At 37.1% G+C, this 120058-nt stretch overlaps 4 protein-coding genes and 1 long non-coding RNA gene across 9 annotated transcripts; 2 read left to right on the plus strand and 3 right to left on the minus strand.

The window, feature by feature from the left end:
- The first annotated feature begins 18181 nt into the window (after nt 1-18181).
- On the plus strand, nt 18182-113096 carry LOC139970052 (uncharacterized). Its single transcript, XM_071975666.1, has 10 exons — nt 18182-18369; nt 20095-20248; nt 20620-22139; nt 53214-53422; nt 61219-61295; nt 94917-94978; nt 101068-101103; nt 106215-106279; nt 106750-111794; nt 111928-113096. The coding sequence occupies exons 2-8, from the start codon at nt 20206-20208 to the stop codon at nt 106260-106262; spliced, it is 1995 nt and encodes a 664-aa protein (XP_071831767.1). The 5' UTR covers nt 18182-18369; nt 20095-20205; the 3' UTR covers nt 106263-106279; nt 106750-111794; nt 111928-113096.
- On the minus strand, nt 44709-48283 carry LOC139970122 (uncharacterized). Its single transcript, XR_011794027.1, has 3 exons — nt 48005-48283; nt 46859-47029; nt 44709-45254 (listed from the first exon to the last, which is right to left on the minus strand). It is a non-coding gene; the product is annotated as an uncharacterized lncRNA (long non-coding RNA).
- LOC139969367 (uncharacterized) lies at nt 73519-81269 on the minus strand. 2 transcript variants are annotated; one of them, XM_071974250.1, is made up of 7 exons: nt 80977-81269; nt 79225-79322; nt 78602-78752; nt 77551-77732; nt 76665-76809; nt 76120-76244; nt 73519-75595 (listed from the first exon to the last, which is right to left on the minus strand). In XM_071974250.1, exons 1-7 carry the CDS (start codon nt 81044-81046, stop codon nt 75275-75277), a joined length of 1092 nt encoding a protein of 363 aa, XP_071830351.1. In that variant the 5' UTR covers nt 81047-81269; the 3' UTR covers nt 73519-75274. The 2 variants fall into 2 exon arrangements, with proteins under 2 accessions (XP_071830351.1, XP_071830350.1); XM_071974249.1 differs by having other exon boundaries at nt 79225-79334; nt 80977-81268.
- On the plus strand, nt 81416-89959 carry LOC139969368 (uncharacterized). Of its 4 annotated transcripts, none has more exons than XM_071974251.1 (6): nt 81416-82448; nt 84545-84654; nt 85213-85403; nt 85888-86044; nt 86802-86926; nt 87712-89959. In XM_071974251.1, the coding sequence occupies exons 3-6, from the start codon at nt 85245-85247 to the stop codon at nt 87796-87798; spliced, it is 528 nt and encodes a 175-aa protein (XP_071830352.1). In that variant the 5' UTR covers nt 81416-82448; nt 84545-84654; nt 85213-85244; the 3' UTR covers nt 87799-89959. The 4 variants fall into 4 exon arrangements, with proteins under 4 accessions (XP_071830352.1, XP_071830355.1, XP_071830354.1 ...); XM_071974253.1 differs by lacking the exon at nt 81416-82448 and adding an exon at nt 83570-83635; XM_071974252.1 differs by lacking the exon at nt 81416-82448 and having other exon boundaries at nt 84196-84654.
- Nucleotides 113097-114748: 1652 nt separating the features above from the next.
- Nucleotides 114749-119294, minus strand: LOC139970068 (uncharacterized). The gene is made up of 2 exons (XM_071975705.1): nt 117754-119294; nt 114749-115923 (listed from the first exon to the last, which is right to left on the minus strand). Exon 1 carries the CDS (start codon nt 118852-118854, stop codon nt 117763-117765), a length of 1092 nt encoding a protein of 363 aa, XP_071831806.1. The 5' UTR covers nt 118855-119294; the 3' UTR covers nt 114749-115923; nt 117754-117762.
- Between the last annotated feature and the right edge of the window lie 764 nt (nt 119295-120058).

Here is a 120058-nt window from a genome sequence, read left to right on the forward strand (position 1 = left end):
GGATAAAACACATTTGTGTTATCTGACACAAATTTAGTGTAAGTTTTTACTGCCTCATTTACAAGCATTATATATGCATGTATAATTACATCGTGTACTGATATCTTAATTACCTAAAGTTATTCTTAAGAAAACGTTACTTTACACATCAGTGACGCAAAGAAAGTGTTCATATCTTTGTAAACCATAAAGCATCCGTATTACGACTTACCAAGAATGTTACCAAATTCTTCAGAGTATTCAAAATTAGATTGCAGTTAATCAAATTAAAGTATCTTGTTTTAAGTCGGTTAATGAGAAAAATTAATAAAGTATATAGAGATTGTAACCTGTCGTCACCAAGCTATGTTTTTTTCTAGATTAAATCCTTTGAAGAACTGAAGATGAACTGGAAACATCCAAACTTTAATTTACTGTTTGTTTGAATTAAGCATAACAATTTTAACGAACAACTTTGCTACGGTAGTCCTGAAGCGAATAACATATTTATCAAAATCAACTGAAATATTTTGTTTTGAGTATACAAACAATAATCTACTTAGCCTAAAACGAAAAGTCCAACGTTACAGACTAGCATTCAATCTAAAAAACAAACTTAAAATATATTGCATTCAAAGTGAAACCATTTCTCTGCACTGAACTTAACAATATTAGCATTGATCGCCGCACACTTCTTATATCTCTGTGAATAAATGGTAAAAGCGCCCTCTTAAATAATAAAGTTTGAATCACACGGGAGAAGGACATAACTATCTTTTGATTATAACAAGATTACCGAAAGGTGAATAATGTGGATTACGGTCAGGATAGTCAGAGTGAGGTTGTAGGATTATTTCGATCATCCATGTTTATTTGAGATTGGAAGGGCCGCCCTGACGTAAGTTAGTTGTTGATGTTCACAAGAATGAATATTCAAAGAACATCATGATATACATATTAAACATCAAGAGAAACAAAGGTAGAATCAGAGCAAAATACAGCTTACTACCGTTTAAGCTATTTCGATTCTTTGGAGGTTGGGCGGGGGAGGTTTGAGGGATTATAACCAATTTGATTTCGTTAAACGTTGTGAATACAACTATACATTTACAGGCTAAATTTAGTTATAGCTAAACCATTCGTTCGAACGATATGTTTATGATGGGAGTTAAAAGCCAAACTTGTTTTTATGTACATAATTTGAACAGGATGACTATCGAAATATTGCTCGTTATGGTTATGGTGATTTGGCATATATGGATACAAACGATTATTCCGGTTAATTAGTCCATAATCTAGCATTTTGAACGATACGTCTGTAGTGTCGGTCGAAAAACCTTGACTAAAAATGATAAACTCCGATTATTAACCAGACAATCGGTCTAATGTTTAACGGACAATCCAATGTTATAGCCTATAAGCTTTCATTTTCGCGTACATTACTATACTGTAAAAGAGAGTTTTGACATAAAGGATCTGTATGCTTTTTCTCCATCTACATAAGACATTTGGTTGTTTACATTAGCATTCGGCGGTATACTGTGCAACCTTAAGGCACACGATGCCATGCAATGTAATGACCGAGGCTTGCTTATATGATATCGGCATCGATGTGTTTTGGTTTTTTTCCGGGCAAGTCGTTACAGCCCCAAATCCAATTTGGCTCCTACGCCTTTGACTACACACAGTTTTTGAGGCTGTTCATCGTGGAACATGCATTTCAATGCTCACTGATATGATGTTATATCTGCTCTTTGCTTTACAAATTCGAACAGGCGTGTAGCGAGTAATTGCCAAGGGAGGGGCGAAGCCTGTAGGCAAACTATCCAAGCGAAGCGCCACCATGAGTTGGCCCGAAGCGTACAGGAAAAATTTTGGCCGAAAATGCCTCCCAGATCGCTGGAAATGAAACTTCCCAGGCCTTGTAAGTTGCATCTAAGCATTTCTATTTTGAAATTACTAGCGATGTCGTAAAGAAAATTTGCTCGGGGGGGGGGGGCGGTCGCCCCCTTCCCGAAATGCGTCATGTTCCCCGACGACTCGGTCGAGTTCAAGACCAGCCACAGTTGGTTCCATATAGCACAATTGTACAATTGTTTAAGGCGTCCATACACACACACGCGTTATGATAGACCATATATAGTATTTATATAGATACATTAGTGAGAGAGGAAAAGTGGAAACGTCAAAAATGGAGTTGTCGGTGTAAGGGGTAGGGTGAGGCACACGCCCCTTCCGTAATCCTTGATCTGTCACTGGCTACCCTGTGTATATGATTGGGATCAGCGCTTTAACTATGACTGTTCCTCTTTCTCTTCCCGAGGTCTTGGTTCTCTTCTACTCCCTCCTTTTCTCCCTTTTCTCTCTTTTTTCTTTTTCTTTTCCCTTCCTTTCTCTCCTCCTTTTCTTTTTTCCCCCTCCTTTTCCCTTTTTTCTTCTCTTTTTTTCTCTCCTCTTTTCCTTACCCGGGGGGCGCGCGCCCACAACGCCCCCCTGGATACGCGCCTGGTATTGTATTAAGATAGCTTGAATAGGATCGTTGCTGTTACATAAAATCCAACATAAGCAATTGAACGTACGGAGACTGCTAGTGATAGTGTAACCATTTAGTGAAATAAAATATTTTCCTCAAATGCATCAATTAAAAGACACTGTAACCTTCTCATCGTGCTCTACATCCATGGACATGTTTGTGCAAATTATTCTCGTTGGATCAATATCCCAGGATTTTACCTTGTGAATACTTCGCAATGATTTAGTACTCCAAAGTAATGTACCATGAAATCAGGATCAATAGTTTGCAGAGACCTTTTCGTGGGCTGGGAAAATGATTCCTCGTGGAGGAGGATTTAATTTTTCGAGAGGATCACTGAGGTTTTATACCGGGATACACTTTAAACTGTAGCATAACGATAATTATGATCAGGTGGTGAAATTTGTAGGTAATTCTACCTTCCTGACTTCCCGAAAGGTTTTTGGGAGATTAACAGATGTTGGAAGACAAAGTATTGTCCCGTTGACCACTCGTCATCTCATGTGAGCACACATTACAATGAAAACATTTGTTAATATTAATATACTGGAATAAACGGTACTAAATTAAACACGTACAACAATTTACTTCTCAAAGCATAACAAAGCAAAGCATTCCCTGCTCAAAGTCAAAGACCTAAGTTATCGTCACATCAACAACCAGAAACACAACCCAGAATTAAAAAAAACTTGAACTGGGCCAGCTTGATTTCTTAAAATAAGAAGCATTTATTTACATTCATTTACAGGGATTAAACAGCAACCATTAACTCATGCGCGAATTTAAGGACATTTCCCCTCTTTTGCTCATACTGCTTCTTAAGAATATGATATATTATTGGGTTGCCGGACAAATACCTCCCGGACAAATACCCCCCGGACACATACCCCCGGACTCATACCCCCGGGAAAAGTACCCCCCGGACAATCACCCCCGGACAAAAACCCCCGAGGACGAATACCTCCGAGGACAATTCCCCCCCGGATAAATACCCCCCGGACATACACCACCGAGGACAAATACCCCCGAGGATAAGTACCCCCCAGACAACTACCCCCGGGACAACTATACCCCCGGACATACACCCACGAGGACAAATACCCCCGAGGACAATTAACCCCACCCCCAGCAATTACCCCCGGGAAAACTCTACCCGCACAAATACACCGGCACAGATGCCTCACCCAGGTTACTACCCAAACTAAACCAGAATACGCCCCAGACCCCCCCCCCCCCTCACCACGAGCCCGTTAACCAAGCGTACCTTTGGCTGGTGAACTCCGTAGTACGAAAGCCCATTAGGGCCATGAAAGAAAATTTTCTTTATCTGGTATATCAGATTATTATTCTGATATATCAGATTATTATTCTGATATATCAGATTATTATCCTGATATGAAACGTTATTATAACTAGGGAAAATTAAATTGATTTCTTAGATTATCATCATTCTTTTTGCAAACAGAATGACCAGAGAATAGGTTTTTTTTCAAATGGTAGTGACGTCCTGGTCTCAAGCCTCTTTCTTTACTTATGTTTCATACAATCGTACATACTATTATGAAACCTTACAGCCAATTCTGCTGGTATAACGGGCAACACCGTAACCGGGTTTGACTATGATAGCCCAGCGGTCCATGAAACAATGCATGGGGGTATGGATGATGAACATGCACACCAAACTAGAGGGGTGGACCGTGGTTGTGCTTGCCCCGCCCCTCCCTTCTGCTCCTCCCATCCTAAAATGGCGTGCACTCACAGGAAAAATAGCTTAGCATAAGCAAAACAAGAGGAGCGTGGAGGCCGAGTGGCCAATGCTTTTGTTTTATATATAATCCTGTTATGTTGTGTCCTTGGGCAAGGCACTTTTATCTCGACTGCCCCTCTCCATCCAGGTGTATAAATGGGTACCTGTGAGGTAACTAAGGTGTGTGCGCTGGATTCTCAGCAGCCAGCCTGATGACCAGGGATTCAAAGTACTATGAGATGGCTGTGCCATATAAAGCGCTATACAAAAACTAACATAACATAACAAATCATCAAGTAAAATTACTCAGAAGAAAACTTGAAAATGGTAAGTCGCAATAAGCCGGAATTGTTCGGAGATTAATAATTTAGAATAGTGTCACTATAACAAATAGTAAATTAATAGTTTCTACCAGCAGTGAGCAATTCCCAACCCAACCCCCGGGCCTCGGTCCATTGTCAAACCCTATCCAGGAGTTTTGGGGCTTATATATGAAAAGCTCGAATCTTTTTAAATGTCGGGAGGAGGTTATAAGGGCCAGGGCACACGACGACCCTAGTGGTGCCAGTTTAACCGTCACCCTGACCCAATTGTAAATATGCTCTCGGAGTTACCCGAGGGACCAGGGTATATGTTGAGGCCCGCGGGAAACTAAACTCGAAAAAAGACGGGCGTATCCGTCGCTGCATCAGTCTCCTATAGTTAACGGCATATGTCCAGGGGTATATTCGTCCGGGGGTATTTATCCGGGGGGTAATTGTCCAGGGGGTATTCGTCCTCGGGGTTAGTTGTCCGGGTGGGTACTTGTCCGGGTTATTGTCTGGGGGGGGGGGTAATCGTCCGGGGGTATTTGTCTGGGGGTATTTGTCCGGTCACGATATCATTGATGAAATATGATCGATCCATCGATAAAATGACTTTGTTGAAGTATCAAAATTATTTGCAAATCAATATCCGAGAGATCCCTAGATCAGCAGTATTCCTATCAGCGTTATCTATATATAACAGAACATACAGATCTGCGCTCCGCTAAGTTTCCGTATTCCAGCACAGACTTACAAAGGCTTGTAACCACTGAATTTAGTTGACAGTGGTAAACGTCGCTGTTCTTCCCTCTGTTCCTTTCACTGTTATACAACCAAAATGAAAGACACGATCGTGACTCATTATCTTACCAAATCGTCACAATTGACCTTTAATATTTGCTATCATATAATATAGTAAACCTATTTATTTTCACTGGCTTATCTAACAAAACTCTTATAAAGTAAGATCACCTATAGGCCCCATTAAACATCAAGTAATATTGTTCGTCAGATAATCAGTGTCTGTTCGCGGTGTTTGTTTGCTCTTCAATAAAAAAAAAAGCCAGAGGGGCGACGATACAAGGGTAGGTATGGGCGTCACAGATATACCTCCATACCTAAAAAGTTTGCTTTCAATAAGTAAAAATAGGTAAACTTGTGTTACCGTCGAGTCAAAGGCACCACTCCTCATATTCATACAGTTTGTGCCACTGTTAGCGTATAGTTGTCAACGCGATAAAGACAGGTCATAATTTGTTGCTTGTCGTTATTTGAAAAGCAGCAAATTCGTCATTTTGATCCTTTTTGTCCAGATTTAACGTTAGAATCACTCGAAAACTCGGGAGGGATAAAGCAGATATTGGTCGTGCTGTCCTTTCAGAACCACCGTTAATTGTTCATCAGTGTTTAAATACGAACGTATGTTAATGTTCTAGAGAGAGGACAAGGAAGGGGGGGGGGAGGGGGTGGAGCACAACTGTTCTTGTAGTTAATGTGATTAGATGTACGTGTATATTGTGTATCGTCAAAGCATGCCAGCACGCACGTTACGATGAATTGATTTGTGATTTTTTAAGATCAACTTAAATTCTGTGACCGAGAAAAGTGAGTTTTGTCATGGCAGGTGATTCCAGGAATCACTAGATGTTCATTGAATTTCGATTTATATTGAACTGGTCCACTGCAGGGCGATGAAATCGGGCCGGAAATGGAGAAAGTTCTCCACACTGTTGTGTGAAAATCGCAAATGTACCCATTTCATTAATTAATAGAAAAGTGTCATTTTTTTGTTCAATTTACATGGTTTGTTGTTGAGAAATTAATAAATATGCGATTAAAAGTGCTCTTTTGAATGAAAATATTCAAGAACTGGCATTTGCGGTAGAGAACTCACAGAGGGTCCGTTTGGTCGGAACGTTTTTAAGTTATTCTGTGGTTGCCCCATTAAAAGTCACAAGTCCCACAGCTTTTAGAAGTTTGTGAGTCCACCCCCCTCAAAAAAAACACGACCCACCAAAATTAAACCCTCATGTTCCACCATCATGGATCCATAGTTTCAGATTTACCAACCATTGAACAAAAGCGTGTCCTTCATTATTGGATTGGCAATGGTTTGTGGTCTTCCAAAAGTGGAATGCAGGGATTTTAGGAGATTTCTATGTTATTATTTGATGTCTGATAAATAAAAAGACATGGATTGTTTTTATTTTAAGTCAGTGTGGATACACGTTATACAGGACAATGTGTAGTTTGATACATAAATATCGTAGTAATTCCAAACCTGACAATTCCGTGATATTAACATATAATATCAGCTACGTAACTCCTATATTGAGATTTAGAGAGCGTCCCGTCATCATACGGTCAAAGTTAAATTGATGTGATGACGTCAGAAAGATACAAACACTCCTTTTATTTGATATGTCTGAATGAACTCAAGTATTTGGGAATGAGGAGTTTAGGGGTAGGACTAAATCATTGATAATAGTTAAGGCATTAATTAGTTACGACCAGACAAAGCATCAAACTATTTCGCTCTTAGTCGATTTCATGTATTTTAATCTACTGTTATCGACTAATATACTTTCAAGTTATTTCTAGTAATCCCTTTTATGTTATGTTTTTTTTTTCTTGTAACAAACAATTTATATCAAGATTTTGTTGTTGTTGCAAAGACGTCCACCAATCTATAACGCCTCTGATATATCGGATGTTCAACTACGGTTCATATTGTTTGTCTTTAAAAGGCAATTTATTTTGCGTTATGCTATTTTAGTTATTTGGAAGAAAATTAAAATATTTGAAATTTTACAACGAACCTCTTTTTTTCTAAAGAACACCGTGTAAGACTCCTGAATAACGCCATATTTACAAGAAAACAACACACAAGATGTTAGCCAACTAATTAAAAAAAAAATAAGAGAAAATAATCATTCAAATTAACTATTAACCACTTCCATTTCCCACTCCTCTATAATCAATGAACATGATTGTTACGTCACTGCTTCACTTTTTTTTGTAAAGTAATAGACTCTGCCTGGGAACACACCCATCCATACCTGCTATAGGAGTTCATGTGATATATAAGTTATCTCATAACTGTTGTTTGAGGTATTTTACAATAAAAAAACGAATGAGACTTAGCCTGTTCTAATTTAACGTGTTCAGTCCAAGCTTAAGTTTTAATTTCATGAGCACAACACTGGATTGTAAAATAAGATTCAACTCAAGTCAGCAATGTTCATTTCCAATTAATATAATTATTGGTCTAGCTAATTAAATGTTCTTTATACATACATAACATAATAATATATGACTGTAGTGCTTAATAAGTCATTGAATGGATGAATAATAGAAAATAAAGATGTTTTCAAAACACCTGATTCGTCTGATGAAGGTGCAAGAGTAGATGTTTCGTACTGTTTTGTTTCTTTCTGATATCTTTTTATCTTTCTATTTTCTATCATATCAACTATCGTTATATTTATGGTAAAGTAAGAACTTACAATTGTTACTAATTAAATTTTGTCTTCAATTTCACATCTTCGAGTCAGTCGATTCCAATCAACGAAAAAAAAGACGATTTTTCATCATTTGCATCGTCTGCCGAAACAAAAATAATGTAAATCACGTGATATTTCGCAAGTAATGTACATATGGGCAATGTCTTTCCCCGCACCTTGGGTTTTTCTTAACAGTATTTACATGTTACTATTTATCCATAGTAGGATTGAACACTACATGATCCATGTGTACTGCTATGCAGGTCTTATGGAATCAACTGTATTCGGATGGAACGCTTTAGTCATATACTGTGTTGTGTTTGGTCGATTGAGTTGTATATTTTACCGTGTTTGGTCGATCGAGTTATATACTTTGTTTTGTTTGGTCGATTGAGTTATATACTTTACTGTGTTTGGTCGATTGAGTTGTATACTTTACTGTGTTTGGTCGATTGAGTTATATACTTTACTCTGTTGGTCGATTGAGTTGTATACTTTACTATGTTTGGTCGATTGAGTTGTATATTTTACTGTGTTTGGTCGATTGAGTTGTATACTTTGTTGTGTTTGGTCGCTTGAGTTTTATACTCTACCGTGTTTGGTCGCTTGAGTTATATACTTTACTGTGTTAGGTCGATTGCTTTATATAATTTACTGTGTTTGGTCGATTGAGTTTTATACTTTACTGTGATAGGTCGATTTACAATGCTGGTAGCCCTTATACTGACTTAGTATTTTATGAGAAGTAATTCTAGTTTGTTTTCTCTTTTCTAATAAAATTCCACGATCCGACTAATACTATCATGAACCATAAACCATCTTTACAAAGCGCCCTCTACTTGACATACTATGTCATGGGGCTTATGATTATGTAAATATTGAATGAATATAAATCAAATTTATCAATTTGTCAATAAAACCACCCTCCTAAGAAGTCTGGTCGAATACCCTGGTGAGTGTTGTTAGTCAGTAAATGTCAGCACAAAGTTCACAAAACTTGTTGTTGACATGGTGTAAATATATCTTTATTGCTTAATATAAGAGGAGAAGATAAGGTGACTAGGTTATAAAGTAGTCAGCTGAAAAAATAGTAGTCAGTCTAAAATGTTACTTTTCTGGGGAGCCTTTTCTCAATCCCGAATTCACCCGCAGGTCGATTGACAGCAGACGATGCAAGACAACTTTCAATACTTCAAAGCTATCCTTTACACATTGCACTTGAAAGTACCGTATAAGCGATCAGTATTTGTCTCTAAACATGCTAGAGTAGTCGAATAATGGTCACCCATGTGCATTATGCATTGCTCTGCTACCCTAATATCATTCCCCTATTTGACACATTATATTGTCTATTTAGTCCATTATTACTGTCTTGGCAGGCTTTGAGTACTTTTGAAAACATTTATTGAATTTAAACTATTGAAATGCTTCCGTTCATTACAATCCTGTTAAGATTTAAACAAAAAATAGCAAATAGTTTTGGAGGCTGGAACTGAACTGATCTGCTTAACAAATCTAGAAGTGTGTCTAGCTTGATGAATTGAAATCTTATTTTTAATATGATGTAAATATTCAGTTCTATAGCCCCATTGTATAGTGTACATCATGAGTCATTGTTACTCATCATTACTGATATCATATTACTTCCCTATGTATTTCATACAGTGATTTATTGTAACATATTGACACGGGCAACCTTACTCATACATCATTAACAGCGATTTCTTAGCGCTTCTACGCTCGATATCTTTCTTCGTAGCAGCAACGTTTTTTGCAGTACTAGAAATAACTTATAAAACAAATATAATGTGTGTGTTAACTACAAATATATTGGGCTAATATCGATATCTGTATTCGTTACACCCATTTTCTTGTAAAATGTAATATTTCCCTTTACATTATTTACTTAACGACTCAATTGAAGATATGTCACAATAGTTTGTAAACTACGTCTAAATGAAACTTACACAAATTTACACACAAATGTGTGTCAACGACATGGTGAATAGTGTAAAACAGCATGAACACAATTTGGACGAATAGAAGTGGAATAACAAGAAGAATATGATACATAAAATAAAAATTTAAAGTTGGAAGTACGTTGCGACTACTCTAAAATGTTTCAAGTTTCTAGATCTGCGGCAAATCTTTATTTTAGAGGGCGCTAGACAATTTCCCTAGGTCAGTCTCTTCGCGGAAGTTCTTTCGGAAATAATTCAGTGGCTCCTTAAATCTTTGCTTATTGTTGCTGTTGTTGTTGTTGAATTTTACTTCCGCCGAGAATACACTAATGAGTGCGGTTACGTGCATTAAAACTGCTGTTGTTAAATATAATCTGATATACACAAACTAGTTTTAAAACTGCTGTTATTGGTAAATATAATCTGATAGTGTTATATATAAACGAACCAGCTTTAGGAGAGAACAGATCATGTATTATTTTATTTCAAATTCCAGATAGTCAGCTCGCGCATACACAGCAACGAGGCTCGAAATGATCTGTTAACACGGTATATGGCCCTGGTTTTCCATTATTTTTTTGGAGGGGGGGGGGGGGGGTTGGTGACACCAGTTTTCACTTTAATCATCTTAGTGAATGTATCGGCTTGGGAAAGGGGCCTTACGGGTGCTTAGATGCAAGATGATGTTATACAAGAGAAGACAATGATCAAAATCATTCACTTTCTTTTTTACGCCTCTGCGTCGTCATACAAATTCACCCTGCGTGTTCGTATGCTTGTGAGTTTGTGCATTTACGACATCGTGTTACTTTAAAGCATAGTTTTGTACACTGTACAGATAACGCACATTAGGACCTACAGTCTGAACTCTATTAGGACCTATATGACATCACCCTCGGATAGGACGCTGGAGAGCCCCATTGAAATCAAAATGACTGTATCAAATATCAAACGACTTTATACTGTGAGTTCACTACATGACGTGTAGATCTTCAGTTCATCATTCCTTGCGAGACAATAATAATCAACATATCTATTTAATGTGACAATGTTTCAGCCACTTGATCCTTCAAATGTTTATATGTGTTCTAACAATAACGATCACTTTAACAAACCTAATCTAATATGTAAAATCTTACAAAAAGTATAAGGAGTCATTTATATTAGAAAAGAGCATTTCGTATTACAAAGAGGGGCACTTTTGCGAGTTGTAACTTAATTATTATAATTTAATTTTAATTCAAATTGTAAATTGAAATTTATGATCATTTAATTTCTCTTTTATTATTTAATATCTAACGTCCCCCCCCCCCTCCCTCCACCAAACATATCGCTGTAAGTTTCATGTAAGTGCTCTGAATTAGTTCAATATTACTATATGGTTGTACCAAAGGGCTGCCGTCGAAGTAAATGGCAGTAAAAAGTTCACAATGATACTTGTTGCTGCCACTATACAGTATACATAATCTTCAGTAAGGTCAATGTGCAACAGAGACATGCTAAGTACTCTAAATAATCAACAGGAAAGGATAGCCAATCAGAGACAAGCAGAGTAGATTATGTATTTGATAATATTTACATTTATATAATAAATATCAGACAATCACCTTAATTGATCAATGGAAAGGGTATTATAACAGAGGAGGTTTATATACAAATATATATAAACCACTTTAAACAAGTTAGGGTTAGGTTTAAGCTAACCAAGACATGACGAATTGAACATTTCATAGCTGTATATAACACATATCAAGTTTTGGTTTATTACCATAAAGGTGTCATTGTCTATAATTTGCTATAAAACTCAAATACTGGTCATCCATGTCCACTATTTATAATTACATTAATCTATTCCATTCTAAACATTTTCCTCTTTATACATTATCTATCTGAGCCCATTCTAAGCCACTTGATAATCGGGATTATCCACTGTATCGGATTATCTGTGACATGATACACCCAATCAGACATGGGCGTACACACGGGTCACCCCTTGTACCCCTGGAAAATCAAAGCATTATACAAACCAGCAATAATTACTCAACATTATACGCTCCTGCACTCCGGAAAAATAATGTTTTCGATAAGAAATGAATATCAGAGAAAATTCAAAATCTGAAAAGTGAAAATGACCCAGTTCAAGACCCAGGATTCCCAACAGGGCTTAGAATACATTTCGGAGTAATTTAATTGCTTCCTCTGACAGGTGTTTTCGTGCTTTAAACTCTCTACAGGCAGTGGAGTAGCCAGAAGGGTGGGAAAGATGGGGTGGAGGCAGGGGAGTTTCCCCCTACCACAAACATTTTCGAGGACGAAACGGGTTAAGAACTAAAACAAATATAAAGGCTAATAATCTTTATTTTTATGAGGACTGAATATCATAAATAATCGATAATTATGAGAGAATCTGAACTAGCCATTGAGTACACGTGGATACATGGAATGATAACGGAATTGACCTCAGTTTTTATATTTTCTAATAAAGCGAACGATCATAATTTGCCTATTGTGGAATGTTTATTGGGGTAATACGTGACCTATTCCTGTTCATTGTCTCCTTATACAGGGTCAGAGGGTTCAATCGAGATGGTGGAGGGTGTTCTGCCATTCACGTAAATGTTATTTATTATCGCTTATTGAGCAGGTAGTCCTGTTTTCAGTATCTTAATCATTTCACAGGGATTTTAGTTTACACTGTACTACACATGTTATTGTTTATACTTCATTAAGCAAGCCACCTGTGACTCTTCTTATCTTTCTCGCTGCTGCCTGCTCTGTGGTCAGATCAGTTTGAGCTTACTGTAACTTCATAGCACAGCTCTGGTTATGAAAGGTCAGCAGGGGGCAAGTCAGGATGGAAGAGTTGGTGATAAACATTCCTCCTTGACCACACATGAGGAGGGTTTCATGGTATTGGGATATTCACACTTATTTTTTATTCACCGGGGCCCATGCTGTTTTTCACTACAGACATCATTCTGTTTCCAGCATTGTAGTAGGCAACACTGAATCCGCCTTACATACCGTACACAGTTTCATTAGCTAACGTTTTCGACCTGGCTCATTTACAATCTGTAAGTTTTTCTCTTTGTCTTATTTCTTAGATTAATTATTGTACAACCTTGCCTAGTAGGCACATGTCAGTTAATTGAGATTGTTAATTAGACATAATTAATATAATTGTTTTCCAATTAAGAAGTATTTACCTTGATTGCAGGTTTGCACATAATATGTTGTAATTATTGAATATGGGCGACCCCATAACTTTATATATTTACTTGTGACTTAAATAAGTTAATATTAATTTAGATACACTTGGGTTTCAATTACCTTAACCCCCGTTCCAGTATGTTTATGCTCACATATTCATGTCCCTATCAGTGTTGCGTAATACTTACGTTACGTTATTGCCATCCGTTGGGATGGATTGCTGTTAATAATTAATCATAATAGTTTTTGCTCATTTGATACTCTATTTGATCTTTAGTAAACTTTATTAATTATTCTTCTTCTGAAGACAAGTTAAGAGAATTAATTAAACCTCAGAGTTATTCGACTCTCATCCTTTTTGACACACATTATAGTTATTCAGTGTAAAATATTGTACCGTGGTGAGCTTCATTTGGCATATGGCAAGTTCGAAGTTCACCGTTATATTCTTTCATTTAAAAACATTCATAGTTTTGTATTTAGCATCATTATTATTCAAGTTTATCATATCCTTTTATTTCAGTTTTACCGTGATAACATGAGTGAGGAATCTCAATACAGTTTACAGAAACGTACTCCTGTCTTTTTCTCGTCATTTCGCTGGTTAGCTAGCTGTCTAGTGTCGCATATCTAGACGCGTCTGCGAGGGCAGCATCGAGGGGGAGGTTGGTAAACATCGAAGACAGTGGGACATGTATCAAATATCGGTAAGATTATGCCCAAGATTATAATACGGAAGCAGTGGATGACTGGCCGTGGCGTATGTGACATTTATTTAAGGGGGAATACCGCCAACATCTTGGTGGGAAACTCTTCTCTGTGGAGCACGTATCAAAATTTCAGTAATTAGCGTTTACAACAAAAGAGCACTTTTTAATAACATGTTTTCATAAATTGTCAACAAGATGGCACATTTAATACTTGAAGGGCACTTTTATATTACAAAAATTGAAAAACGTTCTTATTTAATAAAAAAGGAGCATTTTTTATGATAGGAATCAATACCCCATGGCAGACACAGTAAATGACAGAACAAGATTCGCAATATTGGTTGTTGTCATTGTATGACTTAGATAATCTTCAGTACGATCGTTATTTAAATGAGATATGCTAAGTAATTTAAACACAGGGATGATTAGCCAATCAAAGACAAGCAGAGTAGGTTAAGGTTCTCATAAAATAAACATACAATAAAGACCTAACAATCCAATTCACTGAAAATGTATAATTATATCGATGTACACAACAAGATATAAAAGACTGAGAAATCCAAAGCTTTACCTGACACATTACAATCATGGCGGTTATAACCATAATCAGTATACATCATTGGCAAGAAAAGTAGATTTATAGTCTTCCATATATACTTGTGTACACTTGGATTCAACTACTTCCCTCAAACATGTCTCCTCTTTGACACATCCTATATACTTGAGCCCATTCTTAGCGTCTGTATACCGCGGTTAGTGTACTTGAGCGAATTCTCAGTCACTCCATGCACCATATTAGAAATTTACATATTGGACGTTTGCAATAAGGAGGAGGGGTAGATCAAAGTAGTAACAAAGTAAAAGGAATATCTCAAAATGCTACAGCTTTCGGGGATTTGTCCCCCCCCCCCCCCTTAAACCCTAGTCGGGCTTCCAAACACATTTCAGTAAAACGCAATTCTTCTCTGGAATGTATTTTTTTACTATAAAATGACTATCAGGGAACATTAGATATCTGAACAGTGCAGCTATAGTGCAGCTGAAGTACAATTGATACCCACTAGGGCTTAGAGTACATTCGGGAGTCTCTTAATTCCTCTCTCTGACATGTGTTTTCTTGCTTTAAACTCGATACTAGCTTTGGCGTATCCAGAGTGGTACGGACAGGGGGTAAGGCCCCTCCCCAACACCAACATTTTTTGGGAACGCAACGGGTTGAAAAAAAGGGAAAATTGACAAAGGAAAAATAAATATCCATGATATATATGATACTGCAAAGGCTACTCGTTGCTATAGTACGGCGTAATCTGCTTCTGGTCAGATTTTCCCTCATAGTAGCACACTAAGCATAGATTTCATCGAACAAGTTAACTTAGATTCAGTAATTGACACTTCTAGACAAAGTTCCCTGAGTCATGTGGTACCGGCTTGTCGTTTCTAATATAAACAACATTTATATTTATGTCACTGATATTTCACCTGCGTATATGCCTGCCTATATACGAACTATTGTGTATTGTAAATGTGTTTCATCGTTAATATCTACAGTACCATAGCAACTGGGAGAATAGCAACACGAGCCTTCTTACCTCCCCTACCCCTCCCATTCCTTCCCCTCCCCTCCCCCTAAATTGTGTTGAAAATTGCTTGCGTTTTATAGAACACGCAAGCAAAGTCGTATGCATAAGAGTTGATGTGATGTAATGATAGCACCGTTTTGCATCTAAGCACTCTTACCGAAATACATGACAAAAGGAGAGGGGTGATCAGGGGGATACAGTCTGGGGCCTCGCAATCGTATTGCGGGCCCGGGAAAATATGGAGGGGATATACAAAAATATGGGATATGTGACCAGTGTAAATAGAGGGACAGGCATTGTCCTCGGGGCCCGACCTGGCCCCCGACGCTCCTACAGTTGAGTGCGAAAGGGTGGGTGTGGGCGTGTGGGCCATGGCCCCATCTCGGATCGTCAGTCGGAGAGAAATGGTTCAGTCTTTGAATTTTTGCAATCAACCGGGTGAGATGTGAACCCTTTCTATGGTTGTATCATCACCCCTCGCTTTACTAAAGTATTTATAAAAATAAGTAACAAAAATTAGTAAAACATTGCGTTGAGAGTTACTTATATTGACCTGCTTAATAGTGTAACTATTCCTCGGAATGAACAATTTTTATGTCTAAATTTTCATTCTATTTTCCTGGGTGGAGGATCTCCACAACCCAACCTCATAACATTTTATAACCCAGTACAGTCCCCCTACTCTATAAAGTACAGTCCCCTATTATATATAGTACAGTCTCCCTACATTATAAAGTACAGTCCCACTACTGTATAAAGGAAAGTCTTCAACTATATAAAGTTCAGCCCCCCTACTCCATAAATTACAGTCCCCTACTCTATATAGTACAGTCCCATAATGTATAAATTACAGTCTCCGACTCTAAAAAGTACAGTCCCCCTACTCTATAAAGTACAGTGCCTTACTATATAAAGTGCAGTCCCCTACTCTATAAATTACAGTCTCCTACTCTATAAAGCACAACCTCCTACTCTATAAATTACCGACCCCCTACTCTAGATAGTCCCTTACTGAATATAGTGTACAATCCCCTACTGTATAAAGTACAGTCCCTCGACTCTAAAAAGTACAGTCCCCCTACATTATAACGTACAGTCCCACTACTCTATAAAGGAAAGTCTTCAACTCTATAAAGTTCAGCCCCCCTACTCCATAAATTACAGTCCCCTACTCTATATAGTACAGTCCCATAATGTATAAATTACAGTCCCCCGACTCTAAAAAGTACAGTCCCCCTACTCTATAAAGTACAGTGCCTTACTATATAAAGTCTTCAACTCTATAAAGTTCAGCCCCCCTACTCCATAAATTACAGTCCCCTACTCTATATAGTACAGTCCCATAATGTATAAATTACAGTCCCCCGACTCTAAAAAGTACAGTCCCCCTACTCTATAAAGTACAGTGCCTTACTATATAAAGTCTTCAACTCTATAAAGTTCAGCCCCCCTACTCCATAAATTACAGTCCCCTACTCTATATAGTACAGTCCCATAATGTATAAATTACAGTCCCCCGACTCTAAAAAGTACAGTCCCCCTACTCTATAAAGTACAGTGCCTTACTATATAAAGTACAGTCCCCTACTCTATAAATTACAGTCTCCTACTCTATAAAGTACAGCCCCCTACTCTATAAAGTACAGCCACCTACTCTATAAAGCACAGCCTCCTATTCTATAAATTACCGACCCCCTACTCTAGATAGTCCCTTACTGAATATAGTGTACAGTCCCCTACTGTATAAATTACAGTCCCCCGACTCTATATAGTACAGTGCCCATACTCTATAAAGTCCGTCATCCGCATCTGCTTCTAACTTAATCAGTAGGAAGTTTTAACCCCCCCCCCCCCCCACACACACACACACAAACACAGCTTTCATATCCTCTGCACGCCACTGCGATATTGCACCATACTATGGTCTAACTGGAGCATTGTAAAGTTTTTTGAATGAAAGAAAAGTGATATTCTCATTTTTCTCAAACGATTTAGAAATTAATTGGACAATATCTAAACCTTTTCATACAAATACGGGGCATTGTTGATGACTTTAACTATAACTGAGTTATTCCGTTCATTGAAATCCTGTCTTACTGAAGTCTATCAACAACAAAGAACTGACAGGAACGATCAATTTGAATAGAAAAAAAACATTGTTTGGTTCTAGAACGGGACTCGAAACACGGACACTTGCAATCCTAATGTTACTTGTTAGAATCTCGCTCTAGCTACTTACACTACACACTATTTTGTGAAATTGTTTATAATTTCTTTACTTTTACCACATTAGTTTAATGAACAGCGGTTTAACGTTTTTTTTTCATAAACGAATCTATAGTTTCTTTTCAAGATATATTCAGAGTTGTAGTTTTATTCACACAGTTTGCGTGCTTTACAGGCATATTAAGCACATAGGACAAAGTACATCGGAAACTTACAATGTTTGCGTATTAGAGTAACCGAGAACAATGCATATACGTACAGCAGGTACTTTAGAAAGGCTGATATGACAGAATAAACACAACAAGGCATAAATATCAGATATGAATTATATTATTAAATAAAGTCTTTGATTGTGTAAACAATAAAACATGAACTTTGGAACCAGTTAAATATATAGACTGATTCCTCCCGATATCTATTTAGCGTTCAGAATCGTATGTTAGGACGTCACATGACATACATGACATACACGACGCCATCTTGTCAATTGGATGTTCTTCATTCCTGTTTCCGTATGTTCTTCTTTCGTGATTTTCATCTGTTTTGAAAGGATTAACGGATTCTAGACTTAAATTATACTGTGGCTGATAAATCCACATAGCGATGATCGTACTGGTAAGTAGCGTACATGGGACAGTAGTGGTGTGAAACTATATATGTATACTGATGTACTAAACACGTCATTCATAACACAGGCTATGTATGACTACAGCTTACTATATGAACATGGCGTCTTGAAGGCTATTTTAATTTATCAGAATTATAATCCATGTCTCAATGATGATATTCAATGTCGATTTAAATATTTCTTTAATTTGAAGGTAATAATTTAGGCACATGTTAGTTAAACTATTATTATGTAAATCGTGGTTATTTTAAAGTTCATTCATGCAGGTACAACATATCTCTTCCTATCAGAACATGTGCTATCCTTTCACTTTATTGCTGTCAGACCAGATCATAAAGACTTACAGTGAGTCCTGTCGAAACAGACATTTAGAAATGTAATACTTTCATAGCAGGCGTTGCTCCGTTAGGTTTAGGTCGACATTACATGTATGAATCGGGATTGAAATAATTTAAAAGATTCCTCAAGGTATAGACATATTTTCAATTTGCAACTTTAGCATGAGAGAGATGCAGTTGTCTTACTTTCTATCCGTATGGAACATGGTATGATCTATGTGGGAAGTATATGGACAATTTTGATACGTTTTACTAAGATAAATCTAGTTGGAAGTTCATGGAACATAAGTAAGGCCTATATGTGGGAAGTAAAGAGAACATTGAATAAGTTAGAACAGGCTAACCCTGTGGGAAGGTGGTTCTATTAGCTCAGTCTTTAAACTCAACAATCTTCCCGATAACCCGGAAAATGTTAATATTGAACCAATAGAATAAACATATTAAGTTTATGAACTTTACTGAGCTTAGGATTTTTTTCTTTGTAAGTTAATTATCACGTGACTGATATCTTTTACTTTATCAGGGTGACCAGAGCGATTAATCGTAAATGTTATTTTACTGAAATTATTGGAAAAATATAAATGTTTTGAAAATCAACCTAATCGGCTTATCAAGGAACCGTATAAATTATATTCCTCTACCCGAAATTCAGTCGTACCGCTTAAAGCAGCAGTTAAACTTAGGCTTACAATTTTACCCTGTTAGGCTATTATACACAAGTCTTGTGTTGATAACAGTGGGTCATCAATCTATTCAATTTCATGAAATAAAGGTTACTGAGGGAATAGTTAATACATTTGATTTGATCCTAAACGTTAACACGTAGTCACGTGCACGTTTAGTAATGCTGTATTATACACATTAACGACCAAATTGGAATTATGTTCATAAAAGAAAATCAGACTTTTACCTCACATTTGAAATGAACCATGGCCATAGTCAAACTAATGACCTACATTTTGATCTAATTTCACTATCTATTAGTATCGATAAAATAATAAAAATCATCTCAAGCAGCTTCTTTAACAAGCACATGAATAACCATTGTATCTACAGTTAAGAGAGAAGCCCGCCATCTAAAATGATGAGCTGTAGGTGATATTCTAAAGGGATATTGAAAACACTGATAACAAAACAGAAAGTTGAATTTTTCAGGGTGGGTTGATATAAGATGACTTCAAAGGTCGATGTGTTGTGCAAACAATAAACAGTCAATAAGAGATAAGGAGAGATTCACCTTGATGTAATCTTTGTCGAGCCAGAGACCTGTTGGTAAAGTGACTGGTTCTGTTGACTTATAGAATTATACATTGATTTATGATACTTTTGTTAAGTTAGTTTCATCCATGCATACTGTATCTATATATTCAACAGATCATCGCTTTGAATTATAATTATGGATAATATCAATCAAAGGAAAAGAAAAGTGAAGATCCAAGTTTATCCTGCCAACCAGTCACGAAAGTTGTTGTGACGTCATAATCGATGGAGCGCCTTCAATTGTCTATGGAGCGCCTTACAGTGCAAGGTTTGTTGTGATTACATAGTTTTGGATTAGTAACTTAGTATAAGAAAAACAAATGTCTATTATAAACATAAACAAACAAGGATTTAAGCCTCAGCATTCTAAATACTCTTACATTGTATGATCGGGAGTTCAACGTGACTTTTTTTTTATTGCTTTCAGTGTTTTGTTTCTACCTTATTAACTTTAATTAACCGAATGGAAAATTTGCATATTACTCCGATTTAACTGGTATAATTTTTTTTCGTTCAGAGTGACATCCAACAGATTGCCCACCATAATTGTTTCCAGTTCATATATAAGCAATGACACGATCCAATTTTATTGACCAAAAAATAATGTTCACAAATCAAAATTTTGCGATTTTTTTGCAGACAAAAAGGCCATACTTATCGATTCTCTGAAGAGCAGGTACAAACTACAATATGACGCAATCCAGCCCATACCGTACATCAAGGACAGACTATATTGTGTTGACAAGGTATTTGTTGAGGGCGGTACAGAGGTCCTTATTGTTAAAGGAGCGACGAAGGAGAAAGAAGGACCATGGGTACGTGTGGGCTCGTACAAAGATATCTTCACAGACCCTCGAATGAAAGCCAAACGGCGCATCATAGAAGCAGAAGCCGGGTATGGTAAGTCAACAGTGGCTCTACAGCTCGCCTATGATTGGTGCAATGGTGTAAAGGATTCACCTTTTAAAGACGTAGAGATTCTAATTCTTCTCCGGTTGAGGCAGCTGAACAGCAAGATATCTATCTATCAAGCAATTAAACTGTTCTTAGGACCAAAAGATCCTCGTATCAAATCAACTGATATTAAAGATATCATTGAAAGCTGTTCTTCTGTTAAGGTACTCCTGGACGGATATGATGAGTTTCCTGACAGGGACGGAGCCACAGGAAGTGACGTAGGACGCATCATTACGAGGAATCTGTTTGGGAATATCGATGTTACCCTGACAACCAGATATCTTCCGAAGGACTATGACAAAGCAAATACAAAGCGAGTGCGGTTAGTTGGTTTTGACGAAAAAGCACGTGACCAGTACATTCGCAAGGCTGTTACCGGGGAGAACGAAGAAAGCGTTGCTAAAATTAAGCACGCTTTAAAATCCAACCCGATCCTTGATGCCCTATGTCAGGTGCCTCTTTTCTTTGTTATGTTTTCTCACATGACTCATGAAAAAGTACTTTTTATGAGATTTAATTCAGTTACAGAGTTTTTCCGCTACATGATGAAGTGTTTCCATAGTCACAAGAGCAATAAATCAATGGATAGGAACACGAGACCACACAATGTTACATATGAGCTGAAATTCACTGAACTTAGTAAAGTAGCATTTGAAGGTCTCTGCGGTGAAAACCAACAGTTATCATGGCGTAAGGATGGACTCTCTACACGACTAGGTCAAGGGTTTTGTCAACATTATATTGCAGTCGGTATCTTGGTAGAGGAAGAAGTGTCTAATGTGACAAACGAACATACTTCTACTACAGACATACAGACAAGGACTGACATAAGGTTCTACCATAAACTATTCTGTGAATGGTTTGCGTCTTTTAGACTGGTAGAAATAGTAGCTGCTACAAGAGGTGCATCTGAGCTGAAGAATGTTCTTGATACAGTGGATCCATTTAATCTTCAGTACCTCTATCGGTTCGCCTGTGGGATTAACCCAGCAGTTGGGAAGAGAATAATAGAATACTTGAAGAGCAGGGAAGACGGTGATAAGTTTGCCATCCTCTGCATCCTGGAACAAACTGGTGAGGTAGATGAAATCAAGGACACCGTCAGGGATCTGTGTTCTCGTCGAGTGAATATCAATGAAGATCAGAGTAGACTACTACAGAGATCTACCATACAGCTACTGGAGATTGCTGCCAGATATGACGTAAGTATTAACAATAAATTGATATTTTACTCGCTGCATGGATTGAATTGGTAGACATATTTAGCTGAATGCATATATGTAGCCGTGACACAATTCAATTTATAGTAAACACACTCTGACAAATGAAAACCCAAAGTATGATTCCTGATAGCATCTTTCATGTTTTCTTCACGTGATGGAATCATAGGGGGAAATGTATGCTGAATATATAATGTATGGTACAGTTAAAAGAAATATAAACATAACAGTAACAAAATACCATATACTTCATTTAACCAGCAGGGCGTTGTCACTAAGTAAATGACAGATCAAGAAAAACCTCTTATCAGTCCAACCCAGACAAAGTTTTGATTTTATACCACATTAGAAGCAAAATTATGAGGAAGTTTCTTAGTTTTAATTTAAAGCGTTTAAACAATTTTTTATTCATCATTAACTCGGAACTTTAGTTGTTTTTGTTATGGGATTTTGATATTTAAACGTATAAGAAAATCAAGGCAAACAGTATCAATGAGCAGATATTTGAAATAATTTGAATCATGCATCAATGCATGATGAATTAAAGGGTATCAAATATAGGAGAGTGTGAATGTACGCTATATTATATGACAACAGTAAATACTAAACAAGCATATATTTATATATATATATATATATATATATATATATATATATATATATATATATATATATATATATATATATTTCCAACTCATTACGATTTTCATTTATATATATATTCATTTGCCTCTGTCCTTTACCTCCATTTCATTAACATAAAGTCTGTTCAAAGTATCTCTTTCGAGATCCGGCTTTAGGAATGACAAATTATTTCGAGTTGGTTAGCATCATGTTTGATCTCTAGAGTAAGGCAAACTATGTCACCAAAAACAGAACTAGTATTGTTCGATACAGGTGAAAAACGCCTACAGTGGAATAGCGACCTTCGAACCTCTGGACATACAATCAACGTCCATAGCCTAGCGGTTAGGGTGTCCGCATACAGAGCGGGATGCCCGGGTTCGAATCCCAGTGGAGGCTGGTTTTTTTCACTGTTCTTATATATATATATATATATATATATATATATATATATATATATAAGAACAGTGAAAAAACTTCCAGCCTCTACTGGGATTCGAACCCGGGCCTCCCGCTCTGTATGCGGACACCCTAACCGCTAGGCTATGGACGTTGATTGCATGTCCAGAGGTTCGAAGGTCGCTATTCCACTGTAGGCGTTTTTCACCTGTATCGAACAATACTAGTTCTGTTTTTGGTGACATAGTTTGTACGGTGTAACATATGAATATTCTTCCGACTTATTAAGGTAGTGACTTAAATGTTTATGTGTTTATGTGTTTAAATGTTTATGGCGGGGTCAGGTGTGAATGAAATATTTTATGAGCGAGTGGGTGCTGCCGTAGGACCACTGAAGCTAACTCCCATATATGGTGCCCCCATCCCACCCCTAGATTAAAAATATAATTAAAAACAATAGAAGCCAAATAATGCATTCTGAGGTATGTTTAGACTATAATGTATTTGTATATAAATTAGCTCTAAAGAAGGTTGTGCTAATATTTGATAAGTTCAAACGTCTCCGACTGATTAGAGTAAACACATGGACGTGATAGGAGGGTAACCAGAGTAATCCCTTTATGCAGGAGGGTATGTTGCCCTGGGGTCATTCAACCAATGTAGGGCATTGGGGTTCCAACCCAGAAATAAGAATATTTAGACGATAGATAGAGTGTGGTCCCTAAACGTAAAGTTTTGCTATAATAACAACGCTTTGTGACGTTTAAGAAAAACAGGGGAGGGGTGGGGGATCATTAGTAGTGATCCTAATCTTTCTTGGCAAAATACAAAAATCCGCCGACTGAACCATATTCCCCCCATTTATTAAGATCGTTTTCGATATAATAATAGATCTAATGAATCGTATTAGATGTTAGTAGTTGGTATCGTTTTTTCCAAACATCGTGTGGCTAACACAATAATAAAATAGAGACATATTTAGTACTTGTCAAAATGACCTTCAGAACAACAGATCATTGACGTATCCAGATACCGGAGCTGCAGTCCTTTAATCACGTTATATTACCGCGCGATTGACAGGTCATGTATACAAAATACAATAAGCTTGATAGACAGTGTACATCATTATATTAATAGAGAATATAATGAAAGGAAAGTTAACATTCACTAGTAGGTCTGTATACAGATAGCATATGTTATATGTACACAGTGTGTGTATATACAGCGTGGGCACTGGACGATAATATAATAGTAGCCAATGACTCCTAAAAGTATATACATTTTTCAGAGTATGGTGAGGCAGTCGTATCTGGATGAAATTAATTTGTGTGATTGTGCGTATATTAGAGAAAGGCCAATAATACTGTAGGTCCCAGCTAATAGACTTTGCTATTGTCACTAGATTGGATGAGGGTTTATTGTCCGGCTATCAGGAGCTTATTGCCCGGATCAATGTCTTTCAGGGGTCTATTGCCCGGAAAAGTGGCTTTCAGGGGCATATTGCTCGCAGCGGCCTAGTGCCTTCGGGGGCCTTTGTCCCTCCAGCAGGCCCGTAGCCAGGATTTTTTACACGGAGGGGCACCATAGTATCAAGGGGGGCACAAATAATTTTATGAGAAAATAAATATAACGCATTAATGTGTTCGAGAACGAGTCGCATATAATATCATGCAGTTACAGATACACATGCAACGATTGCTCTTGTATTTATATCACCAAACATCATTGCATGGAAAATGGTTGAGAATATTGTACTACTGTACTTTTTTATTGTACTGTCACAAGCCTGGCCAAAAATTAATCGTTGACACTTCCTAAAGTAAATTTTTATCTCGGAAAAAAAGGCAGTAAAAAAAAAGGAATGCAATGCATGCATATAAGATGCATTCAGAATATGCATTCTTAAGCAACTGACAGTTGGATTCAGCATTAAATAAAAAAGCAAATCACTATTTTTTTTTTTTTTTTTTTGCTTGAATTTACGGACCTTTTCTATAGTGAGTGCCTCATGAAACATTTCTGGAGGACCTACGATTTTATATTTAAATGAATATAATACACAATTTTAAGAGGTCCGATGCATACTTAGTTTCTTACGATATAAATTATGATTCCTGGCGGTTTTTTTTTTTTTTAATCGGAAAATCGGGGTAAAATTTACCAAATTTGGCCCATTTTTCTTGAAAATTCGAAGAAAAATCAGAAAATCTGGATGTCTAGCCCCCTCTGGAAATAAAATCGAAGAAAATTCGGAAAATCACGGTGAAAAGTCGGACATTTTGAGAATTTCGCCCCTCTGGAAAAAAAAGTCTAGCTACGCCACTGGATATAAGTACTGGTCTTCAGACCCTTCTATTTTGAAAATCCTGGAATTTCCTTGCCATTTTAACATTTTTTTTATATAATAAATTGAATACAATTACACAATCTTCCTGACATGACACTAGCTCCGTCATGTGATTGGCTTATAATCTTTGCAGGTTACAGTCCTGCCTTTTCAATCACGTCAATTATAGCATTTGCCGTACTTTATGCTGTGAACAACAAAAGTTGCTTAAACTTTCCCCGTGTAAGATATCGTCCGGCTTTTGCAATTCCCCCACAGTTTCGTTATTTCCCCGAAATGCCATTTCATTCATGGCAAGAAATTTAATTACATCAAAGATACTGCAAAGATAGTACCTATTTTTTCTCCAGTTGTCCTTCTCAGAGTTGCTGATGAACCCCACTTCCCTGATGACTTCGGATATCTCTTTCTCTCCAGCCTGAATGTGAGTCTCTGACCCATTGTGCTTAAAATAAACTCTCCCCCTTCTCCATTGCAGATTTCCACTGATTAAATCCTTGTATGGTGAATTTTCTGTCTTTTAATGATCTAATTGGTGCAAAGTTTCTACAGGCATAGCAACAAACCCGGTCCGTTGAGATTGAATACTCTATCCATGGGTATTGATCATACCACCCCTTATTGAATGATCTGCGCCTTGCCCCAAATTTTGTAGGCGGATATGACGCTAAAATTGGTCTCTATGGCAAATCTTTGCCCAGATCTGATGGGCATCCTGAGGAAGAAGTAGGGACTGAAGACTTTCCCCTGACAAGGAAGCGATCCATATTGTAGGTATTAGGCAAAGCTCCAACTAAAACAACTTTACAACAATGTGCCCACAGTGTATGATCACTGTGCAACTTTTCGATTGTATTGTGAAGGGGTGTAGAAACACGCGTGTGAAGGGGTGTAGAAACGCGCGTATTATTTGTATACATTACATGTATTACAGTAGAATGAAGAACCTGGTGAAAATTACAGTAGCCTATACAGGACTTGTGTTGAGAGTTTGCAGTTTCAGCATAAAAATACTATAGTGGGTGGGAACGGGCGGGTAAGGATCAGGCAGGTGGATAGGGGGGCTGCAAACTATACTCTTCGATATTAAATTCTCCAAACTAAACAACAAATTGCAATTCATGTAAACAACAAAATTTTAACAATATTATTCGTTTAATTTCATGCATTTTTTTTTCTTACCGTCTTTTTACAAGGGGGGGGGGGCACGGACCCTTGCACGGGGGGCATGGCCGCATCCGCGACCAAAATAATGGCCAATTTGATGGTGTCCACCGGTGCCAAAAGGAGGATTAACGTCCCATTTTCGTATATTGGTGGACATAACATTCCCAGAGACATTACACATTATTTGTTTTATTATATGCCCGATTTTGGTTATCATATTGTAACGGCGTTTCTTTAATTTCCGGTATTTTTGCGGGTCTCCTATGCTTACGTAACTGTGTTTCTGTGCCACGTATCTCTCTCGCAAGGTCACAGTAAAAGATTTTGATCAGTTTTTGTGTTGTAATTAGGTCCAATGGGGAACAATAGACACAAACGATCAAGTTAGAAAAGAAAATTTCTAACTAACGTGCACTATTTTAATCTACTGATAAAGTGATTTTACGTTATATTCAATCCAATTCCATCGCTCGATCTACAGGTGCTATATATGCTGTAACTGTGATAGTGCTATACGTACGCAAGTATAGCTCCCTAGGCACAATCAAGACTTTAGTAATTTTTGTGATGTAATTAGGTCCAATGGGAAACAATTAACACAAACGTGCAAGTTTTAGAAAGAAAACATCATTTTTAGCTAACGTGCACTATTTTAATTAACTGATAAAGCGATTTTACGTTAAATTCAACCCATTCCATCGCTCGATCTACAGGTGCTTATGATGTGACTGTGATAGTATTATCTACGTACGAAAGTATAGCTCCCTATGATGTTTCATTGAGAATTTAAAACCGTTCTTTTTAGGCTTGATTTTGTAAAGTGATGTGAGAGGTCATTTAAGTTCAAGGTTGGGACGATTGTTTTCTTCAATTTCCAGTCAGCATTTGAGTGGCTTTTTTGAAGGTTAGGCTTATGATGGTAAGCCACAAATGTTGACATTTACTATAAATAATTTACACAACCTTGCACAAGCAAACGAGAAAAAGTAAGTTGCTGTAGTTGTGTTGGCCTTATAACAAGGTTTTCAGTATGACCATATAACCTAAATGACCCAACAACATCGATAGAAAACAAATGAAGTAAATGAATGAATACCTACCATAAAGAATATTATACCTTGGCCAAAATGTTCTGCAGCAGGGTAACACTTGGGGCACCCTTTCCCTCACCTAGACCATAAATACATTTTTTGAATAAAATCCCAGGTGTTTTGACACTCCCATGGGTAGTCCATGTCCAAAACGTATATAACTTTTAGACATATATATGTTGCCACATGCCTGGTCTTCCCAACCACGACAACAAAGACTTGTTCTGGGCATTCCCTTTCCCCCAAGGCCAACATAAACAGCTGTAACTGCTGCATGTTTTTCAGAAAGTCTGGTATGTTTGGTGCCAATCTAAAGAAGACCCCCTCCATTGAATATTAACAACTGACTAAATTTCACCTTCACTGTTAAGTAAGTGAAGTTAAGTAAAACTTTATTGATCCCAGAGGGAAATTCAGGCACTCGCTCATAAAACAATGGAAATGTTACAAAAATAGATGTGTATATTGTACAATAAGACAGTAAGAATAATAAGAAAAAGTCAATATATGAAAGTCAACGTAACAAAACCTCATTGAAAAGCTTAATTGCACAGGGTATGAAAGAATCTCTGTATCTTTGGTTTTGAGACCCGGAAGTCTCAACCTGCCACTGCCTCTGGACATCTGACTATTATGAAGTAGCTCATAGAGGGGGTGGGTATGGTCCTTCCATGCGGCGTCCAGTTTGGGCTCGAGAAGGCTGTGCATAAACCGAGTCAATGGAAGGCAAGGGTTCCCCGACTTCTCTCTCCGCTTTCTTAATGATGCTGTTAACACGATCTATTTCATGTTTGTTACATTCCCACCCCAGCAAAACAAGCAAAAACGTCAAACCCCGCTAATGGTACAATTATAAAACATTTCAAGGATGTCATGACGAACATCAAAATTCGACATCTTACGGAGGCAGTACAATCTAGAAATCAACTTTTTAACCAATATATCAATATGATCTCCCCATGCCAAGTGATCATTCAGCACTACCCCAAGATACTTATATGACGTTACACGATCAACTACATTTCCTTTGACAACAACAGGGGGTGGAGGAATAGTATTGTGACGAAAATCAATAATCATTTCTTTGGTCCTAGCAACATTTAATTGGAGGAAGTTAAGGTCACAGTAGTTCACAAAAGACTGAATTTGACGTAAGTAAGCTTCATCACCATTACCATTGACTAAGCCAATCATGGCAGTATCGTCAGCAAACTTGATGAGTGAGCACCCTTCTTCTGATGACCTGGCATCGTACGTGTAAAGTGTGAATAGGAACGGCGCTAGAACTGTTCCCTGGGGTGCCCCTGTATTTGAAGGAATAACATCGGAGAGACACGAATGGCTGAGTTTCACCAACCGAGTTCTGTTAGTTAAATAGTGTAAAATCCAGTGAATAAAACCACGGGGAACGTCCATATTCTTAAGTTTACTGACTAAAATATGTGGTTGGAGAGTGTTGAATGCAGACGAAAAGTCGAAAAATGTCACACGGGCAAAATGTCCTCGGCAAGAATGTTCTAAATGAGAATATAGTTTTTGAATGATTAAAAGAATGGCATCTTCACAACTTCGATCTGATTGGTATGCAAACTGGAAAGGATCTAAAAATGGAGTTACGAATGGTCTAAAGCGTTCTAAAAATATACGTTCACAAACTTTAATTTGCACAGCAGTGAGGGCAACAGGACGTTAGTCACTCAAACATGATATTGCACTGGTTTTAGGTACTGGTATGATACATGATTGCTTCCATACGTTATAGGTATAACACGGGTCGTGAAAGATTGATTGAAAATATACGTTAAAATGTTCGAAAGTTTCAGCTTTCGAACTGCGCACTACCAATGACAAGTAGCGAAAGCGAAGTTTGCCCCTCCCTGCCCCGATCGCCAATAGTGCTCATTACGCTACTGCAAAAAAATTGACGTGAAACTACTTCTTCGCGTTCTCAAAGAAAATCACTGAAGCTACATAAAAGAACTACCATACTACAGTGAATTAAAGCGGTAATGACAGAAAACGTAATCGCGCGTAACACGATATTTTTTCAAATATGGATTTGACTGCACTTAATAGAAAACTATATCGTCTCTGCTTAAAGCAATCTTATATCGTTCAGTCCGCCTCCATTTTTAGTTCTGATGACGTCATATTGAGTCATATGTAGGTTATGACGTTATAGGTACGTCAATATGTATTTTCAATAAGCTACTTTGATTGTTTGGGGTCATGTTTCTAACCTCCCATCATATATGTTGAGGGTATAAAACCAATCGTATATGAGCTGTTACAGAGCCTCGAATTATCGTTGGCGTCCATTTTTAATTTATGTTAATTGATATCATATTCAGTAGGTACACAACAACAGTATCAAAAAATAAAATCTCCTGTTGCAGTTAGTTCTAGGTTCACCCCCATTTGTCATGGACTACTACCCTAAACCCCGCCTACATCGGCTGTCAATCAATCCTCGATATTTCCGAGGAGGGGATTGTCAGAGGGGACCTTGTCCGGAGGGGGAGGGGGGCAATTGTCCTGGGAAATTGTCATGGTTGGGAAAGGCTCGGAGTGGGAACTCTCCGGGGGGCAATTGTCAGGGTTGGCAATCGTCTTGGCGGGAATTGTTTAGGGGGCAATTGTCAGGATTGGGAATTATCCGGGTGGGAATTGTCTGAGGGGGGATCGTCCGGAGTAATCGTCAGAGTGGAATTCGTCCAGGGGGAAGTTGTCCGGGAGCCGTATCAAGTCTGTATCATATGACGTTTAGATTACCAGAATGAAACTAAATGGTGCTGTTAGCTCCAGAATGCTATTTTGTTATCTGTTTTAGAAAAGGCCAATTATTAGGGACAGTATATTTGTATCTCGATTGCCCTTTACAGGTACCCTAAAAAGTTCATCCTGACGCATCTAAAATATGTCCCTCTTTTCCCAGTGAGAACACAATTGCATCTTCGTTATCCATCCTTTTAAAACCAGATAATTTAATACGTAATGGAACTGAATCATCTTATCTTCAATCTAAAACGATATCTATAGTAATATATCGTAATAATGATAACATCAACTGACTATGAAACAATTATGCGATACCACTGGGTAAACTTGGTAAGATCTTTGTATTTGTTTGTTGTGTAAACAGTGACTGTGATACAACGGTAGTAAAGTATACGTTACAAATTTAGTTTGTGGTGCAGGCTAAGTAAATAGCGATAATAATAGGCAAGCAAGTTCCTGATTACGAAAGGTAGGTTAGATGTTAAAATATATGTTCATATTAATATAGTAAGTTATGATAACGAAAGATAGATACGAAAATAAATATATTCATATTAAGAAGCAAAAAACAAACAACCTTTAAAGAACGAGAAGCCCTGTTATTTGAAAAGTCCCTTTTTCCCATGTTCTGATATGTTACTTGTGAAACACGTTTTTTTTTTATGGAAATAACTGGTTTATACGACTGAAAATCATCTATTCCTTTAATAGTTTATAACGTTTTGACACGTTATTGATCTTAATGTTACTGTAAGCTGAACTTTCAGCAGAGTTTATCACAGTGTCTTCACCAAGCCAATGTTTGTCAAGTCAAGTTACAAGTGTTTCGCTCAAGTCAAGCGTAAGTGTTGCGGGTCCTGTAAAAAACGTGTTTCAGTGAGCTCTTGTTACAATGCTATGAGTCCACTCTTTTCTACAAGAGTAGTCATATACACTGGGCAGCATCTTAACTAATTTTGTGCCATAATTTAGGGCAGGGAAGAAGCAGAGGGGTAGCTAAGGGAGGGGATAGGTCCTAAAATAATTGTCTGCCACCCCAGTCATATACACTGGCCAGCAACTGAACTTCAGTGTAAAACAGGTATACTTTTATTCCCTCTCTCAATACGCAAATATGACGTTGATACAACATCATAAGATTGACTAATTCTGTACAGAGAATAATCTTGGAACATAAGGGAGGGTAGGGTAGGAGCAGAAGGGTAGCTACGGGGGGGGGGGGAAATATGCCCTCAAATATTTGTCTGCCACCCTCTGAAAGGATCTAAACTGTAATGATAGAGGTATACATTATAGTATGAAACATTCTTGTCTAGGTTTCCCCTTTTCCTGTTTTTTTGTTGGTTTTAGCTGTACCAGGTGCAATATCCGCTCCGACTGTTATTACCAAGTACGCAATTTAATATTTGAGGGTATTACGATGGCTCAGAAGGAACATAGATCACATCAAGTTATGTAAACAGATGCTTTGTCGAATTTACTCTGCTTACCTCGACTTTAAACTAGTATTCCCGAAAAGAAAATCACTTTACATGTTGAAATGTTGTGGTGTTATTTCTGGTGTTTGATTTTTTAATAAAACAATATAGACTGATAGCATATCGCAAACTTTCGACGCTTTATCGAAATTGTAACCTTTCTCATGAAGTTTTGACGTTTATCTAGAAATGCCGACACCAAACGTAGACTGAGAATATGAATTTAAGTACAATTCGATCATTTAATTACCTCGCATTGTTTGGCTAACAAAGGATCCAGCCGAATGACCCAGTAATGTCTTAAAGCACAATCGTAGATGAGTGGAGCTGGTGTCCTCGACACTGAAGAATGTCACAAACTGAATATCTTGATCTAACAAGTGAACTAAGGAAGATGTGATAATGCATCCCCACCCCCTTCTTCCATCCAGCCTCCCCTTCCGACTCACACACCTCCCTTTGACACTCCAGGTAGTCAATCAATGAGTATCACCTTTAATTGTGTTGTTATGTGCTGTGATGTTAAAGAGCACGTGACATGTCTCCATGCAGTGGATCACGTTTTCATCGTATATCGAGTGAAATCTAGGCTTACTTTGCACTATGGAAATTGGAACAAATATCGCATATTGTATGTAAATACTATAACAACATCAAACAAACAGACAAGTCGTTCCAGACCTAAGGGAGGGGCTGTTAGTTAACTTTTGAATAACACACACTGTTTTTTGAGACATTTGGGAGCAAAACAATGTTACTTTTTAAGAAAAAGTCGCCCGGGAAAGAACCATGGGCACGAAAACCAAACTACCGAACGACTGATCCGCTCTCAACCCCAGTCCCTATGCATCGACTGTGACTGTGTGATCATCGTCGGGTGTGTATCAACATTCCCTTCGAAAGGGAACACATACTACTCATGATCTTAGCCAAAAGGCCGAGGAGCAAAACACTGTTTGGTGATAAAATGTACCGAGATACCATACTCATATGTAACGTGGTTTAGATTTCAATTCTAACCAGTACTTTACATACGGAGTAGTAGTACAACATCCTTACAGTAGTTTAATAGTGTAAGTATAAGTGAAATGTACTAACAAAACAACAATATCTCACACGTTTAAGTTCAGCTGGAGTCTAATAATGTATTATATTATACATAAAGTATCATTATACAAGTATAAATGAACAACGAAAAATGGTTGGGAATGATAAACAAAGAAAAAGAGGATTTCAAGGTTTAAACATTAAACAATATAATCAGCATCTCATGAATAATCATCAACTAGATACATAAACATGAGAGAGTACTAATACGCCATTTTCAGTGAATTTGGGTTTACATTACCTTTCACGTTAATGTTCTGTATGTAAAGGCGAACATGAATTATGAATGGTTGGATATCGTCATGGACAGAAACGAATTATACACTCTCTGGCCCTAAACACCATCAAAGTTCACTAATATATTGGTCACTCAGCCGCTTGAGGAAGCCTTTAAAAAAAAGGAAGTCATGTAAAATTTGCTATTAATCAGGAAAAAAAATAAAGATTCAACCATAGAAGTACCATATATGTATTACAACACCAAGACAACTATTGAGATCTCTTTATAAATCGATTGATTGCTTCTGAAGGGAGGTCCATTACACCCTAGCAATCCCTACCTAATACCTATAGACAGGGGAGGAGAGGGCGATGTTTCATTCAGAATTTAAAGCCGTTCTTTGTAGGCTTGTCATTGTAAACTGATGTGAGAAGTCATTTAAGTTTAAGGTTAATCCGATTGTTTTCTTAAACTTCCAGTCAGCATGTTGACCCATTACATACAAAGTAGGCCTATATGACGTCATTCGGTCATACCACATGATACAGTTTGTATAGGCAAGCAATACTAACTAAGAAAACCTGTCGTAAACAATTGTCAACAATATAAGTACGGTTCATTATTATTATAATATATTAAGTAACGACAGTTAACGATAACCCTTGTGTATGGTATATACTCTACAAACAATGGCAAGCCAAGGGGGGGGGGGGGGGGGCTGGTCGACCGCCCATCGTCCTTCACGGAATTGTTATGGCGTTCAGCCGGTGAATAATTAGACCACAACTACGGGGTAATCCCTCTCTCTTTTTCAACCTTAAGAAATATTTATTAACAAAGCCTTGCGCTTAGAACTACTTATATGGATGACATTTATATTCTAAATACGCCTCAAAATGCACCAATTGACTTCTAAACTTTTATTGGGGGTGGGGGTGGACCCTAGACCCGCTACGTGATAGTCGGCTTAAATGACCACGGGGCATCATCCTCTCATTTATGAAATCTTTGGTTCGCCTCTAGTCCTTCTGCCAAGGTTCAGGTTCCTAACTAAATCCACCCATGGGCAAGTTTGAATGTGTCCTCCACTTCTGAAATCCTGCGCACGCACCTGTCTACATAGGCGTACGAGGCGGGAGGCAGGGGGGGGGGGCAGACTGCCCCCAAATTTCCAGAGGACAAGAAATTCGGGCAAAAGTCCTGAAAAATTCGGGCAGCCTAAGAGGAGAAAAAAATATATATATATAAATATGCAGTAACTTACCCGATTTTTTTTCAAATTTTTGCCCAACAATTCCGTGGAGAGCGTTTTGTGTTATTTGTTTTGTGACATTAATATTAATATAGGCCTAATGATTTTCTTCATTTAGCATCATGATGCCCGAATATTTCCGTGTAACACCACCGTAAGCGCAGCTCATCAGGGCTACCAAGCTTTTTGCAATATCGCCCAAAATTATTAACAGGAGAAATAAACTGTCCTATTTTTCCCCTTCAAAGTGATGTTACCATTTTTTCTTCTTCTAAATTTACCAAATTTTTGGGGAAGTGTAAATTTCTGAAACGTGAGATTATAAAATAAAGAATGTTTAGATGCAACTTGCAAGGCCCCAGAAGTGCCATTTCCCGCAATCTGAGAGGCATTTCTTGCCAAAAAATTTCTTATACGCTACGCGCCAATCGATGGTGGCGCTCCGCTTAGATAGTGTCACGGGAACTTTCGGGCACAAAAGTTTCTGCCCCCCAAAATGAAATGGTTCCGTACGCCTATGCCTGTCTATGGCCCCTGCAAAGGGCTGTAGTACATGACTATCGGGACATACAATGTAGTGTCTGTGTTGCTCCATATCTTGCAAGGAACTGTCACGGAATGAAGAGAAAGGGAGCTGTCACTGAGTTCTTTGCAGTAACTTGATCTGTCATAATATATAATGAGTGTAAATCATAATTGTAATTAATTAATCATAATTAGGGAGCTCTTACATATAGAGCTTCTTGCTATAAGTAGGGAGCTGTTACATATAGAGCTCCCTGCTATAATTAGGAAGCTGTCACTGAGAAGAGAGTCCCTGCAATAATTAGGAAGCTGTCACTGAGAAGAGCTCCCTGCTATAATTAGGGAGCTTACTTTGAGAGAGCTCCCTGGTATAATTAGGGAGCTGTTACATATAGAGCTCCCTGCTATAATTAGGGAGCTGTCAATGAGATGTCTCCCTGCTATAATTAGGCAGCTGGTACATAGAGAGCTCAGCACTGTAATTGGACAGCTGTCTTCGAGGGAGCACCTATTATAATTAGGGAGCCTCCTTGTTATTACATAGAGTTTTCGTGTTTGCATACGTATATGCATACAGGATCAAAGTATCAACAGATAACTATATCAGTGATATAGTAAACTGTTTGTTTGTTATGTAAATATCGAGTGGCGGAAGGCTAAATAAATAACGCGAGTAGCGTGATAAATATTCCGATTTTGATCGCCGTTATAAGTAAACATTACACGATGATTGCATATCTGTTTGCATTGACTCAAGTGTGTTCTAACACTGCAGGTACACAGTGACTTAGAACAGAACAAAATGAACGAATGCTACAACATTCCAAGTACGATACTTCCTCAGCGCTAATTACTTGGGCCTCAAATCTACAAGTCCTTCACTTTCTTTGAAATGCGTATAAAATAGAGATGGGAGACGTTGGGGGAGCATGGGTGTGAAAAGGTGAGAGATAGTAACACTCATCTGGGCATTTCTTCGTATGCAAGCTTCATTTTCATCACGAGACTATATTCTCCCTGTTCGCGAGTCAGGAGAGTAATTCAAATAAATCGAGGTAGATAAAGCAAGATAAAGGTGCTTATTTATACATTGCGTACCTCTGTGTCGGGTTCCGACCAAGTCATGAAATATCATTACACAAAAAACCTCAATCGTGTCTCCGCTCTTAATTATATTAATGTATTGCTTTATTCTCCCATTTGCAAATCCTCCAACGTCTTGTCTAATTTCAACATTCATGGTGGACAAATTAATTTAAATTCCCCCCCCCCACCCCTAACGCTACTAACCGATACAGGATGGTATCACTGGACTGTTAGGATAATACTGCTAACAATTTCTTTGTTTGTTTTAAGATGTGATAGACTCGAGTTTTGCGAACATATTGTTTCACTAATCAGTTATTACTACAAATTAACAGTAGACAGTGATTAGTTCACCAGTATATAGGCGTAGGAGATAAAGCTACAAACACAACCAACTGCTTTAAGCTAAAATCGATCATGCTCTGATCAGGAGCGCCAATCCGAATTGGGTGGGTGGGGGGCATAAATGAGGGAACATAAATAAAACCGAAGAAGTCGGCGAGCGACTTAGCGGGTGGGGTCCAAGGGCTAACCCCCGCCAGGGGTCCAGGGGTTGGACTATACAAATCTTCAGGTTATTTCTGTTTGGTGCTTGAATTGATATGTCATTCATAAATATAATTAATAAAAAAAGTCACATTTGACAAGAAAAGACTTGAATTAAGAAAGACTTATCTATTGCACATCCTGGTGTAACTAATGGCCTCAATCATAATTATTCAAATTGAAACTTAAACCCAAATGGAAACATCTAAACTTTGCACACAAGAATATCTTGTTATCCAGACATCTACAACATGCAAACATATGGTTTTATAAGTACATTTGAAAAGCACTATTTGGTATCTTGGCACATTCACTTCATCGGAAGCAACAAATCAATAAAATAAAGATATATTTAGGGGCCGTAGCCTGGGTAGAATTCCTAGCGGCAGTTAAGGAACATAGAGAAACAATTTATCGTCCAAATATTACATAGCGATGCATTGATGTGCAGATATACCAGGCGCTTTTTCATGAAATTGTATTGGGTTGGTCATTTCCAGAAAAAGGACCGTTATGACACTATCTGAGCGGACCACCAACATCGGTTGGCGCATAGCGTACCAATATAAGTTCTGGCATATTTATTTACAACTCACAAACCCCCTCCATCTCCACAACCCCCTCCATCTCCCTCAAACGCATCCATCTCCCCACCTCCCCATCTTCCTGACGCCCTCTATATCTTCTACCCCTTCCATATCCCCAATCCTCTCCAAATCCCCAACCTGCTCCATCTCCCTCAAACGCCTCCCCTCCATCTGCCTCAAACGCCCCCATCTTCCCCACCCTCTCCACCCCTCCATCCCCAAACGCCTCCAACTCCCTTACCCCCTCCATTTCCCCAACCCTTCCATCTCCCCAACCCCTTCCATCTCCTCAACCATATTCCATCTCCCCTCCATCTCCCCAACCTCATCTCTCTCCCTCAAACCCCTCCATCCCCACGCCTCTTAATCTCCCAAACCCCCTTCATCTCCCCAACCCCCTCCATTTCCCCAACCCCATCCATCTCCCTCAAACCCCACCACTCTCCATCTCCCATTCCTTCCATTTTCCCTACCACCCCCAATTTCCCTCAAACGCCTCCATCTCCCCACCCTTTCCATCTCCCCAACCTCTCCATCTCCCTCAAACCCCTCCATTCCCACCACTCTCCATCTCCCATTCCTTCCATTCTCCCAACAACCTCCATGTCCCTCAAATCTTTCCATCTCCCCAACCCTCTTCATCTCCCCAACCCCATCAATGTCTCTCAAACGCCTCCATCTCACCCACCATCCCCACCTACCCCCTCAATCTCCCCAACCACCATCTCCCTAACCCCCTTCCTCACCCAAATCCCCTTCATATCCCCAATCCTCTCTATATCCCCAACCCCCTCCATCTCCCGAACCCCCTGCATTTCTTCAACCTTCAACATCTCCCTCAAACGCCCGAGCTTCTCCATGCCCCACCCCCTATATCTCCCCACCCCCTCCATCGCCCCACCTCTCCAACCTCATCTATCTCCCAAAAATCCCTCCATCCCCACCCATCTCCATCTTCCAAACCTCCTCCATCGCCCCAGCCCCCTCCATTTCCCCAATCGCCTCCATCTCCCTCAAACGCCTTTATCTCCCCACCCTTTCCATCTCCCCAACCCCTTCATATCCACAACCACCTACATCTCCCAAACCCCATCCATCTTCCTAAAGCCCCTCCATCCCCACCCCTCTCTGATTTTCCAAACCCCCTCCATTTCCCCAACAACCTCAATCTCCCTCAAACCCCTCCATCTCCCCAACCCCCTCCATTTCCCTCAAACCCCTCCACCCCCCCCCTTCACCTACCCTCTCCATCTCCGAAACCCCCTCCATTCCCCAACCCCCATCTCCCCTAAGCCCCTCCATCCCCACCCCTCCATCCCCCCACCCATTCCATCTCCCCATCCCCTCCATCTCCCTCAAACCCCTCCATCTATCCCACTTTCTCCACTCCTCTTACAACTTATTATATTATATATAAAGCATATTGACACAAGTAAGAATGAACAACGGAAAACTGGCTGGGAATGATAAACAAAGAAAGAGAGGATTTAAGTTTAAAAACTAAACATTATAATCAGCATCTCATGAATAATCATCAACCATATACATAAACATGAGAGGGTATTAATACCTCATTAGCCCTAACTAACCGTCATTCGAATTCATTGTATTTTAATTAGTTTGGCTAATGTTAATGTTCGGTCTTTATAAAGGCAAACATGAATTATAAATGGTTGACCTACATCATGGACAAGAGCGAAGTATACAGTCTCTGGCCCTATACACCATACAAAGTTTGTTAATATATTTATGAGTCAGCAGCTTGAGGAAGTATTGTTTATAACACAACCGCCATTCTTTCTATTTATTACGAAGACCAACATAGTACAAAGGCAGTATTAAAAGAATAATAAATATAACCATATATATAGTAATGCAGAAACATGAAGGTGTAATGTGACCAGTAAAGAACATAGAACAGAATAAACGGATACATAGAATATGATATTGATATAGATGTAGGATTAACGGTAATCAGCAGCTAAGATTCAACATACAAGGCTTCTCTTAAGTTTGTAAAGTGATGCCGGTCCGGTGTATGGCAAGCATCAGAGAGCTTCAGTTACAATAATATTTAAGGAACATTTCACAAGAGTAATATTGTGGATTGGACAGCAACTGAACAGGTTCTGCTACCTCTCTCTCTCAACACTGTAAATATGACATAAATTAATGTAAAAACATGGCACAACAATATTGTTGACTGACCACAGCTTACTTTAAGTTGTGGACAGCAATTAGAATCCTAAGAAAGACGTATGGCAACATATGTTTATTTATTAGAAATGATAGCAAATTTAAAGCTATGGGTATCCGATGACTGTCAAATTGCTGCCTACTCTACACAATGTTTCTCACATATGAACTCACTACATGTATAACACAGTTCTATGTAACTGATTGATCTCAACAAGAGTATTTCATTTTTGAAATTTGGAATTCAGCATTCAACAATTTAGTCCTGGGTACCCAACAAACTGTGACTTTCTATGTACCTGCATGGTAACTCAACATGCTGATAATAAGTTGGGGTTGATATGTTACAGCATGCCAGAAAATCTTAGGAGTAACCCCACAGGTGGCAATGCACATATAACTTCAAAGACTTGATACTTCATAGTTTCTCAATTTCAAACACATCCCTGATCAGACCAAGGTACATACTACAAAAACTTAGCTTGCCTGGAATGTCGGCAATCTTTATTTTCTACAGAAGTAGAAGTTTTCTTATGAACTGTTAATTTAGGTATCTACAGTATTAGTAGCTGTCCCCACTTTAGAGAAATCTTCAATCCACCACTGCATACTACAATATAGTAGTTATGTTTAGTCAAGTTTGTTAGCTCTACACAATTAAACAAGTGGAATCTTAGAAATGTCATTTGATGTTATTTATAGAGCTAATTAGGCAAGCTGTCTTCACCTACATATAGCCTGTAGATTTCATCAAAGGAGCCCAACACAGCCCATTACCATTTCACAAACTGACTGTTGAGAAGTAGTATGTAAAGTCTCACCAGACTCACATCCACAAAGGAAGTTATGTCAGCAGTGATGTGTTCCTACTTGACTTTTTCTTTCACTTTCTTGGAGGAAATGCACAGAAGAAATGTTGAAAACCGTATCACCTGGAGGTTAAAGAGAAAATACACAATAACTCAACTTTCCATTCACTAGATTTCTCAAGGTGAAAATTCATCAGGTCTGTGATCATTTTTGTAACATACATCAACGTCTTCCCTTGTGTCTTATTAATAAGTATATATATATGAATAGTATAGAGCTGTAATCTCAGGGTAGCAAATATATTGTTTTTAGGAATATGTTTTGCATCTGATGTTACGAGCAATTACAACACTTGTAGTGGTAACCGATCAACTCCATGTTACCTCCCAAGAGGCGTAGCCCCCCCCCCCCCCCCGATAAAAGATATCGTTTGACAATTGCCGGAAATTTTCTGCCAGATTTGTGAGCTATCTTCCGTAGTATTGCAACAGAAAATAAATGTAGAAAGCACATGTGCTGGAGTCTCCTGGAAATATCTCTTAAATGGCCAGTATTATAACTGAAGTGCAAATAATGTACATCTTAAACAGAACACATTAAGAGAATCCTTCAACACTGTTGACCAATGGCTAATAATTGAGTTCTGAATTACTTTGGTTTTTACTCTGAGGACATGCATAGGGTCCAGAAGGTTCATGCATGTCTTGTATTACTGACTGACTTACAACATATCCACACATTGCAGTAAACCACTAAAGACTTCCATTTGTAATCCCTTAGTATATAGCTCATGGACAAATGACATAAAACCTAAATTATCTTCAGATTTAAATTTCACATCAATTTTATTGGGTTTTAGATCTACAGAGAGGGGAAGGGCAGGAAAGGTTAGGATGGAAACAGAGATTTTTATGGTTCCTGTTAGTCATTCTACATGGTTCTAACTTACTGTGGGTATGGTTCTAACTTAGTGTGTGTATGGGTCTCACTTTGTGTGTAGTGACTCTATTTAATTGTTAGGGCACATGCACTTATGAATTAAATTGATTGTTTATGAGCCTGCCATACATTTTACTGCCTATTATTTGCAGAAATTACAGTAGGCTGACAATACAGAGGAGTCTGGCTGCGCTGTTAAGACTGATTACTACCCTTACCTGCCACCCAACACTATGACACACTGATAAATTAGAAGGGATCAAGTCATCTGAATATTTTGTTCCTTCATTTATGATGGCTACACAAAATAAAGAAATGGACCCAGTATACTAAACACATACACCTCTTTGTGTACTTTTACACAATGGTAAGCAATACAATGTATGACATGTATTGCCTAATATATGGTGTATGTATGTTAGACTGAAACCATTATTTTCTTCCCTAGGCCCTTAGGGAGTCTGCTGATCAAGCAAGATTCAAAACATTTACTGTTCCAACAGGATTAGGCAGTAACAAAATCTCTTCCTACTTCAGAATCAAATCTAATTATAACTACAACCCAGCTTACCAGTCCTGCTATACTCTAAGTATACACTAATCATTACCATCAGCATATTGTAAACCATTCTGTGCAAGATCCACATCATGTGACCCCCAAAGATCGTCTCAAGAAAGATTAATCCACATTTACCTAATCAGGAGATAAAGACAAAGACAATAAGAAACATATCAGAACTAGATGTTTAATGCAAACGATAAAATCCCTTGTTTTTGAGTTTGCCTTTTTAATATTTACTCAACAGTTATTCCATTGCTCACAGATACACAAGTTTATGCTAAAATGACTCAATAATTGCAGGTTCATTCATTTTATATTGCAAGGCGCTTTTATTTTAAAGTTGAATAATTTTTGGAAATTTATCCATAAAGAAAACAAAAGGCAAAATTTGGTAACATGTTTGCAATCCTATGGATAAGACTAACTTGGTCAGCACACTTTCTAATTAGATACTTTTAACGTTTTTTGGTGCAGCAGGCCAATGAAGATGTTCATCTTTGTATGAACACCAAATTTCTAATTCTATTACTTTGAAGTCAAGCAAAGTTAGGCCTAATTACTGGTCTAGATTGCTTTTTTCAAACTATCTGTATACCAGTGTGAAGCAGAGGCTGCTCTATTACATAAATGTTAGTGTTTTTGCTTTCACAACTTTCCCAGTAACTTCATTTCCAATTTTGCCAATATACAGCAACATGATGCACCCCCTCCCCCTCCCTACCCAAACACACTGTTATAACAGAATTACTGAATTACACAATAACTTTAAGAACAGAAAAATCATACAAATGCATTAAAGATTTCAGATGACATAACATGCTAAGTGATTGTCATATTGTGTTGTATGATCTTCTGTGATAGAATCATAAACTGTTGCTTGTCATAGTGCAATAGTCAATACCTAGCATTATCCATGGCATATTTAATATGATGGGATAGGTGGAACTTGTCATAAATTACATAATATCCACTCAACCTGGAGGCTGTGATAATTGAAAGCCTTCATTAGCATTATATGCTCACACAGTGACAGGAATGAAAGTGCTGCATCATGAAAAAATGGATGCATATGACCATTAAAAATTGGTCAGATTTGAGAGATTAGAGATGTACTTGGTATCAGAATTTCATCCTCTTGAAACCTACAATTATGATACAATTTGTAGAGATGATGCTACAATTAGAGAAATACTGAACAAAAGAGGTCTCACAGAATCCCTGAGTCTAAGACACAAACTTTAGCAGTATTCTAACTAGATTGTTTATATGTTATGTCTTGTTTTAACAGTGATTTGAATTGAAGGGAGTTGGGGGGGGGGGTGCTGGATGATAGACTTTCCGGTGGGGAAATTTCCCTTGAGGGATCATCTGATACGTCATGGAGTAAAAATATTAAAATACCACTTTCATTTTCATGGAGGAGGGGAGGAGGGGGAGGGGTGGGTGGGTAAGAATCAGTTGGTGGACCATACAATCATTACCCTGCTCATGTTAACTGTACACATTTCTTCCAAGAGCTGTAATCCGGATATGGTAAAGCCCTAAAAAGGCTGGTCTCAGGACTGAATAATTCCAGTTTACCCGATGATGAGAAAAAAAAAACTGCATTTGGTGATCAATTATAATGTTATTATTCAGGTAAATTTTCATCATCGGGTCTACAAGTAGCAGCATTCTACCATGTAGCATTGTCAAACACAGAACACAGCTGATATAAACATATGGTATGCAGCAAAATGCTACTGCAATTTCAAAATAAATTACTCAGTTATAATTATAATAACAATGTAAAGAAACTAAAGCAACCAGAATACAAATATATAGACTGTACAAGATGAGTTCAAGGTCTCATAATGCTTCCCAAAGTGTGTATACAGCTCACCTAATACCAAGCTAATTGAAATATAAAGAAACATTAACTTGAAATTGAGACAAGCATGGAATCTTCAATACAAACTTTAGGCAATAACACTGGACTGTCTATAGGTTGATGAATTTGTAGGATTTCTGAAATGATGACATTGTACTCTAATTGATTGAGTTAAAGTACATATTTTTCTATCTGCAGACTTTGACATATACTGTTATTTCATAACATGTTGTTCGGTGCAGTCCTGTTGTGAGAGGGTGAGGGTTGGGTGGAGGCTACAGTTGTACGTCAGCTAAGTGCCCAGTGAAATATGTGATAAAGATTGATATACTTTAAACTTTGGATAAACAAAGACTTAAAAAAAGTGGATCTGGTGACACAACTGTGCATGGAACTGTGCCTGGCTCTCAATGTCACTGGTTTTGTGTACATCTTACTTGAATAATGCTTCTTTAGCCTCACAAGATGTGATTGTGAATCTAAGAACTGGTGTGTGACAGTTTATCAGGAGTTTGGAGAAAAATATCAAAGAAGTAAATTAGATACAAACCCAACCATAATCTTCAGCTGATATGATAGACATCTTTGAGATGAATATCAAAAGTGGAGGTGATTTGCATTTTACTGTCCAATTACATTTCAAATCATATTTCCATTATGTAATCAAATGCTTAAAACAGTCATCTCTACTATACTACAGTAAATAAACATCATAACAAATAAAGTACAATAAAGTTCAAGATTATATCCATAGTTGTGTGACCTTTGTGTGACCTACCTAAATTAATCAAGGTTTCTTGTTTTTGTTTGATGGAGTGTTCATTACAAATACCTCTAACTCAAAGCTCAGAGATACGACTGAGTTGACTTCTTTAATGTTTCTACAGCATTATGAAATATCTAAAATGGTATTTCAAGTTTTTGGTTTTAATCTGAAGAAAATAAATATCTAAACAGAAGACTTATTTGTGGGTAACCCAAACTACTTTCATACAAACCAACAAGTTGTCTTCCAGTCTTACCATTCTGGGAATGTCAGGAGTTCTAGAAGCCTTTATTCATTTGAGTCTGGGAGGCAATTTTATTTCAGTTTGACATATTAAAATGTACCAGAGGGTGTTTAGGCAGTTAATTGTGTAATGGCAAGCTCATTACAACCATACCAAGTTCTGGATTAATCCAGCAAGAATCCGATCATGTTATTGTCCTTACTAGGGATTTATTCTGTTAGTTGTATTTTGAGTGGATGAGTTAAAACTTTAAATAAAATTCTTTTAGTGAGAGTGAATGGAGATTAAAGAGACTTCCTTGATTCAAAAAAGTCTACCACACATATTTGAAACATTATCATTACTGTTCTACACTTACCATTAATGTGATTACCATCACAAGGAGGAAATATCAGCTGATGAACCATTCATCGTCCTTGTCAGCACAGTATGAACACTTCCATCAAAAACTGGTAACTACAGGTGGAATAGGTGATCCTCTAATAGCTCGCTTCATAATTAACCTAATGAAGAGAAAAGAAAGTGATGTGAATGAGATTTAAGTCCTAATTATAGGAGAAATCGAGAATGTCAGTAAGAAAAAGATGTGTGTATGTCTCTGGCCTGTATACATGGACATTCACAGAAAAAATCCAGAGGTAGGAAAGTACACTTCAGTTGCCAGTAACCAGGTATTAAGTGTAAAAACAATGAACCAGTTAACCATCTAACTTGAACCGGATTGTCCGTTGTTAGTGGAAGTGGCATATAAAGGTGTGGTGCAGTGATATAAATGAGCTCCCAAAGGAGAGTCCAACCTCACACGAACCCAACCATGCATGGTTTTGGCTTGACTAGAAATATGTGAGATTTCGCACCTCTCTTTCCTATTGAGGACAAAATCTCTTTTGAATTTCCACTCATAAGGAGATAATAATATCTAAGTTAGTGTGTAGATGTGGTGGATGGGTGTTTTATATTATTTTTCTTCATTTAATGGCACCAGGCCCCTGGAGACTGCATTGCCTACACTGACCTAGTTACACCACTCTCTGGGGATCTCTTTCTATAATTTTTGATCACCAAAGGTTTATAAAGTACCCAGTTCAGCTGGTCAATAGCCATACAATATGGCCAGTTCTACAAATTTGGCAGATGAAGACACTTGTAACCTTAAAATATTGAGTTAAGAAAGTTTTGAGATGATGAAGTTAAAATTTTGACTAATGAGGTAATACAAAAATGTCAGAATTTTTACTTTTAAGTCATATCTTGAGATATAAAAGTCAAACTGTTGATATTTGGGACACTTATTTAGTTTTCCTATGTCCCTATTAAGCCACTGTACCAAGTTGGTGAAGTTAGATCAGTTTGAGACCAATTAGATTTTTTTAAAACCAACTGCAGTGTCTGGCAAAGCAATGTTTATAAATTAAACAAGCACAAGTGACAATTATGTATTCACAGCTACATATACTCAGATGAGTAGGAAGTATTTCCAATTGTGTTCTCTGTTTATAGTGGCTAGACTTACAAGGGTACTGCAAAGCTCTCCAAATCTTCAGTATTTTCACATAGTTTCTGGAATCTGCTGGCAATTTTGAGCACTTGAGGACATGTCAGTAATAGAAGTACTTTATCTGATTTTACTCTGTGGAATATATATATCTGAGCCTTAGCCGGGTGCGTCAGAAGAACTATGTCACATCTCTGAGACATCTTGTCCTCTTGTATTGAGTTCAAAGTGCATTCAAATACATGTTAGAGAAAAAAAATGTAATTTCTATGAAGTAAATCTAAGCCCTGGTGGGAGTCCCTGTGGACTTTAGCTGCGACATTTTCACTTTTCAGATATTTAATTTTCTCTGATAGTGATTTTGCAGCCCTAGTGGAGCCCATGGGGGGGGGGCAAGTGCTCACCACCCTAGTGGATGCTTGTATATGATTGAATGCCCTCTAAATGTGTTTATTTTAAACAGTATTTAGCTCTCAAATATGTAAGGAAGACATTTTATCATGACATGATATTGATCAAGGGTTGCAGGGGAATTTAAATTCCTTAACTATGATTGCTAGCCAACAGTTTGGTGAATCAAGTCACAACAAACCAGATTTACTTCATTCTTACCATTCCTATGGAACTCTGTGCATCAAGAAGTGTAGGATACTGAAGAAGCTTGATAGGTTCATAGGTCCTAATCTCCTCTATCCGGTACAGTCTCTGTCTTCATATTCACTAGAGGGTTTCTTCCTACGGTTGGATTATTACATCATGGAGCCGTTCGAGTCACAGTGACTTCTAAATCAAAAGTGAAACAATAACATGAAATCATTTTAGTTATTCAAAAATTTCAGAAGACATCAGACACAAAAGGATACTAACAACAACAAAAAAAAACCATGGTAGCAGTTCCACTTTGATCCAATCATTGATCTTTTTAATTTATTGATTATTCAGTATTAAAGTGTTTGGTTTCTAAAGCTTTTTGAACGTTCTTAGGAATTTTTGCATTCAGATAGCAATGTGACACTACAGCAGTCTTTGTTGGCAATCAACTTTACATGATAGCTGTAAAAGACCCATACACTTTTAGTAAGTAAATTATGTAAAAGTGAAATTTGATTTGTGATACTGAAGCTGAAGATACGTCAATAGGAAATGAGCATTACCAGCACAAAGCCTGGATATTCTGGATATGTTCCAATAATGGGTTGTCTTGGGCCAGTAAGGGTGGGTAAAGCACTGCAGTATTATGGGTGACACAAACTACAATAATGTTTGCATATGATATGGAATATTGAATCTCAATCTCTGGAAAACCTTGCATTTCATTTGACCTTTACTCACTGGCAGGTTAGCACTTAAACCCACAACATCCCAGGAGAGGAAACAATTTCAGAGTACTTTAAGTTTGTGACTAAAACCTTTCAGACAGTTGGATGATCTCGCAAGTGTCGAACACTTCTTTAATAAACTAATATGATCGAAGTATTCTGAGGGAGGAAACCCTCCCCTTCAACTTTTCACCAACTAACACTAGCAGGCTAGCATCACCATATTTCAGCTATTCCTACATTGTGCTGGGCATAGGTCACGCTTTATGCTGGCATTGCGGACTATTGAATACATTAACTAAAACCATTGGACTAGGCCTAAGTTAGGCTGCACTTTTCTTATATGACTAGAGACGACCTAAGCCATAACTTCAACGTTATGATGTCCCTGTCCTTGTAGGTACATAGCCTAACAATATGAAAGGAACACAAGACATACGTGGGATTTCTTCTTTGACAATTGCAATATACTCCGTCTGTTTCTTTCAGTATCACCATCTGAAATATATTGCAATATCTTCATATTAGTAAGCCAGTACTGTAGCTTCGGGGAATCACGTTAAACAAACAGAGAAGTACAACCATACAACCGTTCTTCAAACGCTGCTTTACACTGTGTCGTTGGTTTGTTTAGATTCTGAAGATGAGACTTGTTCAAGTCGTTTCCATTGGCTACGAGGGAAATTCCCCTCTTTTTCAGATAAATGATCAATTTTCTAGCTGATATTATAGCTAGAGTATTTACAAGATAATAGCAAATTCATTAGATCTAAAAGTGAGAACTTCGACTACATGCTGCAAAACGGTAATTCATCATTTGCACCTCGATAATTTTCTGGTAATATTGCTTTCATAGAATACTGTACAGCCGCTTGAAGTGTATACGTGTTATGGGTCGTAGCGTATAGGTCTTATGGAAAAGATAAAAAAAAAACTTAGTTATTACACTGCAACTCACCAAATTACAATTTGGACGGCCTCTTGACTATTCACAACAGATCTTCCGAAGTCCAAACATAAAAAGGGGTCCGGCACAAAATATATAATGAAAACGCAATATGCAAATCATGAAAACAAATATGATGGTAAAGCACAGCTACAGGTGTACACCCTTCCCTGTCCCCCCCCCCCCCCGACTTAACAAAAACATATTCATAGGCAAAACTGCATGGTGTCTGGAGCCAAGCTGGTTGTCTAATTATGCCTCGGAGTGCACCAATTAACATAAATTTTCAAAACAATTTCAGGGGACGGGGCTACTGAGATTTGCCTTCAACAAGCCAACAACTCTGGCATTTCCATAGCAGTGTCAGTTGGGAGATCCCCCCCCCCCCTTGAAATCCTATTCTAAATATGGGGGTCGAGAAGGGGTCCCGTTCCCCTAGTCCTGCGAACCGATTTCAAGTAGTAGATAACATATATATATTTACATCTGCTAATAAAATGTGATGCATGGCTACATGTAGGTAACATGCAATAATGTGTACCTCTTTGTAAGGCATCATTGTATATAGGAATAATAAATGGTTGGGCAACATGCTCATCCAATAGTAATTTACGGAATAACTGGACGGGCAAGACTATATTTTCTGATTTTGTATGTAATTATACAATAGTGATTTTAACATCGCGGTCAGTTCAGTTTTTAAACTTCACACTAGTATGTTTTAGCACAACCTTAAATTTAGACAGATATTATAGTCTAACTACGCCCCAGAATTGTTTCAATCGGAGGACCAACAATCCCATACATGGAATTGCATTCAACGACTCCACAGCAACACCATCAAAACTTTCGCCACCTATAGTCTGACCATAAATGTTCATTCCCCTTCCTAAATTGATCGGGTGAATTTTTGAATGTGAACCCACGTTACAGGGTACTAGACCGTACAGGAGAGTCGATCCGTTTTCAGGATTGGAGAGGCAAAGTTATCGCTTATGCACTTAATCAGAAATATACACAAATTAGCCACAATATGTACCTCCTCCTTAATGTTCACATGCTTCCCCATATCTATGTAGACATGTGACAAATCACTTGATTGGCGTAGGAAGGGATCAAAAAATGAATGGGTTGGGGAAGCGGTCGGGAGGCATCGCAATTAAGCAAACAATACATATTTTGTCATTATTGTGAGCCACATGGAACACTGAAAAATTTCAAAATTTGCATATCAAAATTTTAATTATTTTATTGCAAAGTTTTGAATATTTCTGGGAATTTCAACCCTTTTTCAAAATTGAAACCCTTTTCTTGAAAATCAAATTTGTCTTAAAATTGCAATCTGTAATATAACCGAAATTCTCAACATTAAACTACTTTTTCTAAAATTTAGAACCTCTTCGATTGATTTCGACCTCTTTAATTCCCTTCATGTAAAATGTCGATTTCTTTTTGTTTTAAACTTAAACTTTTAAAATGTCGACTTCTCAACTAAAAATATTAGCCTTTTATTTCAAACTTGTACGTTTCTCTCGAAATTGCCATTGCATTTCTCGAAATCAAGATTTCTCTCTTATACAAATTTCAACTATTTTATCTCAAAAATTAAACTTTTCTTGATGAGGATGGTAATAAGTAAACAAGGAGAAAAGGGGGGCTACTTGAATTGACTATTAACATTATTGGTGAAATGTCGACATAGTATTTTTATTTGAGCAATTACGAGGTACGTGAAAAGACAATACATCGTTTGATTGCTTGACACTCTCTTTGCTGGTGCAAAGATTTAGCTGCATAATCCAGCACTGACATGGAGTGGCATTAATTACAAGGTGGTTGGGTGGGGAGGGGATGAAAAAAGTCGTGTGGTTACATTTATTCCAATAATTTCAAGATGATCAAGTGATTATTTGTAAAAACAAAAATGTAACTTGACACAGACACGTTTTGTCTGCACGATGTGTCTGCAATATGTGTATGACTGAACAAGAATGTTCAATTTATGTTATTCCATGTAGGTTTTAATATTCATTAAACATGTACTCTTTCAAATCATTTGAAACAGACGGTATTCAAACTTTTGTGTTAATTGTTTGTGTATGCACCCATTAACAGATGATAAGGTGGGTGAATGAGTACATAAAATGCTTTTTTGCCAAATTTTAACTGGTGGTGGGGGAGGTGTGGGTTGTGCACGGGGACTAACACCCTACCGCTTAGGGAGAAATGTCAATGATAGATTGATCTACTTGATATAGGTTGTGTTGTATTATTTACTTCCTCAACCTCTTCCTTGCTACTGTACATACCCAATCGACGTCAGTTTTTAAACTGTCTGTTTCCACCGGGCATATATAACGTTACGTACATTTATTTCTATCGGCGCCAAATGTCTGTTACAAATCTCAAACATCACCCGCGAACAGCTGGGAAACACCTGTATATGAATATCAGTGACTCATGCTATTGAATACCTGTTCAAATCTTGTATTGTATATATCAGTATCACTGATAATGAATGATTTAGTGTTATATCAGTGGAGATGCAGAGAACGTAGTATATTCGTGGGAGTTGTTTGTTATCATTGACTTGTTGTGGTTATTAAGATGGATTGTTTAATGGAGAGGAACCGCTGTGAATAGTTAAAATAGTAATTATTGATCAGAGAGATAATTTGCCGGTATGGTATAGAGGCATAGGCTAGGATGTGTACAAAGGCCAGGCCCAACTTAGGTAGGCTATAGGTTAGACAAGTAATACAGTTAGGCTATGTTAAAAATCTCAAACATCACCCGCGAAAAGCTAGAATTACTACTTTTAGCAAGAGGAGATGCTTAGCAAATCTAACTAAATAATACAAATCTTAGCATATAGTTGTTGACAGTGGCGTAGGAAGGTACTTTTGAGTGGGGGGGGGGGGGGGGCTGAAGACTGATGGCCGGCCCGGGGAGGGGTGTAAGGGGAGGGGGTATCCCCCTCCCCTTTTGCATTTCCAGGTGGCCTCAGATGCAATTTGGTGCAATATAGCACACTTCAACACCCTCTTCATTTTGTAAATAATTTTGCATTTTCACCTGGCCTTAGATGCAATTTGGTGCTCCAAATGAGATTTTTTTCTGCCAAAATGTTCTGAGCACCAAGGGCAGAAATGAAAAAGGGGTTTTCTGACTTGCCGATATACCTGACACTTAATGGGAAATATATAGCTTTGTTAAATACTGTATAGGGCCTAGAGCTTTGAACCTCAATTTAAGTCTAATAATAATCAAATGCAATACATAGTTATTAAAAAGGAATCTTTCGTCCATGTTTTTCCAGGAGCAACTAGATCGTGGTGTTCTACTCACAGCTGGTTTTGTCTTAATTTTGCCCACATAATTATAAAAACTGTACGTCATTTCCAAGCCAACAGACGTATGGCCACATGATATTTAAAAAGTAAAATGGTTTTGAAATTGAAAGTGCGCCACTTATTTTACCCTGCTGCAACACTCAATAGCAGAAGTTTGCGAGAGCCGTAGCTCTAACGTTAAATGTTCCACTAACTGTTCACACCCGATGAACTCCATAGTAAGAGAAGATATTTCAATGAACCCGATTAAACTTAAAAGTAATAATTAATTAGTATAATAAAGCCCTCAAGGATATGAAGTGTGTCCAGAAAACAATATTATTTGTAAAAACAAAATGTAAAAAGCGGATGTTACTATTTAATTGGAAGAAACGATAAAGTTAAGAAAGTTAAGATCATAAGCAATACTCAATTTAGGAATATCTACAAACACAAAGAAAGAACAAAGCTACATTTCGAAAAAATCCACTGGAAATTATGTCACACTCAAACCGTAACTTAGGAATGAATTTAATAACTAACCACAGATGGACATTATCTTTTAAACAAATCGTATTAATTAGAAATAATGATAATTCATGCAGAAAAGTCGGATTTGGATCAATAATTAAATAATTTGTATATTAAAATTTGAGTTTAAGCCTCGTCAACCTTCTCTCTTGAAACTTGAATTTGATCTACATCTGCTTCTCTAAATTGCATTTTAATTATATATAAGAAACAACCTATTGATTTAAATACAATTCTTCCAAATCTCCTTAAACTTTATAAACACCTGATATAAGTTAGAGTAGAAGTTTCCTTTTCATGATTCCTATAACATTAAATTACATTTTCCTTCTGAAAGTTCTAAATAAAGATACAAATAAATTTGATCAATTGTTTTCTTCAAAAGATAGATAATCTCAATTATTATTTACCCATTTCTTATAAAATTCTCAACCCGTCATTGAGATTTGTTTCCTATTAACTAATAAATAAAAAATATGTAGCCTCACATTCTTAATTTATTAAACCTTATTAGCTATAAAAACTGTAATTAATAATTTAATTGTAAAACAAAACTAACCCTCTAATCCTACATTACCACTTTATTTTTCTCTAATATAATCTAATTATTCCTGTTTATTTGTCTCCACTTAAAATCAGCCCCTTATTTCCGTTCCAATAACTGATTCCGTCTTACAAATAAACACGACATAAATGTCCTAGTTTATCGATTTATTCCCCTATATTTTTCGTTATTTGTATTATTTATAATATCATAATAATTATTCTAATCCTTACCAAATCCAATCTATTTATCTCTATCTACTCTATTACTCAGTAACTCTATTCTTTCATTCTAGATTCCTATCTCCCGTGTGCGTCTAGTAGCCTGCTCTCCTAGAGTTGATGAGTCTGGTCTGAACCTTATCCTTCAGTCTGGTCTCTCTCTCTCTATCCTGAGTTCTCTCCAGAAGCTGTGGATCTCTGACTACGACAGGAGACTAACTAATGAAGAGTTGGCGGCCATCTTGTCTTACTCCTCACAGTGTACAAGCTTGAAGGAGCTGTGGTAAGTATTCCGGTGTAGATGTTAGAATCATCATAACAGTTAAACAGGGAATTAATTTAATTAATAAAAGTTATCAATATTAAACTAAAAGGGAATGTAAAGTCTGCTGTATTTTAATGCCAAGGATTGGATTTAATTAGTTTAGTTGGATTTATTTGAATAATTAGGTCATCGTGAAAGGAATTCTGTAGAATGTAATGATTAATAAAACAAAATATAATGGATAAATAGGGTATATTTTGAGAGGGTGTTGGTAATAGAGGGGTATGGGTGGGTGGTGGTTGTTTAAATGTTCTTTGTTTATGTTAATGTTAAAATTTAACTAAATAGGTTTTAGAATTAAAGGAATGTTTATTAGGATAAAATAAGAGATATATAGACAAGGAAATTGGATTTTAATAATTCTAGCGAGTAAAATTAATATTCTAAAGTAAAGTTTTATAAGGAATAGGCCTAACTGTTAATTTTGACAGAAACCTCCGAAATAATTGATTTTCAGTTATGTACAATTAATTTAAGAAACAAAAGTGTTTGAAAATCGTTGTTAGTTTTAAAGTAGTAAAATGATGGCAGTAATAATAGCATAAACTCCTCAAAATTTTGATCAGATGATGATAATCTAGCAAAACTGAAATGCATACAAAAGAAGCTACCAATGAAATGGTTTTAGTTGTCAAAATTTAAAAAATAGTTACTCAAAATAAGTTAACTAATTAAAACAAAATAAAAGTTAACTAGAAAGAAATATATAATTGCAATTGACTTAACTATATAGTTAAAAAATGTATTGCCATAAATATCATTAAAGACAAATCTGTATCTGATAAATTTCAAAGGTTCAAATGAAATCCGCTTAAACTACATCACTTTCTTCGTTATAGTTTGAAATACGACGTTATACAAAATAAGCTTAATTATGATTTATGCTTATATTTTAACCTAATTTTTCAACAATAATTACAAAATTAACCGAGAGCTTCAACTTTGTATAATTGATTACTTTAAACAAGAACTGTATAATATTTTAATATTCCTCGTATTAATGTTACTTCATACTTGATTCGATCATGACGTCCCTGCTTAGTCCGTTCAATGTAGTGTTATTTTAGACCTCCACCCCCAGCCCCAAACCAACCCCTCCTCTCTCTTCTCCTCTTGCTCTGTTTGGTCTTACAGATCAAACCTCGTAAAAGTTTCTCCTTTCCTGCTTTACCATTTACAACATCATCAGTAACATCTTCAACTTACAGCTGACGTGTTACTAAAAAAAGAAAATATTTAAGTCGCACCCGTCACCCCCCCCCCCCACCCACCGCGCATCACCCAAATCTCGAAAGAAAAGACAAAAGCTATTGAGTAGTTACATAAATGAAATATATGAGAACGAAAGCTGCTTAACGTATGTTATATGTGGAACAACGCCATTCCGGGAATAACTGTGTGCGCTGAAAAAAAATATTACTGGAAATAACACACTTCGGGGGTTTTGTTTGGTCTGACCATGGAGGTAAAATGGTCTGACTATAAACAAAATGTAACAGAGAATGTTGATTCCCTATCTAGACAAAATACTTTACCCCAATCCCAGTGTGCTCCGCAGTAATTTTAGGCTCGCTCCCTCTGCCCCACTCCCCTTCAGACAACTGACCTGTACCCGCCACCACCCCTCCCTTCGCCATCTGCCCCCCTTTTCCCTTTTCACATAATCTTTTCAGAAAAACCTTCAAATACATTGCGTTTCTACCCGATAACATTATCACCATTTTAGTACACACAGTAGGCCTACTCTATTCTACAGTAGTTTTCTGCACAGACGATTGATTCAATCAATTTATTTCTAAAGTAAAATAACTTAACAGTAGAGATGACACACCTGGATCTCCCGTAAATACCTAATTAGCATAACAAAAGATAACCTTAGACAGTTAAAGCTAATGAATAGAAAGATAAACGAGCCGCGCGTCTAGTGTACACCTGGAATGTTGTAACTGTCATATAACGTTACCATGGAAACCGACAATAAGTAGGTCAGTCCGTGTCTAGCAGTGGCTGGGAATAATGCATCATTTTATTCAATACGGGTTAGGTATATATCTAACAGCCATTTAGTGATACTGTATGTCATATGCCGTGATATTAAGATTTGTTCTCATTATTATTCTTTGTTTATATATTTTAAATGAGTTAACTTGATTTCCTTGGTTGTCTAATACATCCCTCACTTGCACCTCTCACTCATTTTATAGAAGGAATGTTTAATTTCCCTTTCTTCGTTTTATTTTCTTTATGTACTTTTCGTTTGTATATGGAAGTATGCCTAATTAGCACATAATTAAATAACCCTTAATGTAACTCACATATCTAATACGTTTTTTTGCGGGTTCTCAATTGCCTAGTTTATGGAGAACAGTTTTGTTCTGTGAAGTTGATTAAACAGTTAAACGGTGGAGATAAAATATTACTCGTGTTTAGCAGGGAGAAAGATCCGTTTGATGAGATCTTTTATTTTTTTAAATATCTAATTATATACTGCACTAGTTCTTTTTTATCTACACAGAACAGGCGAAAGTGATTAAATTATTCCATAGAATTTTAAAATGTATAATGGATAACGACAACTAGAAATCGATTTCAAATTTGCAACTTAACTGTTTTTAGTGAATTTAGAAAGGCTTAGAAGGCTGTCATCATCACCCTCAGACTTTCTTCCAAATGGTTTACATTATTGTTATAACACACGCTAGCAAAATGAAGTACATATTTCTATCCCCGGTACACAATGAATGAACCTACAAGTTAACAATCAGAATAAACACTTATACAACTGCCAGGGTCATATCCCGGTCGTAAATATGGCCACGGTTCATTTAGTTTTGTTGCTGAGAAGGAAAAAAAGAAGAAGCAGTTATTCACTTGTTGAAATGAATTCATTGCGTCATAATTTGCGATGTTTTACATGAATCATGGTAGTATGCTTATTAAAACAGAACATAAGTATATTGTGATAGTAACATGTATGTTCAACAACTCAAAAGAAAAAGGAAGGAAAATAAAACAGAAAAGAAACCGAAGGAGAGAGGTTATGTTCCTAGAAATACAGTTAGTAGAGATCTGTGGGTTATTGTATTCCGTCGGTCGCACATCCGGAGTTTTCCTCCCGTCAAATCGCAGCGAATAGGGTGAAAACATGTAAAGTAATTGTGTCTAAATATCGCGAGTCTACGCTTTTAGAACGCATAAAGAGAAAGATGAATACTCTACGCATAGACCTCTAGGCATAAGAGTGTAAGATAAAGTTGTGCACACTTCGTGACGGGTGGGCTTGGTGTTTCAGCGTTTACATAACGCGTTGCCAATTTTTCAACAATGTTGTTTGCTCTCAATAAATCAACGATTACGTAAGACATAATCTAAGTTTTGAACTGTTGAAGAACCATAAACCTGAATTTTGCATACCTAATTAAAGTTAGTCACTATCTTCTCTCAACTTTGTTGACCGATTTCGTATGTATACACACGCTCAGTTATCTCAACACTACACATTGTTTTGACCCCAGCCACATGACGTAATACACATTATACAGGACGACAAACTCGGCGATACATAGTTTTATAAATAAATTTTATCAATAAATCCAAGGTGAACAGTGTTTGACCTGTAAATTTAAGCAAGTTTGAGCACTTAACTGTTCATCAATCTGACTTCAAGCATAGTAACGTTGTTTTGGTTTCGATGATAATCGTAACGTATGCATTCATGCAGACGGAGTGTGTGTGTATGTGTGGGTGTGTTTGTATTATCGGACCTCCAAGGACGATAACTTGACTACACACCTTTTGTCTGAGGACGTACAGGTATGTGTGTGTGTGTGACGCCTCGCTTGTAAACACGATATCTCAAGTAGGGAAGCTTGGTCCAATCTAAAATTTGGTGTATATAGGAACCACATTGAGTAGAAGAACCCTATTGTTTTGTAGGGAGGTCATTTGGGGTCACAAGGGCAAAATACTGAAAATCTTGTAAACATGATATCTCAAGGAGGTAAACTTGGCTCAATCTCATATTTCGTGAATAGGAGGACCACATTGAGGAGCAACAGCCTATGTTTTTTTGTGGAGATCAAAGGTCATTTGGGGTCACCGGGAGTCAAATTTTGGAAACCTTGTTTTATAAGCTACCGTATCTCCCACCAACCAGCCTATCAGATAACGTGCTCGTTACGCCTCATACGAATATGAGGCTATTGGCAATTGGTAATGAGTTTATGGGCATCCGTAGAATCTAAAACTGAAAATACGAACATATTTGCATTGGCTTCAACGTGCCGCTCGGAAGCCTTATTTTGCGTGCAGAAAGGTGTATTTTGTAATACAGCGGTTCTGTTGGACGTTTACGTCTTATTGATTTCAGGTTGGATGTAGTTTCGTTGTGACCAGTCAGCGTTTATGAAACTTAACAGTTCGTCTAGTTAGATTTTTTACTATGACCAATCTCAATGCGAAATAATTGTGTAAAATGGTCTTAGTTTGGCAATAAGTTTCACGAGCTTTTGTTTGGATCGGCTGTTGATCCAAATTTGTGTAGTCTCTTCCACCAGTGTCAACATAGCTATAGGCCTTAAAAGTAACGTTCGACTTTCGTCACGTTTATGATTATGGGACAAATTGAACGAACCTGGCTAGGCCTGTGAGAAATTTTATGTTGTGTAGGCCAGCAACGGTTGGGTCGATTAGGGTTCGTTAACACAACAACGTGAAGAATACGAGTCAGAATACCAATACACTTAAGATGGCAAAACATCTCCTTCATTATTTCTTAAGGCAATTTTTCTACAGGCTATCAGTCATAATTCGCTTTGAGACAAGTTTTCTGGAGAGACCTTACAGCCTCAGATTATCATTGCGTAAAAGATCGCTTTGATTTAAGCAGTGAAATGTAGTGATATCGATATTTTTCACGCATCAATCTGCAGCTAAAAGACAGATAATTAATTGGGAAATTGTACGAAGTCGCCGCTCTAATTGAGCAGCGGTTCAAAGTAGCAGTGAGGTGCTGCATATGCTTAGGACTCCCGCACACCTAGTTTATGTAACAGAAGCCAAGCTATCTTCGTAGGTATTTTACAGATGTTGTATTTTAATTGTTTGAGACACTACAGTAGGCCTAGCTGCTTATTTATGATTCTGCGTCATGTTTTACTTTGTTCAACACTTACTTTTGGTGGAAAATAGTTTTAATTTCGTACTGCAAAGAAACATGACTTTCTAATGTGCAATTGCGTAGCACCATGCATATGCCTAACTGCCTAACCTTTGTTCATAGAAAGTATTGATGTTGCAGATCTGTACTTTGGAGACTTGACCAACAATCATAGGCCTAGTGGCGAGTGGAATTTGGCGATTAGATTTTCAGTCACGGTCGCCAAATAGCGAGTACTTTAAAATATATTTGTCGAGGCCTGAAAACCTTCACAACATGATTTCTCATGGTATAAATCATGGATACTTTTCATACATGGTATATGGATTTGCCATATTGAGTAAAAACATAATATTGCTTTTGAGGTCAAATCTCCTATAGGTCACCAGAGGTCAAACTCTGAAAAATCTTTCACATGATATGTAACGATGGAAATCGTGGATACCTCTAATACTTGGTGTGTGTATTTATATCATTGAGTACAAGACCCCTATTGTATTGGAGGTGTGTATAGCCACGTACAGTAGACTGACCTGTGTTATCATGCCATAGTGTAATTGTAACAGCTAGTTCTGGTTACACTAACAAGAAGTCTACTGCATTGGATTCATCGAAATCTCAATGCATTTTGCATTCTGGTTATCTTTGGAAAGGAGGGGTGGGTGTGGGCTCCAAATATGACTTGCGTCCGTTGGGAGGGGTTTAAACGGGGAGAACCCTTTTATTAAAATATAATCTCTAATAAATAGTTTTCAATGCTGTAGCAATATAAATTATTAGTTCAACAATTATTTCCAGTATTTTGCCTACATGTGTACATTGAGTTGTTATGTCAGCTACAGCCCTTACAGTATATATAACATTAATGAAATATTCGAAAGCGCCTGTTTAACCAGTCACTGGATAGATACAGAAAACTAACGATTGTAAGAAAAAGTTTTACATAAGAAATAGCAGTATCTATGCGTTAATTATGCTAATTAGATACAAGGAACGTAACCTATATATTTTCTTTCTATGTCCGGAGCAGTGTTTTACATAGAACTGGGCAATTCAGGTATAAGGTAGGATGATACTGAGCTAGACTTTAACATATTTATTGGATATTATGCACTATCTGTTACCGGTTGATCCAGATAATTTCATTTCATGCTCGATAAACTCAAGTGCCCTCTTGTTGTTGTGTGTTTGTAACAAGTGTCTTCATGTCTAAAAATTTGCTATTTGGCTTCAAAATAATAATAATGATAAAATATGCAGTTCAAAAGTACCGGTATAAAGACAACTTTTGTTGAAAACATTCAAATACTTGAATTTGTTGAAAGGAATGCACAGTGTATTCATTTTGAGAGGTTTGAGATAATTTGACAGTCTAGTGGTTTCTTTCGTAAAACCAAAGTCACATTCTCCCCTGCCCCTCAGTAATTGTGCCTCCATATTCTAAAACTATTCTAAAAACATATTCTTTAAAACTTTTCTTTTGCGAATCAACGAAGATCGTATTAGTGTAGTTCTTAATAAAGTACAGGAAGTTATAACAACTCCGTGGTATGAAGGACGTCGGATATTTTGGACACATGCAGCTCTACACTGAGAACATAGTTGAATAGGAAGATTTGATTGTGGAATGGTAAATGAAACTCTTATCAAACTCCACAAAAAAATGTTATAATTTTGTACAATTGGAATGAGATCAATGACGAAATAACAGCTAGTTTAATGTGATAAAATTATTAAAGGTTGATATTGAATAAATTCTTGAATAAATTTAGTATATCTGCATATTTCATGTAATAGTAACATTTTGTGTACTTTCTACGGAAATATAACCAGTTGTTGCGCACCCAGTAAAGAATGTTGCTATGTCCTCGACCCTCCCTCCCCTTTCCATATTTCCTCCGTTTCAATGCAATTGTTTACAGGTTTGTCATACAGCCATTAAGTTTAAAATTTAATGTGTAGCATCTTAAACTATTTGGAGATTAACAAACAATATTTCAGCTTTAAGATTCATAATTTATAGATTTTATATTTTACCAGTGACCTCTCACAAGCTCCGACATTTAAGTTCTCATTTAAATTGAGAAAGATTCACGAAGACCAACTATCAAATCAATTAATTTACCAAAAATAACATACGATGTAAACCATGTGATCCAAACATGCATTTGTTACACGGAACCTGTATTACTCCGTTTGTTGTTTACAATGTTGTATTTCTATATGTTTGAACAATTTTATATTAATTTAAAGTTAAACATGTAAACAATTCTGCCATTCAGATAGTGTGGCCTGCTTTACTTTTCACAAATTCTTTCAACCGCATATAATTTACATACAACAGTTCCAACTGTCATCATTATTATCTACAATACTATATCCAGTCTAATTTATTTTCCTTGGAATCGTTGAAACACAAGACTTGTGATTATAATTAATTCTGATCATAATGATCAACCAGATGTGATTTATTTCCTTATTATTTGTTGTTTACTTTGTTTATTTCATTGATTTAGTAAGCAAAAATCCTGACTAGGAGGACATTCCTCTACGTCTTCTACATCTTACACGATGGTTACTCTACTTCTCTCCATAGGTTTGATGACTACGATCTTCCAGACACTATTCCGGTTGGATCCATTCCATCATCCTTGAAATATAGAAATGTAAAAGGTATTGTCACAATGACGACATAATGAGCACACTTAAAATTTCTTAAATTTAATTAAAAGGTTTACAAACTGTATGAATTTCTTTTGACTTGTTGATTGTTCTTGATTCACATATAATAGAGTAATGAATCAGCAACACATGATTGTCATTTTATATGAAGGAGACCCAGAACAGAGTCTTGTGATAGTAAACAACGATCTGAATAATAGAAATATAACAACACTTAATATTGCTAAGCTTGGTTGTTATAAGTGATAAGTCATATGCCTTCCATTTCGCTCATTCGAGATCCCTGCCCTATAAGATGTTTTGTGAGTAGCCATCACATCAATTGATGCTTGAAATCTCTTTTCCAAAAAGTAGTGGTATCATTCTCTTTGGGAAACTTAACTACACAGCGACAATGATTGTGTAAGGTTTTGAAGTAATGTTTTGCCCCTCGGAGTCTGCAATGCGTGGTGGTGGGGTGCGGGGTGGTGGGGAGACACCCCATTACCTTCTTGATCAGCGCTTCAAAAGAGTACAATCTATATGTATTAGCAAACATTAACATCCATGCATGATTTGCCTCCCAAAAATAATGGTAGAAATGTGGGTAATGATATGAGGGAAAGCATTTAAAACTATATGTGAATTTAAAACCATATTTTAATTTGTTCCATTTATACACTTACGAAAGTATGAGTTATAATACAAAAACAAAGAAAAGAAAACAGAATCGGTGTATCTGTTACTCCCCTTACGTCTACAGTTCCCCAGATTTAAATAATATTAGGCTAATAAAATGAAGCAGCTTCCAGAGGCTTCGCCCCCTGACCCCCCCCCCCCCGCCCACCGGGGCCTAACACTGCTACCCGCTGAAAATTGTGTTCTTCTCATAGATAGATTTCTGTGTTTCAAAATTTCTTCAAGAGAACGAAAAACATCTTCAAAGGGTGCAGCTTAAGTCCAGCGGATCCCCACCAGCCTGCTCGAAATACACTATAGATAACTATAATTTATTTGTTACATCTGTTTTGTGTTTTAGTGCTTAATCTCGCTACGAAAGAACATGGGATATCACCAAATGCAAAAACTTCAGGGGGCTTCCCCTCGTGGAACCAACAAGGGCTTGAAATATATTCCAGTGAAAGCCCCTCGACCCGGTTGAGCTCTCAGAAACGTTTTGTACAATTTTGTGGTTAAGCTTCTTCCTAGCGCGCTTAATATTATTTTTTTTTTGGGGGGGGGGGGAGGGGGGGCGGCGGCGGGGCGATATACGCCAACCCTTATTAACTAGATAGCCTGATACTTAACCTGATAGTTAACTCTGCTCTAAGATGAATAAACAAAGTTCGCAGATAAAACAACTACAACCGTGACAAAAACTAGTAGTGTTTTTGTGGCAGCCATATGCATATAAAATAGCTTTAAAGGGCGCTAGTATTCCATTTTAGTCAGTCTGACTCTGCCAAAGCGAAACGTAGCCGGGAAATATCCCTAGGGCGGGGAGGATGCAGTTAAGGAACATACTAAGTATCGCCCACATGTTACATATACCAAATTAATCGAGAGGTTTTTCAACATCATGGATTTCTCGGCCACCCTACAATTGCGATAATCAGTTGTAACTATTCAAAGCCTAGGGCCCAATGGAGTTTGGAAAAGCCGATACTTTAAAGAATATAATTTGTACAACAAAAAAATGAAGGAAATCATCAAGAAGTTAACTTTAAGGCCAATCCCCGAACACTTTTTTTCACTGCTCAAATCTTAGTTATTTGATGTAAACCTACCCTTTTTATGGTCATTACTTCTGAGGAAGATAATTGTCTACTCCTAAGCTATACATTATTTTGTGTGCCCGATTCCGCGAACAAAAATAACAACTGATCTATTTCTATAAAATATATTCCAGTCTAAATTTTGGCCAAAATAGTCTTACACCTACTGTAACTTTTAAAACTGTATAAGATGTAATTGTCTGAATTATAAAATATGAACCAATTTTGGCAAAGATTCAAAAGTTTGGTGAGACGTACCGAGTAACGTACTGTAACGGTTACAACTATAGTACTGACTAGCATTGGGTGTTGTAATTGTATACAATATATATTATATATATATATATATATATATATATATATATATACAGTATATATATATATATATATATATATATATATATATATATATATATATGTGTATACATATACATATATATACCAGCGACGTAGCCAGGAATTTGCAAGGGGGAACACATTTTCAATTGATATGGGGAGGGGTCTAAGGGGAGGGGGTGTGATGCAATCTGGAGCAATGTTTTGCCAATTTCATCATGATCATATGATATAATATTATCAGCAGATGTTGTTTCCGGTTTGAATTATTCTTTTACATGTTATATCAGAAAGACAAACATAGTGCTCTTTTACAATTTTTCCAGTAGGATGATTCTTGTTTATTGTCCAATGTCTGGACTTTAATACATTTGACGAACTTAACTGATGGACAATATTAACTTTCATATTTAGCAGTGTAATAATTATTTATAGGAAGCGCGTATCACGTACGATTGCTAGCGTAGCTTCTAAACATGCTGTTTGTGCAACAACTTATGACGAATCATAGAAAGGATGAGAACGCACGTTGTCGTCGTCGTTGTGAATACGGTTCGTGTCTCTTTATCGAGTGCGGTTATTTAGGCTATATGTATTTTATTACGCAGTGGCCAAATGTAGGCTGGTAATAAGTAATAGGCTACTGGCTAAATTTAGCTAATTGCATCTGCCAAACTAAGTAGCTGAATCAGTAGGCCTAAATATTACTACGATTGTAATCGAGTTAACGGAGCTGACGAGTATTCAAGATCAAAAGAGCACTGACAAAATACCATGCCAAATAACAAACAGTATTTAACATTTTTTTCGACACTGAAAAGCAGTTCCTCCCACTGCCACCGCCCCCCCCCCACCCTCCCTCCCTGGCTACGTCTCTGATATATACTGAACTTACTTGAAGCTAGCGAACAGGGTCAACCCACCCAATAACAAAATGAGTACATAAATAAACCGAATTGAAGCTGGCGAACGTTGTACGGTAGTTCCCCAAGCATTATTTTTAATGTATTCAAAATCATACGAAGTTTTGTATGGTGGAGTATAAAGGATGGCGAGATACAATTTCTCAAAGTGGCAACGAAGACGTGGTAAATATGACTGATTAAAGGTCAATTTTGACCTAACTTTTTCAAATTTTAAGTCATTCACAATCACAGGAATATATGAATAGGCCTAGGTGAATTAGACTGCGACAGTCGGAAATTCCGACATTCGTACTCCAATTTTCCAACTATCGTCATTTTCACCAAGCTTGGGTGGTGAGACATCCCCACCCCTCTCTCTTTAGCGACGTCCCTGCGGTCAACGCGCAAATACAAGAAAATCTCTTTTTTTTTATTGAATGTTTTCAACTGTATGGTCCACAATCTTGTCTAAAGACGTCTTAAACAAAAAATGTAGACGTTATAATCAGGCGCGTATCCAGGATTTTCTAATCCGGAGGGCGCAATTTACTATCCAAGCGGAGCGCCACTTTCGGTTGGAGCGCAACGTACAAGAACAGTTCTGGTTTTGATACCCCCCCCCCCCAGATCATCGGAAATGGCATTTCTCGGGCTTGAAAATGACCAACCAGATGTACACTTTTGTCTGAGAACCAAGTATTTCCCAATATTTGTTTTTTCATCCATAACCTATTTGAAGATTGTCACCAATCACACATCATGTTCGACCTCACCGCATCTCCTGTGGATCATTAATATTGTAGGTGATTCTACGTCGCGGCCCACAATACCCGTCAGCCCCAATTCTCAAGGTTTTAAGCCTATTATTAATTTTGTTTAGAATTTGAAAATATTTCTCGTGAATAAATTCACTTCAAAACATACCCATAATGTTGCACAGAATTTCATCTTATGGACAACCAATATAGATGAACCTTCTTCAACCCCTAACAGACCGGTCAAAATTGCACGAGTAGGGGAAGTATGATAAAGAATGTTTGTCAGGGAATTTCGAAAATTCAGACAGTCAATTTATGTAATTAAATTAATTGGTCTACAAATATTAAAACCTCTAATCACGGCAACCAAAAAAACTTCGGAGGGGGGTTGGCTGCAAATATTTTGGGTGAAAATTCGGGCGATGTGCTGAGAATTTTCGGGCACCTACTTAAAGAAAAATAAATTGCAAAGATGTAGCTAAAGAACATCGATAGTTTAAAAACAATCCTTAGTAATTAAAATAAAGTTCTTAGCTTGCCCGACTAATTTGCCATTTCGGTAATAACACGGCAAATGATTGTACATGTAATTGGCATGCGATGTAATAACCGACGCATGCCTACATGATATATACCTTAACATGTTGAACGCGAAAAATTAAGTTACATTTTTCGGGAAAGTCGTATCAGCCCGTCCCCCCCCCCCCCAATGAAATTAGGCTCTTATGACTAAACACTTAGACAATTTGGAGGCTGTTCATCCTGTACCGCCATTTTCTGTTCATGCTCACTGATATGATGTGATATCTGCTGTTTGATTTACACATTTGAATAATTTAAATGAGACTGAAATTAATAACTTTTATATGTTTATTGACCACATTCTTTTCATTTCGAAAGACGCACAGTTTCAAGTTCATTACACACCGAAGGCTTCGATTCTCTATTTGCCTTCGGTTTATGGAAGATCTTGGGATTTTCATCCCTATGGATGGCTAGATATTGCTAGATATCGCTAGATATTGCTAGATATCCATACTGTACAATGTCCTTGGGATTTTTCGGGGCCTGATCTTGGGAAATTGCAATATCGGGAGTGGTCACACTCCATGTAGGTTAGTACACGACCTTATAGACGTCACTAATACACAACCCGATCACTTGTTATCGATGAAGTGGTGTGTTGCCGGATTTTGTCAAGGTCTTGGTACTATGGGCGAAGTTTCGTAACTCACCGGGAAGCGATTAGAGGGGTGGGCGTAGGGTTGTGGAGCGCGTTTTCATACAGATGGGGACAATCCCAAGAAGAGATGCGTCTACGATCCATCTTAACATCCTGTAAATATCCTTGCCAGTTTTTCCTTCTATTTATAAATGAATGAAAAAATAAAGCAATTTTGAGAATTCCAATATTTACGCAAGCACGAACGTATACCGTAGCTACAACTATGAAAGGAAAGCACTTGATATGACTACCAGAGCTAGCTGCTTGATGACAACAAAGACACGTGCACTCGAAAAACTATGTTTGCGTAAAATCACCACAAATCTCCGACCACATGGTACCCTAAAATCACAAAGAGTCAACATGGATATCTAGCATAACCATCTGTTATATTCACCGAATACTTTCGTTATTGCTGCTATATTTGATCGCATGGTAACCAACCACCAGCCTAATTCAATGAGGAAATGTACCCTAAGCATCTACTTATTCGCTCAAATTATAAGGCAGTTAGCTGGAACTAAAATATCCATGGAATACTTTCATTATTACTGCTATCTTGCCACACATGCTAACCTAATACCACACTAATGCAATGGGAAACAACTTGCCTTAACCATCGTTTTTTGAAACACAGAAACACACAATACCGTAGCCTTGTATATAACTTTCAATTAGATGTTGTTAGCAATTATTTGGAAGGTATGTGCTATGTTTTGAAGTGGTAATAGTATTGTACGTACACTGTTACTGTTGCGATGGATTGAAACTTTCAATCTTGAGTAGTGAGTAGTTTTCACAGGAATAATATTTTCGTTGTTGAGTGATTTAGCCACACAGGAAAAAGAACCATTACGAATGGCTAAACCTGGAAATAGTAAGCAATTGAAACAGCAATCTACACTACAAGAAAGTTATTTCATTAAAATAGTCTTACGTATTCGCGTGTCTTGATTAATCAAAAATATGAAATAACGTATTCGCGTGTCTTGATTAATCAAAAATATGAAATAATGAAAGCACTCGCGTAGCAGTCACGAGACCCCACCCCTCCCCCCCCCCACAGAAAACGGGTACCCGTTTTTCGTGTTTTAGATTCGGGTACACGAATGTTCGGTCGGGTATCCGACTCAGGCCTAGAATGTTCTTACTCATTAAATAAAAATAATGCTCGGGAGAAAGTTTTCATCCTTCGCTTGGATCAAGTAAATTATCATGGATGCAACTATGCTACAGGTTATGGTAGTCTCTGATGAAAAAAATAATTATCGTAGTTATTCAAACTAGATACGTGTTTCTTGAGTTTAATGGGAAATGAGCATTGGTCATATCGTCAACAGTATTGTTACGGAATCATAACCGTAAAGTAGGGACTAGCAGTTAGTTATAGCAGAAAGGTAGATCTGAACAGGTAAAACGGCCGCTTGTTTAGGCCTAATAGAGTGCGAACTGCAATTATGATATCTTTGTAAGACCGGCTGCAATAGTCTAGGCTCGTCTAGTCTAGTCTAGAAAATGTCAACAAACAGAAACAAAGAGATGTTACAATGGTCTGTTCTATTTCAATTCAACAAGTATTGTAATTGTCTACAATTGCTGCTGATATTTCTGTTTAGTTCGTGTTGTAGTTTTATCACGGCCTTATTGATGTTCTGAAAGACAAACCACGACACAAAACATAATTTATATTGATATGATATCTTCATTCATAGTTGTTTACATGTACGTTTTAAGTGTATTTTGTCTCCATCAACACTTATGTCGATAATATACTTTAATGTAGGTTTCTTGAAACTTCTTAGAAATGTGGACAGTGTTATTGTTCAATGTTATAATTGTGCATGTCAAGTCATAGTAACACGATGATAGATTATACTAACCTTCCTCCTACATGTAAGAGTTGCCGGACAACTACCCCCCGGACAAATACCCCCGGACATATACCCCTCGGACTCATGACAATTACCCCCTTGACAATTACCCCGAGGACAATTACCCCCCCCCCACCCCGCCCGAGCCCGTGAACCAAGCGGACCTTTAGCTGGTGAACCCCGTGGTACGAAAGCCTGTTAGGGCCATGAAAGCAAATTTTCTTAATCTGATATATCAGATTATTATTCTGATATAACCAAATTTGATAAAGCCATAGAAAGCGCGATATAAGAACTAACATACAGTAATATAACATAACAAATCATCAAGTAAAATTACTCAGAAGAAAACTTAAAAATGGTAAGTCGCAATAAGCCGGAATTGTTCGGATATTAATAATACAGAATAGTGTCAATATAACTAATAGTAAATTAATAGTTACTACCATCAGTGACCAATGCCAAACCCGCCCCCCCCCCCCCCCTCGTGCTTCTTCAACCGCCGTCCCCACCTATCTTGCCCGGGCCTCGGTCCGTTGTCAAACACTATCCAGGAGTTTTTGGGGCTTTTATATGAAAAACTCGAATCTTTTTAAAAAAAGTCGGGAGGAGGTTGAAAGTGCCAGGGCACACGGCGACCCTAGTGGTGCCAGTTTAACCAGGGATTTGTTCCATGACAACTTCCTAGTTTAACCGGCACCCTGATCCAATTGTAAATATGCGCTTGCAGTTGCCCGAGGGACCAGGGTATATGTTGAGGCCCGCGGGTAACTAAACTCTAAAAAAGAACTACGTATCCGTCGCTACATCCGTCCCATATAGCTATCGGCATATGTCCAGGGGGAAATTCGTCCGGGGTATTTATCCGGGGGTTAATTTGTCTAGGAGGTATTCGCCCGTGGACGTAGTTGTCCGGGTGGGTAGTTGTCCGGGGGGGGGGCTTTTGTCCTCGGGGTTATTTTTCGGGGGGTATCTGTCCGGGTGCTAGTTGTCCTGGGGGGATTGTCCGGGTGGTATTTGTACGTGGGGTCATTGTCCGGTGGTTAATCGTCCGGGGAGTTATTGACTTGGGGGGGGGGGGGTAATTGTCCGTGGGTTTTTGTCTGGGGGTATTTGTCCGGTGCATGTAATACCCCGTTCCCACGAACGCGGGCTTGTTTCAAGCATGCATAGGTAGAGCTAAAATTGTAACCGCAGATAAGCCCTGCAATTTGAACATGTTTCAACGAGTTAACTCCGGGCATAGCGGCAGGCTTGGAAAACCTTGGAAAACGTCCGAACCAGGTTATTGCAATATAGAATACGAACAGCGATCGACAGATATGCAGTGAGTCTTTTCGACACGTGCATATATCATCCAAGCAGCGCACACGCGCTATTTTCTACCGGGGCTTTCCTGATACGGCCAACGTTTATGGTAGGCCATACGGGAAATAATTGCTGATTTAATGTCCGTACGAATTAAAATTATTACCGGTATTAATTCTATTTAATACCGGCATTAATTCTCAGCCAATCACCATGCAGCTTCATATGCCGGTATTAAATATAATTAATACGGCCATTAAATAGAATTAATACGGGTATTAAATAGAATTAATAAGGGCATTACATAGAATTTATACGGGCATTAAATAGAATTAATACGGGTATTAAATAAACCAATCACATCAGCGAATTTTTCTACCACGTAAATAGAATTAATACGGGCATTAAATATAATTAATACGCGCATTAAATAGAATTAATACGGGTATTAAATAGACCAATCACATCAGCGAATTTTGTTACCATGCTCAGTCTGAGCTAGTGTTAATCCCCCAGCGTGAAAGCAGTGTACTTGTAGCTAGCAAGCAAGGTACAACATACAACGCAATGGCACGCATGACAGACAAAGAACAATTTTTGCATGATTTTCGTCGAGAAGCGAACGATACCTGTAGGTTATTGACAAATGTTGACCCTCAATCCCAGTCCGATGTTTTATCAGTTCGCAATGCTTTGAACCGTCTTGTTATTCTTCAAAGAACGTAAGTTGTATAGGTTGGCGCGGCGATCAGATCAGATGAACAAGTGAGAATCCTGCTGATGTGATTGGTCTTTTTAATGCCCCCCCTCCCCGGTTCCTACGCTCTTGGTATCACGTCTTTTCTTTCGTTCACCGTTATTTGTTGTTGTTGTTTATTTCGGACCATAGTCTGAATTTCGTGAAACGAAAACTCGCCGGCCTGCCAAAACCCCGATAGTCCCCCCCCCCCCCCCCAGTTAAACAACATTATGCTATCTTTAAAAGAATTGTCTGGTAGCCCATAGACGTTACCTTAAAAAACGATCAATAATTTTCCAAATATGCGTTTGACAGAGAAACGTTTTTTTAATCGTTTAGGATGGATATTTCAAATATACTTGAACAGTTGAGAACGTGACGTCATCTTCGAAAATGCAGATTGCGACATAACCCACGCTCCATACAGTTCCTGCAGTAATCACAACAAATACCGCGTTTGAATACAGTTTAATTTCTTTGTTAATTTTCGGTGAAATTCAATATAAATTATATGTTTTACAAAATCGTTGAGCCGTCATATAATGTAGTGCATCGGTGTTTTCGTGATTTGTGTGTAACATGACGTTAGGTTGAACAGAAGACTCTTCGTTGTTTATCATTTTGCTGTAAAGTTGATCCGTGAATTTTATTTCAGCAATATTTCCCAATATCAGGCTCAGTTCTTATTGGAACTAGATTGTTCTTCTCTGTCTCCCCGAACGAGTGTTGTGGTCCAGCAGTTTTGTATATTCTTTTTGTTTAAGTTTTTCAATTTGTACTTTATGTGGCTGACCGTTCTGCCGTAGCCTTTCTCTCCCATTCGCATACAGATATCTCGGTACACAGGAGCGTTGCGGCTTGTCCCATCAAGTTTCGACATAGTATTTTCGTCGCACCAAATGCCAAGCAATGCGAATACTTCATCGTCCGACCACATACTTCGCTCATTGTACTTCTGCGACATATTGTAAAGGGAAATATCGATAATAATAATAATAATAATAATCATCATCATCATCATAATCATAATCATAATAACCATAATAATCATAATAATAATCATAATAATAATTAGTGTTCAAACGATTATGCTTTAACAGAAAATACCGATTACCGATTATTTTTTTCATAATCGGGCCGATTCCGATTATTTGAGAAAGAGAAAATATCCCGTTTAATCGAATTCGGCAATAAGTATGTGATAGTAACAATTATTGTTGTGATTTTCCTCTGTTTAGTTTTGCTTATATTGTAATAGAAGGCTCTTAGGTATCCTTTTGTATGTACCAAATCACCTCTGGATTTTTTTTTTTTTTTTTACAAATTTCCAAAATACGAAAATATGACATCCTACCTATTAAGCACTGTGCTAAGCGAATGGCCTAACCACCTCGACGTGTATTGGCTTGACATGGGCTAAGAATAGTAACTCAAAATATCCATCTCAAAAAGTATCTCAGACAAACCATCAATCTGCAAACTTTACCAAAAGTGTAAATTTTAATGACATATTTCTACGTTCCGACATTATTTTGTACTTGTTTTCAGTATTATTCCGTTTATGAACAAATAGAAATGTTACGAACTTGAAGTTAAACATCATTATTTCTCCATTCAAGTTCAAATAGAAAATGTAAGCCTAGGCCAATCAAACTGAACAGAAAATGGTACCACCGTAACTTGTTTATAATTACCTGTAGAATGTTACCAGATTGATGTAAGGAAATCATAACAACTAGATACTACTCAAATATTGTATTTTTCATATGAAAAATTTTCATTCACTTGTGCATAATTGATTTGAGCAAAATTTTAGACCGTATTCCGAGACCTGTTTACAATGTAACAACCTATTGTTAGGGTTATTGCGACGGCTATGGATTAGAGGCATATCAGCAATTCTGCCGAAATTAAATTATTTTTGAGGGCATCGCAGCAAACATCGGAAGGTTTAAACAAAATGGAGATAAGAGGGTCGACGGTAAAAGGGAAGTGATGGGCAGGGAAGTATGGCCCATTGCAAATTGTGAGAAAAAAGAAACATCGAATTACAAATTAGTGCATCAAATACTGCACTACGGAGCATTTAATGCATTAACATACCTACCAGGGTAGGAATTAATACTTGGCTTGGGGGGTGGGCTATTTTGGAGAAGAAAAAAATCCATTAAAAGTTTAAACGCAAACATTTACAATCGTTCAGCAAATAACGTCAAGCCACCTAATATATGACGAAAACCCAATAACCCATCAACTGAAATAGGAAACACAGGTTTACTTCCGCTGTAGGTGCCCTTCCTTAAATCATGTATTTTTTTCGTGTGTGGATAAAATCACTCACCACCAACGAAACCATTATACCGCTGAAAACTAATCGAACTTTAAACTTTCAATCCATCGCCACAGCACGGTGTACCGTTGTAAAATACAACATTCCCTTTTTAAGACATATCACATACCTTCCAAACAACTGCTGATTTCCAACTGATTGAAAGTTGTAAACAAAGCTACTTTTTTTTTTTTTTTGCAAACCGATGGTTAGGCTACATTTCCTATTGACTTAGTGTGGTTGTTAGGCTTACATGTGGTCGAAGGTTGCAGTATTTCATGGATATTTTAGTTCTAGCTAACTGCGTCACAATTTTAGCGAATAAAGGGATGCTTAGGCTAGATTTTCCCGTTGACTACAGTACGTGTGGCGTTCGGCTATCATTCGCGCGACGATAGCAGCAAGGAAAGTATGTAAACAAAGCTACGCAAAGTATTGTGTTTTGGTGTTTTTTTTTTGCATACCGATGGTTAGGCTACATTTCCCATTGGCGTAGTGTGGCTGTTAGGGTAACATGTGGTCGACGATTGCAGTTTTTCATGGATATTTTGAATTTTAATTTGCGACACAGCTTTAACCAATAAACAGCAGTGGCGTCGCCAAGGGGGGGGGGGGGCAGGGGGGCACGTGCCCCTGGAAAACCTAGTGCCCCCCGAGTGCCCCCCATCTGAGATTTGGGTTGGTAAAAAAATATATATATATATATTTTGTTATATTCAACTCCCATCATGGTTTTTCATAAGGACAAAGAAGCACTGTGACAGTAATTCGTATTTTCTTCAAATGAGCTGCGAAAAAATGAAAAAGTTTATCCTTGAACGTCGGGTATCGAAGTCGTAACCCGCGCCATCACAACAGGTGTCGATATTTACATTGAATGTGTCAGTGCTCACGCCATACCAGCGGATATACACGTCCGCTTCGCGAGCTACATGACTGTGAGAAGGGAGGGTACTGCGGTACACGCTAAGAACGATGTAGCAAAAATTGCCCAACATTGAAGAATATAATTACTAGAAATTGGGGAAACATAGCACGTGAAACTTTTTTAGCATTTTTTGCTTAACTGTGTTTAGCACAGGTTTTTCCTAAACTTTTGGGTAACATTTTTCTTAAAAATTGGGCAAAACTTGAGTTGCTAAACTATGGGCAATGTCACATTTACCCAATATTTATGAAAATTTTTACCAAAAAGTTTAGGAAAAACCTGTGCTAAACACAGTTCAGCAAAAAGTGCTAATAATTCTTACGTGCTATGTTTCCCCAATTTCTAGCACTATTATATTCTCCAATGTTGGTCACTTTTTGCTACAGTTGATTTTTAGATTATACAGCAATTACAAACATGCAAATCAAATCACAGAATGGACCAAAGTAAGTTTCTGATTCGCAAACTGCTTTATTTTTCACTTTCTCTTAAGCAACATTTTGCAATTTATACAATTTCTCTTGCAGTTACTTATTCTTTTGTTTTTTTATCTTGTGATATAAGTTTTAAGTGTATCTGCACATATATAATATGAAAGATAAACATTCCCCAAAAGAATTTATCACTTGGGTTTAAATTGAACAAGCAAAAATGTGATACCAAAAAATTAAAAATTGTTATCATTCACTGTAAAATGTAGCCTGTAAATTTTGTAGAGTTTGCAAGTAAACCAGGCCTGAAATCTTTGACTAACATGGCAAGAGTTTGATGATGTTAATGAAATTCCTTTTCATAGTGGGGTCATCCTTTTCACTACTCTATTTAATTGAAAAATGTAATATAAACCCTAATATCATTGTTGTTGTTGTTATTATTATAACTGTTTGTTTTTCAGGAGGTGGTAGATGTTAAGTGACAGTTTTAACAAACATATCTAACAATTAAGTTTTCATTGCAATGCTAGGTCAGGAAAATCTCAGGGCCTAGAACACAATACATGGAGGGCTTTTGAAATTGAGCTATATATATCCAAATGCTTCTTGACTTTGCAATCCCTGCATGTGCAGGCAGAGTACCTAAGTTTTTATAGCCTCTGCTGATGTCAACTTATGATATACTTCATACCTCATATTAAGTATCTATGCCTAAATAAAGAATTCATCAAAATAACAGGTTTATCAATACCACTCTATCTGAGGACTTCAAAAAACCCAACAACAATATGATTTCACACGATACTAATTAAGAAACCAATCAATTAAACAACAATGTTGACCAACAAAACCCACCATATTCCTGATGGTCAGAGACTTGAATCATTCATGTAGTTGGACTAATAAATCATTATATGGTAATTACATGTTATGTTGATCAAACTTACAATGTATAACCCATGAAATATCTTTATGCTGACTGTCGATCAAGCTAATTAATTGTAATTAACTATCATACTATTTGTGATGTCAAACTAGTCAGTCATGTAGCTTACATAATAAATCAGTACCAACATGGCAATGGTAACCAAACCAATCAGTCATAAACAATGATACATAATATCACAATCAAGCTATTCAATCATAATCAACTGCTATATTAATAATACTATTCAGGTAAACAATTCAATCTTAACCATCAAACTAGTCAAGTCATGTTGAATGAAAGTGATAAACTAACATAATATTCATGAAAAGCGAACTTAATCATTACAGCAAACAAAGTCCATTATAGAACTTACAACAGAAAAGTTACAAACCAACACAGTAGAACAGGGTTATCAATGAGGCAGTTACACGTATAGCAGCTGGTGGTATAATACTTTACATTGAGTTGTAATAGGCACGGAAAGCCTTCACAGAGCTTATTTCCTTTGTGATAGCTGTGTTCAACTCATAAATAATGCTTTGCAGAAATTGCCATGATGCCTCACAGTCAGACTGATACTCAATATCGAACACAAAGTGCATCTTGAAGCATGTGTCAATGGCTTTCAACAGTGAGGTTGCAGGTAGAGCCTTTCTCTCAATCAGCACAAAAAATTGACGAGACTTCTGCTTTAAGTCCCAAAGAACTACAGTAAATGGCTGTGGATGTACCGTTTCATCTATATCTCCACAAAAGGACTTGATGTTTGTCACGTTCTGTAATGATAAAGGATGTATAAATCATTCACATAAATGCTGACTGAAAGTGAGACACAGCTGACCAACAGACAGACGGACAAACAGACTTATGGCAGATATAAGGATGGAAAAAGTGTAGGCCAATAATTTATTTCACGATATCCATAATAAAGTTTTGTTATTAGCATAAATGAATGCATATCAGACAAATGGCTTACTGATATTGGCAACTGAGTAGACATCACTGTAATGAAAAACATTGACAATACTAAACATTTTGTGACACCAAAATTCATGATATCCCCTGTTGACCGATGATACCATCAAAGATATGAAAAAGCTTGTGATGCTGACCTTGAAGTATCAATATCTACTAACTGTGTCATAACAAATAATGCTACAAATATTGTGAATAAATCTTGGTTTAACAGCATTTTGTGGCATATCACAAGTGTAGCTTCACATGGTCATAGGGTGCCAGCAGATTTGCATAAATATCCAGCCTACATCATCTATGAACTGAATGAATATTCAATACTTACAGATCGGATGTCTATGAATGCCTTTACACCGGCAGAAACTGACATAGATCCTCTGCCCTTCTTTCTCTTGTGCCGACTCTGAAATACATATGGCAGAGCAAAAAATCCAAGTTCCTCTTCTGTCACTGTCAAAACGCAGAAAATAAAAATGTACATATAGACTGTTATACGAACTTGCAGGGTTTTATAAATAGTTGCATAAACCCCTCGTGAGTGCACTGCCCTTAATCATGGGTTGCCATTTCCATTTTACTGCAGGGATGGGATGCCCACATTTTTAGGGGTGAAAAATATATGCTAAAACATAAGTCAAAGGCAGTTGATTAAGGGAATTGCTCAATGTGTGTGTCTCCTGTGTGTGTCATATGAACCTTGAATTTACCAAGGTTTTACAATTGGTAATATAGACAATTACATCCTTCTTTTCACACACAAACACACACATACTTCATACTATTAGTCAAAAGCTGTTTGTCTAAATTTTTCTCCTTTGGTAACATTACACAAAACTTTTTTACTGGTTTGTGATGCTTAATCCAACTTACAAAGCGTGCAGTCCCAAGGAAGTTCTTTCATCCATCCTGGAAAGTTCTTTTCCGTATATGATAAAATGACCTTGCAGACAGCTGGCCACTTCTCATACAATTTTTCTGCTGATTCTGGTTGAAGTACTTGGAAATCTTGTTCAATCTGTATATACATTAAGATGGGAGAGTAAAGAAAACTATTCACTAAAGGAGAGCATTTGGAGAATGGAATGGGAAATAATTTGGTAAATCACTGATTGCACTGACGTAATGCTGAGGTTAGTGCAATGTCAATCACACAAAACTGGTGCATTTAATCTTTCAGCTTTGACTCAGCAAAACTGTGTATTCATCTTTTTGGAGAATACCGGTTAGTCTTATTTCAGCTTGTCACACTTCATATATCTGTAGGCCTATATCTAATCCTTCATTTACCACCCCTGTAATGATGTGCATGAAGCCTGAATGAATTTGCAAGGGCAGCCAAAATGTAAAGTATTACAATAAGACATATATTTGACTTCCAAACTCAACCATTACCATTTGTGAATTAATAGCACAAACCTGGTATCAGGTCATCAATGCTCCAAGATGTTGGAAACATCTACAATCCTTACAAAATTGGTCAAACAGCTATTATCAAGGAATGTTCTGAGTCAATCACTGTTCAGCACAATATTCTTAAAAGTTATGTTAAAGTTGCATTCTTTCTATGCTCCAAGCACAATTAATTCAAGAGCACTGTCACTGAGACATAAGAACCCTCCCATTCTCAACAGCTGTGACTTAGGGAAACAGCTACTTCCATAAAGCATCCCAAAAGATAAGCTGCAGAGGTAGAAATTAATGAACAAACCCATTCATCCTAGTAGCATTTACAATATGCTGATTTTTCAATACTTACCATGCCTGGAAGTAGTATCTTTGGATACTCCACAAGAGCTTCTTTGAAGCCTTTTGATTTGATCAGTATCTGTCTTCTCTTTGCTGTCTTTAGCATGTACTCTTCCATAGTAGCACGTGGCTGCTCATTATGTTGAAGCCACATCTTCATCTTTTGGGTGTCCTCCTCAGACACAGAATCATCTGAAATCAGAATGCAAAAATGCATAGCGGTTTTAATTAGGTAATAATAGGGTTCTATGGTCCACCTACAACTAAATATGAGATCTGACTAAATATGAGATCTGACTAAGCTTCTAGTCTTGAGCACATACACACATGCATATACCCACGCATACACATACACCCACACATAAGCCACTATGAATGCATATGCTTCTCTTTACATTGAAACCATAAAACTAAGTTGTGATGAAACTTAATGTTAGCACCGAAATAGACAGATACTATTGGTTGAGGAAAGCATTTCTTATTGTAACACTACTTTTTGAAGACAGCAATGTGATCTGAATGTAGTGAAATCCAATGCACAAATTTTTCTTATATTAACACCCCACTACCAGGTTACTCCTATTTGCTCATCCATCCAGGCTTTTTCCAGATATTAATGGAGTGCCAAGATTCAAATCCCCAAGTCCACCTTGAACCCCTCCCCCCCCCCCCCATTCACATCAACATCAGGATTAAAAACTGTGTTAGTGTGAAACATTATCCTTGCAGCACAATGAATCTTTCCTTACATATCAACATGTTCACTAAAAATTGACCAGCCAATTGGGACCCCCTTCCATCTACCAAGAGAATAAAAAAAACATTTAGAAATTGTTCAACTGCCTAGTGCGGGTGAATTTTCTCATTCTCTACACTCCCTAACAGCTCCTATAACCCAAGGGGATCAAAATCTTTCATAAACCTATGGAACATCCCAAGTTTGCAGTACAATAATGCTTTCTTATCAAGGTTCTTTCTTTATTCCCCCCACCACTACCTTTCACTGGTGAGGGGCCCTTCAATTCAGTGTTGACTAAGTTACTCAAGTGTTTCACACTCACCAGTGTCTTCATCAGTATCATGATTGCCTTCTGGTGATGTTGCTTCTTCAGTTGTGCTGTATTTCTTCACTCGTTTTCTACTGTATTTAAGATGCTCTTCCAACCAACCGCTCGCTGGTCTCCCACTGGTGCCTTTAGTGTAAAATGCCTCCTGCAAAATGAAATACCACCAATTTCACAATTAACTATCCCAATCCCTTCAAAAAGTTAAACATATCTGCAATAATGTGTTTACTACAATAATGCCCTTTTTACTTGACACTGGTTATCAAATATTACTTGATGTTTTGTAAGTATGCCCACATTTGGTGCAAAATTTGAGTCTATTTGGATATTTCCTGTGGCAAATCCAGCACAGGGGGTACAATATGCACCAACAGATAGTGTCACTCTGGCTTATAAGTAGATAATAACCCCCCCCCATCCACACACATCCATTGGCCCCCTCATACTAGTTTTGTTCCAGTTCCGGAATGAATGCCATGTATGTATTTTAAATGACCAAGAAGAGCTTCTACACTTGCCTCTTGTAATGTAGCCAGACACTTGAAGCATACTAATAACATGATAGTAACTATAAGTAGTAAAGTAAAGTATGCAGAAACAGTGGTCATAATACTAACATAGCTTTTCAATCTGTAGGCAAACTTGACACGGAGCCCAACTTTTGGAATCAGCTCTTTCAGTGAAGTTTCATCAAGAAGTTTGAATGATTCAAGGTCTATCTCATTGTCTGAAAGAAACAACAAACAAGAAAGAAAACATTATTACTTTAAAACCTATTCATATCTATGTGAATAATGTGATCAAAACAATTTGAAAAAACTACTGACCAATGTTTGAAATTGGTAACCTAGGTGGCTTTAAAAGACCAACTGAATGCAAATTAAAGAAAACATAGACCACCATTCCTGTAAATACTAACATAGCACAAGCCAACTCCTGAATAAAAAATCAAAACAAGCAAACTTGTCAGATGTCCATTTTTCTTCCAGAGATGTACCCCTGTCGGGCGGTTCCACCCAGCCCTAGGAATTTCCGCCTGGCAATAATTAAAAAATCCCGCCCGGCGCTTTATATCTACTTGTTGTGGGCAAATCTCTACCGTAGAGGCCTATTCCTGATAGAAAATTCAAAATTCTACTTTTAATAGTTTCTTATATTTTTCCAAAAACCAATCTTATTATCATGATGGTCATGCAAACTACAATAACAAACTTTCATAATGCATCGGTTCATATAGTTAGCCTACATAGGCCTACAATCGCCAACATACTTTGCGCGTAACCAACCTACAGCTATTGTAGTATTGTACGTGTTACTATTTGCCGCACAGCAGATTCATAACAATGAAACAGAGCAGTCTCAGTTTAATATGCAAGTTCTATTTGATTACACTATACCTATTGTGCGCTGCGCTTTTGAGGGTAGATGTACAACAGCGAAACTGCTGTACATAGTAGGTTTGGATTTTGACTGATTTTGACAATTTATCAATGTAATCTACACACTATATTTGTGCTGCTAATTAGATGGTTTAATAAAGAAATGTTTACATCAAATCGAGGAACAGACTAGGCCATACAGGATGAAAATGGACTGGGAATTGAAATACTGTAGCAACTCACAATACTTAACGGTTTTCAAATAAGTACATGATTTATTCTTAAACTTACAGATTTTCCTTAAAGAACTCGAAGAACGGGTAATTGTCCTTTTCATTCACACAATGTCGGCCTAGGTCAAATGTTATACAGGCTTGAGCTTTACAAAGTGGTCATGCATGGGACACCCCCTCCTCCAGTGGCAGCAACTTCCCAATAAGACTAGAGGAAAATAACTAAACCATAACTGAGTGGTGATATAGCATACTTGCGGTAGGCTGGGCTAAGGCCTGGTCCTATGTTGGACCTCCAGTAATCCAGCATAGCTAGCCTATTACAGGTCTCAATTGCAACCTAGGCCTAAGCAACATTTCAACTGGTAAAAACTCTGTAACTAGGCCTAGGCTAATCATGGTGTTAGGCTCACCAAATCATCACTATCACAAAGAATGAGTACGAAATGTCTGGCCAAGACTAGGCACTTGGTGCATACTTTCGGTGGAGCGTGACCACAGTTTCTGTGTACTAGCCTAGCCCATTATCATATTCATAACATAAGACTTCACATTACATCTTAACACTAATAATACCTACTTGCTAAGCTAAAATTTAAAACGTTACTGTTACTACTTCCAGGCTAACGTATATATGCCTACAACAAATAGTAACGGCGACCTAGCCTCGCGTTAGGCCAACGGACGGAAGTTAAAATCGTGTATGCCGCACATGCATAATTTTACGGTTTTGGCGAAGGAAATTACAAATAACTACCTTCAAAAGTCTCTATTAGCTCATCCATTCCCCATCTGGTGAGAATTGATTTGACTTCAGGCTCTGACATGATGAATTACGGCCATAGAGCAAGTATTACGGCAAATCACCGTTCGCTTTTCGGAGCTTGAGACTGCGCACAGGTACGGTATGGCGCGATTGCAGTGCAGAACAATGAAGGCCAAACGAATTTGTTGCACGCAACACTCTTTGTGCTCAACTATTTGGCACAAACCCTTTGCTAAGTGCATGAAGCAACATTTTGCTTACAAACATAGTAATTGACTCTTAGGAGTTGGGCAATTTTTGCCAAAAAAATTATTACCCAACTAAATTTGCCCAACAGTTCTTAGCGTGTATGTTGCCTTGGTCTGAGGTTGACAGGTTAGGAGCTGACGAAATGTGAGAATGTGAGGGTCCGCAGGCACCATACTTACCTATATTTGTAGACCCATATATTAACCCTGTTGTGTAGGGGGTGCAGAGGTCATTTGAGGCCAGATGCTTGTAGGAACAAATGGCGAATGTTCACACCTGCATACTGAGCCATACTCGATGTGTGATCAAACTTTGGATTGCATGGTGAGATCCCTGATAGGAGCCAATAACGATGCTGGAACCTGTTACATCTTAATAGATAATGGGCGAAAACGAGAAGGACAAGAAAGGAGTCGGGGGTCATGCACACATTAATTCAACAAATGTAGGTTCTATTGATAGGGTTAGGCATAATATCGGCAGCATGTGGTTCATATCCTCTGCAAAATTCTGCGCCTTGTTAAAATCATTACCTCAAAAATAGCAATTTCTGGAGATATCTTCAAATCGAATTTAGCATCAAATGTGGCAGCATTTTGCATCTAGCTCATCCTCCGTATGCGAAAATTTTCCAAAGGGGAGGGGGGCAGTGGCGGCGGAACCGGGGGGGGGGGCTTGAGGGGCTCAGCCCCCCAATGAAAAAGTTGAGGGGGCAAATGCATGATAAGCCCCCCAATATTTACCAAGGCTCCGAAACGTGCATCTGCCCATTTTTCAATGCATACTTGTCGATCTGTCCGATGCACACGTATACTACACTCTAAAAAAGATGGGTAATATTTTCTGGGCAAGTGCTCGGTTGGGGAATTCTTTAACAATATTGGTCAAAATCCCTGCTCTATGTGTTGACCAACTTATAGTAAAACAGAATTTAGTATAACCGCTGTGCAAAGTGAATGAAATATACCCAACATTTGGTAAGCGTCCCGCCAAATCGAAAGTCACTGGTACTTGTGCGACGCGCACATCTGCGACGAAAAAATGAACGTTTTGCCTATACATTTGTGTGTGTTTGCATGGACAAACACCGTACGTTACGTATCATCGCATAGCTCATACATACAGTGTAGATGACGAGTGTAGATGAAAATATAGAAGATGGGCAGGCCTATCGAAGAAATGGGGGGTTGAAGAGCTGATAGACAAGTTTCAAGGTAAGGATGTACTATTAAAGAGTAGGCTGACAAAATTACAAACCTATATTATGTTGATATGAAAATGATGTAAATATTGGTATACAAAGAGATAGCGTCAGGTAAGGTCGAAAAGCATAACGAGTACCGTTACTCGATAGGTCAAACGTAACTTAACTAGTATAGCCTAGGTCCAAATTAGGCCTAGCTTTTGGCTATATTGTTATACTACTACTAGTAGAAGCTGCAGCGATCGAATTGGAATTGAATTTATGTTAATATTAACGTAAGACATTGGGACCTAACTTGACACCAGATAACCGTGCATGAAATTCATTAATGTACAAGTTCCAAGGGTACGTATCTATAGTAGGAGTAGTGTACGTAGTACTTTTCTAGACCACTTACTTAGCCTAGGCTACTGGCCAACTAGCACAGGCTTAACGTTAGGCTATGCCTAATTTGCTCGATCGAATTTGTACAAATTAAGCTACCAAGAAAACCCTACCGTCTGACGTTAGGTCTAGTAACCTAGGGTTGTGCCCAGGAATTTTTAAATTTAGAATTAGCGAATTGGTTGTTATTCTAGTGACAGATTGGGGAAGGGTCAAAACGAGGGGAAGGGTCAACTCGAGTCAAACTCAAAGTGAGAGTAGGGGGATGGAAGTCAAATTAAATTTGCTCAGTATTTAGGTACCAGATAATACTACTTTTGGAGCCCTTGAAACTGACGATGTCTTTGAATATTTACTTCAAACATAACCACTTAACGTAGTTTAAGCCTGTATTACCCTAGCCAATACATTGTAACTTGAAAAAAAAATGGTAAGATTGAGAACAAATCCTGTAGGCTTAGGCTAGGGCATAGGAATAGGGCCAAGTTAGTTTAGTGATCACTATATGTGCACCAGTTAACAGCTTACTTGCTTGAAGCTAGCAGCCATTAAGACTAAGACTTGTAAGAGCAGCCACTAACAGCATTCATCATTTCATCATTGATATTGAGCTATATATACATCAGAGTACTGTCTGCGCTTGAACTTAGTGGCCGCTAGCGTCAATGAGGCAAATTGCTTGCATATAATGACAAATGCAGTATTCAGATCCTCATAGTCATACAGTAATCAAATTATACTAAGGTTGCCCTGTTACGTTGTCATGAAGCTTTGTAGCAAGTAGTAACACATACTTTACTACAGTAACTAACGGTACGTACAGTAAGTCACATGCAAAGCTCGCCAACGATAATAAGCTAAGCCTATGTAGGTTAACTATATATGAACTGATGCTTTAACGATGCAAACTATCACAATAATTTAGAACGTAAGATTGATTCAATACTATACACAAAATTTTAAGTGTAGAATTTCAAAATTTCTATCAGTAATTGAGTAAGGTTAGATATTTGAAGTTTTCCTTGCACCAGATGGATAGAGTGAACAACGTAATTGGCGATTTTTGATATAGTGCTGGGTGAAAATGTTCAGTGCTGGGCAGAGCCAACAGACTTAGGCACTGTACCGTATAGTGCAACTAAGTGTAATACAAGTTTACAATGTACAACACTGTAAGATGGGGCATTAACAGCAAAATATAAAGGGCATGATGGCGCAGCTTCTTTCAGCTGTGGGTAATGTCAAGCCATGCATCAGCTATACCTTGATGGCAATGAATTTAATTGTTGTCACAATTGTGCATGGTGGTATTTATTAATGTTGCAACCACTGTCATAAAGGGGGGGGGGCACTGTTCAGTCAGTCGTAATAATGAATATATAAAATATAAATTAATTTTAAGGGATGTTTGGGCTCCTGCAAATAAATTAAAGCGGCAAACTGTGACAAGTGTTATCACTAAGGATGCTTTGCAGGTTAGACCAGAAAAATAACTTGCCCAATACCACAAACAAATTAACATGTGCTAATAGTATATATGGAACTTCCTTCAAAACTGACTTCAAAGTTAAAATTTGAAAGCAAAAGCTTCCAATAGGGCAGCATCCATCAAAATCCAGTCCTATTACAGTCATATGATATGACTCACGAAGCTTTCAAACTCTGCTTCTCATGATAAGCTGTGGTTCATTGTTTTTCTTCTTTCTTTTTTTTTCTCAACAGAAAATGGAATTGATGTGACTGCATTCGCCTTGTTGGATGAATTAAGTATAAAAGAATTGATTCCCAAAGTGGGACTGAGACTGAAATTTTCAAAGGGTTGGAGAGAAGAGGTAAGCTCTAAAGATGTCATGCACCTGTTTCAAATGCCTTAGGACTATAGAAGGAGGCAACAAGAAACTTTTTTTCCACCTCAAGCATGTACATGGCATTGCCAATAAAAGCAGGGTGAAAATTGTTTGCAGTCAAGGTAGATGTGTGCTAACGTTTAATACATTATGTGGCTACAAGAAACATCACTTGACAAAGCATCTTCTCAGCAGGAGCCATTCATAGGAGTTCCTCAATGTCAACACAAGGAACACAATAGGCCTGACATAGACTATAGCAATGAAAATGAAACTGCAACAATGAGGCATGACTTAAATTATCCTTTCTCAGTTATAGTAGGATAGATTTCTATCATCTTTTGCAGGAAAATGATGATAGTAGTACTGTAGGTACATATTACATATTGAGTAACATCATCCAGATGAACACCTAAAGTTGTATATAACAGCATTAACAAGCCTGTCCAGTTCATTTTGCAGTCAGCATCCAAGAGTAAGTGCAATTAGCCCGCACAAAGCAAACCCAATTACATAGAAGTTACTTTACAATTCATTTCTCAGCACCAGTAGCACCTGAAAATGAAGAACTTGTTATGATGAATCAATGGCTTAAATACAACAAGGAACCTGAAGACCAAGTTACTGTTTTCATGGGGAAAACAGCTTTCTACTGCCAAAAGAGAATAAAAGAAAGTCTGGGGAGTGTTAACACCACCATTGCTGAGTTTCCACAATTGTTGGACCCAGGAATGGTAAAATTCTATTAAATACTTTGCTTTCTTTTTTAATGATTAATATGATTGCACCTGACACTCATTACAGCCAAGTTAGGCATTTTCATATACATTTTTTTATCTTTAAAGACAGCTGTCTATAGACATATTTGATTTGTTTTTGTAAGGCTTAAATGAAAGTTGTGTATGTAAAATCTGCAGGTAATCTATGTTCTTACACATTGAGGGGGAATTGTAAAGCAGAATGCCAAACAGTGTTCACTGATAGTTTGTTCTCATGAAACCATCGTTACCCTGGGTTACTTTATGTATGTTGTTTGGCTGTTAAAGGTCTGAAATAATTATCATTAATTATCATTTAATCCACAAATAATTGGGTTCCACAGTAACTATTTTCTAAGCTTTTTAATGTGTGAGTCTTTCCATGTCTAGCATGCAGCTGTTCCCAAAAAGAGTCATGTTCCACTGGTGACTTAAAAAAACTATTTCATTTTTATTTTAGATTGAGCAAGACTTTGCATTGCTGTATCCATCAAGATCAAACAAACTCTATCAAAGATGGGAGAAGGTGGCAAGAAAAGTTATTTTATACAGCCAACAGCTAAATTGGAGGGAGGTCCTAGGTATGCAGAATACAAACATTGATGACCTCACAAAGGGTAAGCCTTAATATACAAAACAAACAGACATATGTTGACTTGTTGGTCCATCAAATTAGATTGTCATGAGCTGTAGGTACATGAATGGTGATATTGACAGTAAAGTATGCTCACTGCTTTGTACTTAAAATACGGTTCCTGCAATTAGTAGTATGCTGCCTCTCATTGGTGATTGCTGTTCAAAAATCAAGGAATAGAGCCTTTTAATTGTTTTTTTGGACAATTGGAAGAAACCTTTTAAATGGTTAATAATGAAGTCTAACATTGCTTTAAGTTTAAGGGGGACTCCAAGTATGTGGTACTCTCACATCAAGGCAATATTTCCACATCAATTAGGCAATGTAAATGGCACATGCATGTCAGGGACAACCCTTTATCAGACTGTCTCTGTGAATCTGTCCATGCACATGCACCATTGAGTATTGATATATGATCATATCTTGTGAGGTTGTTATCCTTAGTTTATTCTTGTTAATAGAAATAGGTCATCAGCCAGAGGTCAAAATCTGCAAAGTGCCTCTTCTAGAGACTATAAAAATTTTCACGTAATGAATATTTGGAAACTTGGTTGTTTAACGTTACCAAAAGTTAGAATGTATACTGCTTCTCTCATTACTACAATGACAGTTTAACAATGGAAGTGATTCTCATAAACAGAAAAGGGTGCCTAAATATTATATTTTGTATTCTGCAGAAATTTAACCAGCCAGTTTTAAGGGGTGAATAATTAACAGTTTAACTGTTTTTATCTTCACAGAAGAAACAAAGAATCTGGCCTTTTCCCTGTTAGCTATCATATTCAGAAGTGGAAGGAGTGGAAAGGGTAGAAAGGGTCACAACTCAGCAAATGATTCAGTAAACTGCTTCATTGATGTGCAACCAGTAAGTTTTTCTACATCTCCATTTGAATGCAGGGCTCAAACAGCAGGTTTGAAATAGTGACTCAAATAACTCAGACTGGGAAGCTCAGACAGATCTCATATTTGATGTGTATATCAACCATATTAAGTAAAAGAAGTCTTCCTTTTTTTCTGGGGGGGGGGGGAGGGTCAAATGTTATTTGAGGTCACTGGGTAAAATTTTTGAAAGTTTTCTTGACAGCTCCAGTAAAATGGGGAGCTTAGAGGGATCTCAAAATTGTTGAAGACTGCTCATTTATATTTACATTTATATTATATATATATATATATATATATATATATATAAATGAAAATCGTAATGAGAATCAAGAACAGTGAAAAACTTTCAGCCTCCACCGGGATTCGAACCACGGGCCTTCCGCTCTGTACGCGGACACCCTAACCACTAGGCTATGGACGCTGATGTCCAGAGGTTCGAAACTGGTAAGGAAGGTCGTAATTCCACTGTAGGCGTTTGTCACCTGTATCGAACAATACTAGTTCTGTTTTTGGTGACATATTTTGCCTTACTCTAAAGATCAAACATGATGCTAACCAACTCGAAATCATTTGTGATTCCTAAAGCCGGATCTCGAAAGAGATACTTTGAACAGACTTTATGTATATATATATATATATATATATATATATATATATATATATATATATATATATTCATAGCTTCATGGTTTTTTATATTTGTGTCATTTCATGAAATTGTAGATAACTGCACTTCTTAAAATAATGCATTTTTCTTTCTTTCCATAGGAAATGTTTGACATAGACCAATATGTAAAGACCCTCAAAGCAACAGACACCCCACAGCCATTTGTTGTGTGCAGGGAAGTCGGATAACTCCATCACAAACTTATGTCATCATAGAACGGAATGCACTCCCTCAGCAGTCACTCATGAAAGATATTGATGTATGCTTTAAGGCCATGTACATATTTGACATTGAATATCAACCAACGTGTAAGATTGCATGGCAGTTTTTGCAGGTTGTGATCTATGACTTCACTGAGGCAAGCATCACAAGTTCCATTCGAAATCTGCGTGCATTCATCGCATCAGATTCAAAGTAGTTCTTTCATTCCTAACTATTCATGTATTTATATCATGCATTACATCTTGATAGAACAAATTTAAAGTGTAAATACTGTGTAAAATTACAGATGATTTTTCCATTGTTCTATTACTTAGCTTTCATGGCTTGGCGTTCAAGGAATTTGGTGAATTACAGTATCAGTTAACTTGGTTTCATCATTCATGTTTAAGTGTTTGCCATTTTATTTCATACTGAATCAGCCAAAAATAATTTGTTTTAATAGATTACCCTGTATATTCATTAACACCATCACAGTAATGTCTTACAAAATCAGTTAATATTTTTGAAAACCTGTGCATAGAGTACTAACGTGACATGATGGTACCCCTAGCTTTGGTTTAGCATCACAATGATCTGGTGTTAGCTAACCAGTCTCGTTCCAACAAAACTAAAACGTAATTAAATGTTGAAACATAAGATATGTGTTTCTACCTGTGCTGTCTCATTTGGATTAGTTTTCTATTACTGATAGAAGATTTAATATGGGAATCAGCCTTTGGTCATCTTTTAAAGCTTATCTAGACTTGCGCCAAAACAGTTTCTGATTCATGATCCTTAAACTGTTGATTACATGGGTTGGTAATGCTTCCCTGCTCATATATTTTTTGAATTTGAGAACTAACCAGGCGCAGTGTAAAAATAAACACATTTTGATAAACAATGACAGGAGAAGCAATGGGTGAACGAGAGAAGTTTGTTACAATAGCAATGGGTGAATGAGAGTAACATGCTACAATAGCAATGGGTGGAAGAGAGTAGCATGCTACAATAGCAATGGGTGAATGAGAGTAACATGCTACAATAGCAATGGGTGGAAGAGAGTAGCATGCTACAATAGCAATGGGTGAATGAGAGTAACATGCTACAATAGCAATGGGTGGAAGAGAGTAGCATGCTACAATAGCAATGGGTGAATGAGAGTAACATGCTACAATAGCAATGGGTGGAAGAGAGTAGCATGCTACAATAGCAATGGGTGGAAGAGAGTAGCATGCTACAATAGCAATGGGTGAATGAGAGTAGCATGCTACAATAGCAATGGGTGGATGAGAGTAGCATGCTACAATAGCAATGAGTGGATGAGAGTAGCATGTTACAATAGAAATGGGTAGACAAAAATAGCATGCTACAGTAGCAATGGGTGGATGAGAGTAGCATGTTACAATAGCAATGGGTTGACGTGAGTAGCATGCTACAATAGCAATGGGTGGATGACAGTTACATGTTACTATGACAATTGATTGACAATAGTTGCATGCTACAATAGCAAAGTGGGATGTGATAAGTGTATTTTTTCTTTATGATTTTAATCTGTTTTATCTGCTTTAAATTTGTTTTGATATGCTGCTTCAAGAAAGTAGATGTTCAATAAATCATTCTACAATACACTGTGTTGTAAGATCTGTCTTTTTGGGTTTGGTGCATGCTATACTTGTTCACAATCATCCAACCTTCCATGTTCATCCCACCTATTTTAATTTATATCATTCAACATTTTTGTGTATAGTCAGTAAAAAAACCGTGAAATAGTGAAATACCTGTATTGATCATTATGAATATATTGATTAACTATCCATTACCCAATAAAGGGAGAAAACCTGCTTAAATAATGTCGAAATATCGACCAATAAATAGCCCTATGTTGCCCAATTAGTAGTAAAGGATACCCAACCATATGATATTCGTATTCAATATTTCGCCAACAAATGATAAACATTGCCCAACAGGCCAGTTGGGTAATTTCTTAATTACTATTTATGGGTAAAATAATATGCCCAACTATGAGTAAAAACATTACCCAGCGGCAATTGGGCAAAAAATGCTCAACAGTTGGTTGGATACATACTTCCCCAGCGTTGGTTAAAAGTTGGGCAAAAAAAATGACCAACTTTTTTAGAGTGTATATAGGTGTAATAATTTCAGTAAATGCTGGGGGGGGGGGACCCTCGGCCCGTCCCCTGGCTATAGACCACATTGTCACCCCAACCGCGTCTTCACGCCCCGTGAAAAGTGGAAGCAGTGAGTGTGAGTACCGGTAAGCGCAACACAACTTCGTCTTAGGCCAATGACTTGCTTCATTTCAGCCAGTTCTCCAACATCCCCTTACTACACTCAAAAACGTCTTTGCGAGTACACTACGAGTAATAGCTACTCTCTTAAAACACCATCGAATATACAAATTACTATGTTTTTACAGACTTTTACGTGCAATCTGAGAAATTGCAGGCTTGAGACCCATATTTTAGGGCTAGGTATTTGCAGCATAAAACACTCGGGAAGTGCCGTTTCCGGCCATCTGGGGGTTTGAAAAACCCAAAATTTTCTTGTACGCTCCGCGCCAACCGATGGTGGCGCTCCGCTTAGATAGTCTCTACACATTAGCCCCCCCCCCCCAATAATTTTCCCGTTCCGCCGCGCATGGAGGGGCACCCCTCCCCTTAGACCCCTGCCCCAGGACGGCGATCCGTATCCACCTAAGTGCCCCCCCCCCCATCAAATGCTGGTGCCCCCCAGACTGAAAAGTCTGGTGACGCCACTGATAAACAGATGGCTAGGTTAGATTTCCATTGGGTTTCGTGTGAAGTAATTGAAGTTATTGTCGCTGGTACTGAAAATTGCTAAGTGGAGGCCGTAATTTTCCAGTGACTGTGCGAGAAGTTCCCGGTGATTGTGCGCCACCCTCCCGCACTTTGATGCGGGATTGTGAGAACTGTTTGCGCGATTCGCGCTGCTACTGCAAACCCTAGCATGTCACAATTTTCTTTTTCGCCTTCACAATTGTGCTTTAGAAGCGCCCGTCGCCGGCTTATTTCCGACCCTGACCTATACTCAGCTAGTCAACATAGGCCTTATAATTTATATATCCAGCACAATCGTTAATTCGCGAAATTGGTATTGTTACCATGCTTACTGTGCAAAAAAATATGAAGTCACTAACCACGAGGGAAGCAAAATCGGCGACACTGGCAGCCTAATTTGATGAAGTAAGATTGTGAAAGACGTATAGAGGGTGTCTTTATTTTAATGTTTCGTAGTAAAAAAACAAACCTAATAAATCAGTTGATATTTTCACCTTCCATATGTTTTTGAATCATTATATTTTCACCTTCCATGTGTTATTGAATAATCGGTATAACATAACTATTTTTTACCGATTCCGATTATGTTCCGATTATGCAATAATCGGGCAGATTCCAATTTAGTTAATCGTTTGAACAATAATTATAATAATAATAATAATAATGGGTTTTCCGGTTGTCTGGACGTCTTCAAGAAAGCAGCTCAAACTGTATACTGTATATATGCGAATCTACGCGTATGGTAGGCCATACGGGAAATAATTGCTGATTTAATGTCCGTACGAATTAAAATTATTACCGGTATTAATTCTATTTAATACCGGCATTAATTCTCAGCCAATCACCATGCAGCTTCATATGCCGGTATTAAATATAATTAATACGGGCATTAAATAGAATTAATACGGGTATTAAATAGAATTAATACGGGCATTAAATAGAATTTATACGGGCATTAAATAGAATTAATACGGGTATTAAATAGACCAATCACATCAGCGAATTTTTCTACCACGTAAATAGAATTAATACGGGCATTAAATAGAATTAATACGCGCATTAAATAGAATTAATACGGGTATTAAATAGACCAATCACATCAGCGAATTTTGTTACCATGCTCAGTCTGAGCTAGTGTTAATCCCCCAGCGTGAGAGCAGTGTAGTTGTAGCTAGCAATCAAGGTACAACATACAACGCAATGGCACGCATGACAGACAAAGAACAATTTTTGCATGATTTTCGTCGAGAAGCGAACGATACTTGTAGGCAATTGACAAATGTTGACCCTCAATCCCAGTCCGATGTTTTATCAGTTCGCAATGCTTTGAACCGTCTTGTTATTCTTCGAAGAATGTAAGTTGTAGGTTGGCGCGGCGATCAGATCAGATGACCAAGTGAGAATCCTGCTGATGTGATTGGTCTATTTAATGCCCGTATTAATTCTATTTAATGCGCGTATTAATTCTATTTAATACCCGTATTAATTCTATTTAATACCCGTATTAATTCTATTTAATGCGCGTATTAATTTTATTAATGCCCGTATTAATTCTATTTAATGCCCGTATTAATTCTATTTAATGCCCGTATTAATTCTATTTAATACCCGTATTAATTATATTTAATGCCCGTATTAATTCTATTTAATGTCCGTATTAATTATATTTAATGCCCGTATTAATTATATTTAATACCGGTATATGAAGCTGCATGGTGATTGGCTGAGAATTAATGCCGGTATTAAATAGAATTAATACCGGTAATAATTTTATTTCGTACGGACATTAAATCAGCAATTATTTCCCGTATGGCCTACCATATACGCGGGCAGCTACACTGTGTACTACTCAGCTATGCCTTACGTAATTCCTTCATTCTCACCAGGGAGTTGTTATGGAACTCGCCTGTTCTCACTACATCGGTCCTTTGTACACACAACTAATTTGAGAATAAACACAGTTGATGTCGATAAAGAAATAGGCAAGCGGCAAAAACCACAACTGATAAAATCCATCGTATCTTTCACACCCCAAGGCAATTGTTTATTTACATTTGTCAAAGTTTACCTGGGCTTAGCTGTCCTAACCCCACCTCTCATGAGGGGCTTGATCAAGCTCAGGCTTGCCCCGTTCCCACGCAGTAAAACAGTGGAGCAACTTGCCCTCCTCTCAATAGGTCGATCAAGAGTGAAGCTAGCCCGCGTTCTTGGGAACAGGCTTTAAGGGACAAGTATAGAGATTGATGTAGTTAGTCGTAATACAGTTTAAAAACTTTCCTAAGAAAGTGGCTGGAAACAAGACATGTAAACCTTAGTTTACACAACTGATATACTCTCAGGACACCGGAAACGTGATCACGTGATTATGACGATAATTTGTCTAGTCTTGTAGCTCTATAATTTAACTCAATAAAGTAATTCCAAATACATTTAGTCCTTTTCTATTATCAATATATAAATTATTGGTCTTCATGATCTTTGATGACGTCACTAATGCGTTGTATTATAAAGCTGAACATATTGAAACCGGGTAGCTTTACAAACATCACGAGCAATCAAATGTTTCATTTCTCTGTACAATAACACATCTATACTAGGATTATACCTACATTTATTATTTAAATTAATTAATAGTAATGTCAATACATAAAAACTTCTCTATCTCCACACCTCAACATTATTTCTCGGACTCGTACACATTGTACCCTCGTTCATTGTTCTGTGTTTAAAGGACACATCGAGATTCCCATTGTTAATGGTGGAGTGACGTCACTGCTGATGATGTCAACATTGATCAGTCTCAAAGATATAAGTAGTTAGTGTAAACAACACATTTGCCCCGATCCAGTAAATGTTTGACTACTGCAGACAGATGTGTGTATAATGGCTATATACTAAATCATCTCGTGATAACAGCTTAGAGAGATTCAGAGACGATGTAGTCAAAATCAGTTTGTGAATTTTTTAGAATATTCTAATCCGTCGATAATTGGACTTCATATTCTGACACTCTCATAACATGTTCCTGCCCAGTGGCGGAGCGTCCATACAGTCAGAGGGGCGGATGTCCTCCCCCTCTCTGCTGGCGCCCTTTTCAGCTTTTTACCACTTTTTACTTATTAGCAATTATTGACTTTTTTATTGCGCTCTCAAATACCTATTGACATTTGTCACATTTTGTTGGTGTAATTTTCTGACAAAATGGCGATGACACCTATTTATTCTTCGTTTATCTGCAAATAAGCAAGGCCCGGAAAGGGTCATTTCCGGCGATCTAGGGAGTATCTTTACTCCAAAAATTTCTGTACGCTCCGCGCCAACCTGTGGTGGCGCTCCGCTTAGATAGTGTCGAAAGCGCCCCTACAGACCATTCTCGCCACCCTGACCAATACCACTAGCTCCGCCACTGTTCCTGCCCCCCACCTCCTCCCTACTCCTGATTCCTTCCACTTTGCAAAGCGATGTATCAGCTATCATATGCACCGTGTTCCTACACCTATGATTTATCTTAGTACAGTTTGAAGAACATTAAACAAAGAAACCCTGAGTGTAAAACCAAAGTTACCTCCCTTTAACGAACTGAAATGCCCTTAGATCCAGCAGTCCTCTACATTGAGACGAGCTACGTGGTTATGAAAATGTTTTATTTATTCTTTTACATACATAATTTAAATTCAAATTTGCTAATAAACAAATCCCCTTTTCATCTTTAACAATTGTTTTTAAACAGTGTTTAATTATGGCTCTCGTGGTTTATGATGACGTCACTGATGTTGGGTGTTCTCTGATCAGTTCATCATCTCATGTATTATTATTCTTAATCTCAGCATCGAATACTCGACTATCATGATGTGGTTTCTTAATTTAGTCCAAGATTAGTTTCTGTTTGAATAGGAGCATATGCTTTCATTTAAGATAATTGTATAATTGATCAGATATGTTAATGAGATGATAACAATACTAACCTGATTGGTTTAATAACTAAGAGGATAATAGTTGTAAACTGATCAGGTATAAAACCAAGATGATAATGATCGTAAACTGATCGGTAATCTTACTGAGATATAAAGATTGTAACCCGATCAGCTATATTACTGATATGATAATGATAGTAAACTGATAAGATCAAAATTAAGGAATCAGCTAGATTGATGACTTAGCTGATATGAAGTTATCATCGAGAGACAACATAAATCCGGTGAATAATTTGATGGTTTCATTCCAGACCAACAAAGAGTATGTATGCAGTTATCATTAACATATCTCTCTTTTATGTTTTTCATCAGTTTGGAATCGTATTTACTCTATCACGGATCGTCGTCTGAATCTACAAACCGGTCAATGGCAGGTAACGAGTTTGATCACCTTTCTTTCAGCTATTGCTCATAATGCAAGTCTGGTCAGCTTATTTGATTTATGCTGCCATAGCACTGTTTTCAGTCCTCAGTAAGTGTTAACAAATCAATGTAGTGATACATTATCTGTGAAGTTTACGTGTTGCTTGTAATATTAAAAGTTCTGACGTAAATAAGCAAATATCAGACATCTTCCCGCTCCTACTTCCAAGGAGGGGAGGGGGGGGGGGGTGTTGTGGAGAGAGCCTATGGAATCTTGCGTGTGAACATTGTCCTAATGAATCTCATTCAGCGTTCACAACGCTTAGTTCTTTATTGACACACCCGTACAATTTCCATGTCAGTTTGATATTTCACACATAAAGCTATAGCTAAAAGATTGACTTTTGGACAGGTTTGCTATATATTGTACAGTCGTTTTTTGACGCATGCCGTTTTATTAATATTCGAGGTTGTGAATTTGCATTCAATAAGTAAAATTCACGTTTATTCTGAGATGAAACCATAGAATGTTATAAATCATATTGAACGGTCTGTTCTTGTAATTTCTGTGTAATTGTTCATCATAACACATAACAACAGTCGCATAACAGTCCGTTTAACTGACCATGGATCTTACTGTACCAGCTCCCTGGTTTTAACTGGTCATATTTAAGTTTTTAGTTGTTTCTGTTGGTGTGAGACGTGGGTCTTCCATGCATCACTTTAACACTCACAGATACATTACTTTAAATTGTTGGTCTTTATTCAATTAATTACTAATCAAGTTAAATATAACCATTTCTATGGTACTTTGCGAATTGGTCCATTGCACAGGATGGTGATGGGGGAAATTTGGAAGTTAGTATAGGAACAGATATATGTGGAAGTTGACTTTAAAAACGTATTATAAGTTGACTTCTATACTTTCGTAGTGTTTAACTCAAATAATGTTGAAAATTAAGTCAATGCGTATACGTTTTAATAAAATAAAATAAAGCTGCATGCTGCGTAATAGGTTATAACGTTGAACAATCCATATAATATTCACACATAACTGGACACACCTGCAACTATTTAAGAGATCTAAATATGTTGGTTTCAATCGCATGACTGTTACTTATTAGTGAGGTATGTATCGTTTAATCAGACTCAGACGATAGTTTGTCCCACAAATTTATTGTCATGTTCTATTTGTTTGTTTCCAAACCATTAATATCTCTGCCTTCTCTCATCTTTCCTGTTGTAATTTTGGTGAAATAAAGTAACATTATGTTTTAAAGGTCCTTATATATTTCATTTACGGCTAAGTTTGTTACCAGCAGATTGTAGCAAAAACAACACAAATATCCATTATGGTATTCTTCCTTGTGAATTAAATCTTGCTAATAAATTAACTATGTTGCTTATAAAGCTTCAGGGGAATTGCAGGATCACTTGTGTATATTATGATTTATCCAGATTAGTGTATACGTCACTGATATAAGTGTGTAGGTCCAACAGGCTTAGATATAATGAAATGACGGGTCTCTTTTTTATTTGAAACCAATATACTTTGTTATATTCTTCTGAATGGTAATGCTTGCCATGGTCATTTGCATATGTAGGGAAGAGGAGCTATTTTAAATGCTGGCATTATAAGGGTTCTGGGGGGGGGGGGGCTATTGTATTCTTGTAAAATGGGAATAAATTAGAAAACAGAAGCAAACTCTGTAGTATATATGTGAAGCTCTGCTAGCCCGCTTCGTTGTTATCTTGTACGGATACCATGGTAACCTAAACATATACAATCACTTGATAAAATATTAATTTAGGACAAATATTCGTATTATTTCCCGCGTGTTTTGAATGACACAAAAATAGATACATTAGAGGCTGTTGGAGGAGTAAGGATCCGGGTGGGGTAGGGTTTAGAGTGGAGTTGTTCCAACTACGGTATAGTCGGTAATGGGTAATCTGATTTAAATATTCATAATTTGTCATCGGCCCATTGTTTACCTTATTTTGATAATTATCTTCAAGTGTTAAGCCTCATTCATTACTTATTGTTATAGTCTAGGATTGGGTGGAGAGTTGAGGGCGCCAAATAATAAAGGAACAACTCACGTAAACTCCTGTATCACGTTTATTCCAAACGTAGAAACAAACTTATAAAAATATGGATGTGAACAGAAATACATAAATTTAAAATATATTTTTGAGTAAAAGTCTGTAAGTAAATCACGAGCATTGGTATGAAAATTAACAACTAAGCATATCATATCAACATTTAGTAGAACACTAGTAGCGTGTATGACTTTGACACAACATAATTGACATAACCGACGCTGCTTAACGTTCCAACATACCACTATAAATCCTCGTGAAACATTGGTATTATTCTTCTGAACCAAAACTAAGCTGAAGTAAAAATCAATGAAATTAGCAAATATTTTAATCAATAATGTCTTCACCTAAATGAATGTACTGAAAATATCCCGCTTTTACGTCACCATCTCGATGTACATTAAATATGAAACCGTAGAATGTTGTCAATCATGTTGCATCGTTCTTGTTTATGTTCATTTAATTTCGAGGCAAATGTTCATCATGGCACATACAACATTCTTAAAAACAGTTCGTTTAGCCGACCCTGTACCTTACTGTAGCTTCCCTTGCATATTTGCCTTTGTAGCAGGCTCCCTGGATTTCCCTGGTTATGTTCATTCTCTTCTTTTCTCTGGTGTAAGGAGAATTTGGTCTCCATTATATAAAGCTGCCTATTACGTCATAGTTTGTAAATTGACCAAGCTGTGAAATATTCGAAGAATTAATGGATACCCTGCAACTTACTAAGATATTTAGATATGTTGTCACAATCACGTGACTGCTCATGGTTAGTGAATTATTTGTCTTTCAACCAGATTTAGACAATTGGTGTCCCATAAATTTATCGTCATAGATATTAAAAAAAAAAACTTCCTTTAATCTTCACAGGTGGACTCAAGTAACATTATGTGTTCAAGTCCTACTCATTCCTTTAACGGTCAAGTTTGCTACCAGCAGATTGTAGCAAAATCAACACAAAGTACAGAATTACACTTTTTTGGGTGCAAGATATGAGGATTGTGTAAATTTCTGTTGGCATTTACTAAAATACCTCTACGTGCAGGATACAATGGGTGTCCCATACGAATAGTTCATGTATTCCCAATCAATAGGAATAGTTCAATCAAAACGCTTAAAGGAATAGTTAGTTAACGGAAGAGATGTAAATGTTGCAGATTATAACGATGGGGATTTTTAATCTGATCATTTTTTTATGATACACCGTTATTGATGAAATAATTATCCCTCTCGATCAAAATGGTATAAGCAATGATATATCTGAAACCTTTGACGATGTTATAAGAGGGATTTGTCTTAAGTACAGACTAAGGTGATTTAAAATACGACTGTCTGGTATAACAGCCAACACAGTCATATAGTCTATATTGCTATAGGTATTATGTTGCAGTCGCTACGGACTAAGACATGTTTGTTTAGATGGATGAAAGTGCTACAGTATGCATAGCTATTGATACTTCAAACTAGTCTTGGTGATTATTCTAAATGTAAGATATTGACATAATTTTTTATTTATTTTTATTACATTTGTTTTAAAGTGTTACAGATCAGTGAGGTATGGAACATTAGTATGTAATACAGGTCACGGTAGGACAGAGCGTTAATCTAGAATGATTTTCATTTTACCCGACATTTTTTAAATGGGCGCAATCGTACGTGTCGTGATGATATTAAAAGGTTTTATCACCCTTCTATCATCCTAATATTGGAGGGGGGGGGGGGGGGGCTATGTCCCCAAACTGAAGTAACGGAAATATATTTAAAGATCAATTGGGAATTGTCCAACGACGAGGAGTTATATATCCAGGATGTATATATATCGTACAATACACAATATACGTTAGAAACCTTGTGACGAGGTTGGTACAAATAAATGAAAATAAATGAAGTCTCCCTTCCACGCTCGTACTCCAGCACTCTCGTCCTATTTCCTACTTATTATTGTTGTCCTTCTTTCTCTGCATGTAGACCCTTTTATGCTCTCCTTATATAAATAATTGCAATGTGAATCAATACAAATTCTCAATTTTAAAGTAGAAAATATTCAGATACATAAATCCTTATAAAAAATTAATCTATCTTGCTTCCAGTGTCTCTCTTCCACACCGTCTCAGTCAAAACTGATTTTTGTGGTTAAAATATCGATGGATAATTTTCATCTCTATAATATATACGTCTGACGTCACTGCATGCAGCTATACAACAATCATTTATGTGACTCGGTTCAAGTAGTTTGAGTTGTAATGGGATTTGAGGGATCCCTATTGTTTATATTTCATTATTGAATTATATTAATGTTTATATATATATACGTGACTGATATGAATGTGTGGGTCCAAACAGGCTTATATATGAAAGGGTGTATCTGGGTTTAACTTGAATCTAACGAATGAATTTTAGGTAGGTTTTATTAAACTTGATGTACTTTAACATACTAGGAAAATTAAAGGAGAGGTGACTACTTAAAAGTTTAACTGAAAGATTCAGTTAAAGGTTTTTATTTCATTTTCAAGAAACGTCCTTTTTACCATCCTCTGTATGTACAATATTATGAATAAGCAGCAGCATTATGATACAAAAAAGTCAACGGTGAATCTGAACTAATAATGGTTGAAATATATTTGTGGTATTTCTTTCGTATTTTGAATAAAGCTAAATAAAATTTTAAAAAAATGGTATCTCGAAGGAGCCTGGGTCGGAGTGGGAGGAGGGGTGGGGTGTTCAAATTACCTAGTAATGTGGTTGATTTTGTACAATTTACCACCCGGCAAATTGACTAATGTTGTATCTTCATGATTATATTCAAGTGCTTACGATAATATAATGCAACATCCAGGGCATTGTATCATCACATGGTATCTATTGTTATTAGTACTCTTTCCATCAGAACCATTCAATATGTCTATATCATATATAGTATAAGAAACACTGATGTAGTTTAGTCCATTTACGTCCTGATTCCGAACCTAGTGCGAGACCACTTGGTTCGAGTATGGTACTCTCGAGTCCGAACAGCTTTCTATAGAGTATATGAGCAACCCGAACCAAGTCCGAGTCCATCTAACATATAGAGACAGAGCAATGACGAGCTCACGCGGTTTCAGCCTATACTAGTCTAATAGACACGCAAGGAGTATCGGTTACATAAACCCACTCTAAATATTCCTAAATTTAGAGACCGTCGCTTCCTGGTGTAAATGTTCCTTGCCTAACGTTGAACAAAGAGAGTCAAATATTAGAAAACTGATGATGTGCGCATGTACAAACTACCAATTAAACATATACATACAGGGTATATTTAAAAAAGAAACAATTTGTGCAGGTTTAATTATATTTCATGGTATTTTTTAATGAGTGTTAACAGATCTACACTAGTCTATTTAATTCTCCCCTTGTGTCTCTTATTTTATGTGTTCATCATACAACTGAATTTACCAAACTGTCATGGATATCTCTACACGATCAACAATACGATAGAAACAGAATATCTAAGACGAATGGGAATGGGGGGGGGGGGAATCAATATGATGCTTTGTGGGCTAACCAATACTTTGCTTTATTTTTGCAAATACATCGATACATCCATGTTCTGGGGTCTATCTTTGAAAACTGCCCTCTTTTCCCTTCTCGTGAGAAGTTCATCGTTATGACGTCACTCAGTGTTTCATGACGTCACTCACTGTTTAATGACGTCACTCAGTGTTTGATTACGTCACACAGTGTTTGATGAAGGGTTTAAAACTAACTATGTCTTCCCTATGAAGCTGATGTTTATACTCATGTTATTAAGTCCATCCATTTTACATTGACGAGTCTGCCTCCTTTATTGACTTTAGTGTGTTCAATGCAGATGTGCGTTTACCTGCCAGAAATAGTTTACTGTGATATTTGTGAAGATGTATCATTCTAACTTATATATTTTTTGCTTCGCCATATTATATTTTCTTGAAATTCCATTTCAAAATCTCATGAAATGTAATATTTCTCTTTCTCTCAGAACTGTGACGGTGGGGGCACTCTTCCAGGAGAAGAGGTAAGAGAGACACAGATTCATGGTCATGTTAATTAGTAACGGTAATTTTAATAACAGACAAAGAGGTATTAATAAATGTGAAACAAAGAAATAAGACAATATAGTATTATACTTTGTTTCTCATCAGGGGGAAAGATTTATAATTGTCGTGTACCGAACAGGGAATTCAGATAGGCCAGCTACAAGTTTATATCTCGTAATGATGATAGCACTGTTCTCAATGTCAAGATTAGATGCGGCCTAAATAATCTTCCTTCCGCACACACAGTCAGAGAAATGATAAACAAAGAAACGGATTAGACTTTAAAATAAGTTTAGTCCGGTGTTATGGTGTGTTACAAGCCTCACACAATATTGGAAAATAACGTTTAAACTGTCAATCCCCTCCAGCTGGCAGATGCTAAATGATTATTTTATTTGACTCTGCTGATGTGCATATCGTAAATCGTTAGCAATTCAAAAAGTATCAAGAAGATATTTTAAATTTCTTGTAGAAAATTCTTTGTTTATTAATTTCTCCGTGATTTTTTTTCACAGTTTATTAACCGTGAAAGGAACTGATAAAAAAATAAAATAAACAGTTTTAATCTCACTTTTAAAGGGTAACAGTTTTCTCTACACAAAAAAAGGCTAACTGTAGAAGTCTTTACTCAAATCTACCATAAATCTCTACTCCGGTATTCTTTAATATCATAAAATCATTAGAATCATTCCCTGGGGTCGGGAGGGGTTGGTGATGGTTTAGGATTGTATCCGTTGGGTAATAGCATCATGAATCATTGTGAAACGAGAGCATACACTGTGCAATAAAATCACTAACTCGGAGCGAACTGTTGTTATATGACATATAAGGAAACTAGTAAAAATAAACGTGATGACGTCATACTGTAATCCCTTACAGAGTGGATTAAACTGAGGAGGGGTATCAAGTAAGTTCCAGTTCGGGTCCGTTTATATAAAAGACATGAACACAACGGTGTAGGTAGCTAACGACACTATAGTGATTTTAGATGAAGCTGAGTGTTGAGAGTTGACTCTCTTCCAACATAAACTTAAAACATACATTTAATTGAGCAATATACTTCCCAAATGTGTGTCAGTTCAAAACCTCAAGTAAGATTTCGAGATGGTTTACGCTGGTTCATATCTCAATTAATTTACTATTTATTAGCACAACCTGGTACAGTTAATTGTTTTTACGATGGTTTTTAGTCTGTATTTTTTTTTGAAAAATGAAAGCCACTTTCTGAATATTGTACTAAACCTTTCTAATGTTAGTCAAAATGAGCTAGCAATAAATTACATTTATACATATTTTTTCCTCTACATGAAATTTTATTTTGGAAAATAAATGAAAACATTGATCATTAACATGTCGTTGCCTAAACACATTTACAAACAGGTGACACATATAACACCAACTAAGGAGGTTCCATTTTGCTGTTTAATTCAATTTGTTACGTTATATGTCTGACTTATCCAGCTAACAAATAATATTGTTATGGGCGTTTAGTATAATGTCAATGTTTGTTCAGATTGAACATAAAAGCTGATTTCAAGGCACGTTTTATCTTTCCTCGTAGGTCTCATTTAAATTATTTTCAAATACGACGTCAGCGTACACTTGCAGCTAAGGTGTATTACTGCTACATAACGCACTGTATTTACGAAATTTTACTAAGGGAAATTGGGTGTGTTTATTCACCATGCATGCGACGGATAAGTTGACGTGATGAAGTATTTCTCCTGAAAGGCAGAAAACTAGCGGCTCGTAGTTCCATTGTTTCAAGGCGGTGGGAGCAAGGGAGGATTCGTCGGACTAAGTTGTTTAAAACTAGAGTATGTTACCCAAAGTTAGATGACAAAGTTATATTAACACCACCTCATCCCTCTTCATGGACGTCTTTTGTCCACCAACTTTCTTCGGCGAAGTTAAGAAGTCACTCATAGTAGAATCGTTGTAATACATCTTGACATATGGGGTCTGTAGAAATATTGGGCCAAACGGTAAGGTGTAACCATGGAGATACAGGAACAATATTAATTAATTACTGAGATCTATAGCTATTTTTATGGATAAAGGAAGCAAATTGCCCTTGGATGTCGAACATTTAACCGTCAAAACTTTAAAAATACTTTCATAAACAGCGGTCAGTTTCACCCTTCAACGTCCGGATTACCTTTCATTTTGAATTATGAAACGCTATACTGATACTGTACAGAGAAACTAACACTATAGTAAAAAATAAAAGTAGGTAATTCGTGTTTTACGTGACATTCATTTTGATTAATTATGCGACTCATATGGTTAACACTGGATTCACGTTCATTGTAAAGTCAAAACAATAGAGCGAAAAACGAGCAAATAAAACATATATCTGTCAATAATTTGCACCACGTGACACAAGAAGCGTTTCCAGTTCGTATATTCTACAACGTATTACAGCTTCCAAGTATCTTGATATCTCATTCATCGTTCCGGACTTGTAAGAAAGTAATCTGGCTTTCAATTTTTTGTTTTGACAGGGTTTTCATGTTGATCCTCTTTGTCCACACAAAACAATATTTGTCTCTTCTTAACTCATTATTACTATATCTTCAACGTCTCCAATCTCTCCCATGTCTCTCATCTCTCTCTCTCTCTCAAAAAAAAACGAGATCAAGTCTAACTGTTAATATAGCCCTACTACCAGCAAACTAACATGTTCCTAGACAATGGTACCATGGTAACCAGAGATGCCCGGATGCTACGGGAGTATATTATGATCGCGAATTATTTTTCGGAACAGTTAATTTCTATCACTATAGTTGTGTATTTTTTCGCATTGGGGTCCCAGGATGTATCAAATACTTTTAAAACTTAATATCACTAGTTTTTTAGGGCTTCGTAGGCTATATATCTCCGGGTCCAACAAGACCATAGGCGATGTGTATTAAAGCAGCATTTTGCGTCCTTTTCTATGATTTTTCTCAACCTCACTGATTCCACTTTGCCATAACGACATACATAACTAGCTAATCTATTTATATTTTACTTCAAATGGTGGCATAAAAGTCGAAAAATTTGCAACTTTCAACTTTGTTGTTCTCCAAGATATTTTCCGTTGGGAACCCAATAAACCTCGCCCATAATATGAATATTTAAACACTACGAACGTCATTGACAGATACGTAATATAACACCACGCTTGATTTGTGTACAGTCTATATGGCAGTTGTACCAGGGAGTTGCATAACAACTCCCTGGTACAACCAACGCGAAGTCTTGAATCTATTTTTAGCAACGGCTTATAACTAAACCTGCATCTCTGATTGGTTGAATTCAAACTAGTGGGTTTAGCGGAATTGTATGCGATTAATTTTAACTGTGAAATTTGTCGAGGACACTCTTCTCATTTATCGACATAAATCGTTAATTACTCGCTAATTAACGCTCTTGGCAGGGTGAAACTTGGATGGTATCTTAGATTGCTGTTTAATGATTGATACATGTAAAAAAATCGATGCACATGTTAAAAAAGTGGAAAAAAGCGACCCAACGCAAAATGCTGCTTTAAGCGAGCTCTTGAACGTGGGAACATTCACAGGGTAGCGCTTTCAGCACCCCTGAACATCGGTCTGCGTCCGCCCCTGCCCCTGCCTCCCCCCATCCCTTCCCCTTCCACCGCCCATATTTAACCTGGTGTTATTGGGACGGTTATTTATACTGGTTGTTTAAATTATTGTTTTGGAAAATAAGGTAACGCCAGCAAGAAAGACTCTGTCTTTCGCATTTAACACTTAAATTGTTTATAGTATTTCGCACTATAATATGCATTTATAATTAACGCCTAAACTGTTAATAGCTTTCCACTGAAGATTATAATCTAATGATAACACAAGTTCCATCAAAACAAAACATAAAGCAGAAACCAGTCTAGCATGGTCAAGAGAACCAACTAAACAAAGTATCCCCTTATATGTCAATAATGATCAATTCAGGGAATCTTTTTATTAAAGGAACGTCAGATAGTGACACGGCCTACCCAACATTTTACTTTACTTTTACACAAAATGTTACGATTGGTTTCAAAGTTCTAAAGGAAGAAGGTAGGGGGTTTGGTCCAGCTGGGAATATATAAACCACGTTTATGGATCAGTATACCTTCAGAATGGAGTAAACTGGTCATTTTAACACCCTAGGAATGCTGCCCCCTTCACCATCTCTTGAACTCTCACCATTTTATTGCTTAATCACATGAGTCAATGTCCAGTTTGATTTGGCTCCTACATTGTGAATTCTTAAGAAAAGTTCATACTGAGAGCTGAGTGACCTGGATATGATTCTGTGACGATTAAATTAATGTTAGAAAGGAATTGTCAAATTTCGTAAATAATGAGAATGTTAAACTTTGAAATTTAATTGAAAATGACTACTCAGGTTGACGGGATCAGCTTATAAACTGGACGGAACATTTCCCTTTATCGCACCGATGTGTGATAGCACATTGGATTGCATCGATTGATTCATCGTGATATTAAGGGACAATCCCCCGAGTAGGTCATTTGATAGTTACCGGCAGGGAAGAGGGTGGGGTGTGGCGATAAGTGAACTGATTCTTGTACAGTCATCCTGTTTTACACATAAACCTTTTATATAGATTGGGAAAGGGTTACATCCTCGTGCTATGAGTCAATATGGGTTGACATATGTTTTTTCATTTTTGTTATTTATATACTTATTTGGAATATTTCAAGCAAACAGTAGAACTTTTTTTAGAATTCAATCTTCGAAAATCCTTTCGAGCATGGAATCAGAGCGACCACATCATAGGTGACCATGGTTTCATGGATTAAGCCTTCATGTGTATGTTCAGTAACAAAATATTCGCAAGACGTACTCGTTAGAAATCCCTAAAATAATAACTGAAATAATAATAATGAAAAGGACAACAATTTTCCAAGACATCTGAAACATTCAAAGTTTAATGTAACATGAATCGATTTATCTGAAATAACACTTTTAATATGGATGCATATGATGATTTACAACATTTAACTATATACTGCATTGTATTTGTTTCTGTGTTATCTTATACATATTCATTACTTTTTTTTCCCCTCTTGTTTAGAGGTCCGGTGAGAGGAGTTATCAGTCGAGCATGGCGAACTTCAACTAGGCAAGGCGCAAGTAACTGTAAGTCAATACATCTGAATACTCTCTACCTTAGTATTTAACATTGTATTTGTTAACAGTGATTGTCTGCTATTTTTAATTGTAAAATCTTAATTTATTAGAATGAATCTCCATCATTAACCACATTTTTTATTCCTATATCTGTAATTTTCCAATCTTATCTGGTGACTAATATTATATGCTTCAACTATAATTGGTTTTATTATATATTTCATTAACAAAGCTGATCCCTGATTAAATGTATAGAAATGAGTGATAAGTTACTTCCATTATCAGAAACATTGTTCGCTTGTTTCCCGTGTCACGGTGTTTTGTGTAGCTGGTGTGTAAAATTAACTGTTATGTTATGGTATTGCTGACGCTTTTTCCGGGGGGAGGGGGTTCATTAGGTATCACTTCCCCATTATTCTACTAATAATTTAATATGATAACAATATTAACTAATATATGATTTTCTTTTTTTATTACAGCTCAATGCAAGATGTATATTCATCTGGCGATGCCTATCATCAGCAGGACTGTGATGTCATTCACTCAATCCTCAAAACGATGGCAGTAATTTCAGTGAGAAAGGATCTAATAAAGATTTAGGTTGTAAACTGTTAACATCTCCCAAATACTACAAACAGCGCCAGATAGAGCTCCAGTATAATACACATGGAACTAGTCTCGTATGATTGTGACGTCATCAAATGCCTATATTCTCAAGACAATGGAATGGTGACTTGATGGAAGACTGTAACTTTTACATTCATTGTGAATGGATCTCGTAGAGAGATTAGGTTGTGTAATAATATTAATAATTCCATACACAATAACGAAGTTAAGTAAAAGATAACTGTTCAATTTACATGTTGTTTTAAAGGATTAATTTAATCTAAATTTCAGTCTTTAAATATTATAGTCCAAACATGGAATGTTACTAAAGTTTCTTCACTTTCCTGGGTTTGTTAGATATTCACCTTTAAAATATGATAAATGTCTGGAATACTCCTTTTAATGCTAAAGTGATAATGACGTCAGCCCTTAAGTGCAGGCCTATGTATTCATGTTAATAATGTGATTTATACATTGAATATCTCAACAAAATCAAGTTTTGTAACTTCGTTCTTAAAACAGAGCATATTTAGATGATTTCAACAACATCTGTCCGTGTGGAATTTGTACTTCACTGTTAACATGTTATTTGAGGCCATAACATTTTTCTCATCCCATTGAGTTTTGTGTTGTATTTGATGAACTGGCATAACTGTCTCCGTATTATATTATATAGTCCAGTTACCTGCACTGATAAACTCAGATGTTTAAGGTAACGTGTCTCAACATGAAACAAAATGTTATAGTAAAAGCAGCCTAGACTGAAAGCCAGTGGTCTACGACATAACAACATTAATGTTGTGATTAAAGTCATCCTTTAATATGCTACATGTTCAACAACTTAGTTTTATGCGCTAAAATGTAGAAATGTATTTTGTTAGGTTTTGTTAGTCACATTGGTGTCGTTCGGGGGACTAGAGGGGTGGGTGATGGAGGAAAACGGTATCCTGTGACCATTTCTTAATTTGTTGTATATATAACGTTTGTAATGAGTTCACTGTACACTATCTATCTCTTATTAAGAGACATCGACCTCATCTTCGCCACCAACTGGTGACGTCACTGATTACCAAGTTGAAGAAAACAACAAATTTACTTTTTATGTATCTTGAATTTAACTCGATGAAATTTAAAACAAAACGATAACAGAAAAGTACATCTTAGAAAGAATGATTAATTATGAGAAACTCTTCCACTATTAAGTAAGATATATTACCCACCTACTAGGCGGATTTAACCACATGTAGCATACATAATTTAAATGTAATGATAGCGTTTTATATTATTTTTTGGAGATGGGATGGGGTTTCTAGTGGATTCCTTCTCCATCATATCAAGGGATTAGGTTAACTTTGTAAACTTTAATAAAGAACTCCCAACAAGGATTCGATATCTTACATGATCATATATATAGGCTACTTAGTATTTTATTGTAAAGTGTACAACAAGTCTTTTCTTACGTTTTATTACCCACATTACTGTCCAAATATACTTTCTTTTCTAACTCTAAATTCGTTTGCTCTTCAAGGAAAATTCAAACTTGCTGAGAGCCAATCAAGCTTCTAATGACGTCATCTACCAACCACTACGTCATCAGTATAGGAGACTATATTTTCTTGGATGTCAACTATTGAGAGAGGAAAGAAAGAGAGCACAATCCCTATCTTACTCTTTGTGTGTATTTGGAGGAGCGGGGTGGGGTGGGGTTTTGGAGGGGTTAGATGACAAACCCATCACATTGGTGACCAAGTAGATGTTATAGTAGTTAATTGCACCACCATCAGAACGCTAATTTGTAGAATGGGAATTACACGGTAATGTGCCGTAGTTTTTCTGATTGTATTGTTTCCTAATTTGTAGCAAAGTCGTCGTTACTTTCAAAAATGAAGAGAAAGGTTTGTTCACCTACTCGTGTGTCCGTGATTAGATATTGCTGGACCTGCTCTCGCTCTCCACGCACTCCTCGTGTGCAGAGTATAACTTCCTTCATTGGTCCAATTGTAAGTAATGTTATGATTCATCCCAATTCCAGACCCATTTCCATACCTCCCACCCCCCCCCCTCCCCACCTCTACCCCGACAAACACTTGACCACTCAGAAAATTAATTATACGTCTAATTATGTTAATATTTCTAAACGTATTGTTTTAAGCAGACGTGTTTGGAATGCTTTGGTTAAAATCTGTACATAATGTATCCACATACACTCGCTAACTAGGAGTGCATGATTAAAATTTGTCTTCGTATTTCCTTTTACTACATTTTGATTTAAACTGTGACGTATCGGTTACGTACTGTCTTAAATCTAACAAGAGTAGAGCCACATTAATTGTGTCAATGTTAAAACTAAATGACATTCATCGGTTATCTACAATACCATTGTGTTATTAAAATCGATCTACAAGAACTTATAGGTGATATTAATTAATATCTGTGATGTGTTTGTTCTAAGTCAGCATTTCTTCATTTCTTTCTGTTCCTATGAATTATCGTTCTTAACACGAAGACAAGAAGATAACGTCATGTTACGTCAAATCATATGATTTAAAATAACAAATGTATAGTATGTGCATATTAAGTTACTGAGAATTCAATAACATCATCGATCAATACTTTTCATTTTATTCTTAAATATTATTTCAAGTTTCGCTTTATAATTATCTTTATTGATTTATGATCTGTCCGTTTCAAATCATCATTTTAATAACTTAGTTTATTATCGATTTTACGGTATATCCTATTTGATGTTTTAACTGGTCCCTTCAGCGCACGAAGAATATAACATGAATGCTTCAAAATAGTTCACCGACAAACAAATATACACAAGTTTTTATTTAGTGTTAACGCTAACTCTTCGAAAATAACAGTCAAGTTAAGGGCGCTTTGATCATGCGCAGTTAGTTAAATCTCTCCAGGTATGATGATATGACGTCAATATAGAACTTTTAACATAACGAAATTAATTAATGAGATAGACAGGTTCCCATTAGTGTTAGCGCTGTTAATGGATATCATATGGTTATTTTTTATTTGCTAACTCTAAATTTTTGCAACATTTTGAAAGACTGTCTGTTGAAGTGTTCTTTACCTTTTGACTCAAAAGAGACTGTAACGTCAAAAACCTTAAAAAGGAAAGTTGAGAAGAAAATGTAAATTTGACTTATTAAAAAGAATCATATGCTAAGCATCCTGTTGAAATTTGTATTCAATTTCTGCATTGCGTTTTGGATATATCGATTGCTGAAATTGTAACAGATTGTACCAAAAGTGAACTTGAAGCAAACAGGTGTGATGTCATAGTTGCACACTGACAGCAAAATATTCCATTTTTCTTATGTTTTTACTTCCTTAGTTTGACTTTGGATTGGAAAGGATCCTAACTTTGCTTTAGGGTATGTGATGATGACAATACCTATTAATTGCAAAATACACATAGTTTAGTGCATACCAAGTTTTTATTCCTTATTGAAGGCAAACAAATATATGCAACGGTGAGGTCGTGTGCGTCTGTTACACTTGCTTGAGTCCGCGATAACTCAACAACGGAGTGATGCATATTTGTCATATTTGTTATGTAGATGTATTATAGTAAGAAGGTGTGCCCAATTTTTGTAGCACTGACCTTATGAAATTAATAAGGTTATGGTGTCGAATGTAAAACGTTTTACATTGCAATAACTCCGCAACCCGAAGTCGGATTCCAGCCAAACTAGTTACAAGTTGCTGGTCAATATCTGGGCATCCCAAAATCCTGGACCCATTTTTGAACTGGTGGGACCAAATTTAATTTCCAACTTAAATTTTGGGGCAACTTCTTTGGGCCCGAATTGTTGGGTCCCAATATTTTGGGACCATCTGAGCCCACATTTTCTCTCCATTGCAACACCACCGCAACCCTAAGTCGGATTGTAGCCAAACTTGGTAAACAGTTGTTGGTTAATAGCTGTTACATGAATGCCATCTGGACCCCAATAATTCCGGACCCATTTTTGGGCCGGCAGGGCCCAACTTTTATTTTCAACTCAAATGTATTTTTTGGGGACAAGTTCTTTAGGCCCGAATTTGTGGGCGCAATATATTTAGGACCATTTGAGGGCATCGTTTTATTGGGCCCAATTTTTGGGAAGGGCCAACATTTTTTATCGCAATTACTCTACAACGTTTAAGTATATCTGATTGTATCTAATCTTGGAGTACAGTTGTTGGTTAGTAGCTGGTACATATAGGCATACTTATTATGATAATGAGTGATGCATACAACACTTTAATATTCCACTTACCGAAGAACCATAGTGACCGTCGGGCTCTTGTTAATATTTTACAGCCTCCATTTACCCTACGTTGTTATTGTCGTCATATGTAAAGCCTTCGCTTTTAAGACGATACGATCATGTGAGCTTACATAATTCAACAAGATTGAATGCTGATAATGTTCTGTACATTAAGTAAGCCTTACATGCGATGTAACGCTCTCTGTGTTTTACTTTTCATTGTATTATTTCCTTAAAGTGTTTTAGTTTACTGCATCTTTAAAAGTGTCTACTTGTTTGTGAGACTAAAGTAGAATCAAACCAACGATTTTTGTAATATTGTGTGATATGTAAACTATCGATCATTTTAATAGTATGTAATAGGTAAGCTATTGATCATTGTAATATTATATGATAGGTATCTTTCGATCTTTTAATATTATGTGATAGGTAAGCTATCGATATTATGTGATAGGTAAGCTATCGATCATTTTAATATTATGTGATAGGTAAGCTATCGATCATTTTAATATTACATGATAGGTAAGCAATCGATCATTGTAATATTATATGATAGGTATCTTTCGATCTTTTAATATTAAGTGATAGGTAAGCTATCGATCATTTTAATATTATGTGATTGGTAAGCTATCGATATTATGTGATAGGTAAGCTATCGATCATTTAATATTATGTGATAGGTAAGCTATCGATCATTTTAATATTACATGATAGGTAAGCAATCGATCATTGTAATATTATATGATAGGTATCTTTCGATCTTTTAATATTAAGTGATAGGTAAGCTATCGATCATTTTAATATTATGTGATTGGTAAGCTATCGATATTATGTGATAGGTAAGCTATCGATCATTTTAATATTACATGATAGGTAAGCTATCGATCATTGTAATATTATATGATAGTTAGCTTTCGATCATTTAATATTATGTGATAGATAAGCTATCGTTGAGCAAGTCACTTTAAGACCTTTCCGCGTTTGAGAAAAAGTAATTTTAATTTTTGAGATACCTTTTCTTGCATATTTGTTAAGATACAAGACTCGCAGATTTGAATAAGTTTTGACCGATCGGCTCTGTATAGTATATACCTTTAGTTTTATTCTTTCATTATCACAACAAATGTACTAAATTTGGGGCAAATTGGTTAGATATATGTAGTATTTTAATGGCTGTTGGTTATATGGGAGAGAGAGGGGGCGGGTTGATGCCCCTTTATTTGTGAGTAATATTAATATTTGTTAATTGGCTTCAAATTGGCTTTAATTTTTATTTTAATGCGCTTTATAAATAGTTCTACTGGTTTCATTTTATTTCAGATCTTCTTTATTTCTTTATATTCCGATATTTTCCTTCGATTTAGAACAATTCTTAGACTACATATAATACTTGCTCTATAATTATTGTTATATTTAATCATTAATTATTAGATTGCATTCTATTTCAACCATTAATTAATTTTAATTTCTTTTAAGATTTAGTTTGCTTTATTTGGTACCTCCTATTTCTATTTTATAAAATTAACCTTGTATATTACCCACGCGTAATACAGTGATTATTAGAGGAATATAGTTAAATGTTATGATAATAACAATGGCTGGCTGTCTACCGTTATACCATTGATTGTGTTACTCAAAATCAAACTAAAACACTGTCTCAGACATTAATTAATAACAATGACATGTTTTGTTTTTTAATCCAGTTCTTTGTTACATTATGATGATCTCTAATGATGTGTCCTCGAAGACAATAGGAACACGTAACTCTGACGTATTAACGTATGCTTTTAACATGATTGCTACGAAGATATTGTTCTGTATATTAAACATTAACCTTAAATGTGATGATCGGCTCTCCATACATATCTTTCATTCTTCTTGTATCATTATTTTGCTTCTTCTTATTACTGGTGCTGCTTGATGATTAATAAATATTCATGATCTCTACATTGTAATTCAGCTTTTGTCGTATTTGCTTCAACCCAATTGGATATTATGAAGCCATATAGTTTACCGATATAACCCAAGCCCTGTCACGCAAAATTGAATATATTTACATATCTACAAATACATATTAAAATATAAATATGGAAGAAATCACTGCGTTGCGGTATCTGTTTATGATATTACATATTTCGAAGGATATATTTATCCCTTCATTTTGTAATTGTTCTTGGTATCTCCCGTATTTCTGCATGTAAGTACAAATATACAATGTTTGCAACAAACAAACTTGTTCCCTTTGAGGCGATCCTGGTCTCTCATTGTGATACAATTACAACCGATTCATCCCATTTATCTGTTACTATATCATAAGTTCATATCGTAGAATCTTATGATGAAATTATTGATATGTATAGATATTGTAATGTCAATGGAAGCAATAAAAGAAAACTAATCAGAGAAATATTTTCAACAGTATTATCGCTATGCAACATCATGGAGCGGTAATAGCTCCATGGTAACATGTAGTCTATGTACTAACTTGTAATTTTAACCTCTTACTCTTTTTCCTGTCCCGCGTCAAGGTCACACAGAAGGTTATGGCAATACAGTAACTCTCCGGCAAAGCAGGTTAATCTGGTATACTTGCGGTTTAGATTAAGAAATTCTCCTTATGAAAGTGTTGATATCGCCATGTGTGCCTTTAATTTAAACTTTCTCTTCAAGTTCATCCCAACATTTTCTAGAAACAAGTGCTTTTGCAATAGATTTTAAACTTCCAACTTATTTCATTTCAATCAAATATTCAAGAGGGTATAATCAAATGATCGTATGTGCTCAATTGCTCAATTTGGCATATGGTGACCATTATCTGATTTTTTGGGGTTATTACGATATCATCTCCAGGCAGGATTTTAACGGTTATACGTATCCCTTGTATAGCTGACAGATTGTGATGCGTATCTGTGTCCATTTGCCTTATTCGTGTTGATTGTATCAAGAGGGAAGTGTATTCCTTTCCTTTGGTAACAAATCTTATTTGGTTTATGTTCCGACAAGATGTAGAACGGGGATCCTGACCATATATTGAAATGTATTTTTATACTTACCTGTAAAATCCTAAAATTAAATGAGACTTCGCAGAAGTTGAAATTTGATTAAGATTATCTCGTCGTAACATACAGGGAGAGGGATCACATGAGATCGTCTAATTCACCACTTAGTGTCAGTCTTTTAAAGATGAGGGTTCACTTCGAAACCAAATCCGACCAAAACGGGTTGGGCTAAGGGAGGGCATGTGATCCCTCTCCCTGTATGTTACGACGAGATAATCTTAATCAAATTTCAACTTCTGCGAAGTCTCATTTAATTTTAGGATTATCTCTTACGTAACATACAGAGGTCGGTCTCCCATGAGACTTTAAAGCTTGAAGTGAACACGAAGCAAGGAGAATAATTCGTAGATCAACAAATTTTCTGTGTCTTCTTTGTTTTATTTTGTACTTGACTAGAGTGATTCACTCTGCTCAATGACTGTGTACTTACTTGTAAACACAATAAACCATATGGTTAACAACAAATAATATGAATTTCTTTAGTTATTTGAGAACGTTATTAACAATATACTTTCTTTCCTTTTGCACCAGTGAAGGGAATAATTTCTGTTCTGTCATTTTGTGAACAGAAGCTTACGAACAGAAGGATAACATTGCTTTAGTAACTGAATCTTAGCATGTGTTCAATGCACGCAACACAAATGTTCCTCTTCGATAGCAGGCGTAATAATAGTATTAACTTAACAGAATGTTTGTAAATGTCTCGTTTTGATGGAGAACCTCCTTATTGTAAAACTTCGCAAACGTTTTTTCTGACTTCCATCCAGCAACTTTTAATATTTCTTCGATCGGCACACTCCTAGAGTAGGCGGCTGAAGTTGATGCGGCCCTTGTACTATGAGCGGAAAATGTTTTAGTATCAACTCCGGACAAATCCAAGACCAGCTTGATCCATCTTGCAAGCGTGTCACGAGAAACTGCAGCATGCGGTTTTACATAACTAATAAATAGTTTTGAGCAACTACCTCTTAGGTTCTTTGTTTGTTTGAGATAGAACTCTAATACTTTCACAACACTAATCGATTGATCTTCTTGAAAGTCTCTTAGTACAACTTTTATCGGACCAGATCCAGGTCGTGATTGTTTGATCTGGTCAGGGATCGTAAAGACAAAAGTACTGCCATCCCCATGCCCTGTGGAGATATCTAATAGCTGCAAGGTTTGTAATCTTTGAGCGGAAACTAGTGCCACTAAAGTAACCAGTTTCAGTGTTAGCATCTTCATAGAAAGTGAACTTAAAGGATGCAGGCCTCTTAAATACCTTAACACTATTGAAACATCCCAAATGTTATCGTACCGACATGAAGGCGGTCTTAGATGATAAACTCCCTTTATAAATCTTGATACCAAAGGATGGTTGCCTATGGTATTATCAGAATCCCTCATAATTATTGATGAAAGAGCACACCGTGCGGTGTTCAATGAACTATAACCGAGTCCGGAATTGAATAGGTGGGTAAGGAAAGTTACTAATCCGTCAAAGACGGTCGAAACATATCCACCTCCCTTTGAATACAAAACTGTCCCCACTTTCTGTGGAAACCTGCATATTGTTTTTGTGTTCCTTTTCGCCATGATGAAATGATAATTTTGCTAGATTCTGGTGAAAACCCTTGCATTCGGAGTGCCTCCCCGACAAGCGGCAAGCCAGAAGCCGCAGTTTGGGGCAAAGCGGATGTCGAATTGTATCTCCCGGAAGTACCAGCATGTCCAACCTCTGTGGAATAATAATTGGATTTGCGGTAAGAAGAGACACCAAAGTTGTATACCAAGGTTGGGAAGGCCAATCTGGCACAATAACAATTCCATATGCCTCATCTATTTTTATTTTTTGTATCATTTTGCCAATGAGACTAAAAGGGGGAAAGGCATAAAAATAAAAGTCTTTCCAATTTACCGAAAAGGCGTCCACAAAACATGCCTTTGAATCTGGCTTCCATGATGCATATGTATCTATTTGTTTGTTAAATTTTGATGCGAATAAATCTATGCTAGGGTATCCAAACCTAGCTACAATATCGCCAAAAAACTTTGGTTGCAACATCCACTCGGTATGATGTTTCTGTGGACGTGATAATTTGTCCGCTACTACATTGTCTTTCCCTGGTAAAAAGGCAGCAGAAATCCAAATATTCCGTTCAATTGCCCATAACCAGATAGCCTTAGCAACCAAATTAGACTGCATGGAATGCGAGCCTCCCATGTTATTAACATATGCTACAGCTGTTGTATTATCTGACTGGATACGAATGTGGATATCCTTGGAGCCTAAACACAGCTTTTTCAACGCTTGTAGAATAGCTTTTAATTCCAGTACATTTATATGTAAACTCTGCTCTTGTGGGTTCCACACGCCCGACGCTTGCGCATGCGGCCTAAGTGTAACCGCACCCCACCCTAATAGGGATGCATCAGTTTGAATGATTAGAAGTGGGTCCGGAATCAAAATTTCCCGGTAGTTCCCTTTCAAATGCTCCTCCCACCAAGATAACTCTTCTAATGCTTGGGATGAGAGTAACATTGGACTGTCAAAGTTACCAAAATTACGTTGGAGAGCCGAAGTTTTTTCCCTCTCTAAAAACCTATAAAAGAGGGGCCATGTCGCACCCCTGGGAAGAGAGACACAAGGTAGCCAATAACAGCTGCTACCTCCCTCACCGAAGGTGTGAATTTCTGTTTTAACCTGGAAATATGACCCAGAACCTCAATTATCTTGTTTGATGTTGGCCGAACTGTCATTTCTGTTGAATTCAACATGAACCCTAAATAAATTAGTTCTCTGGATGGTTTCAATATTGATTTCTTAGTGTGAACAATGAAACCTAGCTCTTGAAATAAGCTGACTGTTTGCTGAACAGCACTTAAGCAGTCTTCATAACTATTCGCTAGTAAAATTGAATCGTCAATATACCCCCCATACAATCAACTCCTTGTTTCCGCAAATAGGCAAACAAGGGTTTCAGAAATTTCGTAAAAACCCTTGGGGCTGACGTAATGCCCATTGGCAAGCAAGTAAACTGAAACAGCTCATTTTTCCATCGAAAACGAAAAAATTTTCTGAAGCAATTATATACTGGAACCGAATAGTATGCATCTTTTAAATCCACAGAAGCCATATAGCAGTTCTTATGCATTAACTTTAAAGCTGATGCCAAGGAATCCATTTTGAAATGGTGATACCGGATATGCAAATTTAATCTTCTGAGATTAAATATAACTCTATTTGAACCATCTTTTTTGGGAATAACAAAAATGTTTGAAATATATTCCCCCTGGGTATGTGTCACCCGTTCTATTACACATTTGGAGAGTAACTTTTCTATTTCATCTTGAATAATACTCATTTCGGCTATTGTACGTTTTGGTTGTAACGGTGGTCTCAACTGAAATGGCTCTTGGTCCTTAAATTCGATTTTGTATCCTGTTACCCACTCAAGGATAGTTTTATCAGATGTCAACTCCCGCCACCTTGGCAAGCAGTTTTTTATTCTACCACCTATGGCTTCTGTTGATATTAACTGAAAATCATTAACAACATATTCCTTACCTCGACAATCTAATGTCTTGGTTGTTTCGGGGGTCGGTAGTGGGTCATTTGTCCTCTGGCACGTTTGTTGCCCATCATGCCACGGTCTAAAAAATGACCAGACCCTCTAGAGAATCCTCTGCCACGAAATGTACCACGTGTGTAAGGTGGCCTTGAACCTCTGACTCTCCCCTGATTTGCCGTACTTATACGTGCGGACACTCGGTTAGCCTCAGCTATGTCTCTTAATTTTTGGGATACATCATCACCCATCAACATTGTAGTAACTGGATTTGACCGGTTACACAGATTTCTATACTCTAGTCTCAAATCTGGTCTGATTAACTCACGCCGAAAATGGTTGAGTTCCATGTTCGCACTGCCCAATAGTGCCAGCGCATCTGTGATCTTAATAAGCGTTGCTTGAGTGCCCATTTTTTCTCTCGTTGACAAAATGTCATCCATTAAGGTTGTTAATGCTGTAATTGCCTTAATATTACAAACTTGCATTTTTTGGAGCTTCACATCTGACGCTCTTGTATTGTTACGAAGGCCATTCCAAATGACCTCATTTATCTGAGTTGTCTGCAGCATTTCTAAATTAGCTGGCGTATCATATTTGACCAATAACCCTTTGAGCTTGGTTTCTGCCAGGCGTTGTTTTAATACATTATCCACTAATGTTTTAACTCTGTCATCGACAGATTTTCCTGGTTTCTTTTCTAGTTCTAAGAACGCCACAAGGTTCTGAAACAATGCATCGTTATCTGCAGTAACTGGGTTTGCCCCTTCCGGAGACAAGGGTGAATTGTTGACCTCATATATCGAGTCCTCAGGCAACAAATCATACACTGCTTCAAGGTCTAAATTCCTGCAGCTGGAGCTGCTTTCATTTTGTGACTCAAGTAGCTTTGAATTTGTGTCTTTCCCTAACACCTTGTTACTCAATACTTGAATTTGGTTCTGCATTGCTAAAATTGCATCTTTCATATCAAAACTTTGAGTAGTTTCAGTTGAGGGAATTAATCGGGATGTACCTGAGCCACCTGGCGCATCCAAAACCCCAGACATCTCATCCTCGTCAATAAGGGACATAATATCATCCTCACAAGTATTAGCCATGTTTTTTGAATGTTAAACCATTCAAGAGGGGTAGATAGTCTAAATATAACTTTTGCTTTAAATTCCCTATTCACCCGGAACAGGAGAACACGTTTGCAATCTCACCCGGAGATTAAAATGCACGTTTTATTGTATTAGCTACAGCCTCAGGTAGGCTAAATCTTAACGTTAACTTTCTGCTGCAATCTCACCCGGAAATTGCTTTATAGGCTAAGCGTAGAGCCTATAGCCTCTAATCTGTAATCGCACCCGGCGATTTAACCAAAGCTTGACTCAAAATAATGGGCAACACAACAAGAACTCACCAAGTTCAACTGCACGAATTCAAAGTCAGTGTGCCACACACTGACGTTAATAGCCGAGACGATTCCCGAGACGAATTGTAGCGAGGCGTTTACCTTCAGAGGCAGAGGTTAAAAGAACTATACCAACGTTCCAACAGTATACACTACTAGTACTACATTGCTGTGCAGAGCAAACAACAAATATTTTTCTTATTCTTTCAATACTCAATAGCGCACCACGAAGTACGCCAGGATTACGTAACAGTATATAAACATATAGACAATCTGCATTCCAGGAAGGAAAGCACCGAATTATCTAACAGTATAACACTAAGCCTATTCAGGAGCCGGGAGAACCGCTGTAGACGGTCCTTCCACGGCAAGGTGAAGTTAAACACTGACACTAAGTGGTGAATTAGACGATCTCATGGGAGACCGACCTCTGTATGTTACGTAAGAGATAATTGTGCTATGACATTCGCCTGGACTACGATCTCTGTATTGTTTCTTCGGTGACCATTTGAGTCATGTTGCTTCTATGGTTCCTTAGGTAATAAAACCTTATAGAAAATATTTGTTTTTTATCAAAGATGTGTTCCTTGCTGGTATCATCATGTCAAAGATAACCTAATGTGTAACGAACGATGTTTATCTTTTTAATGTTTTATCTTCGTCGAGCACTTACTCTCTTTTTTTTAATGAAACGAAATATTTCCTGATTCGACTTACCAATGTCTCGATGTTTATGACGTCATGTATGTATTGGTATATCATTGTTTCTCTGCTTTTCGCTACAGCACTGTGTTACTAAACAGGAGAAAACAGTTACAGAGTATAATACTAAGGTAGGTTGATGGATATTGTAGTATACTTATTTAGAGTTTTGATTTCATTGGGACCTCATATGTAAAGAGATGGCT

This window comes from Apostichopus japonicus, chromosome 7 (assembly GCF_037975245.1).
Source record: "Apostichopus japonicus isolate 1M-3 chromosome 7, ASM3797524v1, whole genome shotgun sequence".
Taxonomy (NCBI): domain Eukaryota; kingdom Metazoa; phylum Echinodermata; class Holothuroidea; order Aspidochirotida; family Stichopodidae; genus Apostichopus; species Apostichopus japonicus.

What these genes read in the sequence shown, in the direction of transcription:
- LOC139970052 (XM_071975666.1), top strand. Translation starts at nt 20,206, where the DNA reads ATGGAGCGCCTTCAATTGTCTATGGAGCGCCTTACAGTGCAAG. An exon ending in AGATTGCTGCCAGATATGAC is followed by an intron (nt 22,140 to 53,213) that starts GTAAGTATTAAC and finishes CTTTCATTCTAG; the next exon opens with ATTCCTATCTCCCGTGTGCG. An exon ending in GCACTCTTCCAGGAGAAGAG is followed by an intron (nt 101,104 to 106,214) that starts GTAAGAGAGACA and finishes CCTCTTGTTTAG; the next exon opens with AGGTCCGGTGAGAGGAGTTA.
- LOC139969367 (XM_071974249.1), bottom strand. Translation starts at nt 81,046, where the DNA reads ATGTCAGAGCCTGAAGTCAAATCAATTCTCACCAGATGGGGAATGGAT. An exon ending in GCTAATAGAGACTTTTGAAG is followed by an intron (nt 79,335 to 80,976) that starts GTAGTTATTTGT and finishes TGTTTCTTTCAG; the next exon opens with ACAATGAGATAGACCTTGAA. An exon ending in TCCTTGGGACTGCACGCTTT is followed by an intron (nt 76,245 to 76,664) that starts GTAAGTTGGATT and finishes GCGTTTTGACAG; the next exon opens with TGACAGAAGAGGAACTTGGA.
- LOC139969368 (XM_071974251.1), top strand. Translation starts at nt 85,245, where the DNA reads ATGATGAATCAATGGCTTAAATACAACAAGGAACCTGAAGACCAAGTT. An exon ending in CATTGATGACCTCACAAAGG is followed by an intron (nt 86,045 to 86,801) that starts GTAAGCCTTAAT and finishes TTATCTTCACAG; the next exon opens with AAGAAACAAAGAATCTGGCC. An exon ending in GCTTCATTGATGTGCAACCA is followed by an intron (nt 86,927 to 87,711) that starts GTAAGTTTTTCT and finishes TTCTTTCCATAG; the next exon opens with GAAATGTTTGACATAGACCA.
- LOC139970068 (XM_071975705.1), bottom strand. Translation starts at nt 118,854, where the DNA reads ATGGCTAATACTTGTGAGGATGATATTATGTCCCTTATTGACGAGGAT.